Source organism: Euprymna scolopes, chromosome 10, assembly GCF_053919585.1.
Source record: "Euprymna scolopes isolate OS-2025 chromosome 10, ASM5391958v1, whole genome shotgun sequence".
Taxonomy (NCBI): Eukaryota; Metazoa; Mollusca; class Cephalopoda; order Sepiida; family Sepiolidae; genus Euprymna; species Euprymna scolopes.
In genome coordinates this window covers 145,836,577-145,980,755 of record NC_136491.1, presented here as the reverse complement: position 1 = coordinate 145,980,755, position 144,179 = coordinate 145,836,577, and positions in this window count along the sequence as shown.

The window sequence follows — 144,179 nt, the reverse complement described above, 5'->3', positions numbered from 1 at the left end:
CAGTGTAATAAATGATTTAAAAAAAAAAAAAAAAGTTTCGGAAGAGTCAAAGGTTCAGTCGGTATTAATTTCAATTTTCGAAAAGGAGAATAAATGTTCTATTCGACATGAGTGACGTTTTGACCATAAGTAAGGTAAAAAAAAAAAAAAAAAAAAAAAAGGATAAATATAGGGTTAAATAAACTATATGAAGAAATGAAAGAAAAAAGTGGGGCGTGAATGGAATTTAATTTCTGTGGCAAGCATGTTAGAATTTTGGAGAGGTGTTGAATTACATGGGTAGTTATTAATTTCATTATTCTCGGGAAATGATTCGAATTTTATTTTTTTTTATCGTGATTTCTGTTGATTTCGAGTAGAATCAACATGGAGCAAGTTTGAGTACTTCATGTGTGGAAATCCGATGTTTTCCGTGAAGCTATGTGTCTTCAAGGCAGGTTGCGCTTACCGACTTTGGAAAAAAAAAAAGAAAGTTTTTTCTGACATAGCAGTGAACGGAATGTATTCTGTCCAGCGTGAGCGGATCTAGTTGTTATCAACTTCAGGGAGCAAATGAAATACCCTCTGACATGGTGTAAGGGGCAGAGGGGGTGCAATGGCTGACGTGGCCATTATGTTACGAATCGCTCAAGAGAAGATAAATGAAATATGTATGCAAGTACTTAGGAAAATAAAATGTTACCATATTGTGAATTAAAGGTACCAAAATTAAAAAAAAACCATGCTGGGTGAATTTAATTGGTATTATTAAATTAAATTATTTTGGAATAGATTTGGTTGGTTTAGTTATATTTTAGGGACGTTTAGCGCGTAGTTGCATTTTTTTTTTCATGAGAATTACAAGGCGATTAGGCTGTAGAAAGCAGTTTTTTCTGTTGTTTTATTTTTTTTTATAAGCCACGGTATTGTCACAAATTAGAAAATTTGGCAGGGGAAATACTATTTTAGAGTAATGAGAACCCTGTTAAAACAATACTAGTGGTTCCAGTGAGTTGGAAGATGCCACGTAGGCCCAAGCAACGGCAATAAGTCTTGTCCAACAAAAGTCTGGCGTGCGAGGTCGCGATAATTCCTCAGGGTACGGAGCGACTGGACAGTCGGTACCAAGCCTAATCACGGGGAGATAGAAGAAAGGGAAAGATGCAGATTACGTAAGGGACAAGATAGAGCCTTATTATTTTTTTATTTTTTTAGAGGAATGTGTGAGGGATATCTGGGTTGGAATCTTGGGACTTGCTGGAAATGCGGAAAAATCACAAAGGGAAAACTACTTAGTTAGAAATCGATGGCGCATTAGTTAGGGAGTGATGATTCCGTATCTTGTCGGGTTCCAGGAACTCAAACAGGCTCCGAGTGAATCAGTGTGAAGGCGTATCTTGACTTAGACCAACCAAGGGAGTTAGTAGAAGAGCTTTGTGAAGTCCCGAAGTAGTAGATTGAATAGAACAAAGCTCCAGTAATAGGACCACTCAGAGAAAGACGTCAGGGCATTACAGTAAAGGAAAAAAAAACTGGGACTTAGGCCTATGCTGAAAGTCGAGAACGCGAGTGGGATGGTTGGGTCGGTAGAGCATCAGACTTTTAATCTGAGGGTCTGGGGTTCGAGTCCCCATGCGATAAAGCTACCACCTACATGGAGCATCCGACGTTCTGGTCGTAATTGCGATATGCTGGCCCCATTTCGAAAAAGTGATCAAAAATGGAGTCTCCATTTGTTTGGCCAAGTGGTCCAAATAAAGAGCAGAGTCAGTGGAAAATATCCAACAATGCGACCGCCTAGACAAGATGTATATCTGCAAAGCTGTATCTTTGTCTAACTTGGAAGCAAGTTAATGTCTAGGAGGGACTTTTGAGAAGCAGCAGAAGGGTTGATAGTGTTGTAGAAGAGTACTGGGGCCTGATCTTTCTTGGAAAAGGGGTGAGTCCGGAAAGTGAAAAAATAAAGATGTACTTCGGACATAATTATTTTTTTTTAGTTAGTTAGTTATTAAAAATGTATGGCTTGCCATACATTTTGATAAAAAAGGGGTGGAGGAATGTTAAAGAGCATCTCTCCCCCCTCTCTGGCTTTCTTACTCTTTCTATTTTCTCTCTGTGTGTCTCTATTAGAGAATAGAGAAAGAGAGAGGGAGGGGGAGAGAGAGAGAGAGAGAGGTGAATAACGTGGACAGTGGACACGTTTGCAAAAGAAGGGTCAGCTGACCAGATGACGTGGTATCATGTGATGAGGTTAGCTGATTCTTTCTTGGCAGTTGGGTTTTCGGGTGTTGAATAAGACAGACGGCTTTTCAGCTGTCCCCCCCCTGGGCTGGGGAGGACGCTGACGTGTATCATCAAACAAGCAAGGTTCACCTCCATTCTGTGTCGACCTTTGGAAGGTGAATAAAAACTATAAAACCATTTCATCGTCTTGGAGTGAATTCTTCATCCAACAGGCCAGCTCCCCTCCAAGAGACAATGAAAACCAGAGGAACAACCGACGACACATGAATAAAGGTATGTTAAGAAATGCATGCACACAAACACACACCCACGAAGACATCAAAAATAAAACCATTAGAAACTAGACGATCACGTACACGAATCTCCTTGACAAGATCTCCTTTATGACACCCCCGAATATATAACACTTACCTAAGGGGGTGGTTCATTAGGAATTTGTTTATGTTGGACGAAGACATCGAAGTTGTAGTCAGGTGGGAAACAGGCAAACGGAACAGAGTTCCACAGGCGAACACGTCTAAGAAAGAGACTTTGTTCATGGAATCTACGTTTTGGTTTTGGCACAGATAAATAGTGGGGAAAATTTTTGGCAGTGGTTTCAACTATGCGGGTGTTTTTCGTGAAAAATTGGCGAGGGGGACCAGAGATTGGAGCTCACACGAGAAGTTGCCATGGAAGTTACGATACAACAAAGACAGGCCCGCAACGTCTCGCCTATCTGAGAGAGGTTGCGGGGAAGAGAAAAGGGCATCCCCAACTAAGCCACGAAGCCTATTTTGTACTCTGTCAAGGCAGGATAGGCTGCTTTTAGCAGCTCCTGCCCAGATGTGGCAACAGTATTCCATCCTTGGAAGTACTTGGCCTTTATATAGATAGAGAATTGCATCAGCAGTGAGATATCTTCTGGAGCGGTAGAAGGATCCTACCATTTTTCCAGCAACCTTGGCAATAGACGATGTACGTGTTCCATTTCAGATCAGGAGTAAAGGTCAATTCCAGAAGCTTATCAAAACATGGAGCTTCCCCTAGTCGAGAGCCATCCATTTTAATTGATTCCAGATGGGGATCACAGCATTGATGATGTAAATATAGGAGCTTAGTTTTAGATGTATTAAAAGTAACCAGTCACCTCTTCCTCCATTGTACCATGCGTTCGGGATCAGAGGAGAGAATCAAAGAGAACTTTGTCATGTACGGCCTTTGATGTGTTGCTGTAGATGGTCGTGTCATCAGCATAGATGTCAATGAATGATTTAAGTATGTGTTTTGGGAGATCATTGATGTAGATCAGGAAGAGAGTTGGGCCCAGGAGAGACTCCTGAGGGACTCCAGCATTAATACTGTGGCCTTCTGATTTCTGCCCATCAACCACTACTCTTATGAGCCTACAGAGAGAAATGATTTAATGATTGAGAAAACATTTCCAGTTATACCGTAGCTGGAAATCTTGTGAAGTAGGTCCTTATGCCATACCTTATCAAAGGCGTTTTGATATGTCAAGATAATTGCCCTAGAGTGGAAGTCACTGTAAAGAGATTCACTAATCCCATGAGATATAACCGTTAGCACATCTGATGTAGATTTTGCTGAACGGAAACCATATTGCATGTTACTAAGAAGGTTATTTCTGCTGAGGTGGTTGACTACTTCTCTATTTAATATGGATTCCAGCAACTTACTCATGACATACAGGAGACTTATTGGTCTGTACTGAGAGGAAGACGACTCATCACCTGAATTTTTAAATGCAGGGTATACTGATGAGATTTTCTAGGGTGTTGGGAATCACTTCTCCTTAAGGCAACGCTTAAACTGTTTTGTAAGTATGGGGGCAAGTTCTGGTTGAAGCTTTTTCAGCATTATAACAAGAAGGCTGTCAGGGCCAGTTGCTTTACTGGAATCAAGGTTCTTGATTAGTTTAGCGACCTCGCGCACAGATATTTGTATATTGCATAGTGTGCTGTCTGTTATAGGAGGAAATACGGGGAGTTAATGACCTTCGTCGCATAGGGTAGAATTAGCTGCAAAGTTCTTGGCAAATAGTTTGGCCTTGTCTGATGCTGACGAGATGACCTCAGATCAATTGATGATGGTTGGGATAGAACGCCCGCTTCTGTTCAGGATCATGTTTGCTATTTGCCAGAACTAGTGGGAACCAAGCCGCTGCTCAGCTAGTTTGGATTTAACGGACTGAGCATATAGCTTTCTTGCAGGTTTTATTACTCTTTTACAGTGGTTGCTGGCAGTCATGAAAACAGCTCTAGTAACAGTGCATCTATTACGTTGGTAGCTATGAAAAAAGTGATTTCTGTGCGCGATGGCAGCAGCACATTCTGGGGAGAACCATGGCTGACTGTTAGGTTTTTGTTGAAATGTTTTGGATGGTATGAATCGGTCTATGCTTAAAATTAACCATTCGGTCAGATCTGATACTATGGAGGACACGTCCTTTTTTTAAACATGGAATGCAGGGGTAGATCAGATATTAATGTACGGAAGCTATCCCAGTCAGCCGTAGAGTATTGATATACAGTACGGTGGAGAGGTACGTCTGAAGACTTATTGCATTTGGTTTTTATCTTAACTGATACAGCCGGAAGATCCCAGAGGAGATAGAACGGAATATGAACATAGTTCAGGGGAAGCTGTGAGAAAAAGGTCCAGAAGGCTAGCGTACTTACTGGAAATATCGGGCACACGGGTTAGTTCGTGAACGATCTGGGTGAGGTCATAGGCAATGGAGAATTAATGACAGGACCTCCCCTCATCATCGGTCTTGTTCGAGTGGGTCAGCCATTCTACATTGTGAACATTGAAGTCACCACAAATGTGAATGCTAGCCGGCATGATATGGTCAATTTTCTCAGATATGCTCTTAAAAAGAGTAACTCCGCTGTTGTGGGGGCGATAGAGGGCAAATATAAATGCGGTGCTGTAAGCAAGTAAAACCCGAAAGTACATATAAAGTAAATTCACTGGAAATATCCCTATCACACGGAAAGCCATCTTTAATTTAGGCACATATCCCATGCTTATGGCGATCTTGAGAGTCAGATTTAGATGTTAAGTTAGAGTATCCATTTAATTATGAACTCGTCTAGGGAAGTGGTCGGCCCTATGCCAGTTTCGCTTAGGAAGAATATGTCCGGTTTCGTCTCCTGTAATTGTGTTTCAACCTCTGGGAGGTTGGAACGTAGACTCCTGATGTTGGAGAAAGAGACATGGTAGTAGGTGTCTACGTTGGTGGATGGGGTTCTAGGTTTATTCGTGACTGTTTTCTGGAGATATTTCATGTTGAGGATTTGGGATTTGTGGAACAGGTCGAAAGACTTGGTTAGAGCAGAACAGAGAGGGAAAGCAGGAGATAAAAAGACAGGAATATTTGTTGTAGCACATGATAAGGTAAAACCGTAACAATTACCCACTAGTATGGCATCCAGAGGCCCCACCAGAAACTACTGCATGGTCCAGAATCCTTTCACCAGATGGCAATATAATAGCCCCAGCACTTTGCACCTGCTGATAGGACAGCCTCCTTAGTGGTTAATCCAAGGTTCGGGTCCCTGACTATCAGGCGGATAACGTCAGCACAGATGAAACTTTTACCTCCAGCGCCCTTACTAGTGACATGGCCACGAGGATAGACATAGAAACAGAAGATTCTCGAAGAACTACTGTCCTGGAATGCAGCTTTTTCTTCGCCCTTTGTCAGAATAATAACTCATTGGAAATGGGGACTGAGGGACAAAAAAGGAGAAGCGAGAATAACGAGAGCTGCGTTGTCTACTCGCCTTTAAAAAGGGGGGGTTAAAGGAATTATTAATATTTACTTAGTATAATCCGGAGTTCTAATTCGAAATTAAAGATATTTGAAAATAAATTCCCCTCCCATATTTACGAATGGAATGAAAATGGAAAACATTACTGTAATTTTCGTTTAAAGGTATTAAGCTTTTTTCTTCTTATCCAATAGACATCTCCAATAAAATAATTATAATAAGGACAATTTAGCACCAACATATTTTTAAAATAACCCTGCGGAGTTCTCACGTGTTGACATATTCATTAAGCTTATTTCTTATCCAAAAGACACCACCAGCGCATTAGAAAGCTTTTCGTTCATTGACTCTTGCTTTAGAGGTTCTATCCTTATCGCAGACTGGGTGGGAAAGGGTCGCGGTGGAGGAATGATTTTGCTTATATTTATACAGAATAAGTTAAGTAATAATCCTAAAACTATTATTTTTTTCTTCCCGGCTGACTGAAATAAAATATATTAGACAAAATTAAGTCAAAATAAAGAAACTATAAGGACAATTTAGCACCAAAAAAATTTTAAAATATCACTGCGGAGATATCACGTGTTGACATATCTTGAATCTGTAGTTTATAAAACCTATTATACAATCTACATCCGTATTAATTTCATCTTCAAAAATTGTATTCTCAGATATTCATAGCTCAAATTATGTGAGATTTTACTGTAATACTTTTGTGGTTAATATCGTGGTCTTAGGAATTCGGAATAAAGAAAAACGCAAAAAAAACAGTTTAGGTATAATGATATGTTGTCCAAAAAAGTGAATACAAAGAGCGATTATCAACATTTACGGACTGCTGAGTTAGACACTGTATTCTCGCATAAGTTCGCGATATTTTCCCACGAGAGTATTAACTGTCGGAACTAGAATAGTCAATAATGAGCGAATAGGTAAATCTTAATAGCAGTTTATTAAGGCACAAACTGAATTTACCCTCAGGAAGTAGTATATTTTAATAGGGAGTCACAGTAAATCGCAACTGGGAAATTTCATAAGTTCTGTGTGATTCAGTTCGGCTATCTGTTTGAAGAGAGGGTATGTTAAGTATGCAGAGACGTAAATAACAAGAGCCGTGAGCATTATTTTTGTTAATTATGACCAACATTATTTTTTGTGATATTATGACCAACATCATTTTTTGTGATATTATGACCAACATTATTTTTTGTGATATTATGACCAACATTATTTTTTGTGATATTATGACCACCATTATTTTTGTAATATTATGACCAACATTATTTTTTGTGATATTATGGCCAACATTATTTTTTGTGATATTATGACCACCATTATTTTTTTGTAATGTTATGACCACAATTATTTTTTGTAATATTATGACCAACATTATTTTTTGTGATATTATGACCACCATTATTTTTTGTAATATTATGACCAACATTATTTTTTGTGATATTATGGCCAACATTATTTTTTGTGATATTATGACAACCATTATTTTTTGTAATATTATGACCAACATTATTTTTTGTGATATTATGACCAACATTATTTTTTGTGATATTATGACCAACATTGCTTTTTGTGATATTATGACCAACATTGTAATGTTATGACCAACATTACTTTTTGTGATATTATGACCAACATTACTTTTTGTGATATTATGACCAACATTATTTTTTTGTGATATTATGACCAACATAGAAAAAATGAAGTATATTTTTCGACGAATAAATAAATGTAATTTGCGAACGCTTGTACATGGAGTCAGACAAAACCACTCGCATAACAATCAAATAATGGAGTGGTGAGTCTGGATTGTACGGGAAAAGGGGAAAAGCCCATCTTAATTCACCTATAGCCAAAGTTTTGAAGACTCACAAACTTGATGATGATGATGATGATGATGATGATGATGATGATGATGATGCTGATGATGATGATGATGATGATGATGATGATGATGATGATGATGATGATGATGATGATGATGATGTAAACGTAAAATAAAAACACAAAGAGGACAATGAGAGTAATGAAAGAAAGGGGCGAAGAAAAACATTATGACAACGATGGTCATGAAAATGATGACAACGATAATGATGATGGGTATGGTAATAATGATGATGATATAAACGCAGAATGTACAGACGTAAAAGAAAATTAGCCTAATAAAGAAGTATAGGAATGATAAATATTATCCAATTTTCCCTCTCTCGAAAACGAAGAAGCGCATATACAAGATTTTTTTCTAAAGAAATAAGAATAAAAGAAAAGTGAAGATAGAACAGAAAAGCTTCAAGTCGGTTTCTTGTGTTGTAACAACGACAGTTATTTTCTTCATTCTCCCGCCGCGCATGACATCACGTTACGGCTGTGCCGCCAACCACCTCCCAAACGTAATCTCGATCGTCATCCACGTCTACAACGTGATCGTTTTCTCGAACGTGTTCTCTCCTATTTATAAGCTTCTTTTTCCTTACCGTGATATCATATCGCTTACGGCTCAGTATTTGCATATTGCCGTCCGTGTTATGTCACATACATAACAGTGCTTTTCTAAGTGCTAGAAAGTATATAATTGTATCTTTGAATTCTAATATGGAAACTGGAAGTGATTTCTTTTTTTACGTAATATGTCATTTTTGAGTGAGATACATTTTTTATATGTAAATCGTCCCAAACACGGCATGAAACCATTTAGTGTAAGGTGTACTAGAGCACGTATAACCTCTCGCATGTAGGGATAAAAACATGTATTTGTTTTAGAAAATATTATAAGAAGACAAAAAAGTCTAAAGGATAATGAGAAGTAGAAGAGAAGAAGAAAAGGGGAGAGGGAGTAACAGACGAGAAAAAAGATAAATGCTAAGGAGTAATTCTCGGTTTTATTAATTTGTCCTTTAGTCCCCATATTCAAGGAGCGATATTTCTGACAACGAGGGAAGAATATGCGTTTTCTGGGTCAAAATCTATTTACCATAACACCCATCGTTTATAGGTATTTGATCTTGAAGTAGTATTTTAGTTCTTCATGCATTGTTTGGATCTATTTCCATAATAGAGTCGAAACAGTAGTTTAAGAAATACGATAAAAACGAATCTGATTAGTTTACTTTGAAATAACAAGAGAAATGTTAAAACCTTAGCCGTAGCCGTAAAATGGATTAGAACCCAGTTTGGTTATTTTCTGTATCACCAACCATTCTGTTTCTTCTCCAAATGGCATTCACACTTGTAAACGGCTTCTTCCGAAAAGGTATTAAATGTACAAGCGGTTCCCATCCGAAAAGAAAGGTATCGAGGTCCTCTTACATAAAGCTCCTGGTATTCTTAATTTGTCAGCTATCTAGTACTTATCAGGTTGAACCTTACTTAACTTCGGTGATCCAATGAGAACCGGTGTGTGAACGTGATTTTGCCGTACATATCAGCAACCATCAGGCCACATTCACTCTGCATTTAAGAAGAAGAGAAACGTATTACCTTCCTTCTTAATCTGTTAAGACAGTAAAGAAGTTAAGGTGATCATGAAGTTTGATTAATTTAAAACGATGATCGAATGTCGACGTAATCTCGGGGAAATATGTCGTTCGATTTCATTAGCGAGTGCGAAAGAGATTTTTGTTACAAGCAATTGGTTAGTTAAGATTAAACAGAACCTCCCGTCCCAAATGCATTCTCGTCTCTCCTTGCTTTCGTACGTGTCGCAATTTGAAGCTTATCTATTATGGGAACAATCTAATTGGTTGCTTGATCGTCTGTGCAGCGCTTCACCGATTTGTCGTCAAATCTCTTTTGTCACACGAAGAGAAAATAGATTTAAGTTATTCACGTCAACACCGCTGTTGAGAGGCACTCATCGCTACGAAAATGTCTCCGAGATCTCGCGAGATTCACTTGTCGGTGCCGATGATCGATTGTCCTCTTTTAAACGGGGTTTGGTAAGATTCTAAATATATTCTGTGTTTGACAAATTTTCTCTGTCCTCATTACAAAATGAATAGCAAGATTGGATGACATTAAATTGGTTGGCTTTATTTCGCAATAATCACGGTGTATAAACGTTATGATGTTACTTTGTCATGAAGCGTGTCTTATATTATATACTAATAATTGAACTGAGGTTCAGCTTTCGCGTCTCAAATATCCATATAAAAGCAGCGAATCATTTCTATACAGGTATTGTAAATTAACACAACGGCAATCAGGAAAAAGCCCAAAATACATTTTACACATAGGTTCACTCTCTCTTTCGCGCTCTCTCGCTCTCTCTCTCTCTCTCTCTCTCTCTCTCTCTATATATATATATATATATATATATATATATATATATATATATATGCATAATTCGTTAAATTTAATACACGGTTTCAGTCTATTAATTTTACATTGGATCCTTTCGATTTTTCCTATTGAAATCTTTACTTTAGTTGGGAACTGGCTGATGTAATAACCATAAGTTTGATTTGTTCAAGTAATTTCAAATACTTCTGGATTCTTATTTGGGGATTAATTAAACTGGTTGAATTTTTACTATTTATATTTATATTTACTATTTATTACTATTTATATTTATGGTTAATAAATTATTTTTTATAAACACTTCCAAAATTTAAGGCTATTAAAGTTATTGAAGTTATGTTGGTAATGTTGGGGTTCTTTATTTTTATTAGTATAGCTACGAGTATTTCAAGTTTACATTTATTGTAACATTGTATAAGAATATTAATGTTATTAACTAGGAGCTTTCAAAACTGGGACAAGGGAACGCAACGCTGGTTTGTCAGGTGTTTGAAGTGACAAATGTTCATGGATATGTTTCATGGGGCGAAATGATATGAGAATAAGGCAAAAGGTGTGCAACATGATACTTTAAAATGCAGTCTTAAATCTAATTAACTCAGAGGTGGATTATATCTGAACAATGTAGGGTGTTATATTCATAATTAGGCAATTCCTTAGTAATTCCAGTTATAGCAAATAAATATGGGTTTTCGAATAAGTAGATTTAGAAAAATGGAGATTGCAGTGCAAATTATCAGGAGCAGAGAGAAATCACGTGGGTATTATATGATGACGTGGGTATTATATGAGAAATAGGGAAAAATAAAACTCCAATCAGACATAAGTTAATTTGCAATTAAATCCGCCTTAATATAACCATTGTAAATAAGTATGTAGAAAATTTCAATATTTGTTAAATTGACTGGACAGACTGCGCTTCTGATATTATGCCCTAGAATCCTGCCAAACAGCAAGACATAGAACTTTTTGCCGCCTTTTGCTCTACAGTGCTCAAAATAACATACCCATAGGGGTAAGGAAGCCATATGTTTCGTGCTGGATGGAAAGGATGCAAACCTTATTGAAGAATACGAGCAAACACAAAATCAAAACACTGCCGAGGAACTGCTACAATCCGTCTAAGAAGACCGAGCAAAAAGCTGGATGGAAGTGGAAAAAGAATTTCGACCTTACTAGATCTAGCTGACATGCCAGACAAATGATGGAAAAAAACTAGATTCTAAAAAGTCCAACCCAAAAACATAATTAGCGATAGGAGCTGACAAAGTTGCTAAATAAATTAAGTCTCGGGGGCAACGCATTACAGACAACAACTTTGAGAGATCTATCAGGAAGGATCTTTTAAACACCCTTAGAATGACACCAGTGGAGAAACATATCCTGACTGCAACTATAACACTCACAGAAATGACAACAAAAAAACAACCAATAACATACAAAAGTGCAAAGCTGCAGTTTCGACGGTATGTTCCTCGATATGATCATCCACCTCGGGCCAAAGTCCATAAAATGTTTCACTGGCCGAATGACAAAGATTATTGACAAAGTAGATTCCCCCTCTTACTGGGACAAGCTTAACTAATAGCGATCTTCAACCCCGGAAAACCAGCTAATGAACCTGAAAGCTATCTCCCTGATATAATGCTTCTACAAACTACCAGAGAGAATCATTCTCACCAGACTGACTCCCTTCCTTGACTCACACATTTTAACAGAACAGAAGAGAAATACTGCAGAACAAGTTATCGTCTTCATTTCATACATAGAAGCGGGCAACAAAAACCGGCTGAAAATCGGAGCAGTCCTCATTGAGCTTTCAGCAGGGTATAATATCGTTTGGACAGGACTCATGTTCAAACTCGCAGAGGCCATCCCTGTAGAAAGACATGTTTACTTGAAAAATGCAGGAAACCAAACACTATCATGTCATTTTGTGAAAATATAAGAGTAAGACAAGGAAAATAAAAAATGGGGTCCCTCAAGGCTCTGCATTTACACCAACACTCTTTTTACATCTACATCAACGACATGCCCACAACTACCTCAGTTAAGTTGACGACTGAGCGTTGGCTCATCAATCAAACAGCTTAGAGGAACTTGAAAATGCTGGATGAGGACATCACCCGTATGTAAACATTCTTTGACAAGTGGTACATAAGAAGGAACACCAAAAGGACGGTTACATCAGTCTTTCATCTCAACAACCATGAAGCTAGACGAATCATCCAGACTAAAATTTGCGAAGCATCCACCTCCCCTAATTAATTCTCCAATTACATGGAATCACTCTTAATAGAGTGCTGTCCTATCAGACGCAATTTAGAGGATGTGAAAATAAGATTGTAAAAAGAAGCAATCTCCTACAGAAAGTAGCCGGGACGCGATGGGAGTTTCCAAAGAGTCCTCAGAACAGTAACAGTCGCACTCTGCTACAGTGCTACAATATACTGCGTTCCAGCATGATCTTGGTGCCAATACACAACATCAGTTGACAAAAAACTCCGAGAAATCATACGTATTACGCCAGGAGGTCTGAAGTCAACTTCATCAAAATGGCTACGAGTAGCAAGTTCAATCACTCCACATAAGGAAGGACCAAAAATGGATTTAAAACGTCGAGTAGGACACCAGGAATTTACTAATCCAACAAATTTTAAAAGATGCCCAGATACCTCCAAACTCAAATTCCGAAAGCCCTTCTAGAATTCAAAAATTAAAAATTTGGACCCAGTTGAGACATGGAAGGAAGAATAGAAAAACAATACTCACAAAAGACTGGACATCATTGGAGACCGAGCTTTGCGTTTCCTATATTTTACTAGAAATAACAGCAGTGTTTAGCCAAAAACCGGACATGACAAGACACTGCAGGATTGCATAAAAAAACACAAATGGAGAAAAATAGACCCCCCAATCTGTCCAATATGCAAGGAATCCTTTCAGGAAATAGACCATCTTATCCTACACTGTTCAGTTACCCGACTGGAAGAGGCTATGCAACAGCACATCTATCTGAAGACAATTTCTTAGACTAGTTAAAATTAACAGCATAGAAGTATAACCCACACGATAGGACTACTAATTAAATTGATGATCAATAATGGATAAGAAAAACGAATGCAAATATCTTACATGAATATATTATCTGTTTTTTTCGAAGCCTCTGATAAGTCCTTATTTAAATTATGTCAATTTTAATGCCCAAGCATTTCAACGGTAAAGGTATGTTTATCTAACTTTATTATTTTTGTTATCATCATTCTACCGTTTACCAAAGCCGTGTAACCACTCGATTCTAAAGGTTAATGAGTGAATCCCCGTGATAAACAGTAATCGTAGAAAGATGTAGAAATCGATTATTTTCGAAGACGGTTAAACAAGAATTTGTTTACGTTGGACTTGGAAACAACAATTTTATAGTCAGCTGGGAAGCAGCCCTTTGATACTGCGTTACACATGTGAGAAACTTTTTTAATGAAACACTGCTCATACAATTTTCATTTTTTATAACAGATAGAGAGTAAATATAATCTGATTGGTAGTGGTTGTAACTAGGCGAGTGTTTTACACGCTGAAACAATAGATCGAGGCTCACTCGGATGCATGTAAGGAATATAAAGATAGAGTAGAGATAAAATCACTGCGACTCTTCTGTTAGAAAGAGCTATTAGAAAAGATTAAAAAAGCATCGCCATCAGATTTCGGAGTCGGTTTTTTACACTCTCTAGGCAAGAAACGGTGTTTCGAGCACCCAACATCAGATGTGGTAACAGTACTCTATTTTAGGACTATTAGGCTCTTATTTAGCTAGAGGACTTTTTTATCAATTTTGTTTCAATTGTTTTTTTAATATTGCAGGCTGAGAGAAGATAAAAAGAAAGATAAGATATTCCTGTATGTGTTCCTTGTATATTCTTTATGTATTCAGGTCAAAGGAATAATTAGTTTCTAACTTTATAGACAAATATATTCATTATTCATCTGTTTAGTTCCTCCTCAGAAATAAAAAATATAAAGGCTTTTCCTTTCTTTAGTAAACGAAGTTATTTTTGTAATTATATTATATCAGAGCGTATAATAATATTACATACTTTTTATATTTTTATTTGGTTATCATACGTGTATTTCTTAATTACAAAGCCTAGACGATATTTTGCGATTGGTTTCATGAGCTCATTTTTAACGTCTTTTTATGACTTCGTTGGAGAGTAGTCGTTGCTGAATTCTTTCATCATAACGTGACAAACTCTGCTATATAAGTGTAACCTTTTAGTGGAACCTATTTTTTAACGCTCTTAATTAAGTCGATCGCAGGGCTGAATCACACAGCGCTGGAGGCCAACATTAATTTCAAACAGGCTTGTTGATCACAATAGAAAAATATCACCAAATAAAACACGCGACACACAAATAAAATGCATGAGTTTATTGATTCTCTGGAGTGAACAGTGTTTTTAAGTACCTCTAGATGGTGACATACTATCTAATCCACTATATATATATATATATATATATATCTCGCAGATGAATTTCCGATTAAAAAAGCAGTGAGTAAACCGAAAAACAGAAGACAGCTTAGTCGTGATAAAGGTATGCAAGTTGCACATCTTTTCCCTCATATTGTCTTATAACATGAATTATCATTGTATGATTAACACTACAAAAGCATTAAAATTATATTTGCGTACTACTTATAAAACATGTGACATTGTTGATTTATTAGTTTTAAGAATAACTACTAACCGTGATGCTTGACAGCGGTAGCTCTAGATATAACTCAGGCTTTTGACAGGGTATGGCATGAAGGTCTTCTCAAGAAAATCAGATCATACGGCATCACTGGAAGAATACTTAACATGATTAAATCCCTCTTAGATACGAGAAAAATCCAATCTGTCCTCAGTGGTCGTACATCTAAACAATATGATATAAATGCGAAAGTGTCTCAAGGGTCTATCCTTGGACCTCTATTATTCCTAATATTCATAAATGACTTCCCTGACAAAATTGTTTGTTAGATGGGTATATATGTCGATGACACCACGCTCTATAACAGACACGACAGGAAAACAAATGAACGCATATCTAAAGAAATAGCAGAAACACTAGAGGATGACCTCCAATCTGTAGTACAATGGGGACAAAAATGGATGGTCACATTCAATGCTGCCAAGACTTAATTGTTTCCTTAAATAACTACACGAAGCCTCTACCAGCAATAGCAATGGCCAAAGACTTTATCTGAAATCACATCTTTTAAACTTCTAGGCCTAATGTTCACAGGAAACATGAGTTGTAACAATTACATTGAGAGCATTGCCAGGACCGCTGCGAAAAAGGTAGGTTCTCTCTACCGTGCTGGAAAGCTACTAACGCCCGAAAGTATCATATACCTCTATAAGGCCACCATTCGCCCATGTATGGAGTATTGCTGTCATATTTGGGCCGGCGCATCTGCTATTAGTCTCTCACTCCTAGACAAGGTTCAAAAGAGAGTCGTCAACCTAGCAGGCCCTGAACTGTCATCCAAGCTTCAGCCTCTGTCCCATCGACGCAATGTAGTATCCCTCTGCCTGTTCTACAAGTACTTTAATTGTGAATGTTTCAACAAACTACAAGCACTTGTACCTCCTCTACGTAAATCCCCCGACAAACCCGACAAGCAGCAAAATCCCACCCCTTCACAGTAGAGATCCCTAGATGTAAGAGAGCCTTCTACTCCAGTAGTTTCTTTTCCAGAACCGCTAGACTTTGCAATTCCCTTCTAGGTTCCTGCTTCCCCAACTGTACTGGCATGCAGAAGTGTAATGTGAACCGACATCTTGTTTCCCAACTCTCCCCCTAGTACCCCTGTAGCCCGTGTCCCGAATAGTAGTCCCCTACATCAAAGTGGCAATGTGCCTTGTTTGAGGTGAAAATGTAAAAAAAAAAAAAAAAAAATTTTTTGTCCCCTTAGTGTCTGCCGATCTGCGTCTCTTGATTCCCAAAGAGAATAAGACTAAGTTAATAAAAATAAAAAAATATACAATTAATTATGACGTGGTCTCTTCTCCCTGTGCCAACTTTCTCTCTCTAAATAAAACCGTTAAAATTTCACACATGTGCAGGAACTACACGTTTATAAAACAGCCACAAGTGAACTGTTTGTGTACTGTTAAAATGTTGCACTAAAAGAAATGCGAGACTCGCCATAGAGAGAGAATAAAGAGTTAGAACCAAAATATGCGTAAATAATTATATCAAATAATGCGTAAATTATAACCCAATCGGTTCTAAATATGATTACATCATTTGTAAAACGAATAAACATAATTTCTAATGTTAACAAGCAAAATGTTTTGTTATATTCTAATAAACATATAACTGATATTGTATGGCTGACGAGAACTTGACATAAGTAGAATGCAGTTATGTAAACAGATAGTAATATGTGGGTAATACAGTTGAAGTGATAGAAACGCATACAGTAACTATCATACTACGCTACAATACAATTTCATTTATACAAGACAGGAAAAATAATAATTCCATGTACAAAAGTTAATGATTTCCAATAATCAACTAACTAATCATGTTACTTCCGGCTTTATCACGCTAATACACTGATCTTCATTAAATCATCGGCGTTAAGCGGTGTCGAGACTTGTCAGTGCTCAATAAGACACTATTTAGGTGTTGTATGTGTTTTACGCTTATCGCGACATTGTTTCCAGTTGTCCTGGACTTCTTCTTGACAGAGGAAGTGATGCTTGAATTGCGCAACCTTTGCTGCACAATTACATATGCATGGTACTCTGACAATAGTTATTTTTTATCTCTCGAGAAAGAATGGAGACCATTAATTTATGTTTTATTCTTAATATACTCTCACTATATTCTTCTTCTACAACCACAACTTTCTCTACGTTTTTACTCCTACAATTTCTCATAGTGTCTATTTAATCTTTGACACTTTTTATCATATACGATATTTAACAAACAATCTAAAAAAAACAATGTGCATACAAACAAACAGAAGAACCTCCGTCACAAAATAGACCAAACATTTGGGACAAGATTGTCTTACGAGACAGTATCTGAAAACAACTCGGCTACGGAAATAGTCCAAAAGAGTTGCCAAAAATACACCAAGAAATTCCATTGCAAAGAAACTAGAAAAATTAGACAAGTATTATTTGCAAGGTATTTTCTGGATGAATTTACCCAGGACTATATAGATAAGACAGGCTCTATAGACTGGTTAAAAAGAGAATCGATCCTCTATGTCCAGGACATTATAATGGCTGCCTAACATCCATGCTTTATTACCAATGCTTTTAAAAAGATAAGTGGTTTAAGCAATTGCAACAAGTGTGAACTCTTCCACACAGAAGTAGAGAGTGTGACCCACCTGACACTCAACTGTAAGATTCTGTTAGGGTACGGTTACTATACGACGCGGCACAATGCAGTGTGTAAATATGTAATCTGGACGATCTGTAAAATACTGAATATTGAATGTGTCAGCACGTCTTTATGAACATATACCAGGAATAACAGTGTGAAATAAGTTATGCATCATCTACTATAATCATGCAATAACTGCAGCTACATACCTACATAATAGAGCAATAAAACTTCATATAGTGCTATGAAACAAGGAGAGACAATCACATTTAGTAGAAGTTAGTGACTCCCAATGATTCTCAGTTAAACAGATCTGAAAGAAAAATATAACGAAACACAACAGTCGTATACATGATATAAAAGAAACAGGAATCTTAGGAAGATCTCTATCATTCCAGTAATTATCAAAGCAACTGGACTCATGAAAAAGAATTTTCACAACCTACCTGGCAGATATACCCTTTGACCCAAGTGCAGGAAGATACAAACAATTGCAATTAAAGGGACCATTAGAATAAAAACAGATCTCTTAGTTGGAATATCTGAGATAGCGGGTGAATGTTTTGCATTTGGTCGGATGCCCTATCCCCATCTTTAACAAACTGATGAGAAAAGTTTCTAAAAATTGGAATTAAACAATATAAAATATTCTGTCTCCTTTTTAAAACATCGCTTTATATATGCAACTACATTTATATAATCAGGTATGAATATGTACTTGTAGCTAGTAAGCTTTATAGAGCATCTGTATTTAATCCCAAGAGACGATCGTTGCCTTAATTGCCAAAAGTATATTTATTAATACTTTGCTGTGCTCCGGTATAGAGCACTTTTGAATCGAATATTGAAAATTTAGACAAAATAAAATAATATATGCATAACTCTAATACTTTGTAATAAGTATTAACATTTAATTTTATACATACAGACACTAGTGTTTCATGATTTCGCAACAATGTAGGAAGCGATATTTACTGCTGATCGGGAGATTCGAACCCATTCACAAATCCCTCTTGACTCCATGGTCACTGGCATTTTTTACGAGAATAAACGGAAATCAGACACTTATAAATGCCAAATGCGAGCATGACATAATAAACAATCATAGAGTATTCTACGAATGGAAGTCGGACTGCTGTATATCACTAGTTGATCCCTTTTTCAGACAACTCAATTGTATTTACTTAAAAGGGATTATAATAATTTTGCTTTGTCTTTTGGCTAGGAAAAAACTGTAGTATCTGCTCTGAAATAAGACTTCACATTTTCATTGGAAGATAATCCTCCGAGACTGAGACATTTCTTTTTAATTTTTGTTCCTATTCAGAGGGCTTTTTTTTTTATTTTCCTTACATTAAACACCGATCTTGTGTTTAACTTTGCCCTCGTAGGTAGGCAACTAAATGTGAACAATAATACTTTTGAATACATATTGAATATTTATTATCGCTAGAGACACTACTGTTTCATTCGATTGCAATCATCAGTGTAGGAAGTGATACTTATTGCTGGTTCGGTGACTCGGACTAAGTCACAAAGGTGGACTAGACTCCAAAAGCAAAGATTTTAACTCTAGATTTTAACTCTACGAAAATCACGTATATTTTGATCGGTTTGTGACACAAAATTATATACGTATAAGTTTCTAATTTGGTAGTTTTTGGAAATACAGAATTAGCCGTCGATTTTGATTAGTTGAGATATAATATTCAAGGCTCCGAATAATTGATAGCATGAAAGTAAAACACTTACAAACAATAATAAAAACTGGTTGACATTCTGTAAAACTCAGCAATCAATCTTAATCAATGAATCCAGTCCAACCAATCAGGACTTCTCTCGCTCTTTCTATGTCTTTTTTCTCTCTTTCTCTTAATCTCCCTTCTTTTCTCTTTCACTCTCTCTTTTTTCTCTTATTCTCTTTCACCATCTTTTTTTCCTTTCTCTCTAAGTTTCTCTCCTTTTCTCTCTCTCTCTCCTTCTCTCCCTCTCTAATAAGGTGCAAATTTATAATCGGATGCCGTAGAAACAGGTCGACTCTAAGAATGAGCCGTATTTCTCTGGGAAGCAAACAGAACCAGCGATGTTACAGTTTAAGAATTAACGTAAATTGAATTCAAGAGAAATTCAACGGTAACTGTAACTTGGAGACGTGCGAGGAAACATGTCTAAAATAGAAAATCGGTTTCTCGAATTCGACAGAAACCAACCATGAAATAATATTAGGAAGCAGCTGCGTTCTTTCTGTAAAACGAAAACTGCACCCGATCACCATCTCATACTTTTCGCACGGATAAGTAAGCAGGCGTGAACGTTAGATACTTTCAAGACTTTAAATCAATGATGGTCATACGTTTAAAGCATCCTTTCCTAAAAATAGATCAACGCTTAAACAAGATGTATTAGATCTTTAATGTTATCTTCATTGTATGGCTAGTTAAATTTATTGTTATAACCGCTAAAGGATTGTTTTCAACGGGACACGTCAAATATTTCAACTATTTTGGCTTGTTATTGCAGAAAATAGAAAAATCGTATACGAAAATCACAATTAATGTACTCTCAATTCGACAAAAAAAAACATCTCGAGTCTACAGAGTTTCATAAAAATGTTTCTCAATTTTTGAGATGAGGATAACTGTTCTGATTTCGAGCATTATTCTTTCAGCATTTCCTTCCATGTAACCTCCGACTACTTCAAGCGTATCTGTTATATTGTGCATAACGTATATATATATATATATATATATATATATATATATATATATATATATATATATATATATATATATATATTATTACATTTTCACCCCAAACAAGACACATTGCCACTTTGGTGTAGGGGGCTACTATCAGGGGCAGCAACTGCTGGGGCACTATCTTGGGATTTGGGCAGCAAGATGTCGGTTCACGTTACACTTGAACTTCTGCATGTCAGTACAGTAAGGGAAGCAGGGATCTGGAATGGAATTCCAGAATCTAGCGCTGCTGGGGAAGAAACTACTGGACTAGACAGATCTTTTACATCTAGGGATCTCTACTGTGTGGGTGTAGGATTTAGCTGGCTGTCGGGTTTGTCGAGGGTGTCTACGTCGTGGGGGCACAAGTGTCTGCAGTTCGTCAGAGCATTCACCATTAAAATACTTGTAGAACAGGCAGAGGGATGCAACGTTTCGTCGATGAGACAGAGGTTGAAGCTTAGATGCCAGTTTAGGGTCTATCAGATTGGCGACTCTCTTTTGAACCTTGTCTAGGAGCGAGAGACTAGTAGCAAATGCACCAGCCCAAATGTGACAGCAATACCCCATACCTTGGCGAATGGTGGCCTTATAGAGGTGCAGGATACTGTCAGGTGTTAATAGTTTTCTAGCACGGTAGAGAGCGCCTACCTTCTTCGCAGCGGCCCTGGCAATGCTTTCAATATAATTGTTCCAACTCACGTTTCCAGTGAACGTTAGGCCAAGCAGTTTGAAAGATGTATTCTCAGACACGGAGTCACTGGCCATTGCTATTGGTGGTAGAGAAGGTTTCTTGGAATTATTGAAGGAAACCAGTTTATTCTTGGCAGCATTGAATGTGACCATCCATTTATGTCCCCGATTCCACTATAGATTGGAAGTCATCCTGTAGTGATTTTGCCATTTCTTTAGTTATGTGTTCATTTTTTTCCTGCCATGCCTGTTATAGAGTGTGGTATCATCAGCATATATACCCATCTCAGAGGCAGTTTTGTCGGGGAGGTCATTAATAAATATTAGGAACAATAGCCGTCCAAGGATAGACCCCTGAGGCACTCCCGCATTTATATCACACTGTTTAGATGTATGACCGTCGAGGACAACCTGGATTTTTCTCTTATCTAAGAAGGATTTAATTATGTTAAGTATTCTACCAGTGATACCGTATGATTTAATTTTCCTGAGGAGATCCTCATTCCATACCCTGTCAAAAGCCTTAGATATATCTAGAGCTACCGCTCTGCCCTCCCTCGCTTTGTCCAGTGAATCGTATATACGTTCAGTGATTACAGTGAGGATGTCTGCTGTGGAACGGGCTTGTCTAAATCCATATTGTTTGTTAGTCAGAAGTTTAGTATCTGTAAGGTGCCGGACTAGAGCTTGGTTTATTATGGTCTCAAATATTTTGGCGAAAAGCGGGAGGAGGCTAATGGGGCGATAATTTGATGGGTCAGTTCTTTTGCCAGAATTCTTGAATACTGGTACCACAGAAGCAGATTTCCAACAGCCCGGAAAGCAAGATTCATTAAGGCAATTGTTGTAGAGTTTGGGGAGAACTGGAGCTACTTCGGCTGAGCACTTTTTTAATAGCACAGCTGGGATGAGATCAGGTCCACATGTTTTTGAAGTGTCAAGGTTTTTTATGATAGCCTGAGCAGGGGTGATTTTTAGATCGTCTAGCGTTGCGTCTGTCCGCAAAGGAAAGTCAGGCACAGGGGGTGGTTGGGAAGGTCCAGTGTGGAGGCAAACCTGCTGGCAAGCATATTAGCCTTGTCGGTTGCTGAGCAAACAACCTCGTGATTGTTGGTTAGTGGGGGAATTGTTGATTGCCCATTATTTACTACACTGTTGTAGATTTTCCAGAAGTCACGATTTCCTAATTTTTGTGCTTCGATGCGTTTTTTAGTGGTTTCAGTAAATTCTCTCTTAGCTGTCGCTATTTCTTTCTTAACGTTACTTCTAGCTTCTATATACTTCTGTTTGTTTGAACTGGACTTATGTCGGTTAAATCTGCGGTATGCATGCTGCCTTTGCGCAATGGCAGTTGCGCAAGTGGGGAGAGTTGGGCTTGCATAAAATTTCCGCATGGGAACATGTGCTTCAACTGCTGTTTTGAACCATTCGATGGTCTCATTTGCGCACTGTTCAGTAGGAAGAGAAAAAATATTTTCCCATGGGGCATCTCTGATAAGATCTCTGATGGCTTCCCAGTCAGCTTTTTTATAATATCTCGTTGTTTTGAGCACTGGCTCTTCAGGTCTACTGGTAATTTACAGTCATCTATATGACGTGTATATATACGTGTCTTCATCTAATTCTAGCTAGCGTTAAAATCGTCTATCTAATATTCGTTGTGTGCTTATATACATTTAAACACAATTCATGACGAAACAATAATATACGTAAATACTTTTACAGCAAAAACGGAAAATAACATCAATTTGTCCTGTCAATATTTGGCCAATAAGGAAACATTTATGGTTCATCTTGTATTTTGTCTTGACAGAAAGCTGCAATGAAAATTCTCCCTAAGAACAACAATTTCGGCCACTTTTCCCCCCTGTTGGAAAGTTAGTCCCAGATTCCTAGATTTGATATACGTTGGATACCCCCCACTGGTGGTCTGAGACATTACGATCGATCAGCTCCATAACTTTAACTACTTCAAGCTCTGAACACTAACTTATTTTCACCTATCTAAAAAAAACATATCCTCTCATCAGTGACGCTATTAGTATCCATTATTAAGATAATCACCTGATAAATTTTCATGACATAATTTCTAAGTTGTCAACTAAATTGCCATGATAAGATTTTTAACTTAATATTCCTGGTAACTAATAAATGTAAACAAATATCTTAATATTTTCATTATTCTAAAACATATTTTAGCTGACAAAATTTGTTGTCTTTAATAATTATAATCGTCGACCAGCGCATGTTCCGGCGTTGTCCAGTCAAAATCCAACATATTTTATCAAATTCAGGAATTTTTCTGTCAAACTCGGGAATCTGCACAGATTTATTAAACCTCGTATTGTAAGCCATGAGTTGGTAGATGCCATGTAATTCATAATTTTAATCTCAGTATCGCCTGGGTTTACGATTGAATCTACAATTTCCAGAGGAGCGTATCTTAGAACCGAATTTACTTAGTATTTTGTCCATAACATTATTTAATATTTCATAGTTGTGATCATTTCGATGTTTGTTATTAAGTCGATTCACAAGTCGGGTGGGTTTCGAGATATTGAGATTATAGCTATATAGCACACAGGCAACTAATTATAAGGTGTATGACTTATTAGTAGAAATCATCCCGAATACATACAAGTATAAGTGACATCGTTTGCACAGTTCTCAGAAAATCGCTTCTCACACGTGATTTTGAGGTACGTCCGGGCACCATAAAAGTAGGTTGATGGAGGGAGTGGGCAGAAGCGTTAACATCTGTGTAGAGTGACCATCGCCAGGCTTTTTCGAACTTGTTTACATTGTATTTGAAGGCAACGATATTGTAGTCGGTAAAAAAAGCCAGTAGAAAGTGTTCCATAGGCAGGCAGTTCCAAGAAAGAAGCGAACAGACCTGTTTAGAGCGAACATCGTCGAGCGATTCAGACTTTTACGATTCAGCTTGTTTATAAGTGATATAAATGAAAACACTCAAGAAAGCCAATACGAAAACGCACAACACTAACGAACAAATACAATGCGCCCCACCCCAAGAAGTTTATTGATTTTTAAAGTATTTTAAAATACCTTCGATTTAATACCCCAAAAAATTTACTTTGAAAACGTACAAAATATTTACATTATATACAGCTATTATTTGTATTTTCGTGAACAACAGCAACGTCACAAAGTTTTTACCGTTATATTCCTGTAATGTAGTCCGGCTTTGCCATTGAATGACGACTCACGAGTCGAGTTAGTATTTTTAGCCGTGATGTGGGCGTGAAGTCACGGAATGGATGAATGTATGGAATAAATATCGGAAAGAAGAGAGAAAAGAAGAAGAAGAAGAAGAACAACAACAACAACAACAACAACAAGATGAAGACGCGTTGCGATTGGGAAGTTATACTCGACAAGCACGATAGTCTCATCCTCTTACTACTTCGAAAGCGAACCGGCTAGCCTGACAACTGCCTGGTGATGTGTACTGAGAGTTGACTGTGTGTTGTCGTGTATTCAAGGCCGGCAATATAACAACAACGTTACATTTCTAGTCTATTAAGCCTGCTTTTAATCGTAATCAGAACTCCATGAAGACCTAATATAACAGCTTGCAAAATAATAGAGATAAATAAAAGTGTCGTGGAAACAGACCGAAACATTTCAGACATGTAAATAACATTTTATGTCTCAAATATTATCAGAAATAAAATGTTTCTGTTAAGTACATCAGGTTTTTATACCCAGAAATAATTAGGTTAGTCGCGATATCTAGGCATATTATATCTCTGCAGTTTTCGGATGAGGATGGAACTTTGTATTATTTGGATTACTCGGACTACTGCTCTTAGTTGAGTGTTATTTTCACGTTATTTCAGATGTAATTTCCGACTTTTTTCACATATATCTTTTCGATCTATGGATTTTTTTCTGTCGAACATCGCAACTAGCAGAAAATTCCGAACAACCCTTTATTTAACCTATTCATTTATTCGCTCCGTCAGCCATGACCGGAAAATACTCTTAATTAATAATAATAGGTGATAGAGTTTTATTCTTATTATCGCCCTCGGTAGAAATTAAACCTTAAACTCCCAGAAGAGTACATTATTCTTCGTGCGTTAAGCCACGAGTTCTTGCTACACCCGTGGATTAAATAAAGGGTTTCGTTCGAAATTCCGTACATTTCCAAGTTCGACAAGATACGCAAAAAAAGGTCAGTGATTACATCAGCTGAGACTCTGTGAGACTAACGATCAAATTATGGACAATCGCTCGAATCGCCTTAATACAAACTAGGCACACGATCTTGAAATTCTATTGTTTCTTGGTGGAATAAAACAAAAAAAAGTTTTTTTTTAAATTATTTTACTCTAGATCCCAAACAAAGTATATTGCTACCCAGACGTAGGGTTACTGTTGACATTTCTGCATGTCAAGGTATCTGGGAACAAAGACTGGTAAATCGAGGAGAGAAGCTGTTAGATAATAAACCTCTCCTACATCTAGTCACCAGTACATTGAATAGAATTTCTCTGATCTTATTTTTACCTTCGAATTGGTCTCTTTGTTCAATCTAATTTCTCTATTTGAAGAAATTGCATATTTCCGCATTTTGCATTCTAACTCTATATTATTCTAATGTATGTTTACACAAAGTATGTCTTTTATTGAATAAATCTAACGATTAATTCGCATTGTCAGTCATGAAAACACTGAACAGGAAGAGCCTAGCAGTTTGAGGGTAAAATGTCCAACAGAATAAAGCGTTCTTGCATTTAAGAGTAAAGGGGCGGGATTTCGCTGCTTGTCGGGTTAATCGGAAATTTCAAGGTCGAGTGAGCATATGTGCTATGAGTTCTTCGGAAAACATTCTGCTCGAGTAATTGCAAAACAGGCAGTGGAAGGATACATTACGGTGATGAGACAAAAGTTGGAGTTTTCATTTTTTACAAAGTAGTTGCCTCTTATCAAGGCCCGGGGACACTCGAGGATAAGGGTTAATGCGTGTTCTGTAGTCATTGGGAAATTAACGTTACATTTGTCAGGGAATAAGGAAGAGAATTAAAAAATATAGCTATTCGAGGGAAGATACTATTAGAGTTGAAAGCCTTCAGTCTTTTACGGAACTAAACAGTTAAAGGGGTGTGGTTTTGTTGCTAAGCGGATCGTCGGGGATACGTACGTCGAGGGGGCACAAATGCCGTGAGTTCATGAGAACACTATACATAAAAATAATGTAGTAGTGGAAATTTGGTAAATTGGATTACTTAAAGAGAAGAATCATCACAAAATTGTTTACGTTGGACTTGAAGACGAGGATATTGTAGTCAGCTGGAAAGCAGGCAAACAGAACAGAATTCCAGAGGCGGGAAGTTCTACAAAAGAAGCTTTTTTCATAGAATCCATATTTGGGTTTAGGCACGGATAAAGAGTGGGGTAAATTATTGATAGGAGTTTTAGAAAGACGGTGTTTTTAGTGAAAGTTTAGCAAAAGGGGGCCATTAACGAGAACTTGCCATGACAATAATGATATAACAGAGACAGGGTGATAAAGTCTCCTCTGTTGGAAAAATGTTGTAGGTAAGAGAAAAGGGCATGTCCTACTAAGCTACGAAGTCGGTGTTTAACTCTGTCAAGACAGGATAGGCACTCTGAACAGCTTCTGTCTAGCTGTGGCAACAGTTCTCTATCTCAGGACGTACTTGGCTCTTATACATGTAGAGAATTTCATCTGCAGTGAAGTATGTAATGGGGCGGAAAAAGGATCCAACGACTTTTCCAGCGACCTTGGCAACGGATTTGATATACGTGTTCCATTTCAGATCAGGAGTAAAAATCAAGTCCAGAAGCTTGTCAAGATATTTTTTACTCACCCTCACCCCAAACAAAACATATGGGGCTACTAATTTGGACCATGCCTAAGAAAGATTAACAAGATGTGGGTTTACGTTACATTTGTCAGGGAATAAGGAAGAGAATTAAAAAATATAGCTATTCGAGGGAAGATACTATTAGAGTTGAAAGCCTTCAGTCTTTTACGGAACTAAACAGTTAAAGGGGTGTGGTTTTGTTGCTAAGCGGATCGTCGGGGATACGTACGTCGAGGGGGCACAAATGCAATGAGTTCATGAGAACACTATACATAAAAATAATTGTAAAATAGGCACAGGTATGCAAGATTGGAGCGATGGAACAGGAGTTGTATGTTAACAAAGCGGGACCTATTGGATTGGAGATATGTTTACCATATCCAAAACAGAGAGACGTGATAGATGCACCAGCCCAGCTGTTGCAACAATACTTAATACATGGGAAAATGTAGGCCTTGTAAAGGTATAGAATACTCTCGGGTGTGAGTAGGTTTCTAGCACGATAGAGAGAGCACACCTTTCTTGTAGCAGCATTCGCATTGTCCTCAATGTAGTTGTTCCAATTCATATTTCTGTAAATGTTAAGCCGAGGAGTTTGAAGGAAGAATTCTCAGGTAGGATGTTATTTGCCATAGATATCAATGGTTGGAGAGGCTTCTTTTCTCAAGACAAAGCCATACATTTCAATTGATGCCAGACGGGGGTAAGAGCGTTGCTGATGTAAAGAAAGATGGAAGCTTGATTTTAAATAAATTAAAAATAATCAATCACTTTTTCCCCATTGCACCACGCTCTCAAAGTCTAAAGAGAGAATCGAAGAGATCTTATTCATTTACGGCCTTTGAAATTTTGTCATAGATGGTCGTGTCGTCAGCATAAATATTTAGGAATAATATGAGAAAGTGACTTGGGATAGATTTCTGGGGGACTCCAGCATCAATACTGTGAGCTTCTGATTCCTGCCTATCATCCACTGCTCTTATAGAGGAGGAATGTGATATATAAATATATAAAGCAATCGAATATTATATATATACATACATATATATTATATACAAAGAGAGAGAGAGAGTGAGAGAAATAATACATAAATAGATAAGCAATTGACTTAATAATAGCAGTGCAATTATTAATTGTACTTATACAGCAATTTTCATGACAACAGCATGAAAATTACTGTTTTCATATTAAGCCCGATTTTCACAACGTTTTAGTTGATGCAACCTCCGACCTTCTTCAGGTGTACTTTGTTAAACTTGAGTATCTTTTTGTCGAATTCGGTAATCTCTCTCTTTCCTCTCTCTCTCTCTCTCTCTCTCTCTCTCTCTCTCTCTCTCTCTCTCGAATTTGAGTACATGCACGTATTTTCGAACGGACCCTTTATTTAATCCGCGGAAATGGCATATTCTCGTTCCCTCAGACATGACTAATTCAAAATCCTCAATAATTCTCACTTGAATTTTGAGAGTCGTACGCACTAAATATTTAATCTTCAACCTCCAGAAGAGTGTAACTGACAACTGAGTTTTACCAAATACTTTACGCACTACACCACTGGTACTTGCGGACTGAAGAAAAAAATATTTAAGGTGAGAAAAATAGTCCAACAAATCAAATAAGACGAAAAAGCAATCCTTATCTAAAAAATTCCGAAACGTAAGTTCTCCAAATTTTTATGCGATCTATAAGAGGGCAGATTGCAACATTATGGACGCAATACTTTGAAATAATGTGGAAACAGTGTCCGCATTTATTGTGTTATTTGGCAATAAGAATCACGACAAAAAAATTACAAAGCATATGTAAACTGTTCCCACAATTTTAACTCAATCTCATCCCATATATATATATATATATATATATATATATATATATATATATATATATATATACTTTTCAAAGAAGTTTCTTAATCGAAATCGTGCATAACGCGTTTTCAAATACGCATTTTCGATGAAAGGGCAAGTTAAACAATGGTTCAAATTATCGAAAGCTTTTTGATAAATACCTTAATCATATTAATATGCTACGAAGTTAAGTAATATATATTAAGGATCGCTACACAGGTGTTGTGTAGATGGAATCTAATGCACGTGCAATTTTCTATTCTATGTAATAATTTAAACGTCAAATAATTTATATCGTGTTGCATGAAAGGGGCCAAATATATTTTTGGTATAGTTGGTTCATTTTCTATCTCTTTCCTCTTTTTATTGCTCTCTCTATCTATTTATCTATCGATCGATCACATTCGGGGGTTCTTTTTCAATTTGAAAAACTACATAAGAAAAATATAATAATAATAATAATAATAATAATAATAATAATAATAATAATAATAATAATAATAATAATAATAATAATAATAATTTCTTTGTTAGAAACTATTTTGTTTGTAAGGTTGCTTCCAAAAATTCAAATTTTCCTAATATTATTTTAAGGACCATAAACATATATATATATATATATATATATATATATATATATATATATATATATATATATATATATATACATATATATATATATATATATACATATATATATATATATACATATATATATATATATATATATATATATATATATATATATATATATGCCTTAAACAATTTTAGAATGTAAAGTTCTTCTTTTTGTGGATTTCCTGTTCCTGGACACGTGGAAAATAATGACAAATATTTAATTTAATAATTGTATTATCTTCCGAACACCTGCGTCTATTACAAAACAGTATATAAACGTATTTTGTGAAATAGCATCTCATGTGTATTTAATTACAGATACAGCGTGTTCGTTAAAGTAAGAAATATTTTTTTGTTTTGCTTCCGATTAACCGGTTTGATTTGTAGGCAAAAAGTTAGAGCCGCATCCACTTCAGAGGATCATAATAATCTAAATTATCTAAATATTTTAGACACTGATTAAGAGTATGTACAGAATTATGTTTCACAGTTCACCAACAAATGATAATAGTGTATTGTTCATATACAGGGTAGAAAAATTCCTGGTTTTTATAAGGAAAGTGTTATATATGAATAACATTAATTTTATATGTATGTATAGATATACATCTATGTATTATATATATACACACATATATATGTGTGCGCGTGTGTGTGTGTGTATGTGTGTGTGTATAGATATCCATCATTTGGCTTTGCTGGGTATGATGATAAACGATTCAGTTACCATATTAGATAAGAGTTACTTCAAAGAGATGGCCATTTATATCAATAGAGGAAAAGCAAAAATTAAAGATGCCGCTGTGCAGTGAATATCTACTGTTGCAACCTAGTTTTCTATATTAATATAAAATCTATATTCATGAAGATCAACAATCGAATGATGTATCGATACTTAAGGAGTGAGACACTTGTTCTACAACATCAATCAATTTTCTACAGTTTCGTCATTACGATAAACATTTTGGAAGGGGTTATGCTTATAAGATGTTGCTGAGTCAGTAGATAAAGATATATTATAAATTTGTAAAAAGGTAAATTACTAATAAAAACCTGTATAGTTAAATGCGGATGATTGTATGTATTGGTCTTTTGCCTGTTTTTCGATTATTTTTACGACGAAAATGACACAAGGAGACGTTTGTTGAGAGATTGCATACTGTTTCGCGATAACTTACTTTGGAGAGAAATTCTAATATTGTTTTAGTTACATTTTTTACTTTACTTCCTAATTTACTCAAATAATGACGTAGACAGACACAAACTTCGTATTAGCATTCGCTTTGATTATATCTACATTACTAGGGTGTTTTCGTTCCCATATCTCCCAGGAAGATAGTGATCTTTAACGATAGTTTTCTCCGTTTGTTTAACATGTGACATCATTCATTATCGTTTCTCTATTTTGTCTACGCCGCATAAGCTTTGCCCTCTGCCACAACTTTACGTCACCGGTATTTCATTCAACCATTGGAACGATTCTGTGTTACAAATCTGAGTCATGATGTACTCAGTATGACCCTTGTGAAAATTCGCACTAGCTAACTTAATCTCCACTGACGTAGGATCACTACTGTCTAACAAGAGTAAAATCTGAGTCATGACCTAGCATTACGCAAGTTGTGTCTAATAGCGAGACAGGCATATATCGTCTTGTCACTCTCACGTTTTAAAGCTTATATAAGATGCGAGAAAGCGTGAATTGATAATGAAATATATTCTATCCGTGACGTGACAACTTGCTAGCTAAAAAACATAGATCATAGTTATATAGCTGCCACAATGTGGCTAAAGATTTTACATTAATTTATTTAAGAGTGTAGCTTCTCACATATGGGGCGTAGATATTTATAGTATAGTGCAGTATTTATTGTAATATTGATCAGTTTACATCCGAAACTTTACTTGAGCGGTGTATATCTACTGCTATATCTTAGTTGTGTACATTAAGATCAAATTTATGTTCATGACAGCCTTTGATGCTCTTTCCATCGCATAATATACCGAGACTCAAAGGCTGATTGTGATAAGTTAAGATCTTTCGTCCTGGTTATTATTATGAATGAAATTTTCGAAAGGAATGTATTCTGTATAACATGACTTAGTGATAATGTTCAACATATTAGTACATCTTACATGCAAGATCCAAAATTTGATGTAATGGTCTCTTCTGTTCCTTAAATCTCCCTACTGTTCACAGGAAAATATGTTATTTGTCAATCCTTACTTTGTCGTTGTTTTCATGACAAGTGCCCGATTGAGACCCAATCTCTTCTTTATATTGTAAGATAATCACGGCAAAAATTGTTAATGTCTGTTATGGACCATCCCGGTAATTGGACTTGGCTTATCATAGTAATCATTATCAATCTTTTAATAAGCTTCTTCATCTCCATCTTTTTATAAACTTCTTCATCTATCGACCGTCAGTAATCTATTTAATCAATCTTGATCGGTGAGTGCCTTTTGGTCTTGTAAAAGGTAACCTAAACGAATATGAAAACAGTACAACTTCCTTTAAGATCATTGTAAACTGAGCGGCGTACAAGTAACATTGCTCACTATTTTACAAGTGGTTTTATTTCGCATCTCAACTGTAAATACTAACCAAGTTTAATAATATTGATAAGATGTGGTACAGTGAAACAGCTGTCTGAAGATAACACGCACACATATATGTGATGGGAAACCTTTTTTAGGGGAATTTTATAATCTTATTATTTGGATTCTTCGGACTACTGTACTCATCTTGAATGTCACTTTCACTACGTTTCGGTCGATGTAAACTTATTATTTCTTTAAGTGTCACTGGTTGCACGGAATGTCGAATAGAGCTCTTTATTTACTTCACGGGAGTGTCATCCCGTTCCATGAATAATGTCTGGATAAATTTCTTAAGTAATTTGCAATTGTGTTTTTGTACTTTTGTGATTGAATTTTGTACTATTCTTTGCTAAATAACATCTTTAGTTCTTTTAATGATGATGATATCGGCTTGTTTCTTGTTATTTTTTTAAATACACCACAACTTTCCAATAGGGGTGGCCAGATTCAATATTCTGTTTATTTTAATTTTCTTTATGCTATTCAGTTACAACTTTTCTCGTGTAAATAGGAGCATTACGTTCCTGAAAGCTGGCATGTTTGTCTGGAAACAGTTTTCTGATTATAGGACAGATTTAACTACTCAGGAGTATCAAATAATTTTGGATATTGATTATTTCATTCAAGAGAATAATGGGAGCAGCAAATCTCTAGGATATATCCAAAACATTATTTCCAATATATATCCCAAAATATTATTTCCAATATATATCCCAAAAATTATTTCCAAGATATATCCAAAAAATTATTTCCAATATATATCCCAAAAATTATTTCCAAGATATATCCAAAAAATTATTTCCAATATATATCCCAAAAATTGTTTCCAAGATATATCCAAAAAATTATTTTCAATATATATATCAAAAAATTATTTCCAAGATATACCCAAAATATTATTTCCAATATATATCCCAAAAATTATTTCCAAGATATACCCAAAATATTATTTCCAATATATATCCCAAAAATTATTTCCAAGATATATCCAAAAAATTATTTCCAATATATATCCCAAAAAATTATTATCTATCAAACATGATGCTTTACAGTTGGAAGAAAGTAGTCGAGATAGAATACTTCTGTCGGCTCTCTCCAAACAAATGTACAGATAGATATTGAGAATAAAGTAAACGATGATTTTATTGGAGAAAATTACTTTTTGAAGGGATTTTTTAACGTTGTACAGTAATCACCATTTGGATTCCAAAATAGAAGTTTTCTGATGGGAGCCATCCCATAAAACATATTCTAATGTAGCTCGAACATAATTTTTTTTAAACAGGATTATTCAGATGATTATAAGCGCTACTGTAATTTTAGATGATGTGAGTTTGTGTTCTTCCTTCACAATATATATAAGGGTTGTATAATCTGTTTCAGACAGCTTCGGCTTTTTACCAAAATTTTGTTTAGCGGAAAATATTTACCCTTCTAATTACTAGGACTGATTTGTCTTAAATTTTGAGACAATTCCTCTCGATACGGCCGCCATGTAAACTACTAACACACAGTAGCACATGCCATACGGCCGCCATCAATCTGCTCTCTTTGGGAATCTGATAGATATATCACATCTTAATTTTTATTCATTATAAGAAATAATCTTAAATTATAAGTAATATATAATAAATAAAGAAAACAAATAAAATAAAGAAATAACGAGCATTTTGAAAAAATATATAGTGATTTGTTTAGATGGTTTAAAATCGATGGAAAATTTACAAAGATTTTTCAATCCCTGTGCTTAAGACTTTTGGTAAATTATAATGCCTGCTGTTTACTTAGTGTAATGCAAAGCTCTTTGTTTGTTAATAAACACACAGAGAATTTCAAGTTGAAGTTAATGTTTATAAAAATCTTTGGAGATATGATTTACAAACGCCGATCCCGCTCGAATAGAAAATTGTATGGTTTATCAAAGACAATAGAACTATTACACTGCTCTCGGGGTAAATTTCTGACGTTCTGACACATGTATATCTCTCTGTGTCTCTCACTTTCTCTTTCTCTCTCTTTATATATATATATATATATATATATATATATATATATATATATATATATATATATATATATATATATATATATATATCGCTAATCGAGCCAGAGATGTCTCGTGTCCCGGGGTTCGAATCGCTCGGCTGGTGTTAATCGTGACACCCCGCACTGAACAATCCCGAAAGGATGAAACACTAGTGTCTGTAGGTATTTAATTATTATAGTAAAAAAATAAATAAATAAATAAATAAGTATATATATATATATAGCGAATAAAAATAGCGAAGCAGTATTGTATGTGGATGACTATAATGCTCCTCATCTTGAGTTGAGCATATTGAGAAGTGATACACGAATTACCATTAGCGTATAAAGCGATGATCTCTGTGTAAACAAATCGAGCTTAGGTATTTTCGGACGATATCAAAACATCGTTAAACTCACGACTCGCAAAGCAGCCGCCAATAGCGTAGTGATTAGGAACCTTGACTGTCGTACAGGCGGTCGAGTTTCAATCATGGCTTGAGGTAGTTGTCTGACTAGCCGCACTGATGAGCTGCGAAATAGTACTGAATGTGGATGAAGTATATGTATTATATATATACACATATATATATATATGTATGTAAAACATTACTTTTTTTTACATTTAGATTGACTTTTGGAGCATAGAATACTAATCTGCTTCCATGAATGACTTACGACATAACTTACATCGAGTAGCGCTTCCCTTGAGCCATAATTACCTTTCTTCATGATTCGACCGAAATCTCTTAATTAGAAATGGATGTAAGAGTTTAAGGCCGCAACAGATCTATTCTTTGCCTTCTGAATAAGCGTTGTCAAGAATCGGGCCATCGCTCAATGAATCCGTCTTAATAAGAACTGCCTCAAGCCACAAGAAAACCACAATGATCATCACGTACCATCGCCCCCCCCTCACTAAATGATTGACGTTATTCGTCAGTGAACCTATTCAAATAAACTGTAAATAAAAAGAGAAGCAAACCATTGCTTTGATGTATTTTCCAAACATCCTGGCAGCTATTCAAGAGCATTATTTTGATCGATTCTGCTAGAAGGAAAAGTATTTTACAATGTGCAATTAAATCTGATAATATATGTTTTTAAGGCAAATTTAATTGAAACATCAATTTCTGCCTAAACTTTAGTAACAAAGATAAGTTATATGTCCCTGAATATAGTATTTTTGTGTGATGTTGTTTAATGATCTTAGCGTCAGTAATCGAGTAGTCAATAAAGACTCCGTTAAATCTTGACACACTATGGATACTCATTGTAGTGTGCCTGCGCGTGAAAATTAATGTGGCAAGGGTTGTGCAATCTTCAATCACACTTCTGAGTCGGCACAGTTTTAATTTCTGTCGCACGTATATGTGTTTAAGACGACTGGAAACAATGCCGAGATAGGCGGTGATAACATACAGCACATATTATTTCCAAACGGGCACACAGCTGGTATTGGTCAGGTTCATATTTGCTTAACGTCAGTAATCTGATGAGAACTGGTCTGTTAACATGATTAGGCCGTATATACAGTAAGTATAAACTAGCTAGTAAGTCGCTATTATGAACGGTTATTCGAAGTTTTAACTGGTATTATGTTTAAACTTTAAACTTTTGGCGTATCTTTCGACGTTTACCTCAGGCTCTAATACTCGTCTGTATTTATGTTGGTTGGTTGTTTGTTTTTGTTTTACACATATCAACCCTTTCCTTGTTATTTAATGCCGAATCCAAAGATTTTGAAGAAAAAAATTTTTAATAGAATATTTTTTGCTGTTTTCAATTTGGTTTCTATTTAACCCGTAGTTGGGACCCTAACATCTACTACCACTCCACGTCAGAGTGGACCTGGAAGTAATGGTAATTAAAGTGTGGCTTCACATTCCCCAAAGCCCCCTAGTTTAAGGTCATATCCAGGACCACTGTATTTATGGATTATACCAGCAAATCATTTTCTTTTAATGTAGCACTCATATTCATTACACTAATTAGTTTATGTTTATTAAAAGTGTAACAGATCGCGTATGGGCGCATGTGAGAGAATCATCAACAGCCGATGAATGGATAGTGAAGGTATTTGCAGGAGCAGCGATTAAAGCACGTATACAAATTAGCAGGTGTACGCGGGTTTGCGTCACAAGAAAAGATAAAAGAGACTAATACACAACGTGGTCGAGGAGAGAAGCAAGTTGCGTTCCGATCAAGATAGACGTGATAGTTGAGGAAGTGAAAGCGCTGGTTGGTGACGCGTGAAGACGCGCGGAGATTGCGACTTTTAAAAAGCACATGTGTGGGCGAAAATATTTTGGAAACATAACAAAATGCATGTTTTGGAAGAACCACGAATAACTGAATTTCATGTTCACTTTTAAAAATGCCACGTCGGATTTTTGTTTTCATCCTATATATTTGTATGTGTTTGTTCCTGCGTCAGGTGATCCTTATTTTCTTGTTTATTTATTTGAAAGTAAAATCTGACTTCAATAAAGAAAAACTAAAATTATTCTCGTTAACCTGCAGGACCGCAGATGTTTACATCAGACACCGAGGGCAGCAGCAATTGCATGCGAAGTCACTAGTGCTTGATTGATTAGCGTCTCGAAGATTTTAGCGAAGAGGAGGACGAGACTTATAGAGCAATAATTAAGAAATCCGGTCCTTTAGCCAGAATTATTTTACACTGGTACTATAGAGGCCATCTTCCAGCTATTAGGGAAGCAGAAGTCGGTAAGGCATTTATGGTAGAGTTTTGAAAGTACGAACGAAACGTAGTGAAAATGAGAATAGCAGTCCGAGGAATTTAAATAATAAAGATAACTAATCCTCATTTCAAAAATTAAGAAACGTAAATGTAATTGTCTATATAAAAGCTGACATGGAAAAGTAAATATATGTATGTGTGTGTGATTAGTGAGTGCACCTCCATTTTAACAGATTCATAACTAGAAAAGAGAATTCCTGAACAAAAATAATTGTATTGCGACAAAATTGTAGAAGTAAGACAAATAATTTTTTTTAGTCAAAACAAAATATAGATTTATTACATTCAAACTCCATAATCTGACTGTCTTTATTTTATTATATAGATATATATTAAACACAGAGAATTATGACATTGTTTTTATCAGCTTTGCTTTTATTTATGTGCGGACGTTCTTATTACTATTGACTGCAAACCTATTGAGACAAGTTGAAACAATAAACGGACGGTGATATTCTCAAGTCATGACGTTTCCTGAATTATACAGACTCTGGTTCCATTCGACCACTGTTAATTTATCTTCCTCTTGGCTTATACAGTTATAGTTATTTTCTTCAACGTTTCCTTTTCAATTGTTCCCGGCAATAGACACGCGAAGATGACAACGAAGTGTAGGAGCATGAACGTCTAATTTGGTAAATGGAATTGAGCTCAGACAGCTTGTCAAATACAGTGCAGTGCAAAAGAGTGGGAAAGATTCGTTGTCTAAACAACAGCGATTATGTTAAAAAAAAAGGCAAGCACCAAAAATAATGGATTGACTGAACATTTTACAAAGTTTAATTTGAAAAATGTTACAGTTTAAACTACTTATATCTCATATTTTCAAAATATTTTTAAAGTTATAAACAAGTATCAAGTCTGTTGCCAAGTTCGCTGGAAAGATACTGGGATCCTTCTACCTCTCCAGAAGATATCTCACAAGTGATGCAGTTCTCTATCTATATAAAAGCCAAGTACGTCCAAGGATGGAATACTGCTGCCATATCTGGGCAGGAACTGCTAAAAACAGTTTATCCTGCCTTGGCAGAGTACAACATAGACTTCGTGGTTTAGTGGGGGATGCCCTTTTCTCTTCCTTACAACCTCTCTCCCACAGAAGAGACGTTGGGAGCCTATCTTTGTTTTATGGTTATTTCCAGAGCAGGTGCTCGCCAATCTTTTACGAAAAACACCCGTCTGGCTGAAACCAGTGTCAGAAATTTTCCCCACTCTTTATCTGTGCCTAAATCAAAACGTAGATTCCATGAACAAAGCTTCTTTCTTAGAACTACACGCCTGTGGAACTCTGTTCTGTTTGCCTGTTTCCCACCTGACTACAACGTGGATGTCTTCAAGTCCAACGTAAACAAATTCCTGATGAACCGCCCCTTAAGTAGACACTTTATTAAATCTCCACACTAACGTACTGTACATGCAATAACCCTTATCCGTGAGTAGCTTCCGGGCCTTGAAAAGTGGTGACCACCTTGTACAAAAAAAAAATTCATATAGAACTTTTTACGCAAAAATTTAAAAACTGGTTGTTAGTTTTTAAAATATACAGCACCAATATTTTAAAAGTTATATTTCAATTTCATAAGCGAAAAATAAAGAATAAAAAGCTGAATTTAAAATTTAAAACATTAACTTCATATCATTATTATTATGTTTAAATTTCTTGGTTAACTTCGAAACGAAAAAGTGTTAATCTTTAAACAACAATAATATCATGTTCTAAGAGTTAATCTCCAATGATTAACAAAATAGTAAAACTTTAAATAAAACTATGAAAAATAAAAACTAAATGTAATAAGCCTTCATCGTATAGAATATCGATACTCTATGGCTGACTGGGTTAGCTTCTGTACATTTATACCATATCTGCCTCTGCGATCCATGTTTAAAAAGTATGTGTCCTCTATAGTATCAGGACTGACGAAATGGTTAATTGTAGGTATAGGCCGTTTAATTCCCTTGAAAAATGTCCAGCAAAAACATTATGCACAGAAATTACTTTTTTCCATAGCTTCCAACGTAACAGATGTACCGATAGAGCAGGTCGATTTGCAACTTTTTTCAGAAAATCTACATGGCACGGGTAATGATAGTTGGGATTTAATGTGAAGAACATATACCAAAAATTATATTGTTATCTTGAACAGAAAGTTGAGCATTTAATTTTTAAAATCGTGTAGAAAAATGCTGAAAAACCCTTCATTTTCATTGTATTTTTCAAAACACTGACTTTGACATTTCACTATTTTTGTAAAATATTCAATTAAAATTGATATATGTATATGAAATACATTGAAAGAAAAATAAATACATGAATTATAATTTTAATTATGAATCACAACTAGCAAAATATCTCCACTTTTACTTCATTGATTAAACAAAAATTGTGAAAAAAGCTAATTAGCAACTAAGTCTTTTAAATTTTGCAATTCAAAAAGATATGTGGAGATCTATAACACAATATAACAACTTGATACAAGTTACAGAACCATGTATTTTAATTTTTTTATTAAACGCAATAATATAAACTGTTATAATAGAACTAAATTTTTCTGTATACTTTCCTTTCGAGGAAAATGAAGTTCTAATTTGCTGGCATGATGACTTTGTAATAATGTGTCTTTGTCTTGCTTCCTGCCGATATACAACGTTTTGAGAAAAATCAATCAAATTTTACCAGTGTGTGCTGCAAAATTGATAGCAGTAATCTTTTCATTTTTTTTTTTAGTTGTTCACTATTTCTAGAAAAAACAACACAAAAAATTATTTGAAAACGCTTATTTTTTATATTTTTGCGATTTAATATGAATAAAACTAACTATTGTTTGGGTAAATTAAGAAAACTAATAAAATTTGATGGATAATGTTGTGGAGACGCCCACTAATTAACATAGGTGGGTGAGTGAGATATATAAAGGTATCAATCACCAATACCGGGGGAGTTCTGCAACGACGACCAAATAGACAAGACCCCTATGTTGCCTCCAGTAAGACATGCAACACGCCACCTGCCGGAATATCTCCAACTGAAGTATATCTGAAGACATGTAAATATGTATATAACTTTTCTTCCTAATATATTATTGTTATACCTTTACTTTCGTGTTCTTGTTAATTATTTGTGCAGACACAACAGTGGGACGGGAATTCGAAAAAAGACTTACGCGGGATAAAATCCACTATTAAATATAACAGCGGCGTCGAGAATTCGAAAAGACTTACGCGGGAAAATGCACTACTAAACTCAACAGTGGTGTACGAAAAGTACTTACTCGAGAAATATTTTAAAACACGTGTTTGAAGAAAAAAAATCTACTGTTGAACACAACAGTAACATCGAGGATTTTGAAAAAGAATTACTCGGGAATTCACTGTTAGACACAGCAACAGTATTCGAAAAATAATTTAACGCGGAAAGTTATCACTGCCGAAAAAAAAAAGAAAAGCAAACGAAAGTAACTACAAAATTGTCGAACGAGATATTCGAACACTGGATACTTGAAAGCAAAATACCAATAACCATTCCAAAGTGACTACGAAAGTCAAAGAAAAAAAGGTGTTTTCGCTAGTACACTGTGAACTAATTTATGCAAATTGTCTTGAGGGAGAAAAGTGATATGTTTTTCAGCTGTACCAAGAAAGGATTTTTCTTTAAAAGAATTCTTGTACGTCATCAAAACTTAACGGATTAAGAGAAAAAATAAAATACATTTTTTATCCCTCAATAGAAAAAGGGAAAAAGAAAGGTTCAACGCAAAAAATAAAAATATCGATAGAATTCGGTTGACACAAAAAAGCGAACCTGTACAAAGTGAATTAGTAAAATAGACTGATTTTTCTAATCGTTGAAAAAAAACAAGATGGGGGAATTTGCTATTATAATGACACAGTCCATGCAGAATCAGCAGATCCTACAAAAAGAACAGCAAGAGCTATACGCAGAAAGAGTCGAAAGACAAAATGAACGACTCATAAAATGCCTAGAAGGGCAGGAAGAAAGGTTCGCGCAGATGCAACTTGAACAGAAAGAACTGTTAGAAAGATTAACAGCTAATTCCATACAAGAAAGTAATACAACCTTCTCCAACACAACAATTGTTAACAGCATAGATGTGTTCACACATCTACCGTAAGAGGATAAAACTTTTGATGCATACTCCAAGAGGTATGAAGATATTTTCGAAAAAGACTGCGAAAACTGGCCAAATGGAAAGAAAGTAAGTTTATTACTTCGAAAGCGTGGTACCAGTGAACATTGCAAATTTGTTGATTTCATATTGCCAAGGAGAACGAATCAGTTAGATTTCGCTGAGACCGTAAAGCTTCTCAAGGAGTTATTCGGACCGAACATGTCTCTTTTCCACAAGAGATGGTCATGTATGAATCTTAAGAAAACTGATGAGCAGGACTACCTGACGTACGCGTCAGTAGTAAACAAAAACTGCGACAACTTTAAATTATCGGAACTCACGGTGGACGATTTCAAATGCTTAATCTTTGCACAGGGGCTAGTATCCACAAAACATTCAAAGATCCGAAGACGCGTTCTCTCAAAATTAGAGACAGAACAATGCCTGACATTGCAGAAGTTAGCTGAAGATTGCCAAAGGGCAGTATCACTAAAAAAAATATTCCAGGGATATAGAAGAAGCAGGAGTGGCGTACATTAGGAAGATTAAAAAACCTTTCAGAAACTCAGGACAAATAAATTTTGAGACTAGTCAAAATTCAAAAAAATACTCAAATTATAAATACTCAAATTATAATAACTACAGAAAACGAAATTACGATAATAGTTAATATAATAACTACAGACAACAAAATTACGATAATAAGCAAAAGAATTATAAAAAGACAGTATCAGGAAATAATTGCAGAAGATGATGAAAAACATTTGGAAAAGGATTGCCCTTACAAAACTATCAGGTGCTACAATTGCGATAAAGTTGGATGTAAGAGTGTTTGCTGCGGAACAAAAAATATAGTAAACCAAATGAGAACAAACGACTAAGGGAAAATAATTTACGAAAATATGTATCAGTAAATATTTTCAACAAACAAGTGAAATTTCAGCTTGAATTTGGGTCAGATTTGTCGTTAATAAACGTCAACACTTGGAAAAAGCTGGGTAAACCGACTCTTCAAAAGTCAAGTTAAGGTGCACGAACAGTGACAGGAGACGAAATAAAATTCGAAGGAGAGATCATCCTGCCCATTAATTTCAATGGCACGACGAAGAAATTGAAAATCCTCGTAATTAAAAAAGCGAGAACTTATTTGGAATTAACTGGATTGAAAAATTCAATCTTTGGGATAAACCAATGAACGCTTTTTGTAGAAAAATAACCAGTTGCACCACAACCTCATAAAATATTAAAAACGATCTAAAAAAGAAATTCCCAGAAATATTTACTACTGGACTGGGAAGATGCTATAAATTTAAGGCTTCGTTCAAGCTAAAAAAGGATGCAACACCGGTGTTTAAGAAAAAATGGAACGTACCGTTCGAGGGTTTAGACAAAGTAAATAGCGAGCTAGATAGACTCGAAAAAACAGGCATTTTATCGAAAATCGAAACTAGCGTCTGGGCAGCCCCTACGGTGTACGTAAAAAAAGGTCGGAACAAATTCGAATCTGTGTAGACTTTTCTACGGGCCTAAACGATGAATTAAAAGACCACCACTACCCTTTACCAAGCCCTGAGGAGATATTTGCCAGACTAAATGGTGGCAAAATATTTTCAAAAATAGATTTGTTCGACGCCTATTTACAAATTCCGATCGAAGAAGAATGCTCAAAGATATTATGCATAAACACGCACAAAGGGTTGTTCAAATACAACCGTCTACACTTTGGAATCAAAGTCGCGCCGGCGATTTTCCAACAAGTAATAGATACAATGCTGAACGGAATAGATTGTGCTTGTGCATACCTGGATGACATGATCATAAGGAGCGCGTCCATAAGTGAACACCAAGAGCATCTAAAAGAAGTATTCACAAGAATAAACGAATACGGATTCAAGGTGAAAGAAAACAAATGCGAACTTTGTTTAGACGAAATCAAATATTTAGGGCAAATAATAAATAAAGACGGTCAACACTCAGACCCGGAAAGATCGACAGCAATTAAAAGCATGCCGGCACCACAAACAAAGCTTCTTAGGTCTCGCAAATTACTACCAAGTATTTATTAAAGGAACGGACGACCTAAGAGCTCCGCTTAACGAGTTATTAAAGAGAGAACAAAAGTCTTTTAAGCACAATAAGATAGATGCACACATAACGAAAAACCTTTAAAGGAGTTTCCTTATTTACTTGTATTAATCTTTGTGGGTTATCTGATTTTAAAACTATAATTTTAGAAGTAAAATACTGCTTAAAAACAATTACTCCCTAAAAATAAAAGAAATTAAAATTTGACACTAATTTTCTGCAAAGTATTTTTTATTAGGTAAAAAAAACTTGAAAAATTACGTGCTTATGTTTCATAAAGAATGTGTAGAATGTGTTGTACGGACTATATTTTTGTTGTTGTCTTAATGTAAAACTGGAGTATTACCATATTTTAATAAACATTTCAAATAGAATTTGATATGAAATATTAGGTTGGTGCAAAAATACTGTTTTGACGTTCATTTGAACGTCAAAAATGACATTGTTTTTGTGTCAACTTAATAGAAAAACAAATTAAAAAAAGATAAAACAAATATGTTTAAATTCACTGCAGACACTTGAAATATAATAATATATATTTTAAACAGATCCTTTTCGTTTTTCCTTTCGAAATAATTAAGCCTAAATCGTAATGTTTTCAAATTAAATAATAAACAAATGTTAATTTCCAATATCCACAACGAGCGTATTTTGCGACGGTGAAATCTCAAATGTTTCCATCCAAAAAAAGTTCCTGAAATGAAAAAGCGAACTTTGATCATTATTATTTAAAAAAAAAATTTTGTTTTTACACTTAATATTTATTTTATTAATTCATTATCCTCACTCATTTTATTTAAAAATGTCGTTTAAAAATTATTCTAAATAATGATTTTATTTTCTCAACAGTACGGATTGTTTTGATAATGGAACGTTCTTGGCAATTCACCGAAAAACTTGTAATCACTTCAATTTTTCAACTTTTAAAGTCATTCCCTCAAGCAAAGATAACAATTTTGAGAAAAATATTTCGTGTAGGTCTTTTCTATGTCAAACCCCAACTATCATCACCATTGCCTCACCGGGGTTCCAAAATCGACCTGATCTAATGTACCGAGACTAAATCCGCTTTCAGGACTGCCAGCAACTACTGTAGAAAGGTAATAAAGAATGCGAGAGAGTTGTATGCTGTCAAGTTCGAAGTGGCTGAGCAGCGGCTTGGTTTCCACCAGTTTTGGAAAAAAGCAAACAGGATCTTGAACAGAAGTGTGCGCTTTATCCCAACTATCATCATTGGATCTGAGGTAATCTCGTCAGCATCACACAAAGCCAAACTCTTTGCCTAGAACTTTGCAGCTAATTTTACCGAATGCGACCAAGGTCGCCAACCTTCTCGTATTTCCTCATGTATAAGAAAACGCGCTATGCAACAGACAAATATATGTGCGTGATGTTGCCAACTTACTTAAAAACTTTGATTCCAGTAAAGCAACTGCCCCTAACGGTATTCTCACTATAGTGCTGAAAAAGCATCAATCAGAAATATCTCCCATACCTACAAAGCTGTTTAAGCGTTGTTTTAAGGAGAATTGTTTCCCAACACCCTGGAAAATCTAACCAGTATGCCCTATATTTAAGAATTCAGGTGACCGGTTATCTCCTTCTAAGTACAGACCAATACGTCTGCTGTGCGTCACGAGTACTTTATTGAAATCTGTGTTGAATATAGGAGTAGTTAACCTTCTGAGCAAAAATAACCTTCTTAGTAATATGCAATATTGTTTCCGTTCTGCTAAATCTCCAGCAGATGTGCTTTCTTTTACATGGAAGTCATCACTTATCAAGGACCGGAAGCCACTCGGGGATAAGTGTTATTGCGTGTACAGTAATCAATGGGATAGTATCGTAATAATCTTTAGTATTGGAGTTTAGATAAAGTGTCTTTCTTAGGAGGGCGATTCATCAGGAATTAGTTTATGTTGCACTTGAAGACATCCAAGTTGTAGTCAAGTGGTAAACAGGCAGATGGAAGAGAGTTTCACTGGCGTGCAGTTCTAAGAAAGAAGGTGTGTCCATGGAATCTACGTTTTGGTTTTGGCACAGATAAAGAGTGGGGAACATGTTTGGCAGTGGTTTCAGCTAGACGGGTGTTTTTCGTGAAAGATTGGCGAGGGGGGGCAGGGATTGGAGTTCAGACGAGCACTTCCCATGCGAATAACGATAAAATAAAGACAGGCCCGCAACCTCTCTCCTGTGGGAGAGAGGTTGCAGGGAAGAGAAAATGGCATCCCCGACTAAGCTACGAAGTCTATTTTATACTCTGCCAAGGCAGGATAGACTGTTTTTAGCAGCTCCTGCCCAGATGTGGCAACAGTACTCCATCCTTGGACGTACTTGGCCTTTATATAGATAGAGAATTGCATCAGCAGTGAGATATTCTAGAGCGATAGAAAGATCCTTCCATTTTTCCAGCGAACTTGGCAATAGACTTTATGTACGTGTTCCATTTCAGGTCAGGAGTAAAGGTCAATCCGAGAAGCTTATCAAAACACGGAGCCTCCCCTAGAGGAGAGCCATCTATTTCAATTGATGCAAGATCGGATTTAGAGTGTTAATGATGTAAAGATAAGAGTTTTGTTTTGGATTCATTAAAAGTAACCAGGCACCTCTTCCCCCACTGTATCGTGCGCTCAAGATCAAAAGAGGGAGAATCAGAGAGAACTTTTTCATTTACGGCCTTAGATGTGTTGCCATAGATGGTCGTGTCATCAGCATAGATGTCAAGGGATGATTTTAGTATGTGTTTTGGGAAATCATTGATGTAGATCAGGAAGAGAGTGTGGCCCAGGAAGGATCCCTGGGGGGTTCCAGTATTAATACTGAGGGCCTTAGATGTCTGCCCATCAACCACTACTCTTATGAGCCTAGCAGAGAGAAATGATTTAATGATTGAGAAAACATTTCCAGATATACGGTAGCTGAAAATCTTGTGAAGTAGGCTTTTATGTCATACCTTATCGAACGCCTTTGATATGTCAAGAGCAAATGTCCTAGAAAGGAACCCTTTGTCGAGAGATTCACTAATCCTATGAGATATAACCATCTGTAGACCAGCTGTAGATCTAGTAGAATGCAAACCATAGTGCATGTCACTAAGAAGGTTGTTTCTGCTGAGGTGGTTCACTACTTCATAATTTAATATGGATTCCAGCAACTTACTCATGACACACAGTAGACTCTTTGGTCTGTACTGAGGGGGAGATGGCTTATCGCCTGAATTCTTAAATACAGGGCACACTTATGAGGTTTTCCAGGGTGTTGGAAAGCACTTCTCCTTAAAGCAACGCTTAAACAGTTTTGTAAGTATGAGGGCATGTTCTGGTCGAAGCTTTTTCAACACTATAATTAGAATGCCGTCAAGGCCAGTTGCTTTATTGGAATTAAGGTTTTTGATTAGCTTGGCGACCTCATGCACAGATATTTGTATGTTGCATATCGTGTTGTCTGTTATAGGAGGAAATACGGGGAGTTGATGGCCTTCTTCGCATAGGGTAGAATTAGCTGCAAAGTTCTTGGCAACTAGCTTGGGATTATATCTCAACGGATTAGTGAATCTTTCGACGGAGGATTCCTTTCTAAGGAAATTGTTCTTGACATATCAAAGGCCTTTGATAGGATATTGGATAAAGGTCTACTTCACAAGATATCCAGGTATAGTTTGGCTGAAAATGTATTTTCCATTTTTAAATCAATTTTCCCTGATAGGTTCATAAGAGTAGTGCTTGATGGGCAAAAATCAGAAGTTCATAGTATTAATGCTGGAGTCCCTCAGGGGTCCATCCTGGGTCGATCTCTCTTCCTGATCTACATCAATGATCTCCCGAAACACATACTTAAATCATTCGTTGACATCTATACTGATGACACGACCATTTATGGCAACACATCAAAGGCCGTAAATGGCAAAGTTCTCTCTAATTCTCTCTCCTATGATCTTTAGCGCGTGGTACAGTGGGGGAAGAGGTGGCTGGTCACTTTTAATGCATCCAAAACCAAGCTTCTATCTTTACATCATTAACGCTCTGATCCCCATCTGACATCAATGATCTTTGAAATTACATCCTTGGAGCGTTCGTGGACATTTATGCTGATGACACTACCATCTATGGCAGCATATCAAAGGCCATAAACGACTAAGGTATCTCTGATTTTCTCTCCTCTGATCTTGAACATGTGGCACAATGGGGAAAATACATCGAGAACCAAGTTTCTATCTTTACATCATCAACGTTCTGATCCTCATCTGGAATCAATTGAACAAAATAGTTCTCGTCTTGAGGCGGTTCCATTTTTTGACAAATTTCTGGGCTTGACCTTTACTCCTGATCTGAAATGGAACACATACATTAAATCTGTTGCCAAGGTCGCTTGAAAACTGGTGGGATCCTTCTATCGATCCAGTAGATATCTACCTGCTGATGTAATTCTCTCCATATATAAGTGCCAGGTATGTCCAAGAATAGAGTATTGTTACCACATCTGGGCAGTAGCTGCTAGGAAGACCTTATCCTGCCTTGTCAGAGTTCAAATTAAACTTCGTAGCCTAGTGGGAAATGCCTTTTTCTTTTTCGTGTAACCTTTTTCTCAAAGAACAGACATTGCGACCCTGTCTCTGTTTTATCGTTATTTTCAGGCAAGTGCTCGTCTGAGCTCCAATCTATGCCCCCCTTGCCAAACATTCACGGCAGACACTCGTCTAGCTGAAAATACATTCAATAATTTCCCCCACTCTTTATTTGTGCCTAAACCTAAACGTAGATTACATGAACAAAGCTTTTTTTCTTAGAACTGCACATCTGAGGAACTCTCTTCTGTTTGCCTGCTTTCCAGCTGACTACAATATGGCCGTCTTCAAGTCCAATGTAAACAAGTTCTTGATGAGTCGGTCCCTTTAAGTAATCCAATTTTCCAAAGTTACACTTCTAACGATTACTATGATATTGTCCCTTTGACCATCGTACACTCTTTAACCTTATCTTCGAGTGGCCTTACGGCCTTGATAATGATAATTCGTTTGTAAAAAATGTAAGAATTAAAAAAGATTTGCATCTATTTAATAAGTAAGTTTAAATTAAAAAGCTTAATTTAAAATAAAAAAAACATTATCTTCGTATTAAATATTACACTGTTTCAATTACGTGTTTTGTTTTCAAACAGGCTAATTTAGTGCCGAATTAATGTTAGCAGGGTTTTATACGCGATGAAGTCTGGCTAGACTAATCACTTTATTTACACAGTCAAAAGTAATATATTATAAAGGCATCTAAAAATTTTAAAAGTTCAGTTTTAAATTAAATGGACTCTGAAACGGCTGAACCGAAATTTTAAATTTCATACAAATGTACTTTATGCTTCAGACAGTGTTCTCAGATAGATTTTGTAATGTTTCTAATAAGTATTTATAATCAATTACCGAAAAAATATGATTAAAAATGGGACAGTCCGATTTCGACCAAAATGAGCGTTCTGAAAAACTTAACACCACAAGTACATTTTAGAAGTTGTATTAGACCACAAGATAATGGACCAGGCGTATCAAACCAACAGTAGTTTTTTTTTTTTCATTTTTCGTTTGGAGCTAATTTTTCTGTTCAGGGCATAATTGAACCATGCATTTTAAACTTTAATTGAAGCCATTATGTAAATACAGAAATGATTTTCTAAAATAAACCGCAGGTTATCTGCAGTGCAATATAGATTCCAATGTATTGTGGACTAAGTCATTGAGGGAAAGCATGTGAAGCTCCATTTCGGTGCACCGTGATGGGTCCCCGACTAGAACAAGCAATCAATTGATTTGATTGAAAATAAAATGGGCAATTCAACCGATTTCGATGACAATAACCGGAATATTTGTTGATCCTCTTTTTATCCCGAACAACGTCGGGTCTCCTTGTTAGTCTTAAATAATTGGCGGTGGACATCAGTGATATTCAGTTCTCGAAACATATGCCAGTAGATCGGCAGCATAGTGAAAATATTTGTTCTTGTTTACTTGCCTCCCCATCAGAGCAAAATATGAACCAGTGTCTATCTTTTCAAGGGAAATCAACTCCACAAAGTACTCATTGATACAAACATTTTAAAAATTTAGAATAACTTCTTTATAAACCGAGGATCGAATAAACTGTGCAGCATTAAAGCAGATACTACATTCTGTACCATAGCTAAAAACGTGGAAGTGGGTAGTGATTCCGACAGAGAAATCATAGTTGTTTTGTTGGGAACAAAGCAACATAAAGTAAACAGCAAAACTTGTTTTATGATTGTAAGTTATCCTATGTCTACCATGATTTTTAATCCGCTTATATATGAGCTTGTGGGTTTTCGGTACATGACACCCATCATGGTAGGTGGAATAATCACGGTCTATGTATGTAGATATGCATAATTATTATCGCACGAATGTATAAAACTCATACACACGATATATATATATATGTATGTATATATATATATATATATATATATATATATATATAGAGAGAGAGAGAGAGAGAGAGAGAGAGAGAGAGAGAGAGAAATAGATTGATAAATAGATACATAGATAGATGAATAGACGGATAGATGGATACATACATAGATAGATAAAAAAGGGCCGTCCCAATAGTAAACTTATTATTACTTACCTCCAAATTAAAACGTTAAAGAAATACGAAGACGGAAATGGTACGATTAAAAAGGCGCGATCATTTGTGCGCCAGAATTTACTTTTCTACAAATCACCATCATTCGCAGTGTATTTTGATCCCTCGCTTTGTGAGACTTATCTCTCCCTGCAATCTGAAATGGACGAATCCATACTATAAATGTAGTGACAGCAATTGCATTGAACTCGTACATGTTCAACAGTCGTCGCAGAATGTGGTTGGGTTCAATTTGTTTTAACATTGAAGAATTCAAATATACTTCTGGCGCATATAGTTACGGCATAAGCAGGTTGACACGCCGATTCTCGATAAACCATCGAAGTTAAGCAACGATGATCGGTGCCACATTGAGATGAGTGACTTTTTGAAAATACTAGAGGCTGTATGTGTTGCGTCATGACGTAGAAAATTCAAGGTTAGTATCTGGAAGTGCGTTTGAAGCCACCGTTACAGATCAACACTCAGTTTATGTAAAACATGAACTAAGAGAATGAAAAACTAATGAAAGTCTAATATCCGCTCTCTTTTGTGGCAATCATTCATACAAACTGACATTAGCAGGGTTTTTTTCCAAAATGTGTGAATTGCTCCACCCAAAGCCTTGACCACTATAAAGATCATCATCACCGGTGTGGATTTATGACAACTTGGTTTAACGTGACGCTCATGCATCGAAATCGACAGGAAAATCCATCTTTAATTATATATATATACTAGCAGTTCAGCCCGGCTGTGCTTGAGCTTGATGTACTTTGCATAACTTTATGTGCATATATATATATATATATATATATATATATATATATATATATATATATATAATTAAAAAAGGGAGTAGTCACCAACAATGTGTATTTTTTAACATTATTTTATTATTCCGTGTCTTGGTTTTTCATTGAAAATTATGTTTAGATCATTGTAATAATGTTTTTAAGTCATTGAAATCGTTTACGCGCGTTTCAGGCGGTCTGTGATGCGTCCTCGTCAGAAATTATTTTCAAATGTGTAAAAATGGCGATTTTTGTAGTTAATTTGAAGTTTTTCCAAGGGGTGGAGGCTTGTAAGTGTTTATTATTCATTGTTATGCTGAATTTTTATTGTTTTTTATTTCTTTTTATATTTGGCTTGTCCAGGGAGGGGTTGACCTCACTGTAGTCGCCATCTCTTTCTGCTAATGTTTTTTTTCTTTTCCTTTAGGGTGGGGTAGGGTGTGTGTGTGTGTGTGTGTGTGTGTGTGTGTGTGTGTGTGTGTGTGCGTGTGTGTGTATGTGTGTGTGTGCGCGTGTGTGTGCGTGTGCGTGTTTGCTTTTATAGGTTTGGGAATGTGTATATTGTTTTATATTATTTTGGGGTTATTTGCTTCCTTAGAAAGGCGGCTGTGGTCCGAGATCGTTACTAATGTGTATGTGTCGGGAGGGGGGGACTGGCTCTTCTGAAGTAAGGGTAGGGGTACTTTCATTCTATTTTGATATTTATTTTTTGGATTCTTGGATTTTAGTATTGTGTCTTTTCGTTTTAGTCTTATATTATGTTTGTTTAGAAAGATGGATGTATTTAAAATAGGGGATTTTTTAATGTTTCTATTTATTTGTCTCCCCATGTGGGTATGGCCAGACCCAGGATCGGTTCCTAGTGTGGGGAAGATTTTTTCCCCAGAGGGGGGCATTGGAGGGGGTGTAGGTATGGGAGGATGATGATAGAAGGGATGATAGTCGTTTCAGTCATGAGGGGGTTCTCCTCCACTGACTGAGGAGGGAGCGAGGTGTTGGAACAGATATTATACTATGGTTCTAGGTGTCTCCTAGTGTTGTTGGTTTCGAGGTTAAGTAGGGTTGGTATTGTTCAGTGTGTTGTATTAGAGATAGGGGTGTTATGTCTGTGTGTGGTTGTATGCGCGCACGTGTGTGTGTTTTAATGTGTCGGTTCTGATTTATGTGTGGGTGTGTATATGTGTATGTGTATTGGTGTGTATGCGAGTTTACCTTGCATTTCATGTTTTGGGGTGATGGTATTAGGTTCTGTTCAGTTCAGGAGTGAATCTGGTGATGAAGTTTTTTTCCTGTGTAAGTAAATAAAAATAATTGTCTGTTTGGAAGATTGGCATTATTTTGAAGCTGTTTCCACTGCATGTGTGTACGTGTTTTGAAACATAGAGGTGTCTGTTATCTGCAATTTTGATGTTGCTCTTATGTAAGGCCACTATATTGCTGAGTTTATTGGTGGCGTCTATGTAGGATTTGTTGCATATTGTGCATCTTAGTGCACATTCTACATTTCTGGAGGTGCAATTTAGATCCTTTTTTTTATTTTGAATGTTTGTGCTGGGTTTTTGAATGTGTATGTGTTACCTTTTATTATTATGTCACATACTCCACATCGCGGTTTGTTGCATTTGTAACTCCTTTTGTAGTATGTGGGACGAGTTTTGAGGAAGTTAGGATGTGTTTTAAGTTTTTGGGGTGGCGTTTGCTGTTTATTATTTTTGTTGTATTAAGTATGTTGTTTAGTTTGTCGTTCTGATTGAGGAGGATAAGGTTTTTTGGTATCTGCGTGAATAGTTCTGGGTTGTTTGTGTTGTGTGTAGAGACGTATGCTAGAATTGTGTTCTTTTGGGGTTCTTAATTGGTCTATTGGAATTTTTCAGCCAGTTCAATACCTTTCTGTATTAGTGGTAGTGGGTATCCTTTTTTCCGCAGTGTTATTTGTAGTTCATTCAGTCTAGTTGAACGGAGGTGTCTGTCTGTTACTATCGTGCAGACTCTACGTGCTAGGGAGTAGGGTATTGATTTTAGACAGTTTTTAGGGTGGTGGCTTTTGAAGTGGAGGTATTGTTGAGTGTCTGTGGGTTTGTGGCAGATGTCTGTGATTATGTTGTTTTTTTATTGCTACTAGGATGTCTAGGAAAGGTAGTTCTGTGGGGCTTTGTTCTAGTGTGAAGTTTATTTTGGGGTGTAGATTTTGTAGCAAAGTGTGGAGTTCTTTAATATCCCCCATGAGGTTCTCCAGAGAATAAAGCAGTCGTCTAGGTATCTTTTCCAAGATTTTATGAAGAGTGTTTTTATATTGTGCCCGTACTTTTGCTCTATCCTTTCATAAAGGTTCTCTTCTTGGAAGGCGAGTGTAAGGGTAGCACATGTCGGTGCCATTTTGGTACCCATCGCTGTGCCTAGTATTTGGATGTAGTTGTCTTTATTGAATTAGAAGGAGTTGTTATTGAGGATTATGTCGATGCTATCAATCACGAATTGTTTATTGAATCTGGGGTGTAAAGTCTGTGTATGTTTGTCAATCCAATATGCGATAGCTTCTTTTCCTAGATTGTGTGGGATATTGCTATATAGGCTGCTAACATCGAATGTGGCTAGTATAGTCCCATTGTCTACTGTTTGTGGTAGGGAGCTAAGGAAGTGTGTGTTATCTCTTACAAAACTGACTAGATTGGTAAAGGGCTGTAATAGTATAGCTATTAGGTTGCTAAGTCTGCTTGTTGGGCATGATGGTCCTGCTACTATGGGTCTGAATGTGAGGTCGTTAGGGTTTGGGGTGCTTATGTATTCCGACTTTTGTATATTGATGGTCTGTCTTACCTGGTTAGATTTGTGTATTTTGGGTAGCCCATAGAAGATGTTTGCTGTTGTTGTGAAGTTTGTAAGGAAGTCTTTTTTCTTTTTTAGTTAATGTACTATTGTATGTTGTGCAGAGTATTGTTATTTTAGATATGGTTGTGTCGTCTATGTTAGAGCTAATTGGTTTGTAATAATTTTCGTTCCCTAGTGATTCTGAAATTTTTGTTTTATAGAAGTTCTTATTCATTATAACTACTGCACAAACTTTGTCTGCTTCCTTTATTACTAAGTTGTTATTGTGTTGGATGTTTTTAAGTGCTTGATTTTGTTTTCGTGTTAGATTACTGGTGGGGTTTTCTTTTTGTTGGAGGTTGAGGCTCCAGAGTGTTTCAAAGAAGGTATTTAGTTCTTTTGTATTGTTATGTTTGTTTGGGAAGTACGGTGATGTGGAGTATGTGACATAATAATAGAAGGTAACACATACACATTCAAAAACCCAGCACAAACATTCAAAATAAAAAAGGATCTAAATTGCACCTCCAGAAATGTAGTATATGCACTAAGATGCACAGCATGCAACAAATCCTACATAGACGCCACCAAAAATTTCAGCAATAGAGTGGCCTTACATAAGAGCAACATCAAAATTGCAGATAACAGACACCTCTATGTTTCAAAACACGTACACACATGCAGTGGAAACAGCTTCAAAATAATGCCAATCTTCCAAACAGACAATTATTTTTATTTACTTACACAGGAAAAAAACTTCATCACCAGATTCACTCCTGAATTGAACAGAACCATATACTATCACACAAAAACATGAAATGCAAGGTACACTCGCATGCACACCAATACACATACACATATACACACCCACACATAAATCAGAACCGACACATTAAAACACACACATGTGCGCGCATACATCCACACAAAGACATAACACCCCTATCTCTAATACAACACACTGAACAATACCAACCCTACTTAACCTCGAAACCAACAACACTAGGAGACACCTAGAACCATAGTATAATATCTGTTCCAACACCTCGCTCCCTCCTCAGTCAGTGGAGGAGAACCCCCTCATGACTGAAACGACTATCATCCCTTCTATCATCATCCTCCCATACCTACACCCCCTCCAATGCCCCCCTCTGGAGAAAAAAATCTTCCCCACACTAGGAACCGATCCTGGGTCTGGCCATACCCACATGGGGAAACAAATAAATAGAAACATTAAAAAATCCCCTATTTTAAATACATCCCTCTTTCTAAACAAACATAATATAAGACTAAAACGAAAAGTCACAATACTAAAATCCAAGAATCCAAAAAATAAATATCAAAATAGAATGAAAGCACCCCTACCCTTACTTCAGAAGAGCCAGTCCCCCCTCCCGACACATACACATAAGTAACGACCTCGGACCACAGCCGCCTTTGTAAGGAAGCAAATAACCCCAAAATAATATAAAACAATATACACATTCCCAAACCTATAAAAGCAAACACACACGCACACACACGCGCACACACACACATAAACACACACGCACACACACACACACACACACACACCCTACCCCACCCTAAAGGAAAAGAAAAAAACATTAGCAGAAAGAGATAGCGACTACAGCGAGGTCAACGCCTCCCTGGACAAGCCAAATAAAAAAGAAATAAAAAAGCAATAAAAATTCAGCATAACAATGAATAATAAACACTTACAAGCCTCCACCCCTTGGAAAAACTTCAAATTAACTACAAAAATCGCAATTTTAACACATTTTAAAATAATTTCTGACGAGGACGCATCACAGACCGTCTGAAACGCGCGTAAACGATTTCAATTACTTAAAAAACATTATTACAATGATCCAAACATAATTCTCAATGAAAAACCAAGACACGCAATAATAAAATAATGTTAAAAAATACACATTGTTGGTGACTACTCCTTTAGTTAAATATACATCTTTCTTTCGTTGGAATTTGTTAACCAATTTTATATATATATATATATATATATATATATATATATATATATATATATATATATACTTGGTGAACAGATGTTTTTTTGAATAGACATTCGGACAGGTTATTTGCGGGCATCACTTCCGTGGTCGAGTGGGAGAACTGCTGACTGTGAACACGACGGTTCTAGATTCAATCCTTAACTTGGGAGAGGTGCTAGTCTAGCGGCACTGGTGAGTTGTGATACAACGAAACAGGACTGTATGTCGATGACTACAAATATATATATATATATATATATATATACTCGGGTTTTTTTATATTCAAAAGTAATGGACTAATGAATTCAACGAGGTTGTTAGATAGTGCTCAATAAAAAGAGCTGATAATACTTGTTTATTGTTATATAAACATGCTCACATCCCGCTGCTACAAATAGCCACTTGTTTCAATCAAACATCAGATATCATCAGGCAGCGACTTGACTATTCAAAAGTTCAATGAATAATGAGATTATTCATTGAACTTTTGAATAGTCAAGTCGCTGCCTGATGATATCTGTTGTTTGATTGAAACAAGTGGCTATTTGTAGCAGCGGGATGTGAGCATGTTTATATAACAATAAACAAGTAATATATATATATATATATATATATATATATATATATGTATATATATGTATATTATATATTTATTATATATTTATATTAAAAATTTGACTCATGTTCAGAAAACCTAATCTAAAATTTTTAGTGTTTAGATCCAAAATTTGAGTTTGGTAGTTTGGTAGTTTGGTAGATTCTGCAAAGGTCAACCCTTCAACTTTGACTTCTGCGTAGCCAGATTTTCATTCAAAAACTGTTTTAAAATCTTGCTGCATATCTAAATACCGTTTACGTAAAATTTCAAATATTTAGACCCAAAATTTACTGAATAATTTGCTAGAGACCGCAAAGTTCAAAGTGTCTTTACTTTGACCCCTTGGCAGGTAAATTTTCGGCCACAAACAGATTAAAAAATGGATACACTTTATGTAAAATTTCAAATGTTTAGACCCAAAATTGGCTGAGTAATTTGGTAAAAGTCGCAGAGATCAATTCTTTTTTTAAATTAGACCCCAATTTCGACTCATTGATATTTATAGTTTTGGGCTCAAATCAAATTTAAAGTTTGATTCATGTCCAAGTAACTTCATCTAAAATTTCAAGTGTTTTAACCCAAATTTGGCAAAGGAGTTCGGTAGAGTTTTCAAAGGTCAAATCGTCTAACTTTGACCTTTTGACAGCCAAATTTCTGTCTGAACACCGAATAAAAAGATACTTATTTGTAGACAACGGATTTTCTTAATTATATAATTTTTTTCTCGACTTCATTTCCTCCCCTTTTTCCATTCTCATTCGTTAACTTAATGTAACTTACCGACGAGATCTATTGAAAAGGTTCGGTCGAAAGGTTAACCTCTAGATTCCTTAATTTTTTTACACGAAATTTCGTATGGATCCTTTTTTATTCGATGTTTTTTTTTTACCTATAATTCTTTTTAGTCGATTTGTCTCTATACAATTTCCCGTTTCTCTTGTTTTTTTTTTCACCCATAATGACTCCATTCATACTTTTCAAAGCAATATTAAAATTGTGTACCACGAAATATCTGTATATATATATATATATATATATATATATATATATATATATATATATTATTTATTATTAATATAAAGACCTCATTGCTGTGAAATACGAAAAATATATCATTTATAATATTATGCCTGTATAAAGGTAAATGTCTATGAAAGGTCAACGCATTTATTGAAATAGTTGTACTGTAAAACTACAGGAACAAAACACTTGAATGATTATATATAAGTGCATAATATATGATGATAGGCTGTAAAAGCTTTTAAATTGTGAATGTATCCGACTGTCCGCACCTATAATTTATGTGGCAAGGTGTGCGTGTTAAACCTATAATTGTAGAGGAACACGAGAACACATGGAATTTGACGGGTGAATGCACTATATGTGCATCTGGTCTAACGTGTCACCGTAGAACACGTTGAAGGTTATGAATTAATATAATAGATTGAACTGTGAATGGTTGGTTATCATCATGCTAAGTTGAAGCGGATATTAATTCGAATGAAAGGCTGCGGAAACTGGCAACTTTCGCACATACAATTGTTAAATATTTACGTTGCAATGCTTCGGCTGCATATCGATCGTACGAAACCGACTGATATTGGCAAATGAATCAGCACTGATATCTTAATCATTATTATTTCAATTTACACGCTGTCACTTCTGTCTCTAACTGAGTTCTTTGCAATAAATTATGATTGTCTGCTTCGCTGTCCCGAGCATCGAATAGAAGTACCAAATCAGTTGCGGAAGATTTATTTTCACGTATTACAGATTTAAATAGTTTATGATATTTCAGAATATTTGTAACTTTGCCGAGAATCTGATAGATCCATTAATAACCATCGCCCTCCCCTACCCTTTATAAAAATATTTATTGCTCTTTGTTTTATGTAAAGTTTTGGTAAATGTGGCAATTCCACAATGGCGTCGTAAATCAAATCGGTGCAAAACGTACACAGTATAAAAGTGTATCGTAATTCAGAAGATATACATGTTGCACATTTCTATCTAGTTTTCTGTCTCTGCTTAACGGCTCATCACAATTTTAGCTTTCTAAATGTTGGTCACTTATAAAGTCATACTTAATGGTAGTCGATTTATTATGTACGGTTAATTGAACAAACGTTGCTAGTAATCCGTAGGTTTTAAGTTGCATCTGAGCGCTCGTTATACAAGACTTTTAATGGAATTTGCTCTATAAAACCATTGCACTAGTATCCCCTCTGCGCACATAACTTCTGACAATGTCGTTTAGCAACAAAATATCTTCCCATCATCTGGAGGTTCCTAGGTATCGGAAAGTCTTCGACTTAAATATAGTCTTTTTTGTCGCACTGCTTGACTTTAGAATCCCCTCCATGCTCCCTAATTGTTGTACTGCACTGATATGCAGTTTAGATTTAAGGTAAATTGAAATTCGCTCATTTTCTTACCTAAAGAATAGTCCAATTTTGACTGAAATTACTACTATTATACAGATAAACATCGCAAGTGTATCACTGTTATTACCGCACAAGCAGATGAATCGAGCGTATAAATCAACAATTAGTTTTTTGATGAACACAAATGCGTTCGAAATAAATAGTTCTGTTAAGAACATCATTTAACATGATACTTGACTTTTTTCATTTTGAACTATAATTCAAACAATTATATACAAATATTTTTTTATAAAATCAACAGTAGATTCATTAAAGTTCTATGTATAATCCACTGTATTTTGGACAGAGTCTCTGCGGGAAAGAATGTAAAGCTTCCTTAGAGTGCACTGCGAGGAGCCCCCGACAGAACGAGCAATCAATCGATTTGATTGAAAAATGATAGATCTCAACGATATCAATTACAATAAAAGTATTGGATGTGTTTAACATTTGTTACTCCTCATTCAATCTCGAGCAACGTCGGGTGATCCTGTTAATATATATATATATATATATATATATATATATATATATATATATATATATAAAGAGAGAGAGAGGGAGAGAGAGGGATACGAATAGTTTATCGCTTTTATAACACTTACAAAAATATAATTTGTTATTGTTTATATTAAAAATTATGTTTCGTTTGTTAAACCGTTTGTTTATTCAATGAAAGTTCATTTGTGCTTAGAATTTATAAGTTAAGCATTTTCTCCTTTTAAATTTACAGTCTATTTTTCTACCACAACTAAAAAATTTAAAGTGTAGCATATGTTCTGACACGATCCATTATTTTTCTGTTTTTGGTCAGAATATTGAAATCTGGATTATTGCCGCTCTTCCCGTTTAATTCTTACTTATTTGAAAGCAATAGTTCCGTTGTACATGTTACCTGAGTTAGAGAAGTCTACACGTGACATTGGTCTTTACATATAAGCGGATAAGACAAATTTCATAACTTTCAATTCGGAGGGGGGGTCAAACCTCTAGATAGATAAACACTCAAAAAAGTCACTGAGTTTACATATCTTGGCAGCAACATAGGTTCCATGGGGACAGATATCGAAATTTTGCATCCCAAAAGCATGGGCTGCATTGGATAAGCTGCGTTCAAGACTAACTGACGAATTGAAAGAACACTTTTTCAGAATAGTGGTTGAGTTTGTCGTTATTTTCGGTGCTACATATATCTTGGCAAGATCATTTCACGAAGAAGCAGCTTTATGACAACTTAACTGGAATATATATTCCAAATAGACTTCGTATCTTAGTGGGGGATGCTCTTTTATCTTCCCTGCAACCTCTTTCCCACAGAAGAGACGTAACGAGCCTGTCTCTGCTTTATCGTTATTTTCATGGCAGGTGCTCAGCTGAGCTTTAATCTATGCCCGCCTCGCCAGACTCACAAAAAATACTCGTCTAGCCAGAACTACTATCAACAATTTCCCACACTCTTTATCTGTGCCTACAACTAAACGTAGATTCCATGAACAGGGCTTCTTTCTCAGAACTACTTGCCTGTGGAACTCTATACCGTTTGCCTGCTTTCCAGCTGATTACAATCTGATTGTCTTCAAGCCCAACGTGAACAAGTTCTTGTTGAACCGCCCCCCCAAGTAATCCAGGTTATAAAACTCCCACTAATGTTTACTGTGCTAAAACCACAATGTCTAATGCATGCCCATTAACCCTTATCCTCGAGTGGCCTCTGGGCCTTGATAAGTGGTGACCTCATGTAAAAAAATCAGGGAGCGACGTCTACGATTTTCTGGTCAGTGCCAGGGGAGTAACCAAGAGCTGGTGAGAAATGCATTGTTGTGGACTCCACGACACGAACGCACGAACATAAGACAATCTAGATCCACGTACATCCAGCTAATTTCACATGGCACCAACTGTGATTCTGAAGCTTTGATGCAGCTGATGGTAGACAGTGAAATCTGTAAAGAGAGAGAGTGGGAGGGGAGGGGGGAGAGTCACATTAGTTCGGGCAAGGAGTCCGACCAGATGTATATAAATGTATACATAAGCCATAGTTTGATCTCGAACATTTGATATGTAGAGCAACTTGTCTTCGCCTTAAGTCATAACATATTATCTACATATTTGACCGAACACAACAAAAAGGATAAGCATTTATATCACTAGACTGAATAATGGCTTCGGTTCGAAATTCACAAAAGGATAGCTATTACAATAAAAGCCACACGCAGAAAGCCCTAAAGTACAGCTACAAATATGTCGTAAATGAAACGATAATTTTTATTTGTATAACAGATGGAAGTTTAATAATAATTTAAATAACATTTTAGAATAATCGTAAACCTAAAATGATTTCTATGCTGTGCAATAGATAATACAAACGTTTATTGTTTACCGCATCTTTCTGTTCTGCCTTTCACACATAAGTAGAGGAAGGAACATTATTGCAACTGAAGTCTGCGAAAGCCAGCATGTGAAAGCCAATATCATAAGCATGATAACTTTCAAGAAACAATGTGATAAGTCGTAGATCATGTTGAGTTCACCATCTGAGCCAATATGATGTGAAACCTGAACATACAATAAGGGTAGTGCATCACTCAAAATCTTCCTTTCAGACATATGAAAATTGTATTTTATGATTCAATATATATTTTTTAAATTATTATATAATTTTATGTTTTAAAAAAATACACCTATTAAACACTGTTTTCGAATGTTTTTATACAAAGGTTTTTCAAGAAACCCTAAAAATACCCTACAAATAAACCCTGACCAAATATTACATATAACATAGTATTTGAAGCCCCAAATAAAACAGAACTAAACTGTTTTATATGAGGAATGGTGCACGTTTATTAAGTTATGTTGTAATTGCATTTAGTTGAATGCTCAGTCAGGATAGTTGAATTCTTATCGTTGAATCGAATAAAATAAATATATCAAAAGAATAATATAATATAGTAAATTGGTCAACTGGGTGAAACATAATTGTTATTCTTCACATTATTTACGCAAATTTGGGAAGGTAAAGTAGAACTGCAGTTGATCACACGAATATCTAGAATAGAATCCAAGTGTTATACACCTGAATGGAGACTTTTGATTTCTGAGACCACGCTGAAGTAAAATGACAATAGATAAATGACATATAACTGTTATAAAAAAAAACTTCACACCTCAATAGCATGTAAATCTGATCTCATCCCGGATGTACTATTAAAATAATGCTCCACTGAACTTGCTCCACTTCTCTCCAAATTTTTTAACAAATGTTTTAACGAATCTTGTGTTTCTGACTGCTGGAAAATTGCATTTGTAGTACCAGTTTACAAGAATTCTGGCGAAAGAAGTGATCCATTAAATTATCGCTCCATTGGCCTCTTTCTTTATCTCGCTCTAATATTTGAGTGCTTGATTCTCCAGTCCAAACTAAACTTCTGTACGACCAACAGTATAGATTTAGACAAGCCCATTCTTTTTCAGATATCATAACTGTAATCTGTGATAGTATATATCATACACTTGATAAAGCAGAGGGGATAGGGCAGTAACCCTAGATATATCTAAGGCTTTTCACGGGATGTAAACAGTGTTCTTCTCATGAAAATCAAATCATATGGTATTGAGATCAATCCTCGCCGGCTAAAACCCAAAACAAAAGTACAGGTCCGAATATTCTGTATATCAGTGTTCTAATCTGTAGACTAAATATTCAAATACAAGTGTCGTAGAGACTTTTTAGACACACACCGACATGATCACACATATAGATAGATAGATAGATAGATAGATAGATAGATAGATATTTCCGTGTGCTGGAACGTTTTCATCTAAAATTTTACGCAATTATGCAAAATTTAGAAACTATTCATATATTAATATATCCATAACAGAGTATATTATAAGGTTTGTTTCAATAATTTTTGAATAGAAAAAAGTAGATCTGGCCTCCGGGCGAATGTCACGAGAGTTGTTCTGATGATAATTTGTCCTTAATCAATATATTCTAAGACAATTTTTATTTTGCCTACTTTCGGACTGCCCTTTTTGGGAAACTGGTTTCTCCCCACATTCAAAACGACGTTGTGTCACATTTTGTTTTACTGTTAAAGCAAATAAATACTAATAGAAAAAGGTTTTAATATTAATGTTAAAACGAGCAGAAAATGACATCCATATATTCATAGATGAAGAGAAATAATGTCTAAATAAAAAATGATAATTAGTAGTTTCTATATTTTACATACGCTAGTAAGAATGTTGGGATTAAAACATTTCATAAAGATTCTAGGAGAATAGCTACTCTACGATAAGTAAAACCCCATATCTATTGCTTCAAAAACAATAGCAAAAGCAAAATTGTATATTTATATATAATAACGGTGTTGACGAATTGAAAACATATTGCTTGGTGGAGGATTCAGTCACACATAAAAGATACACCAAATATTCAATTTTCCCGAAAGTATACCACATATTGGATTTATGGAAACATAAAACACGTTCATCTGTGCCTATTAAACTCAAACGAGAAATACTTCTCATAGCTTAAAGGGGACATAATTCTCATCGTTTAAAAAATAAACTTATTTTCTGTTTAAACGCAATTGGTGTCGATTAATAATAATTAAGAATAAATAAGAATAAAAAATAAATTTTAAAAATATTAAATACTATTTCAAAATAGAACAATAAAACAATTTTAGTACGACAAATAATTATTAACATGCAGTTAATTATTAAAACAGATTTTCTTTAATGTAATATGCCAATAAGGTTACTTCTTGAATTTATATTCTCTTTGAATAAATAGTATGGATATAGATCTTATGCTCGAATAAAATTGTAAAAAAGTCTGTCTTAAGTATGAAAACTGTTATGTGAAACAGCGTATCTTTTATACATATTAATTCAATTGTAAAAAAAACAAACAGGAATACGACTTTATTAGAATGAATATATATATATATGTGTGTGTGTGTGTGTTTGTGTGCGTGTGTGTGTGGATGTGTGTGTGTTTGTTTTTGTGTATGTGTGACTGGGATATAGTATGCTACCTTTGAACGTGCTGGCTTATAACTAAGCACGATCGAATACGGTACATTTTTTACTTTGTGGAATTGTTTGTGACGGTGATAGAATACATCGATTGTTTTACAAACAATAGAATCGGCTAAAAAGTAGAATAATGCATTATACACTATCGGAAATAAATTATTTGTCCCCAGATAAAAATTCACCCTTGTCCGTTCGCCGTTCGTCTGGCCGCACTTGTCTCAATAACTACGCCTTGGAATTTTTTTGAAATTTTGTACAAACATTAAACATGATATGAGTAAAAAAAAGTAAGAGAACGGATTTTCTGGGAAAACTCCCGTTGCTCCCCTAGACGTGCGTTTCAGGTTAAAATGGCTAAAATTGACACTTTTGTGATTATTAAAAAAATATGATGCCTTGGATTTTTGTAAAACTTTCTGAAAAGTTGTAACTAACTGATTTCTATATTAATTTGTTTGTCTATACTTCGCGATAACGCTTGGGTGTTTTTTAGGCCTAATAAAAACACTATATTTTTGGACTATTTTACCATATATGCCCAAAATCTTCTGTGTATTTCTATTTAGCAGTTTTGCATGGTGCTGATCTTAAGTTTAAATATGTAAAGGCCTTGGAGACTTTTGGGGCTAAATAGGGGTAGCGATGATTGACAGTCTTTTTTTTTTGCATGATGCAGGACTCAATTTTACATATGATTAGAACTAAAACTGCACCGTTTGCTTATTTTCATCAGGATTTGACCCCCATGGGGACTTTTGGGGCTAAATGGAAGAGAGGGCAAATGCTAAACTTAGTCATTTTTTTATGTCTCGTTCACTGTGCACTCATGGGGGACCATGCATGCTTCACTTTTTACATTATTAAACACACGCATACACACATATACAATCTAAAGTTGCATTTATCATATAAAATAAATCACCAGAGTGCTCAATTACATGTTTCAGTATATATTTCATTTGAAATAACATTATATATTTATTTGATCGTGTATGATAATGTCGTAAAATTAAAACTCGTATTTTGTGTTTACTGTGTTGTCTAATTATCTCGCCTTGCTGTGTGCTCTCTAAAATTTTCCATTGATTCATTAAACCCTTTATTCTAGGTAAACGTTTGTTCTCACTTTACAACAATTTAATGAAGTAATCAAACAAAAAAAATTAAAAAATATGTACAAATTTTTAACTTCTAATCATCTGGATACCTCTCCTAGCTCGACCGACGCAAACAAAACATTTAAACATTTGCTTCGGACTGTATCGTCTCTCATACGAAGAACATCTACCGCGAACACAACCGATCTTGACAGGTTAGACATTTTGATAAAGCATGTTTCTCCCGACGTATACGAATACATCGTAGAACATACGATGTATGCCTCTGCTCAGAATCGTCTCAGTGATTTATATATAAAATTTACTAACAAAATTTTCGCTAGACATACGTTGTCAACTCGAAGACAAAAAGACAATGAAAACATCGATGAATACGTCGAATCGCTACTGTTGTTAGCTAAAGATTGCGACTTTCAGGCAGTTAATGCTATTGAAAACAGACGCTTGCGTCAGAGACGCCTTAATTACTGGTTTAGGTTCCAGCACTATCCGGCAGAGATTGCTTGAGAATAGAACACTTGATTTAAATACCGCCGTCGACCAAGCTAGAGCTCTTCATTCAGCACAGAAAAATTCCGAATCCTACGCTCATTCTGAGCCTTGCACTCGTTCTTATGACACGGGGACTACTGTTAACGACAAACAACACTATCATAATAAATCTGAGGATAGCTTTTGTGATACTTCTGATTTTATAAAAACTAAACCTACTTGCTATCTTTGCGGGTATTCCAGACACAATCAGAAATTTGGTCCAGCGAGGTCCGCCATTTGTAAAAAATGTCATGTTAGTGGTCATTTTGCGAGGGCGTCAAAATTCTCAAAAATTTACATCTGCTTCCATTCAATCTCAAGCCACGTCACGTCATCTACACAATAACACACGCCAATGTCCATATTGTCTGATCTTCCAAAAAGAAAAACATTTTTTTAAATACATCTGCTTCTTCTTCGGATAGTTTAGAACAAATTTTTGTATAGATCCTAGTCGAGAAAACTGAATCAACAACTATGATAGACACTGGGAGCTCTGGATCCTTCATCTCAGAAGACTTTGTTGAGAAAAATAAATTGAAAGTACAACCAGCTACTGGAAGGGCACATATGGCCTCCTCGTCACTTAATGCTTCAATGAAAGGATAGTGTACTGTCAACATCAATTTACAAGGTGAGTGGAACGCTAACACAAAATTTGAAAATTTACCGGATCTTTGCAGTGATGTCATTCTTGGCCGAGACTTCATGAGGCAGTATTCTAGTGTTTCTTTTAACTTTAGTGGTCGTAAGGGAAGTCTCCAAATCCCTAGCTCTGTTTCCTGCAGTGGGCAGTCTGCTTTAATAGAAACACCATCTCTTGTCGCAAACGTTTCTCCGAACTGTAAACCTATTACCACTAAATCTAGGAGGTTTGGAAATCAAGATAAACAATTTATACGGTCAGAAATTGAGAAAATGCTCCGGGAAGGAGTAATTGAAGAAAGTGCCCCACGTTGGAGCCCAAGTTTTAATAGTTATTGGTAAGCGTCACAGAAAAAGATTGGTTGTTGATTACAGTCGAACAATCAATAGATTCACATCATTAGACGCTTATCATCTACCAAGAATGGATAATCTCTCTGCTTAAATTTCCAGATATAAAATTTACAGCTCCCTAGATTTAAAGAGTGCGTATCACCAGATACCCATTCGAGAGGAAGAGAAAATGTACACTGTTTTTGAGGCGAACGGAAAATTATATCAGTTTTGTAGAGTTCCATTTGGGGACGTTCCATTTTCAAAGAACGATGGACATCATCAAGCAACATTAGTTGCAGGAAGTTCATGCATATGTTGACAATATAGTTATAGTTGCGAATACCTGAAAGGAGCATCACGAAAATCTTGCAAAATTTCGGAACGTTGCTCAGGTCCATAACCTGACTTTCAACGAAGCAAAGTCTATATTGTCAACTACCTCAATCGATTTCTTTGGTTGCACAATAACTCACTGAACAATTAAACCAGATGGTGAACGACTATGATCACTCAATGAACTACCTTTTCCGAAGAAGAAGGCTGATATGCGCCGTCATTGGATTATTTTCATATTATTCGCAATGGATATCTAAATTCTCTGAGAAAATAAAAACTCATGTAAACAATACATCTTTTCCCATCAACACAGAATCTAAGAAGGTCTTTAATAACATCAAAGACGAAATCGGAACGGCCCTGCTTCATTCAATAAGTGAAGATCTTCCCCTAGTGGTTGAAAGTAGTGCCTCAGATATCACTATAGTGCCCACTCTCAATCAAGCTGGTCGACCAGTTGCCTTCTTCTCGAGGTTTCTTACTCACGCAGAACGCAAACATGCTTCCGTCGAAAAAGAAGCGTATGCTATTGTTGAACCAATCAAAAAGTGGTCACACTACCTATCTGCAAGGCGTTTGATAATAGTTACTGACCAATAAGCAGTCAACTACATGTTTAATTAAAAAAGGGCAGGAAAAATTAAAAACAATAAAATTCAAAGGAATTGGGATGCTACGATTATGATATCATGTATTGGCCAGGAAGAGATTACATTTCTGTTGACGCGCTCTCACGAGCTTATTGTGGAGCATCAACAACAAAGCTAAACTATCAGATATCCACGTGTCTCTCTGCCACCCGGGAATCATACGAATGGCACATTTTGTGAAAGTCGAAATCTCCCTTATTCCATAGAAGAAATCAAGAAAGTGTGTGCCGAATGCCCCATATGTGCACGATGGAAACCAAGGTTCCACTCCCCAAACTTAACCCCTCTTATCAAAGCTACTCAGCCAATGAAAAGACTCAACATAGATTTAAAAGGACCATTTACATCGAAGAACCCGTACCTAGTAGTAGTAGTAGTGGACGAGTACTCACGTTTTCTATTTGCTTTTGTTTGTCCAAATATAACCACTAATGTAGTAACCGAAAGTGTATTCCAAATTTTTACAATGTTTGGGACACCCTCCTATATCCACTCTGATCGGGCAACTTCATTTGTATCCAAAGACCTACGGGAGTATCTCGCAAGTTTAGGCATAGCAACTAGCCGGACTACTCCTTACATCCCCCGAGGAAATGGAGTATGTGAGCGATACAATGGCGTTATATGGAAAACTATATCCATGGCCTTGCCTTATAGTATGTGGAGAAAGAAGTGGCTTACCGTTAAAGATGGCGCCCGCAGGCTTTTATGTGGAAAAAAGTCTCGTGGAATCTCGGGGAATCTCGGAGAATCTCCTACCCTGGTTCCATAAATAACGAGGAAAGGAAAGCGGGAGGACAGACGATTTTTAGTCACTAATGCGAACGGATATGTGTAAAAGAAGAGGTAGAAGAAAAGAGTGTGGTGAACGAAACAAACAACGACTCGGTTGAAAGTAGAGTTGTAACGAACACATAGTAACCTCAAAGAGTCACAGTGGGAGTCTGTACTACCCAAAGTATTACATTCAATCATATCTCTACTGTGTACTGCAACTAATGCCACTCCTCATGAGAGACTATTTTCCTACCAACGGAAGTCACTTGATGGTCATTCTCTACCCTCTTAGCTAACTGTACCAGGCCCTGAATTACTGCGTCGTCATGTTCGGCATAGTAAATATTAACTCTTGGTCGATTAAGTACAACTTTAGAAATAAACCCTCAGTACGCCCACGTACAGTTTAATGACGAACGGGAGTCTACGGTCTTTCTACGTAACGTAGCTCCCATTAGAAACTTGACTCTATCTAAAAAGCTGACCCCAACTGAAACCATAGTTCATGCAGAAAAGTCGAACAAATCATTGCGCTGAGAATAATTTAGCTAATCCAACTTCTACCGAAGAACAAAATACAACACCTGAGATATATTCTCCAATGCCCATTGATCCTGATGCTGATGCCGATTTTTCCGTTCCTGAACCTAAACCTTCTCTCACGGTACCTATGGACCTAGAGGAAATATCACCCCCTTCTAAATCTGAATGATCTGGGATCCTTAGACGATCCTTACGCGAACGTCGAAAACCATCACGTTATCAATAAATGTGATAAATTAACATTTATTAATACTATAACTTTAATTCTTTTGAGAAGGGGAGAATATCGTAATATTTAAACTCTTGTATTTTGTGTTTACTACATTGTCTAATTATCTCCCCTTGCTGTGTACTCTCTAGTGTTTTCTATTAAATTATTTAAAGCCTTTATTCTAGGTAAACGTGTCTTGTTCTCACTTTACAACACATAAAAATTTTGAACGCATTTTAGTTGATAAAAAACGAACTAATACACCCTTACGCAAAAAAGGTCTTACTTTATTCTCAAGTGTTGATTTTCCGCGCTTTCTGTGAAACGGAAAATATTGATTGTCAGTGAAAGTACTGTATAATCATATTTGTCATTTTTTAAGATTACATTTACCTTAAACAAGGCTTATCGGTACTTGGCCGTAAGGGGCTACTATTTGGAACCATGCACAAAAAAGATTAACAAGATGTGAGTTTATATTACATTCACACTTCTGCATATCAGTACAGTCAGAGAAGCAGATAGCAGGAAGAGAATTCCAAAGTCTGGTTGTTCGTGAGAGGAAAGTATTAAAGAAGAAAGCTTTCTGGTATTTAGGGACCTCAACAGTGAAAAGGTTTTGTTGCTAAACGGGTTTGATTGAGATATGTACTACGTTGGGGCACAAGTGCAATGAGTTCATCAGAACACATTCCATTAAAGTACTTGTAAAACAGCTATACTAATGCAACATGGCGCCGATAGGATGGAGATTGCAGCGTAATTGGCGCGAGTAGTCTTCTAGCACATTCCCCTACAGTCTGGGGGTCATTTTCTAAGGATTATTCCGTTGTCTTAGATGTATGTACATCCCTTCTTCCCTCCTGTATGTTATAGAGTGCTGTATAATCAGTAAATATATACGATATGATACATAATGCGCGCGTGTGTGAGAGAGTGTGTGTGCGATTGTATTTATATATATATACATATATATATATATATATATATATATATATATATTTGTATATTTTTATACGCGTGCTCTTGCTTATTATGATTGTTTTCTTTTCTAGACATAACATTAAAACAATTGGACTGAACGCATATATATATATATATATATATATATATATATATTAGTATGTCTACATACATATATATATATACATATCAGTAAATATGTACATTCGAAATGTATATATATATATACATTTCATAAGTTTAGATATATACACATACACGTATATATATACACAATATCTCTTTATATACATTTTATGTATATATACATACATAGATATGTCTATATATACAAAATGTATGTATATATATATATATATACTGTAAGTATACACATATATGTACATAGATATACATATATATATATATATATCCATATGTATGTATGCATACAAAATGTATACACATATACACATATTTTATACGTACATACAAATATATATATATATATATATATATATATAGTTTTTGTTCTATCTGTTTATCTCTGTTCGATTCAGTCGTCTTCATGTTAGTTATGTCTGAGGCAAGATTCAGAATAAACATGACGTTTCCACTTGCGAAACATGTTAACAAGGTAAGACAACGTAAGAAAAATATGAAAGGTCACAAGGAAAAAACATATGCAGTAAAACCGCAGCAAAAAAGAAAGATGCTGGGATAAACGAATAAAAAAAACAAAATGTTCTGATCAAAGTCGAATCGTCCTGACGAGAATAACTGAGGCGAGTTTCAGGTTACATGAACATCGGTATTAATCATTTGTTGCGTTATTTATGTCGAGCACGTGATCTGGCGAGCTGGGGCAACGCCTGGCTACGACACACGACTGGCTTTGTTTTGCTAAAATGTTACTTAACGGATACATGAGCGCGGGAGCACACACACACACACACACACACACACACACACACACACACATATATATATATACTAAAGAATTCAACTGTATGGATTAGTATACATGTATGCAGTTACGCTTGTGTGTCTACGGCACTCGTTAATTGATATAGTAAACTATTCTATTGCAGAGCGTGGTTCCGGCTTAACGAAGACAGAAAAAATGACGAGATATACGAACACATATACACACAAGAATATATATCTGTGTGTTTGGGCGTGCTGTATGTGTGGGTAGATGCATAGAAAGAGAGAAAGAGAGAAAAGGGGAGATGTGCTGGGTCATATATCGTAAGAAACCATACGTATACTAGCAGACCGCTCAGCGTTGCCCGGTCGCTAATTAATGCAGAATACTTGTTTACTATCATAAAAATACCATATATATTTTTTTTTATTGCATTATTAACCCCAAACGATGCCGCTTTGTTGTATGGACCAGTATCTGGGATATGATTTGCAGATATAGTATGTAGGGAGTTAAGCAGCAAGATGCCATGTTACATTACACTTGAACTTCTGCATGAACCCCGAAGGGAAATCCAAAGTCTAGCAGTCCTAAGGAAGAAATAATTAGAGTAAAAGTCTTTCTGGCATCTGGGGATCTCTACTGTGTAGAGGTGGTATTTTGCTGCTTGTCCGGTTTGTCGGGCGTATTTATGTGAAGGGATACAAAAATGTGTAGTCCGTCGGAGCACCTATCATTAAAATATAATGTAACGTTGAATTCGTTTTTTAAAAAATAAGTCAACAAAACAGGAAAGAAACTGAGACATGTGCATGCAAGTATTATTTTTTCTAAACAGTTAACTTCTTGTAAGTAAAATATACGCGAGCTGAGATCGAAATCAAAACATTGAACTAGAGAGCTAAGTACGATGACCATTAGGTCAGTTTGACACGTTCTTTAAAAATTGTTTTCAAAACTTCTTATATCTAACATTAAATTAATTTGCCATGTGCATAATTCACGCATGTGCATTCGTGAAACAATTAACAAACAGATAAGAATCCGATGACTCCCACGTACCAATTTTTCAATGTTTATCCTTGAGCAGCTCTTTCCTCTGGAAGTAAAACCGACTAAAACGTTTTCCACATATCTGAATACACTATATATCAAATTTCAAGGTTGTATATCCAAAATTGGTGTACTATATAGGGGTAGAAGTGTCCTCACACACATTCTCACTTGTATAAAATGATTCACGTGAACTTTTTCGAACATGATTGCTTGGAATGAATGCTGTCCACGCTACTAATCTCCAGTTCTTTCAACGGTTTTTTTTTCTTTTTCATTTCGATACTTTTTTGTTACCAAGAGCGGATGTCCGCTTGAAATATAAAAAAAATAACAATAAAAATATTAAATACAAAAAGTCACATCATTTTTCATGCTTCAATCAATATATATATATATATATATATATATATATATATATATATATATATATATATATATATATATATTTGTGTGTATTTCTAGAGAGAAAGAGAGAGAGAAAGGGAAAGAGAAAGAGAGAAAGAAAGAGAGAACAGAGAAATGCGTTACCAAGTTGATAAGATCAACAAGTGAGGCATGCATTGTCCCCCGTGAGTTCACAGTTAACGAAGCATAAAAAATGGCCAAGTTCAGCATTTGCTCCCTCCCATTTAGCCCCTAAAGTCCCCAGGGGACATAAATCCTGATGAAAATGAACGAACAGTGCAGTTATAGGTCTTACCATATGTAAATTTAAGTTCTGCGCCATGCAAAAAAAAGAAATGACTAAGTTCATCATTTGCCTCCCATTAAGCCCCAAAGGTTCCTCAGACCCTAACATATTTAAAGTTTAGTTCAGTACCATGCAAAACTGCTAAATAAACAGACACAGAAAATTTTGAAGAAATATAATAAAATAGTCCCCAAAATGGACTGTTTTTATTAGCCCTAAAAGAGCACCTGGGGCACACCCAAGAGTTATCGCGAAGCATAGACAAACTAAATTATACAGAAATCAGTAAGTTACAACTTTTCAGAAAGTTTTATAAAAATCCAAGGCATCATTTTTTTTTTTTAATAAGAACAAAAGTATCAATTTTAGCGATTTTAACCCGAAACCTGGAAAATCTGTTCAGTTATTTTTTTTTACTCATATCATGTTTAATGTTTGTGAAAAATTTCCAAAAATTCCAAGGCGTAGTTATTTAGAAAGTGCGGACAAATGAATGGACGAATGGACGAACGGATGAAGGTGAATTTACAGGCCCACCTTCCTTTAGTCCGGCGGGGGGGGGGGGCAATAATCGTATATTCAAATACATTATATAAATATCCCTGATTATCACATGTTTAATATATACAGAGAATCCAATCTGATTCTCGCCATTTCTTATTGCTATTGTTCTACCATGCCCAGTTCTGATTTTGAATAGTCAATATTTCTTTTCCGTTTTAGATTATTCATCTTTAATATTAAATGAATTTTGCTTTAGCTTCTTTCAAAACATTTTATATATGATATTTAACATATCGATTTCTATAAAACGCACACAAATATGATAATTCTCCAAATTTAATAATTTCATATATTGAGTTTGCTCGGTTGGATATTTAATACATTTCGAAACGTACCCATCACAATATTGTTTCATATTACAACAAACTAATCTGCAAAAGTATGTTATTGCAGCATATTTACTCGCGTACTCATCATATGTTTACCTTATATTACACTCTATATGTTCTAAAACCCAATGAAAAGGTATTCATTATGCTTGGATTTTTCTAAAATTTACAAAACTTATATATAAAAAAATGTTTGCATTATAAAATACTTTATTTATAAGAAAGATTTTTATCCATTAAGATTGATATATCCAAGAAGAGTACGTTTCAAGTAAATGATTAACGCACACACACACACACACATACATACACACGTGTGTGTGTGTATATATATATAATGTGTGTGTATGTGTGTGTGTCTATATATATATAAAAATTTATCTCGGCTTGATATCTACTATATATATATATATATATATATATATATATATATATATATATACGTGGGCATTAATGTTATATATATTTATATATGAAATATATATATATATATATAAATCTATATATATATATAGATAGATAGATAGATAGATAGATAGACAGATATACATATGTGTGCATGTATGTGTGGGCGCGTATATCTTTACATTCCGACAAGTTAAGACGCTTTTCTGCATCGGTGCGTGTTAAGCTAATGCTTAGAACAAGTAAACCGATCTGCAAGTTATTGACTTTTGTTTCTCGTAAGCAGAAAAAATCTTGCATATATATATATGGATTTTTAATGTGAGCAGTACAAGTATCAGTTATATTATTATCATTTCTATCATACTCTGGCACGTCTGGTGTCGCAAGAACGCTTCATCCTGTATTTTTTTGTAATACCGTCGTTGTTAACTTTTTAATTAATGTTTTCTTATATTTCCTGTTGTGTAATGGCTGTTGCTCTACTGTGCTATGTACATAACTTTCGTTGTCAAATGAATATGCGTTCCGACGTCAATAGGTCTCTAAAAATAATGGCTTTTTACACCAGGTGTTCTACGTAATTTCCGGTAAGGAAAGACATCACGTGTGGTAACCAAACGTAAAAACATTCTGGGATAAAAATGGCATGGAAGTTGAATGTAGACTTTTCACTATAATAATATTTAGGAGGGAAAAAAGAAATATCATATACAAGCAAATATTTGTTTTTACTTACGAAAGGCTTTAACAAACTATACTATTTTTGTTTATGTAATTCTCCTTAGCACTATCCCAGTGTCCAAAATACGAAAGCATCAGAGAAAATATCAAATACACATTGCTGTATCTCATAATTTTTGCAGTTGTTTACGTTAAGAACAAAGACTATCTCATCTAGAATTAATTAAACTGGATAAGTGCTTAGGATAGATGTACAAATATGATTCATAATTGGGTATCATCCATTAATAACAAGCAATCTATATGCGTGCAATTACTTCATCCTATGTCTGTAAGAAAATGCCAAAAGCTTTTTAAACGACAATTGAACTCTCAGGTTTGCAATGACGAATATACATCATTAATTCTTCTGAATTTCCCTCCCCTCTCTCTCTCTCTCTCTCTCTCTCTCTCATATGTGTGTGTATGTGTATGTGTGTGCACATTTATATACAGACGTATTTTTATGTTTTAATATTTCAAGAAATTCTTTGCTCTTTATTAAGAAATTTTCTTAGCACTGATTTGCTATATAGTGTAAATCTGCTTGAAATATGTGAAAATAAGTACAAAAACACTGCTTTAAGCTACACATAGCTACAATCATTAATATATACACGCAGAAACAAACGTATGTGTGTGTAAGGTGAGGGAAAAGGACATGAGCGAGAGATAATAATGAATTATTACTAATAGCCGATTACTTCTTTTTGATACTAAATTATTCTCAGTCACACAATCAAACGTACACACGCACTCATATATATAGATAATTATTAAGATATATAGCAGTGTTGTATATAATAATTATATTGGAAGAGATGGTATATTAAAACGTGTCATGTTATCCAGTTGATGTGAGATATTGTGCTTTTAACGGACAAATAATAAACATATAAATCGTACATATGTTGTTTAGCCAGAAGGATATGATATTGTCGTGTAAACTGAGTCATGTTGTACTAGACTTATCGCACAGGAATATTTTACAGTTCATTTATAAGAAGAATAACATATGCCTCATACCTTTTTTTCTATTATTACAGCCCGCTCCGTGGCTATCTGTCTGTCCACCCCTGTCTAAGACGGCTGCCCGCTTTAGTGGTCAAACCTCAACTCTCTCAATCTCTCCAAAAACTAACTACATCACGTATTCTCTTACATCACCTACACGTGTCTGAGACCAACCTAATGTCCCCATCTAGTTATTTATGTAAACCTCAAAATAATGTTTAAATCTATTTTCTATTTTCGCATTCCTTTTGCGATTCCACGTCAATCATCTCTTCCCCAATTTAATTGTTTGTTCTTCTAATCATAATAACTGATCCAGCGACTATCCGTCGCTCAAATCAATAAATAATAATAATGTTTTGACCCTTGACTCTGCTTGCTTAACACAGATACTACGCTATGATCACAACCTAAAAGGGCCATAACATTACATTATCTACGGCATACATTTTTCCCATACGCCCTATTCTAACCTTAGTTTTCACACCTGTGAGCCAGGAAAACTACAGATAACATCTCTACTGTGTCTTTTTTTCAATTTATTTGCACTTTTTTTCAACAAATATACGGCGCAGACATATGTTTTCTACGTCTCCCGTCGTAATTAGTTTATTTACCAATTCCAACATCAAGGCACTCCCGCCTTATCTCAAAAAAATTTTGACGACATCTCATCTGACAGATTTCTGACTCCGTTTATGCAGGCGTTAATCTCTAACCCTTTCCATGCTTTTAATGATCATACACACTCTAGTTATTGGGACCAAAAACGGAAAAAAAAACCCTATCTACATAAGTTTCCGTGGTCAGCATTCAATTTTCCAAGGTACCTGTTAAACTTCATAATTCTATTTACGGATTCATTCGGACTTGCAAGCTCTGATCTCTCAGTCTTCCAAATAAGACAGTGGAAAAAACGTAACACCTCCCTTAACTAAACCTTTAATTGAGGTGACCTGAACCTCATTCGCGCCGATGGTACAAAGCGCTCCACTAAACCCTTAGCTATCCTGATGATGGTGTGTAGTTTCTCCAAATGTCCCACTCGGACCACTTCAGAATACCAAACTAGGAACATCCCACGTACATACTCTGGTACCTTTAATTCACAATAGGGGAACATTTTACTTCTTACGTTCTTACGTATAAGCGATATCTATTCTATTCATTTTCCCTTTGTTTTCTCCGGCCACGTCACCACTACACGTCCGCTCTTTAAAATTCTAATTTTACTAGGCGGACCCTTTAATTTTAATCTAATCTTCTGTTTTCGTTTTCTTTTAATTAATATTTGCAGACTCATGGAAAACAACAATTATACATTATATAAAACAATATAAAATCATCAATACACATGTTTCTAACATCCAACATTAACTTCTATGTAAATTACATAAAACAACCTTTTCCAGTCCTTAAAATAAAAAAAATATCCAATAAATACCGTTTCAAACTGGAAAAAACAATGTTCACAATTTTCAGAAACTGTCCATTGCTTCTAACCTCAAAAGCGCATCAATTTTTTTTTCTTTTTTTTTTTTTTTTTTTTTTTTGAACGTACAGCTCAAACGCCCACTGGCCGTTTCTTTTATAAACTTTATGCGACGGATGTAAATACTGTCAACCATGATTGACACAAGCAAACACAATCCGATGTATGATATGAAAAGAAGCTGGAATCTTAAGGAGATAACAATCATACCCGTTATTATAGGTGCCACAGGGCTTATGAAGAAGAACCTGAAGTCCTACCTAACTAATATTCCTGGTGAATTAAGTGCAAAAGAGATCCAGACAATTGCACTTAAGGGAACAGCGAGGATACTAAAAAGAGCTCTCGGTTGGTTTCAATAAAAAGCGGAGTAATGGTGGTAGCTGGTTTGGCTGCCCCATACCCAGCATTACAATCTTCAAAGGAAGAAAAATAAAAAAATAAAAAAATAAAAAAAATGTACCCAACTGTGTGTGTCAGTTATCAAGTTCTTTGTGCCTTTCTTTTTCTTTTCTTTTTTTCTCTCGGCGCATCGTTTATACAGCATAACGTAAATTTTTTCTTCTAATTTTTACATTAAGTGATATTTCGCTTCTGTTCATAATGATATGATAAACATTTTCTTCACTATTTTCAATACATAAAGTTCTACATTTGTGTGTCTGTATGTATTTCTTTTCTTTCTTCATAAAAGATTGTGCATGTGTACCTGAGTATTTCTTTTTTTCCTACTGTTCTTTCTTTTTTTCTTTTTTTCCAGACATTTCATTGTGTTGTATGTGTTTTTCTTTTCTTTTGTTTCTCTTGACACGAAATCTCCATTCCATTTTAAGGACCTGCTTCCACGTTGTATTTTCTATAACCCAGGTTCGATATCGTACCGTCGATGCGAATTGGTCACGGCAATCAAAAATCAATATATGTTGTACATCGATTATATAAGAAAAGCTGATATATTTAAACGTGTCATGTTATCCATTTGATGTGAGATATTGTTCTTTTAACGGACAAATAATAAATGGATAAATCGTATGCTGTTTAGTCAGGAGGACATGATATTGACGTGTAAACTGAGTCATGTTGTATCAGACTTATCGCACGGGAATATTTTACAGTTCATACATAAGAAGAATAATATATGCTTCATACCTTTTTTCTTGAAGAGTTCTTCTATCTTCCTGCTGCTCCGTGACGAACCATGAGACGATCAGCTCCATCCAATTTAGACATCTGTTCTTACTTGCGAAACCACAAAACAACTCTTTATATTTTATAATATAAATTTATTACAGTTGTCTCAAATGGTTTTCACAGGATCTGCAGTTCGTCTACATTTTCTATTCTTACAGCCCGCTCCTTGGCTATCTGTCTGTCCACACCTGTCTAGGATGTTTGTCCGCTTTGTTGGTCAAACCTCAACTCTCTCAATCTCTCCAAAAACTAACTACATCACGTGTTCTCTTACGTCATATCATTACGTGTTTCAGACCAACCTAATGCCCCTATCTAGTTATTTGTTTATCTAAATCCCAAAATAATGTTTACGTCTATTTTCGCATTACTTTTGCGATTCACGCGTCAATTACTTTCCCCGATTTAATTGTTTATTCTTCTAATCAAAATAACTGGTCTAGCGATCATCCGTCGCTCAAATCAATAATAATAATAATAATAATAATAATAATAATAATAATAATAAATAATGTTTTGAGTATTGGTTCTGCTTGCCACAGTTAACACAGATACTACACTATGATCACAGCCTAAAAAGGTCATAACACTACCGCAGTTAAGTTATAAAAAATTTCCTTGTGTTTCATTATCGTCAGAATTCGTCAGCCCATTACATATACTGTACGTTACCTTATATTTACACTCCTACACATTTGAGGGTTTTTTTTTGTATCTTGATATTTATTTTAAAAACCTTCTTCCCTGTTTATTTTAAAAGAAAATGCAACTTTAAATAAAATAAAATACGCATCAAGTGCGTTTGAGAGGCAAATCACAACGTAATATAAGGAAAATAAGTAAACATTTTACTTGTTTGAAATTTAACACAAATATATTTCATAGTTATACTCCATCTTCAGTGTGTAGTTTTATTTCTCTTTTTTTCTTTTCTTCTTCCTTGCCATGTTGAAAAGTTGGAAAAAGAGGTATGTTTGTAAATAGCCGCGCGTTGTATCTAGCGGTTGTATTTTGAAATGTTTGAACTGTGCGTAGGCAACCCAAGAATAACGTCAAGGATGTGAGCTCATATAGAAAGGTTGTTTTAATTTAAATAAATAAGATTCGCATTAAGTGCGCTTGAGAGCCAAATCACAACGTATTGTAAGGAAATTAAACAGATATTTTACTTTTTTGAAATTTATCACAAATATATTTCAGAGGTATACTCCATCTTCAGTGTGTTGTTTGTTTTGCGTGACTGCTATATAATAGTAGAAATGGGGATTGAATGTAGAAAGATTCCAGTTATGTTTTCAAACCTCTACAACCCAACGTGTAAGTTTAGGGGTGATGTAGTTGAAATTACACGACACGTGCTTTGCAAAAGACACACTCGAAGCCACCCTTACAGAACGTATCTACAGTTTGACTAGAGACTTCTTTTAATGTAAACTCAGAAGATGCGATTTAAGTTGAACACAAATTCCTCGAGCTATCATTATGGCCCGCTTTAAATCGAGGTTTAAATAGTGGCGTATATATATATATACTATGTAAGCAAAATCATGACTTAAAAAAGGTGTTGATGGCAACAAAAAGTGTATTTCATTTTACGTTACAATTGTTTCCATGTCCAGTCGAAATTTCAAGCATTATATCGTTTGAAAATTTTCAAAAACCAGCATTTCTTCAGACTTTATGAATAAAACACTTTTGACTATAGGGCATTTTTGAATAGAAAGAAAAAGAAGGAAAAAGGGAAAATTGCCTTAACGGGAAAAGCATGTGAGAAACATTTACCTTTGCGGTAACTACGGAAAAACCCATTTAAAGATTAATATATCACCTAATTTTCGTATCCTTATTTAAGAACAGAGTCATGAGAAGTTTCCACATAAAACCCTTAGCCATTTAATTTTTTTATATCCGATTCGTTGAGTTCCTAAATTAGATTTCGCTGTTTCTTTATTTCCCATAATTATTTTTTTTTATTTTTATTTCTATATTTATAATATGGCCGTAACAACCTTGCATTAACGTTACGGTAAATTTTAGTTTTGTATTAGTGGCAAGTCATGTTTACAGATTATCGTTATTTTAGTACTTAGATTTAAAACCATTTTAGGTTTAATGTTTAATTGAATATGAGAATAAAGAAAAAGAATGTATTACATATATAAAGCCTTGTACAACATTTCGAATAGGGGATTCTAATCTATTTATTATTATTTAATGTTTTAAAAATAATTGTCATTCTAATTAAACATGTTTTCATATCGTTACTAAAAAAAATTACGAAAGGAAGCTAATACAATTATGTTGTTGATTGCTTATAGTTTATTCTGTTGAAAAAGAGGTCGATTTTATTTCCTATAACAGCTAAAGGGATATAATTATAATTCGGTCTATTGATTACTAGAAAGCGTCTATGATTTAATAATTAATTTAATCAAACAGATCCAGGACGTGATACGATACCTTATTTAACAAATTAAAGATATAAATTATGTTTTTAATCTTAAAAATTGGGTTTTACCCATGGGTTTAACCCACATCTGTTATTAATCACTTATGCTGCTCATATCTTCAGAGCCAGAGTTATAATTCGTGTGTTGTATTCTTGGGTATCTAAATAAAATAGTATATATCTTCTAATTATTATTCTGACAGCAAAACCACCCAATATCTACATCTTCTGAGTTTACATTAAAAGAAGTATCTAGTAAAACTGTAGATACCTTCTGTGTTTCACTTCGATGAGATGTCTACTCCTGCATTTATGGGTAAAAGCATTTAGAACAAGGAGTAAAGTAAAGTAAGTAAATAAATAAACCAGCATGGATTCTACAAACTTAAGATGTCAAAATCAATTAAATTAATTTCCAGTCCCCAAATTGCTAATTTAATTTTTAATAATAATTTCTTGTTTATTGTTAAGTTGTTTTATTGATTGATTTGAACAGGGTATTACTTATTTCACCATCAATACTCCTATAATTAAATACAAAAAATGCTCACCGTTATCGAAACAATTCCATTCTTACATTAGTTTTATACTTTATTTATATTTCTTACGCGGTTTAGAATAATAGAAACTATATTCGCATGTTAGATTTGGATCCTTCATTTAGATTATAGCATCCCAAGCCATTTTACTCTGCATTAAAATTTAATCCTACCATCCGAGGATCCTTATTGCTGTAAAAAGTTATACCTCAGTTACATTTAAGGCGTGATAGCAGAAATCTGTTCCTGTGAAGACATCCCTGTATGGCATCTAGTCTTTTATTCAAAATTTCCTCTTTAGAATTCACTATGGAGAAGGCTTCCAATAAACATAAATTCCACCTTTTTTGATTTCCCGGGTCTGTACTTCCTCCCCCTGCCCACTACTGACCATTTTAATTCAAAATCTTCATTATTTCTATTAAGTTCTCTGACCCAATCACCTAATGCAGTTATATTTCTCTTTTTGTTTTTATTTTTAATGTTGATTCTTGCACCCACCCCCTTGCTATCCTTAACACCATCTCTATTAGTTGCTATCTCAGGTTCCTTTTTAAGTATTACTACGTGGTTTCTATATCTGTCCTTAAACACTGTTCGCCGAGTTATGATATATCTTTTTAGTGTTGTCGTTTTTTATCTCGCATTTATACACTATTTCCGAAGTTAGACATTTCCCATCCAACGAACAATTCCCAAGTATTCTGCAATTACATTTTCTGTCTAAGATACTTTCGTTTGATGTTAATTCGTTATTTTTCCTTATTTTGCTGATTTTTCTATTGTTGGAGCTGATTATAGTGTTAGTTAAGTTGCTGGACGTTGAGAAAGATAATTTTATAGAGTTTCTAATTATTATTTTGCTTAATTTATTATCCGGGGGGGAAGTTTTGGTCTATTATCCTTTAGAATCCCTTAGGTATATTATTTTTGATATGCTCTCTGAATGGTGGCTTGAACCAAACCTTTCTCTTGCATCTATTTCTCTTATTAGTGGTACCACCCTCATTCTTACCTGTTCTGCTGTTATTATTACCCCTCACCGTTCGTATTCTTTTGATCATTTTCAAAGTTTCCCTTATTGATCTTTGTTTTTTTTTCTAGCTCTCATTGCCATGTTATACGAGATTGTGCAGTTAGGTTTGTTGTTCTTACTATTATTGGTTCTATTATATTCAATTTTTCCGTTGTATCCCGATCTCCTAAGGGCATCATTGTAGTATTTCTTGTTTTTTTTTTCAAAAAAGACTCTCATTCTTAGAAAGTTCTGAAACTCTTTTAGAAATGTTGGGCATCAGCGCCTTCTTCATGTATTTCGGATGGTTCGATCAGTAATCTATGTAGAATGTTTTCTGGTTAGGTTTGTGATAACGTTCGTATGTGTTATCGTTTAAGTTGAGGGTAACGCCTAGAAAGTTAACTATCTTGTAATTACTGTCGATTGTTATCTCTAATGCAAATTCCTTAAAACAAAAATCTCATGTTTTTTCTTGATTTTTCCGTAATATGATCGCTAGAATTAACTACGAAAAGTGCATGATCCCTGTAACGTCCCCCATTTAAACCTGGAATTTTCTTGTCTATCTCCTTTAGTAAGTAAAGACCAACAAAGTCAGTGACAACAAGGAGTCTGGGGCACCCACTGTGATGTCAAAATGGACCTCTCTATCTTTTCTGGTGCACAATTCACCGTTATATCTGATTAATGTTTTCCTGACAATTTTTATAATTTCAATTTCTAACTTTGTTAAGCCAGATTCATATTCGTCTTGTTTAAGTGATTTCTGTGGTGTACATGAAGAGAAACAAGAAGGACCGACCGCGTTTTTGTGTGGCTTACCTCGTGTTCATAATGAAGAAGAAAGAAACAAAAATGACTGCCCTGTTTCTTTATATGCCTACAGGGTGACCACGAGGTATGCAAATGAGATGCTCCTGATTGGAAATAAAAGAGGTGTGATTTGGGGAAGGAGGGCATTCTGAAGTTTGATTGCGAGCAGAGACGCTGTATTTGGAGAAGAGAAAAGCTAAAGTTGCAAAAGTGCGTTTTGGAGTGGAGAGAAGACGCGTCAAGCGGGAACGGGAAGGTGAAAGTTGGGACAGCAGTGTCACGCAAGCGACAAGCTATTTCGGCGTATCAAGCAATTAACATGGCTGAGTGGAGACTGAGCACTCAGATGTTGAGACCCTTTACTGGGGAGGGCGACCTGATTAAGTGGCTGGAGAAATTAAAAATGGTGGCGAAGCTGCAAAAGATAGAAGATGTGGTCACCCTGCTGCCGCTATACTTAGAGGGGGAAGCCCTCACGATTTACCAGCAGATGCGAGATGAAGACAAGGAGGACCTTGCCTTGGTGGAGCAAAGGCTGAAATTGGCCTTCGCGGAGGGCCCATTTGAAGCACTTGGCAAGCTGTCAAGTTTGAGGTGGACCGGCGAGTCCGTTGACGTCTTTGCGGCAGAGATCAGGAGACTGGCAGGGTTGGCTGGTTACGTGGGGAGGAGCCTGGAGATGACGGTAAAGCTGTACCTAGTGAACGGCTTCCCAGAGGAAATCTCTGCGAACATGCAGAGAATCACGGGGATCCATTCCATGGAAGTGGACGATCTCTTGGTCCACGCCAGAGTCCTAGTGAAAAATGTTAAAGGCCCAATCGTGGCTGCAGCTGTGAGTGGAAATATGTGCATGAGGCCTCACTTGAATGAGAGGCAGCCGGCGAGGCGACAGGAGGGGAGACCTGCCATCAAGTGTTTCCGGTGCCAGGGTCCTCATCTGATCAAGGACTGCAAAGAGCCGAGACCGGGGATCACGTGCTACCGATGTGGACAAGTGGGGCATATTAGCCGCTATTGTGTTGCTGCACGGGACCAGGGAAACGAGTGAAGGGGAGCTATTGCGCCAGTGGTTACCCCTTCTGTGTGGAAATGGTGCATGATGGAACATTGCCTCGGTTACCGGTGGTAGTCAATGGGAAGAGAGCCATAGCCCTTGTCGACACAGGCTGCACTACAACGCTGTTAGCAAGGAATGTTGCGAGGTCATGGAGCGGAACCAGGATTATTAGGACCGTGGATGGCAGGGATGTGAAATGCCTAGGAGAGACGACAGCAGAAGTAATGGTGCAAGGGGTGCCCATTGAACTGCAAGCCCTAGTGTTGAATCATCTGGTCGGTGGTGTCGACGTGATTATAGGTATGAGTGCAATTAACCGACTGGGGGGCGCTACGTTAAGAGGGGGCCAAGTGACGTTTGGACGTCTTGGCGCAGTGGGGATGGCAGGAGGGGAAGGTGATAGAACTGTCAGAACCCCAAAACCGGAGGTTTGCTGCATTGAGAACAAAGATTTCCTGGCGAGGTTTGATGGCGTGAGGTGGACGGTGGAATGGAAATGGATCTCCGGACCCCCAGAACTACAGAATAAGGTGGGCTGCTACGAAAACACCCTGCGAGGAGAAATAAGAAAAGGATTCGAGGAAGAAGTGGAGAGGTGGATAAAAGATTGAATTCTGAAACCGTGGACAGGGGAAGAAAAAGGAGTGTTGCCACTACTGGCGGTTGTTCAGCCTACCAAAAACAAGATTAGGCCCGTGCTGGATTTTAGGAAATTGAACAGACACGTAGCCTGCCACACTGGAACGGGGATCGACGTATGTGAGGATGTCATGAGGAAATGGAGAAGAATGGGGCGGGCCACTAAGATTGTCGATCTGAAATCGGCATATCTGCAGATCCATGTAGATGAAAAACTCTGTCAGTACTAACTGGTCCGGTACAAGGGGCGGGTGTATTGTCTGACGAGGTTAGGCTTTGGGCTGAGTTCAGCCCCAAAAATTATGACTGCCGTACTGAAGACAGTGCTGAGCAAAGACTGTACAGTGGAGGAGGCCACTAGCTCGTACATTGACGACATCCTGGTGGAGGAGGCAGAGGTGACAGCAGAGAAAGTAAGAAGCCATGTCGAGAAGTATGGGTTAACCGCAAAAACGGCGGAGGCCCTAGATGGAGGAGCGGTGCTGGGGTTGAAACTAAGGCGAGATGGAAAAGATAGCCTTGTCTTCGAACGAGGGAATGCAATACCCGAAGTCGGATCTGAGCTGACGAGGCGAGAACTCTTCTCAGTCTGCGGGAGGCTGGTCGGGCACTATCCTATCGCTGGCTGGCTCAGGATAGCATGCAGCTTTGTTAAACGACAAACAGGCACTGATGACTGGGAAGGCCGTGTGATGAAGGAGGTCACGAACATGCTGCAAGAAGTCATTGCGAGAGTGAGGAATGAGGACCCAGTGAAAGGGAAATGGTATGTCAGCGGCGAAGACGCGGGTGTGGTTTGGTGCGATGCCAGTAACCTGGCGTTGGGCGTCGTACTAGAGATAGGAAGTGTAACTGTGGAGGATACGGCGTGGCTAAGAAAAAACAACGACTTCTCCCATATCAACGTAGCAGAACTAGATGCCGCTATAAAAGGAATCAATCTGGCCCTGAAATGGGGATTGAAAATAATTGAAGTCAAAACCGATTCGGCAACGGTAGCGTCGTGGATTCGGTCGGCAGTAACTGGCGATAAGAGAGTTAAGACAAGGGGTGCTGCGGAAATGCTGATCAAGCGCAGACTCGGAGCGCTCACCGACCTGATAGCGGAATTCCAGTTGAGAGTATCTGTTGTGTTGGTCCCGTCAGAAAAAAACAAGGCGGATTCGATGACACGCGTGAAGAAGGCCTGGCTGCAGGAGGGAAAGGAGGTCTCCTCGGTATGCTGTGCAGGGGAAGAAGTCAAAGAGTCACACGAAATGCACCACTTTGGTCGAGAACGAACGTTATTCCTATCCAGAGAGGTTTACCCGGAGACCACCGAGGAGGAGGTTAGGGAGGTGGTGGAGAACTGTCGAGAGTGCCAATCAATTGACCCTGGACCGTCCAGACACGAAGCAGGAGAGCTACACGTTGCGGAGGACTGGAAACGATTGGCCATTGACGTGACACACTATCGCCACAAATTGTATCTGTCGATGGTCGACTGTGGACCGGGAAGGTTTGCCATCTGGAGAGAGATTAGGGCAGAAGCTGCATGGGCGATCGGAAGGGGTCATCGAGGAGATATTTTTGGAGAGAGGGCCGGTTGAGGAACTCTTAATGGACAATGGCCCCGCTTTCCGATCAGAAGCCTTTAAAGGGGTGTGCGATAAGTGGGGAGTAAGGCAATTTTTCAGAGCAGCGTATCGGCCGAGTGGCAACGGAATAGTGGAGAGGAATCATCGCACCATTAAAGCCGCTGCGGAAAAAAGCAACATATCACCCATAGAGGCGGTGTTTTGGTATAACATCTCGCCGAAGACCAAACAGGATGAGACAACTGTGCCTCATAGGGCCGTTTTCACATATAAGTGGCGGCATCCGTGCAACAAAGCAGCAGGAATTGAGAGTGAAGAAGCCACTATCAAAGTAGGTGAAGAGTTGTGGGTGAAACCTCCCAATGCACAGTGTACCACTCGTTGGAAAAGAGGGGTCATAACAGGATTGCAGTCGAAGAACAATGTGATGGTGAATGGCGTTCCCCGGCATATCTTAGACCTGCGTCGTGTGACATTGCCGGTATGCAGTGAGGGCAGTGAAGAAGAAGAAATCGAGGGCCACCGAGAAGCAGATGATGCTGCTCGACCTGACTTAGGCCCGCGTTGTAGTGAACCTGAAAACGTTAACCCCCGAGAAGTTGTCCCCCAGAGGCCTCGACGTGAGAGGAGGCGGCCTGCTTGGATGGAGGATTACGAAGTATCCTATTGATCTTAAAGATCAGGGGGGCGTGTGGTGTAAATGAAGAGAAACAAGAACGACCGACCGCGTTTTTGTGTGGCTTACCTCGTGTTCATAATGAAGAAGAAAGAAACAAAAATGGCTGCCCTGTTTCTTTATATGCCTACAGGGTGACCACGAGGTATGCAAATGAGATGCTCCTGATTGGAAATAAAAGAGGAGTGATTTGGGGAAGGAAGGCATTCTGAAGTTTGATTGCGAGCAGAGACGGTGTATTTGGAGAAGAGAAAAGCTAAAGTTGCAAAAGTGCGTTTTGGAGTGGAGAGAAGACGCGTCAAGCGGGAACGGGAAGGTGAAAGTTGGGACAGCAGTGTCACGCAAGCGACACTTTCTTAAATAGTTCAGTGGAAATAGAGGGGTGTACGCATCTATGTCGAACATGATAAATTTGCTTTTTGGTTTTTAGAGAACCTATCAAACCATTTGATTACTTCACCTGAAGAAATCCAGAAGCTGTGTTTAATTTTGGATTTTAATGTTGGTATGATTCTGTCTAGTATCTTTTTACTAATATTACCTATGTCGGATGCGCATGGGGCTATAAGTCTAATACTGGGTTTATTATTGAAGTTCGGTTGTGATCCTTCAATAAAAACTGAAGGTTAAGTGGGGTGTAAACCTCTATTTTATCTTGAATTTTCATTTTCTCACAAATTTTTAAGGTTAATTCTAAATAGATCATCTTCAGTTGCTTTCTTGTATTTATTATTAAGTTCAGTTAGCATGAAATTGTTATGTTTGAAAATTCATAGTGTAAATATTCATAGTTTTATCTGCTGGGACCATAAGGTTAGGGTTGTCCAGTATTTTTTTTTTAATTCTTATGAATGTTTCTTAGCTTAGGGTTTAAATAGTCATGCTTTTTTTTTACTTTTAACCCCTTTACCATATTTATCAAGTCCAGCTCCAAACGTTCCAAGGATTGTAACTGTGGTGGGAATTTTCTAGTTTTTATCTGTCAGAGTTTGCAGTAGTTCACGCTGTCTTCCTCTGAAGGGTTTCCATTCAAGCCTTTATCAACAGCGGCGAGGATGTTGTTGTCCTCAGTATTTTTCATAGTGTGGTGATACACCTTCCATCTGATTCTTTTAGTGAAATCCTTTGCCGCCTGGATCATACTCATTGTTTATTGCTGGTGTCCTCGAATTGCTATGTTTTTTGGTGAGAAAGTGATTTCATCCTTTGAGAACATGTTGTATATATTGGTGTATTTTTTCAGCTCACAATAAGGAACAGTGTAGTATGTATATATTTATATATATATATATATATATATATATATATATATATATATATAAATTCAAACAATCTTATATATATATATATATATATATATATAAGATTGTTTGAATTTTTTTTATTAGCGATTAATTTCTTAATTTCTCTCCCTGAGCAATTTTTCTTATTATAAGAAAGGAGTTATTTGCCCTTGTTTACATTTTTTTCGCCCAAATCTTATGACGTTTTTTTTTTACTTTTTTATTATCTAAATATTAATTATAAATTAATAATTACTACGTGCATATTCTGTGCTTTTATCCAACAATTTAAACTGGAAATTCTTTGGATCAGGAACTGAAACTGACAAAAAAGCTTTTGCTTTTAACTTTATTGTCGGGTAATCTTTTTATTTGTCTAAATATTCAATAATCCGCATTTTTTATGCAATTATTTAAAAGAAAATAAATATACAACGATTTTTTTACTTTAAATATTTTTTATCAGTTCGTGTTTGTATTATATTTGTGTTTCAGTAGGTTTTGTTTCGTCGCCTACTGACAAGCACCTGTCGTTTCAAACAGTCATTGGCTTAGAATGTACTCCAAAGACAAAAATCATACTGATTTTATTATTACTAACCTTCGCTACCAACATCGTCAAGGTTGAGACATATTCTCAAGTGAATGGTTTAGAGAAAAAATACAAAATACATATTTTCTTGTATAAATACGATTTATAAAATTTCGTTTCAGCTTTTTGTTCTCTTATTGTATTTTAACAAAGGTTAAAATTAGAGTTCGATTAAGATCTTTCGAAAATGTCATATAAAATTGTGTATAGACCTTTAAAAAAACAAAATAAAAGAGAGTTATGAAAATCAATTTAATATTACGCATTAATAGAAACAAAAACACGTCTTAACACATTTTGTTATTAAAACGGCATATAGAAACAAGCCCAAAATAGCCGCTATTTGTCTCTGACATTTCTGAAGTAACAGTAATAGCTTAAAAATAAAAATAAAACAAAATACTGGTAGAGACTGATCCAATAAATAAAACATTTATTGGGTGGATTTCTTCTAGTAATTAATTTTATTTTTGTTTTTATTTATTATCGAGACTTAAAGGATATCACCCTAACGTGTCATCCATTTTGTCTTGTTCTCACGTAACGCTCGACATTTTTAATTTGTAAATCAATTTGGCGTATTTTTTGTAGTCTAATTTTTTTCAAGCAAAAATATTTTAGTGCAAGAAAATTAAAAGTAATTGCCGCCAGCGATTTCATTATTAAATTTAAATTCGATTTCACGACTTAAAAAAACCGTATTTAGGTAAATACGACGGCGGTAAAATTTTATATAAATAGTTACTATAAAATAATTAATTAATAAAACGGTATAAGTATTCTTTTCGGTGCTTCTACGGAATTTGAACAAAACTAAAGCTAAGACTGTTTAAAACTAGGGGAATGAGAGCTTAGTTCGCATTTATCGATCGATCATAATTTTTTGTTGTCAAAATGACATTCTTCTCTATTTACTTTTGCCATTTTTACCGTTCAATTTCTCCGGTGCCATTTTTACTTATTTATTTACTCATGCCATTTTTACTTATTTATTTACACATGCCATTTTTACTTATTTATTTACTCATGCCATTTTTACCTATTTATTTACTCATGCCATTTTTACTTATTTATTTACTCATGCCATTTTTACTTATTTATTTACTCATGCCATTTTTACTTATTTATTTACTCATGCCATTTTTACTTATTTATTTACTCATGCCATTTTTACTTATTTATTTACACATGCCATTTTTACTTATTTATTTACTCATGCCATTTTTACTTATTTATTTACTCATGCCATTTTTACTTATTTATTTACTCATGCCATTTTTACTTATTTATTTACTCATGCCATTTTTACTTATTTATTTACTCATGCCATTTTTACTTATTTATTTACTCATGCCATTTTTACTTATTTATTTACTCATGCCATTTTTACTTATTTATTTACTCATGCCATTTTTACTTATTTATTTACTCATGCCATTTTTACTTATTTATTTACTCATGCCATTTTTACTTATTTATTTACTCATGCCATTTTTACTTATTTATTTACTCATGCCATTTTTACTTATTTATTTAATCATGCAATTTTTACTTATTTATTTACTCATGCCATTTTTACTTATTTATTTACTCATGCCATTTTTACTTATTTATTTACTCATGCCATTTTTACCTATTTATTTACTCATGCCATTTTTACTTATTTATTTACTCATGCCATTTTTACTTATTTATTTACTCATGCCATTTTTACTTATTTATTTACTCATGCCATTTTTACTTATTTATTTACTCATGCCATTTTTACTTATTTATTTACTCATGCCATTTTTACTTATTTATTTACTCATGCCATTTTTACTTATTTATTTACTCATGCCATTTTTACTTATTTATTTACTCATGCCATTTTTACTTATTTATTTACTCATGCCATTTTTACTTATTTATTTACTCATGCCATTTTTACTTATTTATTTACTCATGCCATTTTTACTTATTTATTTACTCATGCCATTTTTACTTATTTATTTACTCATGCCATTTTTACTTATTTATTTACTCATGCAATTTTTACTTATTTATTTACTCATGCCATTTTTACTTATTTATTTACTCATGCCATTTTTACTTATTTATTTACTCATGCCATTTTTACTTATGTATTTACTCATGCCATTTTTACCTATTTATTTACTCATGCCATTTTTACCTATTTATTTACTCATGCCATTTTTACTTATTTATTTACTCATGCCATTTTTACTTATTTATTTACTCATGCCATTTTTACTTATTTATTTACTCATGCCATTTTTACTTATTTATTTACTCATGCCATTTTTACTTATTTATTTACTCATGCCATTTTTACTTATTTATTTACTCATGTCATTTTTACTTATTTATTTACTCATGCAATTTTTACTTATTTATTTACTCATGCCATTTTTACTTATTTATTTACTCATGCCATTTTTACTTATTTATTTACTCATGCCATTTTTACTTATTTATTTACTCATGCCATTTTTACTTATTTATTTACTCATGCCATTTTTACTTATTTATTTACTCATGCAATTTTTACTTATTTATTTACTCATGCCATTTTTACCTATTTATTTACTCATGCCATTTTTACTTATTTATTTACTCATGCCATTTTTACTTATTTATTTACTCATGCCATTTTTACTTATTTATTTACTCATGCCATTTTTACTTATTTATTTACTCATGCCATTTTTCCTTATTTATTTACTCATGCCATTTTTACCTATTTATTTACTCATGCCATTTTTACTTATTTATTTACTCATGCCATTTTTACCTATTTATTTACTCATGCCATTTTTACTTATTTATTTACTCATGCCATTTTTGCTTATTTATTTACTCATGCCATTTTTACTTATTTATTTACTCATGCCATTTTTACTTATTTATTTACTCATGCCATTTTTACTTATTTATTTACTCATGCCATTTTTACTTATTTATTTACTCATGCAATTTTTACTTATTTATTTACTCATGCCATTTTTACTTATTTATTTAATCATGCCATTTTTACTTATTTATTTACTCATGCCATTTTTACTTATTTATTTACTCATGCCATTTTTACTTATTTATTTACTCATGCCATTTTTACTTATTTATTTAATCATGCAATTTTTACTTATTTATTTACTCATGCCATTTTTACTTATTTATTTACTCATGCCATTTTTACTTATTTATTTACTCATGCCATTTTTACTTATTTATTTACTCATGCCATTTTTACTTATTTATTTACTCATGCCATTTTTACTTATTTATTTAATCATGCAATTTTTACTTATTTATTTACTCATGCCATTTTTACCTATTTATTTACTCATGCCATTTTTACTTATTTATTTACTCATGCCATTTTTACCTATTTATTTACTCATGCCATTTTTACTTATTTATTTACTCATGCCATTTTTACTTATTTATTTACTCATGCCATTTTTACTTATTTATTTACTCATGCCATTTTTACTTATTTATTTACTCATGCCATTTTTACTTATTTATTTACTCATGCCATTTTTACTTATTTATTTACTCATGCCATTTTTACTTATTTATTTACTCATGCCATTTTTACTTATTTATTTAATCATGCAATTTTTACTTATTTATTTACTCATGCCATTTTTACTTATTTATTTACTCATGCCATTTTTACTTATTTATTTACTCATGCCATTTTTACCTATTTATTTACTCATGCCATTTTTACTTATTTATTTACTCATGCCATTTTTACTTATTTATTTACTCATGCCATTTTTACTTATTTATTTACTCATGCCATTTTTACTTATTTATTTACTCATGCCATTTTTACTTATTTATTTACTCATGCCATTTTTACTTATTTATTTACTCATGCCATTTTTTACTTATTTATTTACTCATGCCATTTTTACTTATTTATTTACTCATGCCATTTTTACTTATTTATTTACTCATGCCATTTTTACTTATTTATTTACTCATGCCATTTTTACTTATTTATTTACTCATGCCATTTTTACTTATTTATTTACTCATGCCATTTTTACTTATTTATTTACTCATGCCATTTTTACTTATTTATTTACTCATGCCATTTTTACCTATTTATTTACTCATGCCATTTTTACTTATTTATTTACTCATGCCATTTTTACTTATTTATTTACTCATGCCATTTTTACCTATTTATTTACTCATGCCATTTTTACCTATTTATTTACTCATGCCATTTTTACTTATTTATTTACTCATGCCATTTTTACTTATTTATTTACTCATGCCATTTTTACTTATTTATTTACTCATGCCATTTTTACTTATTTATTTACTCATGCCATTTTTACTTATTTATTTACTCATGCCATTTTTACTTATTTATTTACTCATGTTATTTTTACTTATTTATTTACTCATGCAATTTTTACTTATTTATTTACTCATGCCATTTTTACTTATTTATTTACTCATGCCATTTTTACTTATTTATTTACTCATGCCATTTTTACTTATTTATTTACTCATGCCATTTTTACTTATTTATTTACTCATGCCATTTTTACTTATTTATTTACTCATGCAATTTTTACTTATTTATTTACTCATGCCATTTTTACCTATTTATTTACTCATGCCATTTTTACTTATTTATTTACTCATGCCATTTTTACTTATTTATTTACTCATGCCATTTTTACTTATTTATTTACTCATGCCATTTTTACTTATTTATTTACTCATGCCATTTTTACTTATTTATTTACTCATGCCATTTTTACTTATTTATTTACTCATGCCATTTTTACTTATTTATTTACTTATGCCATTTTTACTTATTTATTTACTCATGCCATTTTTACTTATTTTTTTACTCATGCCATTTTTACTTATTTATTTACTCATGCCATTTTTACTTATTTATTTACTCATGCCATTTTTATTTATTTATTTACTCATGCCATTTTTACTTATTTATTTACTCATGCCATTTTTACTTATTTATTTACTCATGCCATTTTTACTTATTTATTTACTCATGCCATTTTTACTTATTTATTTACTCATGCCATTTTTACCTATTTATTTACTCATGCCATTTTTACTTATTTATTTACTCATGCCATTTTTACTTATTTATTTACTCATGCCATTTTTACCTATTTATTTACTCATGCCATTTTTACCTATTTATTTACTCATGCCATTTTTACTTATTTATTTACTCATGCCATTTTTACTTATTTATTTACTCATGCCATTTTTACTTATTTATTTACTCATGCCATTTTTACTTATTTATTTACTCATGCCATTTTTACCTATTTATTTACTCATGCCATTTTTACTTATTTATTTACTCATGCCATTTTTACCTATTTATTTACTCATGCCATTTTTACTTATTTATTTACTCATGCCATTTTTACTTATTTATTTACTCATGCCATTTTTACTTATTTATTTACTCATGCCATTTTTACTTATTTATTTACTCATGCCATTTTTACTTATTTATTTACTCATGCCATTTTTACTTATTTATTTACTCATGCCATTTTTACTTATTTATTTAATCATGCAATTTTTACTTATTTATTTACTCATGCCATTTTTACTTATTTATTTACTCATGCCATTTTTACTTATTTATTTACTCATGCCATTTTTACCTATTTATTTACTCATGCCATTTTTACTTATTTATTTACTCATGCCATTTTTACTTATTTATTTACTCATGCCATTTTTACTTATTTATTTACTCATGCCATTTTTACTTATTTATTTACTCATGCCATTTTTACTTATTTATTTACTCATGCCATTTTTACTTATTTATTTACTCATGCCATTTTTACTTATTTATTTACTCATGCCATTTTTACTTATTTATTTACTCATGCCATTTTTACTTATTTATTTACTCATGCCATTTTTACTTATTTATTTACTCATGCCATTTTTACTTATTTATTTACTCATGCCATTTTTACTTATTTATTTACTCATGCCATTTTTACTTATTTATTTACTCATGCCATTTTTACTTATTTATTTACTCATGCCATTTTTACCTATTTATTTACTCATGCCATTTTTACTTATTTATTTACTCATGCCATTTTTACTTATTTATTTACTCATGCCATTTTTACCTATTTATTTACTCATGCCATTTTTACCTATTTATTTACTCATGCCATTTTTACTTATTTATTTACTCATGCCATTTTTACTTATTTATTTACTCATGCCATTTTTACTTATTTATTTACTCATGCCATTTTTACTTATTTATTTACTCATGCCATTTTTACTTATTTATTTACTCATGCCATTTTTACTTATTTATTTACTCATGTTATTTTTACTTATTTATTTACTCATGCAATTTTTACTTATTTATTTACTCATGCCATTTTTACTTATTTATTTACTCATGCCATTTTTACTTATTTATTTACTCATGCCATTTTTACTTATTTATTTACTCATGCCATTTTTACTTATTTATTTACTCATGCCATTTTTACTTATTTATTTACTCATGCAATTTTTACTTATTTATTTACTCATGCCATTTTTACCTATTTATTTACTCATGCCATTTTTACTTATTTATTTACTCATGCCATTTTTACTTATTTATTTACTCATGCCATTTTTACTTATTTATTTACTCATGCCATTTTTACTTATTTATTTACTCATGCCATTTTTACTTATTTATTTACTCATGCCATTTTTACTTATTTATTTACTCATGCCATTTTTACTTATTTATTTACTCATGCCATTTTTACTTATTTATTTACTCATGCCATTTTTACTTATTTATTTACTCATGCCATTTTTACTTATTTATTTACTCATGCCATTTTTACCTATTTATTTACTCATGCCATTTTTACCTATTTATTTACTCATGCCATTTTTACTTATTTATTTACTCATGCCATTTTTACTTATTTATTTACTCATGCCATTTTTACTTATTTATTTACTCATGCCATTTTTACTTATTTATTTACTCATGCCATTTTTACCTATTTATTTACTCATGCCATTTTTACTTATTTATTTACTCATGCCATTTTTACCTATTTATTTACTCATGCCATTTTTACTTATTTATTTACTCATGCCATTTTTACTTATTTATTTACTCATGCCATTTTTACTTATTTATTTACTCATGCCATTTTTACTTATTTATTTACTCATGCCATTTTTACTTATTTATTTACTCATGCCATTTTTACTTATTTATTTACTCATGCCATTTTTACTTATTTATTTAATCATGCAATTTTTACTTATTTATTTACTCATGCCATTTTTTACTTATTTATTTACTCATGCCATTTTTACTTATTTATTTACTCATGCCATTTTTACCTATTTATTTACTCATGCCATTTTTACTTATTTATTTACTCATGCCATTTTTACTTATTTATTTACTCATGCCATTTTTACTTATTTATTTACTCATGCCATTTTTACTTATTTATTTACTCATGCCATTTTTACTTATTTATTTACTCATGCCATTTTTACTTATTTATTTACTCATGCCATTTTTACTTATTTATTTACTCATGCCATTTTTACTTATTTATTTACTCATGCCATTTTTACTTATTTATTTACTCATGCCATTTTTACTTATTTATTTACTCATGCCATTTTTACTTATTTATTTACTCATGCCATTTTTACTTATTTATTTACTCATGCCATTTTTACTTATTTATTTACTCATGCCATTTTTACTTATTTATTTACTCATGCCATTTTTACCTATTTATTTACTCATGCCATTTTTACTTATTTATTTACTCATGCCATTTTTACTTATTTATTTACTCATGCCATTTTTACCTATTTATTTACTCATGCCATTTTTACCTATTTATTTACTCATGCCATTTTTACTTATTTATTTACTCATGCCATTTTTACTTATTTATTTACTCATGCCATTTTTACTTATTTATTTACTCATGCCATTTTTACTTATTTATTTACTCATGCCATTTTTACTTATTTATTTACTCATGCCATTTTTACTTATTTATTTACTCATGTTATTTTTACTTATTTATTTACTCATGCAATTTTTACTTATTTATTTACTCATGCCATTTTTACTTATTTATTTACTCATGCCATTTTTACTTATTTATTTACTCATGCCATTTTTACTTATTTATTTACTCATGCCATTTTTACTTATTTATTTACTCATGCCATTTTTACTTATTTATTTACTCATGCAATTTTTACTTATTTATTTACTCATGCCATTTTTACCTATTTATTTACTCATGCCATTTTTACTTATTTATTTACTCATGCCATTTTTACTTATTTATTTACTCATGCCATTTTTACTTATTTATTTACTCATGCCATTTTTACTTATTTATTTACTCATGCCATTTTTACTTATTTATTTACTCATGCCATTTTTACTTATTTATTTACTCATGCCATTTTTACTTATTTATTTACTCATGCCATTTTTACTTATTTATTTACTCATGCCATTTTTACTTATTTTTTTACTCATGCCATTTTTACTTATTTATTTACTCATGCCATTTTTACTTATTTATTTACTCATGCCATTTTTATTTATTTATTTACTCATGCCATTTTTACTTATTTATTTACTCATGCCATTTTTACTTATTTATTTACTCATGCCATTTTTACTTATTTATTTACTCATGCCATTTTTACTTATTTATTTACTCATGCCATTTTTACCTATTTATTTACTCATGCCATTTTTACTTATTTATGTACTCATGCCATTTTTACTTATTTATTTACTCATGCCATTTTTACTTATTTATTTACTCATGCCATTTTTACTTATTTATTTACTCATGCCATTTTTACTTATTTATTTACTCATGCCATTTTTACTTATTTATTTACTCATGCCATTTTTACTTATTTATTTACTCATGCCATTTTTACTTATTTATTTACTCATGCCATTTTTACTTATTTATTTACTCATGCCATTTTTACTTATTTATTTACTCATGCCATTTTTACTTATTTATTTACTCATGCCATTTTTACCTATTTATTTACTCATGCCATTTTTACTTATTTATTTACTCATGCCATTTTTACTTATTTATTTACTCATGCCATTTTTACTTATTTATTTACTCATGCCATTTTTACTTATTTATTTACTCATGCAATTTTTACTTATTTATTTACTCATGCCATTTTTACTTATTTATTTACTCATGCCACTTTTACTTATTTATTTACTCATGCCATTTTTACTTATTTATTTACTCATGCCATTTTTACTTATTTATTTACTCATGCCATTTTTACTTATTTATTTACTCATGCCATTTTTACTTATTTATTTACTCATGCCATTTTTACTTATTTATTTACTCATGCCATTTTTACCTATTTATTTACTCATGCCATTTTTACTTATTTATTTACTCATGCCATTTTTACTTATTTATTTACTCATGCCATTTTTACCTATTTATTTACTCATGCCATTTTTACTTATTTATTTACTCATGCCATTTTTACTTATTTATTTACTCATGCCATTTTTACTTATTTATTTACTCATGCCATTTTTACCTATTTATTTACTCATGCCATTTTTACTTATTTATTTACTCATGCCATTTTTACTTATTTATTTACTCATGCCATTTTTACTTATTTATTTACTCATGCCATTTTTACTTATTTATTTACTCATGCCATTTTTACTTATTTATTTACTCATGCCATTTTTACCTATTTATTAACTCATGCCATTTTTACTTATTTATTTACTCATGCCATTTTTACTTATTTATTTACTCATGCCATTTTTACTTATTTATTTACTCATGCCATTTTTACTTATTTATTTACTCATACCATTTTTACTTATTTATTTACTCATGCCATTTTTACTTATTTATTTACTCATGCCATTTTTACTTATTTATTTACTTATGCCATTTTTACTTATTTATTTACTCATGCCATTTTTACTTATTTATTTACTCATGCCATTTTTACTTATTTATTTACTCATGCCATTTTTACTTATTTATTTACTCATGCCATTTTTACTTATTTATTTACTCATGCCATTTTTACTTATTTATTTACTCATGCAATTTTTACTTATTTATTTACTCATGTCATTTTTACTTATTTATTTACTCATGCCATTTTTACTTATTTATTTACTCATGCCATTTTTACTTATTTATTTACTCATGCCATTTTTACTTATTTATTTACTCATGCCATTTTTACCTATTTATTTACTCATGCCATTTTTACCTATTTATTTACTCATGTCATTTTTACTTATTTATTTACTCATGCCATTTTTACTTATTTATTTACTCATGCCATTTTTACTTATTTATTTACTCATGCCATTTTTACTTATTTATTTACTCATGCCATTTTTACTTATTTATTTACTCATGCCATTTTTCCTATTTATTTACTCATGTCATTTTTACTTATTTATTTACTCATGCCATTTTTACTTATTTATTTACTCATGCCATTTTTACTTATTTATTTACTCATGCCATTTTTACTTATTTATTTACTCATGCCATTTTTACTTATTTATTTACTCATGCAATTTTTACTTATTTATTTACTCATGTCATTTTTACTTATTTATTTACTCATGCCATTTTTACTTATTTATTTACTCATGCCATTTTTACTTATTTATTTACTCATGCCATTTTTACTTATTTATTTACTCATGCCATTTTTACTTATTTATTTACTCATGCCATTTTACTGATGCCATCCTTATAAAATAACTAGCGGTGTGTTACTCTTCTAAACAATCTACCACTAATATATCTCGCTCTTGAACAGGTTCTCAAAAAGAGTCCCTAATCTCATCTAATCCCACACTTTCAACTAAGTTTCACCATCTGTTCCATCGCTGCAATCTTACATATTTATGCATGTTTTATAAGTATATTAATAGAAATATGTTAGTTATAAGCTTCGAAAGACAGGGGGTCGAATAAGTCACGCCTCCCATTTTTAAATGTCTATTAAAAAGTAAATAAGTAATTTACTCACCAAAGTGTTATATATCACAAATTGAAGAGAAAAGGTCAATAAATAATATATTCAAATTTAAAACAAAAAAGTAGTGTTTTTTAGAAATTTACCTGTAAAGTCCGAAGTTTAAAACCTTTTTTAAAAAAACCATGTTGTTTGTTTTTTTGTTTTAGTTTTAATGAGACCTTGGTCCTTGCTCCTTTAATTGAAAAAAAAAATAGAGCTTGAATTACATTTTACGAGTAGTTATAAGCTTGGAAAGTCAGGGTGGAATTATTCACTATTTTTCACGAAATTTCTGACACACCTAGTATATATCTCCAACAAACCCGTTTGGCAAAATATCCCTCCACTTTCCCGATGAGGTCACTAGGTGGCTAACGCCTTTTACTTTAATAACTTCTTCCCTCGGATAGCTTGATGAGTGTTATTTCCTCCCTATTATCTGCTTTCTTATTATATGCAGTAGTTTAAATATAAGACCAAGCGACATCTTGCCCACCACCCCTAAAAATGGTCCGAAATAGTAATACCTTACATCCAAGTAGCAGTATATCTTGTTTGACGTAAACACGACAAAAGTAAACCAGGTTTAAAAAAACTTCCAGCTATGATGAATGAATTTCAAGATTTTTTTACGCGTATAAATGTCAATCCACATAAAAGGAGCTATACGTTTAAGGAAGAGTACCCAACATTCGCCAGTCAAGACATGAACAATCCGCGTGCATGAGCAGGAACTTATTTCATTTACATTTCAAATTCGACGAAAATCGATATGTAAAACGACCTTGAGTTGTTCATTTTTGTCTTCCCGGAAATCTTTGGGTTTGTGGTTTTGTTTCTTATTTCTTATTTCTTTTATCAATATTTCTTGAACCTATATTCTATTATTCACACGCGTATAGTTCATCCGTGTAAGCTTTTATCTATTATTGGATTTGGAGAATGAATATTCTCTTTTTTCCCGATATTTCTTTTATATATATATATATATATATATATATATATATATATATATATATGTGTGTGTGTGTGTGTGTGTGTGTTTGTGTGTATGTGTGTGTATATATATATGTATATGTGGGGGTGTTTGTGTGTGTGTACATTTATAGTTGTATATGTATACATATACATATATGTACGTATATGTGTATATGTATTCATACATGTACGTGTGCGTCTCTGTGTGTAATGCATCTTTGTTCATTCTCTGTCTATGTCATGTAGTTCTCGGATTAATAATGCTTCTAAGAATCCTTTATACTTTGATCCAATTATATTTCAGTTCGTTTTTTATTTCTCCTTTTCATTCGATTTCTTCAGAAATCTGTGACCTTTGTTTTGATCACGATATGACATTGTTTTCCTCATTCCATTCGTTTTGTTCAATCTTGTTTTTTGAATCATTCTTTTCTTTTTTTTTCAATTATTCCTGTGATCATTCGCATATTTGCCCTTCCAGTTATTCAACCACAAATTGATTCTACACAAGTAGACGTACTCTACGTTGTTCGGGTATAAAAATTCGTAAAACTGATATGCTGTAGAAATGACATGGCATTGGTGTGAGAAGATGGATGTTCCCCACCACGTGTTAAGTAAAAAGAGGAAAAACTGTAAGAGAAGAAAAAAAAAGATTTTATAAGCAGAATGAACATGCAACAGGCGAGGTTTTTAGAAAGAGAATAGACAGGGTTTTTTAATCCTAGGAACACAAAGGCAGCTAAAATAGTGGCAGTAACAAAAACAACAAAAAAAGAAGACAATAGAGGCAAATGTTCTTTTAAGTTATTTTTCGGATATTTTAAGGAGTTGTACTTATTTTTACGACAGTTAGGAGCAGTTTATAGCTGGTTTTGGGTTTTCGACAGTAGGTTTTCCAGATTTACACGTTAGAAGGCAAGTTATTGCTCAGAGTAAGTCGAGATTATTTCACGTAAACTAACCCTAACACGTCCAGAAAAAAATACAGAGTGTAACGATAAAGTTTTCGCCCTACAAAAGACGACATGATTCCATGTGTTTGATGAACAACGGTTTCCTTTCTTTTCTTTTTTTTTTGTTGCAGACCATCTACTAGTAAACCAGTTGTGTACAAATCCTAAGGGCGATAGAAGCCTTTTATCATGTCGGAGAATAACACAATGTTTAAAAAACGAGATCGGAGATGCCCTATTGTACAACTCATACTCTCTACCGATCCAAACTAGGACAGGACCATTGCCAGCATCGTCAAAATCTTTACGGTTGAAAGTTTGTAGAGTTTAATGTAATAATCAAAAAAGAAAGCGCGCCGCACGTGTGTGTATTGTGCGGTTATACAACTTACCTTCGGATGGAATCTGAGAGAGAGAGAAAAATTAAAGATGGCAGGCATGGATTTATAAGGCGTAGTCTCGTGGAATCTCACGAGATTTCATCTTCCACTACACATGTATGCAATGTAATGGGGTCAGTTTTCTAATAAAATGCCTGTTGGCAGAGGTGGTTAGGAGAACACGTGCTGGAAGTTGAGAGAGAAAGTTGACCCTGACGAATTCTAGCTTATTGTATTAATTTGTTTGTTGTTGTGTTGTTTTGCTAATTACCAGCCCATTTAACTGCAAGCTATTTCGGCGTAATGAGGGAAAAGTTCGACCTTATATTAATACCAGAATTTGACGGCCCGACCCCGGTACTTGACTGGGTGGAGAAGGTGGAACTGCATTGCCTGTTGTCTAGTGTGAAGAGCATGGAACACGTGGTTCGTCTATGTCTGGTCGGCGGGGCTTTCGCGGTATATCAACAGCTTAGTCTTGAGGAAAAACAGGATTATGAAAGGATCCAGGCAGCATTATACAAGGCGTTCGCTATCGACCCCGCCACTGTATTGGAGCAATTTGAGGCAATAATCTTACATCTCGGCGAAACTGTCCACGTTTATTTGGCCGAGCTGACGAAGTTGACGGTGTCAAATTTTTGGCAGGGCTCCCAAACGGAGCAAAGCAACTCCTGCGGGCTAGCTCAAGCATAGCTTCATTGTCCCTTAATGACTTGGTAGACCGAGGCAGGACCGTGATGAAGAATACTTATGAGATGAGAGAACCGGTGTTCGCTGCTGCACAGCCCGCATCAAGTCCCAGGGACCCGAACTGCGTGGTGAAATCGTGTGTTATAGGTGCAAGGCCAGAGCCACATTGCGAGGAACTGCCGGCGGCGACTGACAGCTGTTCGCTGCTACCGATGTAATGAGACTGGTCATATGCCCCGGGATTGTTCGGGAAACGGGGTCGAAGACAAGATGCCAGCCTCATCTTCTTTCCCAAACAGAAATTAGACGAGGCGCTTCCGACCATTCAGGTCTATATCAATGACACATTGTGCTCAGCACTCCTCGACTCGGTATGCTCTCGCACCATAGTGAGCGCGGACCTCTGCCGCACTTGAAGAAGACTACTAAAGTAACAACCCTCAATGGAGTGACGTGGACAAGTTGCGGGGTGGGCCCTGTGAACATTCGCACTAGAACTGGAAATTCGGCTAATGTCGAAGCGCTGATAGTACTCGAGAAACCGCTGAGCTTTAACCTGCTTCTAGGCTATGATGCCATCAGAACCCTAGATGGTGCTCACATAACGCAGACGGGGGCGGTACAGTTTTAGGAGAAGGTTCCAGTATGTGCTTCTTTGAAAATTGATCAGCCAGACTTTATTGTCGAATTTTACCAGTAGCAGAAGGCTTGGACAGCCGCATGGAAGTAATCGGAAAACCAGGAACCAGCCAAACTGCGAAATGAGGTAACAGAGTACCATGTGCACGACCAAATGAGGCCTGCATACGAAGAGGAACTTCGTGATTGGATCAAGGATGGCTGGTTAATTCCCTACCCCTATGAGAAACTTGGACCTCCCAGAGGCCTAATTCCGCTGATGGCGGTCGCTCAGCACAACAAAACAAACGTGAGGCCAGTGACGGACTGTCGTGAACTGAACGCGCATGTTGATGCGTTCACGACATAAGCTGACGTTTGTGACAGCAAGCTACGAGAGTGGCGCTAGCAGGGTTCGAATGTGTCCCAGCTGGATCTAAGAAAAGCATACCTGCAGGTCCGAATCATTGAAACAATGTGGCCATTTCAGACGTTGATGTTTGCTGGCAAGAGGTACTGCCTTACCAGACAAGTCTTTGGGCTGAATGAGGCACCCCAAATAATGAAGACCATCATTTACTATGTGTTGCCACAGGATGAAACAATAAAAGATGGGACATCGGCGTACCTTGATGTATGTGAACGAAGACATTGTGCCATCATCACGTGTAAGGTCCAAACTGGTTGAGTTTGGTTTGACGTGCAAGGATCCAGAACGTTTGGAGAATGGCATCCGTGTCTTGGGCCTGAACGTTCGACAGGAGCGAGGGACTTTGAAATGGGGGTGCGGAACTCCAGTTTCTCAAGTGCCTGATGTCTTCACGGGGCGAGCAGTATTTTCCCTGTGTGGAAAACTTGTAAGGCACCTACCAGTGTGTGGATGGACTCGCGTGGCAACAGGCATCATAAAAAGGAGGGCAAGCGTAGTCACCAAAGACTGGGATTATGAAACAGCAGACGATCTGTTGATTTGCATGGTGAAGGAGACCATCGCGAGGGTAAAGCAGGATGACCCCGCAAAAGGATACTGGTGCGTGCAGAGAGACAAACTAGACGCGTCGGTGGATGCGAGCTCTCTGGCCATTGGTGTGCTGTTGGAGAAGAATGGGGCTGCGATTGAAGACGCCTGCTGGTTACGACCGGCGAATGACTTTGCTCATATCAACCTGGCATAGCTCGATAAGTGATAAAAGGTATCAACCTAGCACTCCAGTGAAAAGTCAGAAAGTTACGCATACACACGGATTCGCTTTGCGTGTACCACTGGATATCAGACACACTGATAGGCAAGATCAGGATGCGCACTAAGGCAGACAGCGAGATGCTGATCAGACGGAGGTTGGAGACCGTAAAAAAGCTGGTAATAGAGTACAACCTGTCTTTGGATGCGGTACTGGTCACTTCAAATTGCAACCTTGCTGATAGGCTCACTCGGGTGCCACAGAGATGATATGACATCATGAAGAAGAAAGCCGAGCCAGTACCATTATGTGCGGCCTCTATTGAGGTGGCGAATGAAATCAGGAAGATACACACACTCAGTGGACACCCCGGAGTGAGAGGGAAATGTTATTTTGTGCAGTTGTCCAATCCGTAGGTGTCCAAAAGTGCAGTGAAAGCGGTAGTGAAGGAGTGCCCGCAACAAACGACCACGTCCACCATACCACATATGTGGTCTGGAGACCAGGGGAGGTGTAGAGTTGAATGTAATAATCAAAGAAGAAAACGCGCCGCATGTGTGTGAGTGTATTGTGCGGTTATACAACTTACCTTCGGATGGGATCTGAGAGAGAGAGAGAGAGAGAGAGAGAGAGAGAGAGAGAAATTAAAGATGGCAGGCATGGATTTATAAGGTGTAGTCTCGTGGAATCTCACGAGATTTCATCTTCCACTGCACGTGTATGCAAATAGAATGGGGTCAGTTTTCGAATAAAATGCCTGTTGGCAGACATGGTTGGCAGAACATGTGCTGGAAGTTGAGATATAAAGTTGACAGTGATGAATTCTAGCTGAACTTTTGCTTATTGTATTTGTTTTATTTTATTTTTTTTTTTGCTGTTTACCAGCCCAATTAGCTGCATAATAAGGATGATTTAAAGTGAGGGCCACATCTTGTCACCTCCTATCTTCGGACCCGGCTTGAAAGTCAACTTTAAAATATACCTGAATGTAGTAAAGAGTATGGTGATCCCCTGGTGCAATCTAGTGGTCGCTCGCAGACGCTGAGTGTGGCAGCAGGATCTGGCCCGACCCACAAGTCCAAAGAGACATTTGTTTGGCTTCAGAAGGAGTGCTATGACTTTGTACTCTGCTCTTACTGGCCCCCCTCTTCACCCTATCTGAACCCGTTTGACTACTTCGTTTGATCATACGTCGAGAACATCACCAACGTGACCTCCCACAACACCAAAGACAGCCTGATCACCGCTATTCGCTAAGTATTCGCCGATCTCCCGCCGCTGCTTGTGGAAAATGCATTCTTTCAGTTCCGGATCCGTATCGAGACGGTGATTGAGGTTGAAGCGGCTACATTGAATAGATGTCAGCTCTTCTACATAATCACATAATCAAGTCACCTGAATAAATTATTTCAATAAAAGTTTTAAAATAAATCTGTAGTGTTGTTTTCTTTGGGGCGACAAATTTATTGTTCTATTCTGTACTTTATATGGACGTTAACATTTAGAGATTTTTTTGCGATGATATCAAACACGCACCCAGAACCAACTAATATATACAGAATGTGTTTTGAATTGTTAGATTTTTTATACTTCTGAACCGGTACGCGCTCCTAGTGTGCGATACGATGAGACGGCTTGAAGATTCACGTCGTACAGCATTGAGGTTCGCGGAGGTTGTCAAGCGGGAAAGCACATGGTTGCATATTGTTGATTCTGTAAATGTATGCGCATGTATCTATCCTATTGCCGTTTCCATTTTAATTTGATTCTTCTCGCCACAATTTCAATTAAAACTTCGAAGTAGATCTACCGATAAAGATTGGCAGGGCATGTTTACTTTTTTTAATAATCGGAATATTTTTCGTACAAAATAATTCAGATGAGAACAGTAGTCCAGAAAAAGCCAAATAATCTTGTTTTATTTTTTATCGGACTACTGTTCTCATCTTCAGTAGTAGTATCATAAGTTTCCTCGGGTGTATCTAGTTGAACTCGGGAATAATTCAACCGAACTCGGGAGCCTACATTGAATTTCAAACAGAACTCTTTATTTAATTATCCGGTGGAGCATGTTCTCGTTTCTCCAACCATGATCAGGTAAAATTTCTAAGCAACTCAGCATTGTATTTAGAGTATCGCTCTCACTGAGGATTAGAAGGCTGCAATAAAACAGTAGATAAATGTGTGTGTAGTTATCTGTGTAGAAATCTTTGACAGATAAACTCTTAAACTTCTAGTCAAATAACACTTGCATTAACAGGAAAGAGTAATCATTGACCAAGGAGTGTTTAGAACGAGTAAAATCTTTATTTCGGTGGATGAATAACGCGTACAGAAATGTATCGCCAAGTTGAAATGTAAGATGTTCATTTCACTTGCGACATACTTCTATTTCTGCGCTTGCCCAACTTCAATTCATTTTTGAATCTTTTTACCTGTATATAGATAGCTACATTGGTAGGAAGCGCATCTGGACCGCAAAATGTTTTAGTTTCGAGTTAAGTTGATAGAACCTAAGTTATTTTTTTTTACTTTTGAAATCGCTAGTATATAATAGTTAAAATATAATATACAATAGAGAATTGGGACCGTAGTAATAAATACGAAATCTGCATGAATTAAAATATATTTAAGCGTATTTTACGATCTGGTGAGGCCGGGTGGCCCATCCTCGCTAATATTTGAATAGAAGTGTTAATTATTCGTATATTAATATTAAATTTAATGTATTTAAATACGATAATCACTTACATCACGCATCAATGTTTGTCGATTTCAAAATAAGTGTAAAATTGACAGACATGTCTCTTTCGCTTTAATCTGTTGAACTCTGTTTTTTGTTTTTGTCGAGAAAATCGTTTAAGACAACGAGCAAGATTTTTTGTCCTTTAATAAAGGTGTGTGTGAACCTTTGAAAAAAAAACTGAAACCTGCTACCTTTAAGCAGAGACGAATCTAATAAAACGAAAAACTATATATTATGATAAAACAAGAAATGATATATTGAAAGCGACCCAGAAATTCGAAATAAAAATATACACGGGCAAAGAGAAAAGAACTGTCGAAAAATAAAGGACAAGTAAATTTTTATAACTCAATAGAATCAAATGACAAAAGTAAAATAAAATATTTATAATAATCCACGAAAATACAAATAATGGCTTTTTTGCATAAAAAAGAGGAAAAACAATGGAATATAAAAGTCAATAAGAATTGTAAAGAATAGTAAAATAGTAAAAAAGAGCGAAGATTATGGCCATGGCATTTCAAATCTAAGTGCATTTAATCAGAAGCAAAGAGAAAATCGACATGATAGTTATAATGCCCTTATGTAACTTTTACTCTTATCTCCTTATGTGTTTATATCTCTTGTTCCTCTCAATCGGATAGAGCGTTTTCTTACTAATAGGTTTGTATTTTCGTTGAAAACTTAATCTTAAATGTTAACTTTATTACTACCTCTACGCACACACACACACTCATATATATATATATATATATATATATATATATATATATATATATATATAGTAGAAATGGTAATTAATAAAAACCTGAAGAACGTGCTCAATACTGTTGTAGAGCAAATATGCGTTTTATTTTTTATTACCGTCTTTTTCTGTTAAATTACATTATTGTTTCGGTTACACGGCCGTTTTTTGGCCGTCTGAGGAAGCTACATGACGGCCAAAAAACGGCCGTGTAGCCGAAACAATAATGTAATTTAACAGAAAAATACGGTAATAAAAATAAAACGTATATATATATATATATATATATATATATATATATATATTATGTAGAGAAAGTTGTTAGTTGAGACGGATCATTCCTACCGTCGGTTTCAAGCCCGATAATAAGGCCCGTTTAAGGAATCCTTATCAAGCTCTCTTCAGCTAATATTCGTCATATATATATATATATATATATATATATATATATATATATATATATATATATATATGTATATATATATATATATATATATATGGCACAATGAGAAAACTTCTTTTGGGACTTCTGCATTAATAGACGTTATAGCTAACTTGTTAATAAATGTGTTTTATAAGAAAATAAATAACTTCGCAATATGAATATCGAAAATCAAATAACAATAAAAATAAAACAGGGGACGATTAACGTTTTTTTTTTAATATTATATAGAAAACTAGCAGTTAAGCCTGGCTTTGCGTGGGTCCTATGTACTGTTCATAACTTGTCCTACGTGTGAATATACTTTATGTAAGATTTCAAATGTTTAAACCAAAATTTGTCTGAGTAATTTTGTAGAGACCGTAGAAGTCATTTTTGTAAACTTTGACCCACAATATTGACCCATTAACACTTATTGCTTGGGGGAATCAAATCAAATTAAAACGCTTGATCCATGTCAAAGTAATCTACATTAAAAATTTCTAGTGTTTAGACCCAAAATGTGCGGAGGAGTTTTCAAATGTCAAATTGTTGAACTTTGACCCCTCTTTTATATCTATATCATTAATTGCTAGATGACAGATAATGTTTTTAAATTGCAACAAAATATACATTACATAAAATAAATCCAAGGTAATGTTTTATTCAATTTAAATTAAATTTTTATACCTTACTTTGTAAAATTTGTAAAAGTACACTTTGAAGATAAATAAATTTCAAATTGAATCTTGTAAGATTATATTTTAAAACTCTCCTTCTCTCTATTTCAGTGTGTATTTCTGCTCACACCACAACTCATTTTTGCAACCCCCTCTTTGTATTATTACAGGTCTGAATATTCTCTCTGTTTCAGTTTGTGTTTCTCCTCACACCACAACTCATTTTTGCACCCCCTCATCTTTAGCAACTCGCTTTTTGTAATACAGGTCTGAATAATGAGAAAATCTGTTTTTTTTTTTAACAAAAACATTAAAATGACTTTTTTAGATTAAATTTTTAAAAACTTCTTTCAGAATATAAAATCTTTAAAATTTAATAAGGAACATATTTCATATAGGTTTCATTAACAAATATTCAGTACATAACGAGAAAAATAGAGATGAAAATTTCAAAAGGAATGTGTAACTAGTTACGGTCAATAGTAGTCCTCGCCAGCGAAAGTCTTTTTATAGTTATTCTATTATTAGTATAATTATTTAAAACATTTTGTGTCCTACTCTTTCGCGCGAGGACTAATATATTTATTTATTCCAAAATGCGTCTGTATACAGATGAATTTTATATTATCCGTATATTATTATTGTTTTTTTTTTTAAATACACTTAATACACCATAATCTCGCCCATACAATCGTTTTCATTAGATCACCGAAATTAAGCTACGTTGAATTTGGTTAGTACTAAAATTTGTGACCATTTGCGAATCCCAGGTTTGTATGTGCTCTCCGCTTGTCGGCATTGTTTCCAGTCGTCCTGGACTTCTCCTGGACTTAAGTAGTGCCGATTCAGCAGAGGCGTGGTTGAGAGATTGCACAACTCTTGCCTCATGATTACACGCGCAGCTAGTATTATAGAGGGTGTCCATTGTATTGCGAAACTGAACGGAGGCGACAATAATAATGTAACGTGCACCTATATTTATATACCTTTTGGATGTTTGTAGGATTGCAATTATTTTTTAACCGCTTATTTTAGTCCGTGTATTTTTCTACTTGCAAATGTAATAGTAGTTCCGGAGTTAATGTAAGTGCGGCAGCAGTTTATTTATTAATCTATTACGAATTAAACACTAACAATTATTTCCATTAATTATAGTTCAGCATTATTATTTCTCTTGATTCTTCTTTTTCGTCTTCCTCACCCATTTTCCTGAATTCAATCTTGCTTCGACAGTCGATCTGTATATTTTATCCATTTTCTTACGCACATTTTATCTTTCTTTTAATAATATATTTGAATTCTTTCCCATTTCCTTGTACCTATTTTTGAATTATTCCACGGATTTCTGCCTTTTGGATTACTTTGGATCATCTTCCAATTGCGCGGTTCCCTTGGATTTTACTTGTGGGAATGGAAATTTAACTAACTTTCTTGGATTCTGCATCTTTGGATTTTACCGTCATTGGAAATTTTACCCTTCACCAGACTCTCCATTCACGTGAAATCACTTGTTTATTCACCCTATTCTCTCTGCTTCACTTTTTGTTATCAAGTAAGAACTATGACTTACTTTAGTTTCATTTAATACTTTCGGAAGCAAAATCCGATCCAGCATTTTGCTAAATCCTACCCTCTGATGAGTAGTAAAGTATTTCTTCGAAACTCCGCGGATTAAGGACTATCCATTTATTTAGTGTTTCCTTTTTAAAATTAAATATGTTTTTAACTCTTTTTCAAAGTGTTTTAACATGTTTTATTAACTACTTGTTCTCATATATATATATATATATATATATATATATATATATATATATATATATATATATATATATATATATATATATGACGAATGTTAAGGTGAAGGTGAAAGAAATAATTATTTAACTATTGATATAAAATCATATGAACATTAAAAATCGATGGACAAAAACATTAAATACCAACAATACACTTTTGGACACCGGACAGTTTTGAACAGACTTGCACTAATGAATAGAAAAAATGGAATGAGTTTTCACAAATCGATTTTTCCATTCTTTCATGTCAATCGAGTTTTCTTTTCAGAAGTTTTGATGTGTTTATAAATCCAATATGATTTTTTTACTTTTTTTTCATTGCTAACGGACAGACTTCTGAATTGTGGACTGGCTGTTTAAACATTGGTATTATGAAGTGTTCTCCTTCAATACGCTGCCATCTTGGGTTTGCAAGGCATGCGCAAAGCAACATAGCTATGATTAAAGACTTTCGTGTTTTTTGTTTGGATTTAGCTTGTAGCATTTTCTAATCTCTTCTTGCATGCAACGTTGTGTTAATATGTTGTTTGTATTGACGTGTGCTGTGTTGATATTCGAATAAGATTTGAACGATTATCTGTGTTTGGATTTGGAAATAACGCCATGTTTAAATGGTGAGTTTAAATAGAAGGATTAAAATATCAAAGGCCATGTTATCTGGAATATGACTAAGGGATTAAATAAGACGAATATTGTAAGAAAAAGAATGAAGTCAACAAAACGAACGAAAAAAAAAATAATAATATAAAATGTATAGAGTATAAAATGTATAGAAATGAAAAACAAAAATGAAAAGACAATATTCAGGATAGAAACAATGTAAGAAGAAATGAAAATATTGAAGTGATAAAAAGTTGTAGCAAAATGTAAAAAATAAATAAACAGAATTACTATATTATAAATAACTAGCTGGCCATTTTATGCGATTTCAGGAGGGATTAATGTAAATTGTTGTTGATATTATTCAAATTTAGTTTATTTAGGATACAACAACACTGTATTCTAGTATTTAATCCGAATGCAACGTAGTAATAAGAATAGGCAAAGGGAGAAGATATGTACATTTAAAAATACAAATTAAAAATATGAAAAATATGGACGAAAGTATGGAACGCTCGTTCACTTAACATTTCATCAGATAACTAGCAAAGATATCCGCGCTTTCTTCGTGACTTTGCTGTATGCTTGAGTACGCTTCACACCAAATATGCTTCACACCAAATATGTTCTTAAACTTTCACCTTGGCCTTGAAAAAAATTAGCTAGATCTTTTGCAGATAAATAAAATTCCACGATCTATATATAACAAAGTTGTATTTTCTTTTTAAATAAATAGAAAAGAAGGGTTTAATATAAATATCAATATCACACTAAGGTTGAAGACCATCGTCATATCAGGTTTAGTCATAATCATTCCTGTGGTGTGGACTGTAGAATAGTGTGTATATATATATATATATATATATATATATATATATATGTATATATGTGTGTGTATGTGTGTATGTGTGTGCGTGTATGTGTATATATGTATGTATGTATATATGTATATATGTATATGTATATCTATATATATATGTATATGCATATATATATATATATATATATATATATATATATATATATATATATATGCTATGAAATAAATTGTTTGGAAATTTGGAAATAAACTGTTTAGAAAAAATATAATATCGCATGCGCATGTCTTAGTTTCTTTAATTAAATAAATTAAAAAATAATATTTATTTATATTTTACGACCGGGAAACGCCGGGTTGCTTGCTAGGTTGATATAAAAGTAATGCTTTAAACGGAGTATTGTTACATAGTAGGTCTTCTTTTTTACATGGGAGTCATCATTTATTAAGGCCCAAGACTACTCAAGGTAAAGAGGTAATTAGTGCACAGTAGTAACTGACAACAGCGTATTAATTGTTAGTGGGGAGAAGATCGATTATTTAGGGAGACGCCACAACAAGAAATTGAAAGACATGAAGACGACTATATTGTGGTCAGCTGGAAAGCTGGCGAGTAGAATAGAGTTCCACATGTATACAGTTCTGGGAAAGAAACTCTGTCCATGGAATTTGCGTTTAGATTTAGGCACAAATAGAGAATGAGATAATTGTTGATAGCTGTGGCTAGACGAGTGATTGTTGTGAAAGTTTGGCCAAAGGAGCACTTGCTATAAAAATAACGATAGAGCAGAGACATGCTCGCAACGCTATTTCTGTGGGAGAAAGGTTTCAAGTAAAAAACGTGCATTACCCACAAAGCCGGGTTTGAATTTTCTCAAAGCAGAATGATGTGCCCTAAAGAGCCCCCGCTCTGATATGGCAAGACTACTTCATTTTGGGGCGTATTTGGCTCTTATACGGATAAAGGATTGCGTTGAGAGTGAGATATATTCTAAAGCAGAAAAATGGCACAACCATTTTTCTGGTGACTTTGACAAAAGATTTAAGTCCTCCATTTGAGGTCAGGTGTAAAGGTCTGACCCAGTCGTTTGTCAAAACAGGAAGCTTATTTTAAACGAAAGTCATTGATATCAATTAGAGCCAAGTGGGAATCAGAACGTTTATAGTAAAAATCATCGTTGTTACCCATGAGGTAACAATAACAAGGTTAATCTTCTGTCAAAATATAGCACAATGCAATAGATACTCTGTTAAATGACTCGTTAAAATGGTAAATTATTTACAAATGAAAGTTCTTATATGCCCCTCTTCAAGGGGACGCGGTTCCAAAACAGTATTTTAGAAAATATGCATATTTATACTCTGCATATCGAAGTATCATTTTTTTCAATTATGATAGACTGCTTTAGTAATACTGTTACAGGGAAAGGTTTCCCCATTCAATGTAAATAAGGAGAATGTTAAATAAGTGGAAATGAGATTAGGATAAGCCTAAAATCGAACCCTGTAGGCAAAGTTAAGAAATGGAATGTGAGAAATTAAGTCTATTGTTAATTCTGAATATTAAGTATGTCAGTAAAAGAATGAACAATGAAAATTTAACACATATTCATAATAACATAGGTTAGGTTAAAAAATAGGTTAGGTTAAAAATAGTTTAGGGGAGAATTCTTTTGTGAGCATAAGGGTGTTTTGGACAAACACATGCATAACCACGTGAAATTAGTCACGTTTGAAAAACACACTTCTGACGTCATAGACAAAGGACAGTTCTCCATATAATGGGTTCGAATTTTAGTTAGCAGAGTCAGGCAAACAGTCAGGCAGAGTCAGTCAGACAGTAAGTCAGAGAGAAAGTTGAGAGTCAGTCAGTTAGCAGTCAGTGGTCAGCTGACCCTTTGGAAGCAAAAGGGTAGACGATTAACCATGTAGATACAAGTGCATTCCTGACGTTCATTCGACCGGTGGATTGGATAAAGAAGTCATCATCATGTTTTGTACGTGTTGTTTCGTGATGTCATTCAATTACAACAGAAAAAGATAATGTGTTTATCATCATCTTATAACGAACTCTTGTGTAACCCTTCAAGGATTATGCATCTCCCCTACTCTGTGTTAAGAACTTGTATACATCTCCAGTAAGTAAATATATATCAGAGCTGAGGAGTCGGAGTCGGAGTCGAAGTCGAATTTCTAAAAGTAAAAGGAGTCGGAGTCGGAGTCGGAATTTTTTTATCCGACTGCGACTCCTTAAGTTCAATGAATTTATTTTTTACATGGTTTTCCTGTTTGGCTTTACCAGTTGTTTTTTTATTACATTTTCTAACCAGATAAGGCACATTACCACTTTGATGCAAGAGGCTACTACCAGGGACCTAAGTTTCTGGGGTACTATATAGGGAGTTTAGCAAAGAGATTTCTGTTTACATTACACATGAACTTCTGCATATCAGTACAGTTGGGGAAGCAGGAACCCGGAAGAGAATTCCAAAGTCTAGCAGTTTTAGGGAAGAACCTATTAGAGTAGAAGGCTTTCTTACATCCGGGGAACTCTACTTTGTAGGCGTGGCACTTTGCTGCTCGTCGGGTTTGTCGGGGGTATTTTCATTAAGGGAGTACAAGAGCTTGTAATTCGTCAGAGTATCCACCATTAAAATACTTGTGAAACAAGCAGAGGGATGCAAAATTTCGTCTATGGGACAGGGGATGAAGCTTAGATAACAGTTCAGGACCTATCAGGTTGGCGACTCTCTTTTGAACACTGTCCAGGAGCGAGAGACTAGTAGCATATGCACCAGCCCAAATGTGACAGCAGTACTCGATACATGGCCGAATGGTGGTTTTTTTAGAGGTACAGGTTAATTTCAGGCGTAAGTAACTTTCTAGCACGGTAGAGAGAACCCACCTTATTTGCAGCAGCCTTGGCAATGACCGCAATGTATTTATACGTGAACGTTAAGCCAGGGAGTTTTAACGAAGTACTTTCAAGTAATGTATCTTTAGCCATAGCTATTGGTGGTTGGTAAGGTTTCCTGTAATTATTAAAGTAAATTATTATTAAATTATTGACAGCTTTGAACGTTGCCATCCATTTCTAGGATTTCCGCAATTGCTTTAGATATGTGTTCATAAGTTTCCCCCACGTGCCTGCTATAGAGCGTGGTGTCATCTGAAAATATACTCATGTCAGAGACAATTTTATCAGGTAAGAATCGATCTCTGAGGTACACCTGCATTTATATCATATTGCTTGGACATACACCCATCGAGGACAACTTGGTTTCCTCTCTCATTTCAGAAGGATTTAATTATGTTAAGCATTCATCAAGTAATACCATAGATTTTATTTTCATGAGAATACCATCATGCCATACCTTGCTAAAAGCCTTAGATATATATAGGACTACTGCCCTCCCCTCCCCTGCCTTATCCAGTGCTTGGTATATACGTTCAGAGATTGCAGTTAGAATATCTGCAGTAGAACAGGCTTGCCTAAATCCATATCGATGGTCAAACAGAAGTTTAGCAGCTGTAAGGTGGTGGACTAGATCTTGATTAATTAAAGACTGAAATATTTTGGCGAAAAGCAGGAGGAGGGTAATTGAGCAATAATTTACTGTGTCAGTTCGTTCTCCAGAGATTTTGTAAACTGGTACCACAGAAGCAATATTCCAGCTCTCAGGAAAGCAAGATTCATTAAGACATTTGTTAAAGAGTTTAAAGAGAACTGGCGCAACCTCAGCGGAGCATTTTTTTTTTAATAGCACAGCCGGGATGAGATCAGATCCACATGCTTTTGGGGTGTCAAGGTTTTTTATGATATCATGAACTTGAGAAGGGGTGATTTTCAGATCATCTAGTTTCTGTCCGTAAAGCAAAATCAGCTAGAGAAAGGTTTGCTGCGTCTAAATTAAAGTTTGAGGGAAAATAACGGGCAAACATGTTAGCTTTCTCAGTTGCTGTGCAAACAACCTCATGATTGTGGATAGTGGGGGATTTATTGATTACCCATTATTTACTACACGATTGTAGATTTTCCAGAAATCACGAGTTCCTAATTTCTGCGCTTCAATGTTTTCTGGCGGTTTAAGTATGTTCACTATTCTAGCTTCTATATACTTTGTCTGTTTGTACAATATTTATGCTGGATAAATCTACAGTATGCATGTTGCCTCTGAGCAATGGCTGCTGCGCAAGTAGAAGTAAACCAATGGGGAGGGTGAAGTTTGCTATAGAACTTCTGTGTAGGAATATGTGCTTCAATTACTGCTTTGGACCATTCAGTAGTCTCATTTGCGCACTATTCTGCAGGAAGAGAAAAGATATTTCCCCATGGGGCGTCTCTGATGGGATCGCTAATTGCATCCCAGTCAGCCTTATTTTAGTACGTTGTCGTTTTGAGCAATGGCTCTTCAACTTGGTGTCAAGAGTTTAGAGTGATTCTATCATTATCACAGCATGATCAGCATTCCTAAGTGGGAAATCTGTATTTGTTACACAATCCTCAGGATCTCTTGTCAGAAATAGATCCAGAAGAGAGGCTTGCTGGTCCTGGCGATCTGGGTGATGGGTCGGGAATGTTACTGTATGTGTCAAGGAATGGGATATAGCAAATTTATGGATGACGCTACTAGCTGTGTCAGTGTACTTAGAGAAGCCAAGCAAATTTCTGTGGTAGGCGTTAGAGTCGCTAAGTTCATGTATTTGTGCGCTAGTGTCAAAGGAGAGTGCTACATCTATGCTGTCAGAGACATTATTGATTATAGTACAGTCCTGGGTTGACGGAGAGCGATAAAGAACATACAGGTAGCTAACACTATGCTGTAAATTTAGTTTAAAGCACATGAAGGCCTGATCACTTGATTCTAGTTTAGATTCCCTAGAATAGGGTAAAGATTGGTTACGTTTATAAAGGATGTGTGTGTGAGTGTGGTATGTAGATTAAAAGTAAATATCTACTAGTGTTAAGATCAAATATGGTTTGTGCATTAGTGACTAATTGGAAGATTATAGTATAAGAGTTAGGGTACGTTTCGAAATGTGCTTTAGGTGTTAGTTTTCAAATAAAATAATCACCAGAACTTTATCCCATCTAATGAAAGAAAGATATAGTTGCTAGTTAATATAGTTCACTTATAATCTGGGCACAAACTTTGGTTATTGGTTATCTATTTTATAGATATTCTATCTATCTATCTTCTATATATCTATAAAAACAGAGATGTGTGTGCCACAGACGATTTCTGATTGGTTAATCCAATAATCACATCTCCTAAAAAACAATCGTTTCTACGCTCTTACCTTTACCATAAAATATTATGGCTTTATTTATTGTCCATCTTGGAAGGGTTTAATTTTTTAATAACTTGTTATTTACAAATTAAAAAAATACGAAACTATTATGCGAAACTAAACTACACGAAATACGCGCACACACGCACACACACACGTTCACTACCGTCACGTTGTTATGGCAACCAAACCCGCTGACTTCTTTTTCTCATTTCACTCGTGGTCTTAAATTAGATTCGAATAAGTTGCCAAAAAACAAATATATAACAAATAAATGTTATCAAAGGCAAATTTTTCGTGTTTTTATTCAATTTAACATGTTTATTCAGCTCGAAAAGCATACAGTGTTTACCGATGTATTGGAAAATTCAAGATGGCGGCCGATTCTCTCTTTAACACGGTAAGTTTGGAAAAAGGTGTAATAAATAAAAAACCGGTTAAAATACTGTTAAAAACTCGCTCAATATATGTTACCGTGACATAGGTTGACATATATTCGGCGGGTTTTTAATAGTATTTTGTATAGTTTTTTATTTATAACACCTTTTCCCAAACTTACGGTGTTAAAGAATGTGTGAGACGCCATCTTGAATTTTCCAACACATCGGTAAACACTGTATTCTTTTCGAGCTGAATAAACATGTTAAATTGAATAAAAACACGAAAAATATATCCAGTTTTTATCGGTTTTTTACCTTCTCTGCAGAAGTACAAAAAAAAAACAAACAAAAAAAAAAAACGGAAGGTACTTTTACAGAATGTTAAACTAACCCTAACCGATGTTTTATGTTTAGTTTAGGAAAAGTCAGAAGAAATAAAAGTCATTATTGCATGAAATATACGTATTTAGTTTAAGTATTGTTTATGTCAATTCTTTCGAAGAAATTTAGCAAGAATACCTGTAAACCAGGAAATCGGTAAAATGTCATCATGGATGAATACTTGTCTATTATAATTTCTACCCTTGACAAAAACTTAGCCATAACAAAAGAGATTTATTGTTCAGATTGTTTTTGAGATTGATTTCTAAAAAGATATTTTATAAATAAAATCGACTTTAAAATTAAAGACTTAAATTACAATAATTGAATTTAAACATTCTTATTTCAATATTTGGCACATAACACCTGCAAAAATGATCACAATGTCAGGATTTCATTTTATTTCAGAATCGATGGCAAATACTAATATTTAACATTAGTTTATCATTTAAGCCGATAAAAAGCCCTTTTTTTTCCGAGTCATAAAAGGATTTGGAGTTTCCTAATCAACCTTTCGGGTGCAGTTGCACGCTCTCAAAATAACTAAAGTGTTGGCTTTAAAAAAATTGGTTCATTAAAACTAAACAGGTTTAGTTTTAATAAAAAAAAAAAAATTTTAAAAAATCGCTTTGGTAATTAGATATGTCGTATGGTTATCCCTAATCGCTGAATAAAACCGCTAACGAGTTGAATGATTACGACATAAAATTAAACTCGGGTTCCTGAAACGGAAACTTCGTTTGTTTTTGTTTTTTTCTTATCAATATATTTACATTGTTATTTTGTTTTCATTTTCAATCATTCGAACAGTTTTCTTTTTCAAGTAATCCAAGTTACAAAATTCCCACTGTTTACTATGCTAAAATCACAATGACTAATGTATACCTATTAACCCTTATCCTTGAGTGGCCTCTGGGCCTTGATAAGTGGTGACACCCATGTAAAAAAAAAAAAAAAATCACTCGAACAGTTTTCTTTTTATAATGTACAGTTTTAAAAGTTTAAAAACTATATAGTTTTTACTTCAGGAAAATTAATGGGTCAGTTTTTACGATGTGCCCTGTTTAAATACTGTTAAAAACTCGCTCAATATATGTTACCGTGACATAGGTTGACATATATTCGGCGGGTTTTTAATAGTATTTTGTATAGTTTTTTATTTATAACACCTTTTCCCAAACTTACGGTGTTAAAGAGGGTGTGAGACGCCATCTTGAATTTTCCAACACATCGGTAAACACTGTATGTTTTTCGAGCTGAATAAATATATTACATTGAATAAAAACACAAAAAAGATATCCAGTTAGGTAGAAAAGTAACTTATCTTGCCTTTGATAACATTTATTTATATATTTGTTTTTGACTATTTTTTCGAATCTATGTGTACAGTAATCTTGCCAGGATGCGGAGGAAAATGAATGAAGGGGGAGGGGAATAAAATAAAAACATTTTGGAAACAGAGTAAGTTTGAAAGAATTGCTTTGCACAGAAAGAAATTAATGAAAAAATAAAATTAAATTTCTTTTCTTTCTTGATTTTTTTTTTTAGTTTTTTATGAAAAAGGAAGTCAAAATTAAGACTATAAAAAACAATTTTTATTAAGAGCGAACCTCAGTCGTCAGGTCTGTAAAAAAAAGACGTGGAATAATAAATGTTTTCTAATACAAATTGTTTTTACTTATGTGTTCATTTGTCTCTTTGAAGTTCGTTTGTTTAATATATCGGTTTGCAATATAATTTTGTCATTCTGTCAGACTCAAATTTTAAATCTATATATCTATAAAAGTTAAAGTGTGTGTGTGTGTGTGTGTGTGTGTCTGTGTACATTTCCCTACGAAATAACTCTGTCAATTTTTAGTCTACAGACTCGAAATTTGATATACAGGGTACTGAGATTTGGAAAAATCTATGTGATCGGTTTTTAGCCAGAAATTTGGCGATTAAGGGGTCAAAGTTCAACGATTTGAGCTTTGAGAACTCTACCAAACTTCTCCGACAATTTTGGCTCTACACACTTTAAATTTTAGATATAGCTTCCGTGGACATGAATCTAACTTAATAACTTGATTTGAGCCCAAAACAATAAATTTTCAGGGGTCATAATAGGGGTCAAAGTTTAAAAAATTACCCCCTTTTTTTTGCTCAGCATACACCTCCAAACACCCGGGCAACGCCGGGCACCCATGCTAGTAGAGGATAAATATAGGTTAAGTTAATGCATCGCTTAACAATAGAAATCAATAGATGCTTAGTATTTATCGATTTTGAAAAGGTCAGTCTACTAAAGTTTAGGACCGGCAGCTAAACCCTCCCCCCAAGGTACGTGCAAATTAGGTAATGTTATATTAGCTTACAGAGATAAGCAATTGGTATTTTGTCCAGTTGAAACAGGAGAAATGATATAACTTACAAGAATACAGAATTAATATACAATATAGATATACAGGGATTTGGAGAGGATTTAAGAGTATAAGGAGTTTTAATGTTTATCATGCAAAACAGACAAAACATTATCCTTTTAAAGCAGACATTTAGAAATAACATTCGTGCCTGTTATTTTAGTAACATACATCAGTAACAATATACATGTGGCCAGTATAGGCCTTATATTTAAACATTACACTTAGTCATAGAATGATAAATTATGATTTCCAAAAAGAGGAAAGCAGTATAAGTAAATAAGAGCAGGAAAATAGGTTTGGTGAATAAGTAATAACTTAATTACTTCCTAATCAGTGGTTTGCACAATTTAGCAGTTTTTGTATGGTCTTGCTTTTATTTTTAGAGATACCTCATATTTTGTACTGTACTGTAATGCTTCCACTTCATCATAAGTAAATAACAGCAGGAAAACAGGTTTGGTAAATAAGCAATAACATTCACCCCCATGGTTCAGTACATATGTTGTAGTTGCTATGGCAAAAAGGCAGCATGCATTCCCGCCAGATTGTACGTCATGTCAAATACAAATAGTCAAAATTCGTAGATGCATGAAATCATTGTAAGAGAGAAATAGTGACAGTCAAAAGAAAGCATGCTGAAATAATCAGCGAACGCATAGAATCGCCAAAGATAGGAACTTGTGATTTCTGAAAAATCTATACTAGTATAGTGAATAAAGGACAATTCCTCCACTGAGAAATTCCTCCATGGAGAAGGCGGAACTGCTGTCCTGGCGATTACCTCAAACTCCACCTTAGAGCCAACAAACAACTCCCTTCCCAAATTTCCCTATGCGGTCTAAAGTCACATTAGATTATCTAAAAATCACCCCTTTCTCATGTCTGCTATATCATAAAAAAAACTTTCAAAGACATTTCAAAGGTGTGTGGGCCTGATCTCATATCTGCTATACTAATTAAGAAATGTTTAACTGAGCTAGCCTCCACTTTCCAAGCTCTACAATAAATTCCTTGCTGAATCTTGTTTCCCTAATAGCTGGAACATGGCCTCTGGTGTATCAATATACAGGAATTCTTATGAACGAACAGACCCTCTCAATTATCGCCCCATTAATCTCTTCCTCCTCTTCACTAAAATCTTTGAGACCTTAATTAATCAAGCACTACTTCACCACCTCGCAAAAGCAAATCTTCTCTGACAAACAGTATGGATTCAGACAATGTCGTTCTACTGCATATATTTTAACACGTATCTCTGAACGCATTTACCATATACTGGATAAAGCGGGTGGGGCCACAGCTGTAGCCCTTGATACATCCAAGGCCTTTGATAAAGTCTGGCTCAAAGGGCTGCTAATGAAAATTAAATTGTACGTTATAACTGAACATATACTAAATATAATTAGATCCATCTTAAACAATAGAAGCATACAGGTTGTCGTTGATGGACATACATCCAAGCAGCATAGCATTAATGCAGGAGTGTCTCAGGGGTCAATTATTATTCCTAATATTCAAAAACGACCTCCCTGATAATATTGTGTCCGAGATGGGTATATTTGCTGATGATACAATACCTTATAACATGCATTAGGGAAGAACAGATGTACATAAAACTAAGACAATGACAGTATCATTAGAAAATGACCTCAAAACCATAGTTTTGGGGGGCAGGCAAATGGATGGTAACATTTAATGCTAGTAAAACTGAACTGTTCTTTAACAATTACAAGACGCCTCTTGAACCGCCCATATCGATGACAAATAACACCCTACCTGAGAATTCAACCTTCAAACTCTTTTTTGGGGGCTATTTTACCATATTTTACTTTGTGATCAATATGAACTGGAACAAATACATAGAGGACATTGAAAAGACTGCTGCAAAGATAGTGGGTCCCCTCTATCGAGCTAGAAGACTACTCCCGTACTTCTACAAGGCCACTATTCGCTTATGCATGACGTATTGTTGCCACATCTGGGCTGGTGCATCTACCACTAGCCTCTCCATCTTGGATAGGTTCCATAAAAGAGTTGTCAATCTAGTTGGCCCCACTTTATAAACTAAGCTCCAGCTCTTGTCCCATCGTCACAATGTTGCATCTCTGTGCTTGTTTTAATGGAATGTGTTCTGATCAACTCGTTGTACTTGTACCCCGTACGTATTCCCGACAAAACCATTTATCAATAAGATCTCACCCCTTCAGTGTTGAGGTTCCTAGATGCCAAAAAGTGTTCTATTCTAATAGTCTCGTCCCTTGAACAGCTAGACGTTGGAATTCCCTTACTGCTACCTGTTTTCCTGGTCGTACTGATATGCAGAAGTTTAATGTAACATAAACCGACATCGTTCTAATCTTTCCTAGACATGGTCTCCAAAAGTAGCCTTTTTCGTCCAAGTGGTGATATGCTTTGTTAAAAGTTAACCTGAGTAAAATAAATAAAAAAAATAATAAAGCTGGTAGAGTGTTTATGTAAGTATCTTTATCATACAAGTGAATACACTTTTTAAAAAAATCACTAAAAATTTTATATTTATATCATTAATTGCTAGATGAAAGGTAATGTTTTTAAATTGCAACAAATATGCATTACATAAAATAAATCCAAGGTAATTTTTTGATTCAAGTTAAATTACATTTTTATATCGTACTTTGTAAAATTTATAAAAGTGCAATTTGAAAATAAATAAATTTCAAATTGAATCTTGTACCTTAATTTTTAACGCCTATAGTAAATACATTTTGTTTAACAATTTTCATGCCTTGGATGAAATGATTTTCTAACTTGCATCTTATCTTTTTAAGATTATATTTTAAAACTCTCCTTCTCTCTATTTCAGTTTGTATTTCTCCTCACACCACAACTCATTTTTGCAACCCCCTCTTTATATTATTACAGGTCTGAATATTATCTCTATTTCAGTTTGTATTTCTCCTCGCACCACAACTCATTCTCTGTAACACCCTCTTTGTAATACAGGTCTGAATAATGAAAAAATCTGAATTTTTTAACAAAACTTTAAAATAACTTTTTCAGATTAAATTTTTTTAAATTCTTTCGAAATACATAACAAGAAAAATAAAGATGAAAATTTCAAAAGGACTGTATAACTGGTTACGGTCAATAGTAGTCCTCGCCAGCGAAAGTATTTGTTATTGTTATTCTATTATTATTATTATTATTATTATTATTATTATTATTATTATTATTATTATTATTATTATTATTACTATTATTATTATTATTATTATTATTATTTAAAGCATTTTGTGTCCTGCTCTTTCGCGCGAAGACTAATATATATATATATATGTGTGTGTGTGGGTGTGTGTGTGTGTGTGTGTATAATGTATGTATAACTGTGCGAGAGAACTATAGAAAAGTGCTTGATTATGAAAAAGGTCCAATAAATCCAATACAAAGATTAAGTGAGTCAAATACTTCTTGGTCATAAACTAGTTTTCCTGTATTGTACCAATAATTTTCTGACCTGTAATTTATTTTTTATATATATATATATATATATATATATATATATATATATATGGGTGTGTTTGTGTGTGTGTGTGTATAATGTATGTATAACTGTGCGAGAGAACTATAGAAACGTGCTTGATTATGAAAAAGGTCCAATAAATCCAATACAAAGATTAAGTGAGTCAAATACTTCTTGGCCATAAACTAGTTTTCCTGTATTGTACCAATAATTTTCTGACCTGTAATTTATTTTTATATATATATATATATATATATATATATATATATATGTGTGTGTGTGTGTGTGTGTGTGTGTGTATAATGTATGTATAACTGTGCGAGAGAACTATAGAAACGTGCTTGATTATGAAAAAGGTCCAATAAATCCAATACAAAGATTAAGTGAGTCAAATACTTCTTGGCCATAAACTAGTTTTCCTGTATTGTACCAATAATTTTCTGACCTGTAATTTATTTTATATATATATATATATGTGTGTTTGTGTGTGTGTGTGTGTGTGTGTATAATGTATGTATAACTGTGCGAGAGAACTATAGAAAAGTGCTTGATTATGAAAAAGGTCCAATAAATCCAATACAAAGATTAAGTGAGTCAAATACTTCTTGGCCATAAACTAGTTTTCCTGTATTGTACCAATAATTTTCTGACCTGTAATTTATTTTATATATATATATATATGTGTGTGTGTGTGTGTGTGTGTGTGTGTGTGTGTGTGTGTGTGTGTGTGTGTGTTTGCGATACGTTTCTGAATATTGAATAAACCAGCGGATAAAGAAACAATAAAATATATTTACAAAAAAGGATTTATGAATACGTGAATAGGAGCGTTAAAAAGCAATAAATACATAAGTAAATAATAGTAATAAAATAATAAAAATAACTGAAAAATAATGAGGATCATTAAAAAAAAAGAAAAAAAAGATAATTTTCTGTGTCAAAGATATATTCTTTATTAGGATCATTTGATATATGTATATTTCACTTTTTTTTCATAAACAGTTTTTTTATAAAAATAGATTTTTTTTATTATTTATTCCAACATATGTGTTTCTTTTATGTTTTATATTATTACGCATTGCGGTAGTGCTAATAGTATAGGTTGTCTTTGAACATTAGATTTGTTTAATTTTTTGTCATTCCTTGCGATGCTCTATGTATTTTTTATGAATGTCTTTTTAACTACATAATAAATATCTACATACGACGCATTAATGCAATTCTAATGTTTTAGCTTCATAAACACGCACACATAAAAACACAAACACACACACATATATATATGAGTGTGCGTGTGTATAAGTCTGTGTGTATGTCTTTGTACTTGTATATGTGCGTGTGTTTTTGAATGTGTGCTTGCCATCGTGAATTACTTCTCTCGATAGGCAGATGTTCTGTGCTTTTTTTAAATTCTATTTCCTTACATTTTATTAAAATCCGGTGCTAAATGAATTAAGTAAATGGTTGATATCTTTTAAAAATAGGTTATTTTGAAGAAAAATTCATATCTGCATATTTTATATATTTTTTCCTATTTAATACTCATGTTGCCTTTCTAAATCTTTTAAATAACATATATATATATATATAACCATTTTACATGGTGTAGTAATATAATATAATATATATATGTGTGTGTGTGTGTGTGTATATAAGAAATTTATTACTGTGAGTCCAGAATGAGTTTACATATTGTTTCAACTAGAGGAAGATCCTCAAAGACAGGAAATATCTAACTAGCAGCGTCAGAATTCATAGATGGACTAAGTTATGAATTCAAATAAGAATGGAAAAATTGTAGATGAAGGGCAGTTAGAGAAGAAGTGGGAGTGGAGGGGAGAGGACGTTGGAATTTAAAGTAGTAGGAGTCTTTACGATAAGAGAGGGGTTTATAATTAAATATTAATTATGTGTTAATTCTTATAAACGTTTTTATTTGGTTTGTAACGGTTTGAAATTAAAAGACGCTATTCATATTTATAATGGCATAAGTAACAGTTAATTTAAAGGATCACCATGGCAACAGGTTGGAGAGCTACACATTGAGCACTCTAGTCCGGTTTTTTTTACTACTGGTAAATAAATAAATATATATATATATATATATATATATATACAACAATTTTAGTGAAGGCTTTTTTATCCTTATATAAATGAATTCTCTTTTGTCATTATAAACATTTTAGAAGTCGGATTATGTAGGTGCAAAGTCTGCGATAGATTAAAGTTAAAATATTTTTCCAGGAATTTAAACTGCATTTTTTATTTTTATTTTTGCATTTTTTTATTCGAAGCTTCTTTAGACTATATATATATATATATATATATATATATATATATATATATATATATATATATAGTTAAATAGAATTGTAGAAGGCGGTACAATGCAGAAGTAACGGAAAGACGCAAGCTGAAGCAGGTGAGAAATTAATTAATACAACTTATAAATACATGTGTACATATTCATATTTCATATACGCAGTATATTTATATTTGCACAGTGGTCACCTGGGAAAGTCGGTCTGGTGGTATGTCCGTGTAATATAATATTTCGAGAAAGAGAGTTCAAAATAGACTTCGTAGCCTCGTAGGAGATGTCCTTTTATCTTCCTTGCAACCTCTATCTCACAGAAGAGATGTTGCGAGTTTGTCTCTGATGTATCGTTATTTTCATGGAAAGTGTTCAACTGAGCTTCAATCTATGGTCCCCCCTCGCCAAACTTTCACAAGAAACACTCGTCTAGCTGTACACACTATCAATAATTCCCCCCACTCTTTATCTGTGCCTAAACCTAAACGTAGATTCCATGAACAAAGCTTCTTTCTTAGAACTGCACGCCTGTGGAATTGTCTTCCGTTTTCCTGCTTTCCGGCTGACTACAATATGGTTGTCTTCAAGTCTAACGTAAATAAGTTCTTAATGAGCCGTTCCATATAAGTTATCAAATTTACCAAATTTTCATTACTAATGATTACTATATTGTCCAATTTGTACTGTACACTCTTTAACCCTTATCCTTGAGTGGCTTCTTGGCCTTGATAATGTGGTGATACCTATGTAAATAAAAAAAGAAGATATTTATTTGGCTTTGACAAACGTGCTGTTGTAAGCAGTAACTATACCGCAGCAAATCATCGCTTGGAACTAGTGGGTAGTATATGGTTAGGGTTTTTTTTCTCCATTCTTATTTTATATTTCTAAATTATTTATTTTATATTATATTTTATTTTATTTATTTGTTTTTTTTAATAATAGTTTATCTTTGGTTCAAACGTGTTGTTGTAAACAGTAAACAGTAACACTATCGGGCTAAATAATTGTCCGGACCTTGTTGGTGGCTTTTTAATTTAATATGATTGAGTTTGTTTATTTTTCTTTTACTTATTTTTATTCTAATTTATTTATCTATTTTATTTATTTATTTTTTATAGTAGTTTATGTTTATATTGAGGAGATTTAATTAACTAATTTATTTGTTGTTTGTGTTTCTGCGTTCTGTTTGAGGTGGTGGGAGCGTAGACTTAGAATAAATCGGTTGGTCAAGGGAGACTACTTGATGAGTTGTTCTAAGGGGATAATCGTTACCGATATTTCTTCTCAGTTAGATGTATAACGTTGCATTACTTTTTTATGTATTTATTTGTTTGCTTATCTTCTTCTATCTATATAAATAAAATGAACTCATTTTTTCCCGTGCGATTTTGACCTTAATAGGATTAAAAATCAAGATATTTCATGCAAATATAATATGCACAAACGGCAGAACAATATCTGAGGTTGTTTATAGGCTTATTAGTTCTCAAATTCCTCGATAATCTTATATTTCTATACTTTTTCTGCTGAGAAGTCACGGCCAAGATCGGTTAAGATCAATGGAAGTGGTAAAATATTTTCTCTCTAATAAATTCCTCCTCCCCCTGCCACTACTTAACACCGTTTGGAGATTGTTCACAAGGAACAGTTGAGAAGAGAACACCGGTTTGGCTTCGTAGTTCTATCATGTTAAGTTATTTAAAATCACAAAACTAAGCTGCAGTGCTCTGTGGCGTAGTGGTTAGGGTGCTGGACAATTCACATTATATTTTCACGTTCGCGCCGACCTACCATAGTGGTTTTTTTTTGGGGTTTTTTCCTAACCAACTGGAATGGACTTTTCTTGGTGGCCGAACTGTTAACGTTGCAGATGTTTGTTTTTTTTGTTTTTTTTCACACTTTATTTTCCTACTTTTACTCATGACTCCGGGTTTGATCCTTCCTACTTACCTACCATAACATTTTTTAAAACTCCCCCGTCCCGTCCCGGAAACAAACACTCGGGCAACGCCGGGTACCCCCGCTAGTTTATTTTATTTTAGTGATATTATTCTCATTCTGTTGGTGTTTTATTTAATTCGTCATGTAGTGTATATATACTCATTTATGGATTCTTGTATCTTTAATTCAATTATATAGTAACTATAATTATTTATTTATATATGCAATGTGTTATGACGAAGTGGTTAGAAGTTATTTCGAGAGTTTTAGTAATTCTTTTTTATAATGTATTTATTTATTTGAGTTAACTTGGATTTCTGTTTTGGTGTGTTATATCTTATTGTTATTTGTAATTAATATTGTTAGGTTTACTCGGAGAAATCAATTGGATTATATTGGGGCATATAAACTTATAAATTTGCATGAGTCATATACATGTAGCCATGTAGCCCACATGCTCGCACCATCTAATTCATATATCTAAGGCTTGCTATTTAATTGTTAAATATTGTTATTATTATTAATGTGTAGTAATCTTGGATAGGGATTGGTTATTTATTATTTTGTTTGTTTATTTATTTTAATTTAATTTTGGATTTCTTTTTTTATTTTATTTTTTTTTTGTTTATTTATTTTTGAATTGTATTATACAATGGTGGGATGGTGTGCATTACGTTAGGAATCAAGAGCCTAATTCATGTCGGCGATTAATCTTGGGATGTAATTTGGTAATCAAGATTGATTCTTTGATACGAAGGTTGCCAACATTGCGTTCGGTGGCTATATGTATTCATGTATATATATATATATATATATATATATATACGTGAATACATGTACATGTATAAATTTAGGTAATAAGAATGATAAGTTTACCAGACAAAAGCAATTGTAAACTTAAATTTAATATAAATATTACTATCTATATAATAATCGCAAACAAAAAGGTCCAATAAAACCACGATAGGAGGTAAGGCTTGTCATAAGGAAAACAAATCCTTACTGTAAACTAAAACTTAAAAGGAAATTTATTGTCCGATAGAATACTCTAAAAAAGATTTATGAAGAAATTCATGGAGGTTCAAAGAATGCTATTCCGCTCTTCAGAGGACAAAAAGATATTAGCAAATTGCTAATATAGCCGACCTAAGTAGTTGCTGTTTATGGAATGAGATGAAATAGTATTTTATAATAGTTAGTTATAAAACGCAAAAACAATGTGTAATATGTTCATATCGGTTAAAACATTTGGAAACAGGAAAACAAACCGAATATACGGACTACAAAATGCATTAAGACTTGATGGTGTATCATAGAAGTTAATATATATATTTTTTTTAATATTCGGAATTTCAATGTCGGCAAAAATGCGAAGGTAAGTACAGAGTGGAAACAATCCGATTTAGCTGAAGAAGAAATGTAGCTTGACGAAATATAGAAATCCGCCTGCAGGCACCAAGAATATCCAAACAAAAAGGTTAGATCTTAAATTTCAGTCATTGAAAGCTAACTAGTCCTATGCAGTATATTTGAAAATTAGGTTAAATCAAGTTGCACGCACAACTATGTAGTCGTTGGGAGAGACACCGGAAATAATTCAGACGAAATAAAATACTTGATGTGATAGGCGAGAATGATGTACACGCTAATTATAATCCTAACAATCATAAGGAAAAAGCTTAAATTTGAAATATAATAAAATTATAGTAATGATAATAGTAATAACAATAACTATAATGGAAAACAGCAACAACAAAAACAACAACAACAACAACAACAATAAAAATAAAAAGAATAATAATTAAAATAATAATAGTAATAACAATAACAACAATGGAAACAACAATAATAATAATAATAATAATAATAATAATAATAACTACAACAACAATGACACTAATAAGGATTCTGATTTCATTTATCAACGTCTCCCTGAAAAGAGATGGGATTCATTATAAAAATGAATCCCATCTCTTTTCCTCCAAACCAGGTGATTCAAAGATCAATTGTTTTCCTATTGATGTTGGTGTTGCCTACAATAGTAGAGGTCTGAAGGACGTCCAAAACATCTGGGATTCGTAGTTTTTTCTATATGTCCTGCTAGACAACTTGATACTAGACCTAGCGTAACAGCTACGACCGGGATTATTTGTGTTTTCACTCCGTGTATACGCGTTTTTTCCATGGCCAACGGAACATAATTGGTCCACTTCTCGTTCTCCTTTCCTCTCACATTCTTGTACCAGGGTACTAAGAAGTCTACAATTTGCCGCTTGTTTGATACCTTGTCAATGGCCACCAAATCCGGACGATCTTTCACCAGCCATATCAGCTATATCCTTGAAGAATTTCCTTGCATTTTCTTCCCAGCAATCCCTCTGCCCTTTCACTGTCCATAGGTTTCACATACTCAGCCTTGACCTCACACACTTCCAATTCATTTAACAAAACCTTGAGCATCCACTCCTCTCTTCAAACCACGTGCTCTTTGAGCGATGACTCCTCATCTCTAACACACACTTTCACACTTATTAATCCTCTCCCATCGTCTTTCCTATTCTGATACAACTTAACTACGCTACTTCTAATAGGTAATATAACAAACATTGCTAAAACTTTTCTTTTTGATATTCGTGAAATGCAACTTCTTGTCATGCCATTCTAAAATCCCCGTACTGTACCTCAAAACACTTACTGCTCATGCATTCACCGTTCTCATCAGATTTCATCCGTATAATTTCGACTTCGCAATTAGCTTCACCCTTCTGAGAGATTCTTCCTGACTTTCTCTTTCATCTCTCTGTTCATGATACCTACACCCTCCAGCACTACTAAATACTTATACCCTGCTTCTTCTATTTCTTTCATAACTTCTCCGTTTGGCAACACTATTATATTCAAATGCGCCTTTACTCCCTTTTTTATCACTAACACCGCAAACTTACTAACCCCAAATTCCATCCCGATGTCTTCCGAATATGTCCCGATGATCTGTACCAGTTTCTCTATTTCCTTCTCATTTCTATCAAATAGCTTCAAATCATCCATAAACAGTAGATGGTCGAGGCGCCTGCCACCAGACTCAAAGTTATACCCCAGCTTCTCTCTCCTCAATAGGATGCTCAATGGCATCATCACCATTACAAAAAGAAGCGGAGATAACGAATCTCCTTGGAATATTCCATGTCTAATGCCAACCTCCCAAGTATCTCTCTGTTTGATGTCAGAACTGTTTCCCATTGAGCCATACTTGTCCCTAAAAGCCCTATAACATTTCCAGCAACCTTCATCGTCAATAGTATTTCTTCGGATCCATGAGTGAGGAACCACGCCATATGACTTCCTGTAATCAATCCATGTCACACTAAGAGTATTCTTCTTCCTCTTCAAATCCTGCATCACTGCCTTATCAATCATTAGTTGATCCTTGGTACTCTTTGAGCCGCGCTAGCATCTTTCTGTTCATCGGGGAGACACGATTACTCAAAAGATATCCATAAACTTTGTCAGCAAAGATTCCGGTTGACAGCTTTCACATTAGTGGTAGACATGCAATCGGTCTGAAATTACTGGTATTTTTTTTGCAGGTTCCTTCCAAATCAATGTCATCTTTCGCATAAGCCAACCATGGGCATGCTTCGACTAAACAACCCCTTGCAGGGCAGCAGCTATTGGTAAAGGCATTTGAACTACTTGAACCAGAAGCCCTTCACTCAATCTGGATCAGGTGCCTTCCATTTGGTCATTCTTCGAATGCCATCCTTCGCGTCGTCAAGGGTTATCACAACGTGCTCTATCTGTAGCATCCTTGAGAACCTTGGTCTAAACTCTCCCAACCAGCTAACCTTCTTATTGTGTCGACCTCCAACAGACCAAATTCCACTCCAGCATTTCCTAACATCAACTTCATTTGGAGTACTGTTACTTACCGCCTGTTTGTTATCATTTAATTCTTCATACAGCAGAGACTGATTGTTCCGGAAAGGTTGTTCTGCCAGAAAAGGAACACTTTTCACAAAAAAAATCCTAATTTTCACACTACCGACGCAGACATTCTTTCAACTAGAACTGTTATTGCCTCTAGCAAAATATAACTTTCTGTCCTTGTTTAGCTCTCTTTCACATCTCTCCAATCCTACCAATTTTTTCCGCAACCGTCTAGTACTTTCCTCAAGCCACGTTTATCAGTATGGCCTATTGTCGTTCATTACCCTCTTTTTCTTCTGTATGAAGCCAAGACTATCCGCAGAACGTATGACGCCGCGTACGGAAGCCTGTTTAATTCTGTAATAGATATGTTCTTTCTAACGTTGTTTTGAATTATATTGAACTATTTTCACCTCGCCTTTCACATTTTGCATATCAATACTCTTAATGTTTGGAATATCTATGATCTCCCTTCCAAGAAAACCCTTTTTAAAATTCTGAAGTACTTCTTCATCTACGGAATTCAAAACCCGAACTTCATCACTACTTCTCCATATATCTGCTCCTTCTACTGGCCCTGTTATCTCAGAGTCCTTGATCTCATCTGCCTCAAACCTTTAAATATCTCATCGTCACTTTCCCTTAACCATAGCATTCCATTCCCTCTCAGTCGTCTGGTTCACATCATCACCGACATTTCCCTTCTTGCAATTCCGCACCGTCAGTGCTCTCATCAGAGATAATTTCATCAATTTTACTTTTCCTATTCATTTAATCCCTAACCATCCTAGCAATTTCATCCCTTACCATCACTGTGAGTAAGTTGCTATTTTTAATGTGTTTTAACTAAGATACACTCTCCTAGGACTTCCTCCTCTAGATTCTAACTTTCCGGATATATCCACCAGATTTGGTATCTCCACTTCTTACAAAGCATTCCCATAGTACTCTTCTTTCCTCATCTGTTCATATATTTTTTTAATTCCGTGTTCCACCCCCCTTTGCGTCTTGAGACCGTCCTTGCCAATCCTCACTTTCCCTACAGCTACCAACATTCTCAGAATTTCGAACAGTTACATAATGACGACTGAACCCAACCTGGTGAACATTAGGACACCTGCTGGACGTACGACTTTCACCAACACCGATGTTTTATCGGGACATCTTCTTTAAGAGCGTTACAACGTACCGGGACAGTGGTTGATGTATTCTAATCATGCGATTCTGAACAACAGCGAATAATAATAATAAGAAGAAGAACAACAACAACAAAAAGAAACAGAATAATTGCAAAAACTAATAATAGAATATATAAACAATAGTGATAACCACAAAACAATACTACTTCTAGTAACAACATAAGTAGATTGCACTTCTCTCTTCGATATAGCGGTGAGGTTGATGTGGGAAAAGGGGGGAGTGTGTGGCAATTCTCTGCAATGTCTCAAACTATCAACAACTGACTGACTCCGACTGACGGTTTCAACTGTGCGCTCCGTTAATATACTCAGGGGAGGTGAAACCGGGTTTGTTCCCTGGACCAATCGTACCCCACAACGTTACCCCAGGGGAGGTTCTGCCCTCCCCCCGCGAGTTCACATGTGGATCCGCAAACATTTTCATGGCTCCGTGAGGTCATTCCCGTGACTCCCTAGGTCGGCGCACTACACTTGAATTATAAACATCCTCAGTCTAGAACCCTGAGTCATTCCGGTTTCAGAGTACAAATTTCAAAAAATAACATTGTTGTCGATTTTCATAACAATGAAAATCACAAACTTAATCTTTTCTCTCAGCAGGATGTTTTGCTGTCGCCCGGGCACACCGATGATAATTAAAGAAATAAAAAAATTCATATCTGCCCGGCTTCCTCCAGTATTTCAGGTGTCTCAGCCTCCCTCCGAGTGAAGAGCCCAACCGTTCCCTGAGACGGTCACGTCACAATAATAATAATAATAATAATAATAATAATAATAATAATAATAATAATAATAATAATAATAATAACTAGCGGGACCTGCGGAAACTCCACAGCAGCATTGTTCCTATGTAATATATTGTTGCTGGGCATGCCGTGAGCGTTCTATTCAGCATGAATGAAGGCACTATCATATTATTCTAGTTTTTTTATTAAAACTGTACTGCCCCTTATTAAAATAATAACTTTGATATATTTCATGAGCTGATTATTTCATTACAAACACACCGGTCAATTTACTCATATTTTATCATTTTTCATAATTATTGAATATGTTACTATGTTCGACAATAATTTTGCATAATTTCAACCCACATTATCGCCTCTCCCTTTACTAAAATATTAAATTTGATGTATTGTATCGACTGATTATTTTATAAAAAAACACACAACAATTAATTAACTCACATTTCATCATTTTTATTTTTAATAATTCTTGGATATAGTACTAATGTTGACAATAATTTCCGGGACCGACTTTATATCCCAAACCCACTGATAAAAATATACATGAAATAATGTAATGTCTAAATAGTAAACTGTTTCAGCCATTTCCGAGACAGACTTTATATCCCAAACCCACTGATAAAAATATACATGAAATAATGTAATGTCTAAATAGTAAACTGTTTCAGCCATTTCCGGGACCGACTTTATATCCCAAACCCACTGATAAAAATATACATGAAATAATGTAATGTCTAAATAGTAAACTGTTTCAGCCATTTCCGGGGCCGACTTTATATCCCAAACCCACTGCTAATTACTTTTTTAATATCAAAACTTTGTTACATTAAACATAGTACCTATTCACAATGCCTCCCCACGGGACAGATTTAGACACCAGGGTCGTTTTTTAACGTGGAGAAAAATTGTCTTAGTCGTAAAGGATTTCTCTTCCACTGAGAGAGAAGAAATCGAAATGTAGCACCTGAAGAACAGATACTACACTTTGATCAAAGCTAATAAAAACGATTTGTCTTTCTTGGCCAAAAGAATATTCCACTTTCATTTTTTAGGGATGCATGATAACGGACGGAGCGATAAGCGTAATAATATAATGATAATGATAATAATAATTCTGATTTCGTTTATGAACGTATTTATGGAAAGGGACGGGATTTATTTCTAGAGGATTTCCCTTAATCCCGGCTTCAAACCAGGAGCTTCAAAGATCAAGGGTTTTCCTAAGGATATTGATGGTACCTATAATTGCAGAGGTTTGAAGGTCCACTAAAACATCGGGGATTTGTAGTTTTTTCAATTGTCCTTCCAGACGACTTGATATTACTCCTAGTGTACCAACTACGATCGGGATTATTTGTGTTTTAATCCCGTGTATACGCCTTATCTCCAAGGCCAATGGAGCATAATTACTCTATTTCTCATTCTCCTTCTCTCTCACATTCCTGTCCCAGGGTACTGTGAAGTCTACAATCTGCCAGTTTTTTTAGACCTTGTCAATGACGACCAAAACCGGACGATTATGTTCCAATTGCTTGGTCGTTATGACACTTTTGTCCCACCATACATCTACCTTGCCATCCTCATTTGTTCTCACTTCATCAGTACAACAATAACAACAACAACAACAACAATAATAATAATAATAATAATAATAATAATAATAATAATAATAATAATAATAATAATAATAGGCTGGGACTTTCGGGAGGCTTATGTCACCTAAATTCTAGTGAAGGCCAATAGTCGCTAATAATAAGAAATCAGTCGTAAACGGATGTTGCGATTATGCATTTTAAGTTGCAAATGTTATCGAAATATGTTAAGATTACTGGAAATCTGGGGAGACTTGTTGTTACTGAGACTTTAGGGAACACAATTTTTTGTTCTCAAGCAAAATCTTGATGTTGACCTTGAAATCTTGGTGTTGCAGGTTGATATCAATCATTTTTCTTGGTGTATTTATTTGATGAATTAATAATCTCTGGTCAATCTTGAATTATTATATCCCCGTTAATGAGGGTTAGGGGGTAAAAATAAATCAATCACTTCCCAAGGGGTTGTAAAGTCCAAAAAAAAGGCAGATCGGGAGAAGGTAGTAAACCTTAGTTGGTAAAAATAACAACAATAACAACAACAACAACAACAATAATAATAATAATAATAATAATAATAAAGATAACAATAACAACAATAATATGATATGAGAACAATAATAGCAATAACAACAACAATAACAATAATAAGAACAAAAACAATAATAACCAAAACCTTAATAATAATAACAATCACAAAACAATAATAATAATGACAATAATAATAATAACAATAAAATAATAACAACAATAATAATAACAATAAAAATAACGAAACTATAAAAATAACATTATCAATAACAAAATAAGAATAACAATAATGATAATATTTATAATAACAACAATAATTTTAACAATAACAATAACAAAAAAATTATAATAATTCTAATAACAATAACAAAAATAATAACTGTGACGATAATAATAAAGATAATAAAATATTACTAAAAATAACAATAACAACAACAATAATGAAATAACAATAACCATAATAATAATAGTTATAATAATAACAATAATAAGAGAAATAATAACAGTAAATTAAATTATAATCACAATAGCAAAAATATTAAAACAACTAATAGCAACAATAACAAGGCAATAATAACATTTTTTTATAATAATAATAAAAGTAATAATAACAATTACAATAATTATAATAATAACAATAATAATAACAATTTCAATTATTATAGTAACAATACCATAATAGTAATATTAATAATAATAATGATAATAATAAAAGTAATTAAATAAACATCATAGTAGATTTTGAACGAAATGAATTATGATAATGATATTTGCAGATAATAGTACTATTGCCATTAAAACATTGTCATTAACAAAAATAAAGAATAAAATATTGATAAGCGCTAGTGCTATTAAATAAGCAACAATAGTATTACTGCTAATCGACGCTATGGTTTAAAAATTGCTACCAGTAGTAATGCGAAGTACTAATAGTTGTAATTCTACTAAATATTAATGAAAATAATAAAAAGTAGTATAACAATAATGCTTCAGAAAACATAGAACTACCAACCAGACGGAGATGAGGACACTAGTTGAACAAGAGACCTATAAATACTAGGGGGTTCTGGAAGCAGACACAAGAAAAGCAACAGAAATGAAAGAGAGAATCGGCAAGGAATACCCTAGAGAACAACAAAACTGCTAGAAACAAAATTATATCGCCAAAAACTCAATAAAAGGTATAAATATATGGGCAATATCATTAGAAAGATATTAAAGACAGTTCATTGTGTGGACCAAAGAAGAACTGAGGCACCTGCATCAGAAGGTCAGGAAACTCATGAACATGCACAAGGATGATGTTGACCGACTCTACTTAAAAAGGAAAGAACGCGGAAGTGGACTAGTTTGTATAGCAGACTGTGTTCATGACACAAAAAACAAGAATTAAAAAAAACATAACGCAAAGGATAGAAGCGACAAACACTAAAAAAATCAACAAAACAAAAAGCAGAGAAATAAAGGATAAGATAAAAAAGAAAAATGGAAACACAAACAACTACATGGAAGATTCATAAGGATGACAAGAGATGAAAGCAAAGAAAACACTTGGACATGGATGCTAAAAGAACGCATGTCGAGAAACTGAATCCTTAATAACTGCAGCACAATATAACTCGATAAGAACCAACCTCATCAAAGCTAAGATCGGCAAAACACAAGAAAACAGTAAATGTAGACTCTGTGCGGACAAAGAGACGAAACGATAAACCATATAGTAAGTGAATGAAGCAAACTGGCTCAAAAAGAATAGAAGAAACACGACCAAGTGGAAAAGGCAGTACACTAGGAATTATGCAAACAACTGCATCCCGAACGCACAGACAAATGGTACAAACATATGACGGCAAAGGTACTTGAAAACGAAAATCACAAAATCCTATGGGATATGGATATGCAAACCGGTAACCCCATCCAAGCATGAATGCCATATATCGTAATATTTAACATGAAAGAAAAGTCCTGTCAAATCATAGACTTTGCTGTTCCAGCTGACAACAGGGTGAGCATGAAAGAAAAGGAGAATCGGAGCAAATACACAGAGCTAGCCAGAGAGCTTAATGGGATATGGCAGATGAAGAAAATCAAAATAATACTTATAATAGTAGGAGTACTAGGAACAATCCCCCAAAAAAATTTGAAAAAAAATGGGAGAAATTGGAATCAAAGAAATGACTGGAAAAAAAAAACAACGCACAATAATAATAATGAAAACAGCTGAAATATTAAGGAAAACTCTTGAGTGTGAAGACTAACAAACATGGGCAACAAGCGCAGTCCAGAAAAACTGCCGCAGAGGCAAAACATGAAACGCTACATAGAACCTAGAACATTGAAGCACTATACCGATAATCTAGCTTACCCCACTCCAATTTCCTATTACCTCATCACTGCTCCCCACCAAAAATGAGTGAAACTAAACAGCCAAGTAGAGTCAAGGAGGAAGAAATGACAGAGGAGAAAGCACTGACCAAACCTCTGCTGGATACGTGCGTAAAGAACTGGGACCTTGGGAAGGCTTTTTGCCACTCAAATTCCAGTTAAAGCTAATAGCCGCTGTCAACGAGAAGTTAATGACAAGCAGCTGTTGCGATAATGCAAATTTATTTGCAAATACTATCGATAAAGGTGGAGAGTACTGGAAATCTGGGGGGACTTGTTGTCAGTCAGCTTCCAAGAAACACAACAGGCTGTTTTCAAGGAAATGTCGTTGATGACCTCTGGAAAAGCCAATAATAATAAAGACAATACAGATACTAATAGTGACATTAATAAATTAAAATAAAAAAAATAGAAAATAGTAAATATTATAGTGATAATGATAATAGATAGTTTCATAATAAAGATAATTAGTATAGTGGTATTTGAGTGAAGTAAAGATAATACTAATATACTGATAGTGAGATATAATAGTATAATTGTCATGAGAACATCTACTAGCCATAGTAAAAATAACAACCATGAGGATTATGCTAATGATGACGGCATATAACATAAAATAATAATATACAGAAAATATATAAATGCTATGGAGTATAAGAACGTAGGGAATAGAATAAAAAACATAAAAGTATTTGGTAAAGCATAGAAAATTGCATTAAGCTTATAATTTGGGGATAACTTGAATGCCTAATAGACACTGTCCTCGAGTGTCTAAGGTCTCTCTGTACAGAGGTTTGTCAGAACAATCTGGCATGAGGATACTTTTTCCATAGAAATAAACCCTGACCAAATATTCAAAATCACATAGTATTCGCAGCCCAAATAAGATCTCCTCACTACGGCTACCCCACAGCTTTTCCGAGGAATGGTGCACCTTCTCCAAGTGATATTACCTCAAGTAATAGCATGAAGCTTGATACTCCACCAGACTAGATAAATTCTTGTCCTGGAATCCAGTAAGAGTATGAGACCAACATGAAAGATATATTACAACGTATAAAAATGGTTAATTGTGGGGAGGATAATTATGTTCTCAATTTCTTTACTAACTCAGTGCTTCAGAGATAAAGAACTTTAATGGAACATTCGAATATCTATGTATCTATTATGGACTTCAAGTGTTAGCTCCAGGTCGTGGGCCCCTTAATTTCTGAGAACTTCGAGAGAAGTAAAATAAAACAAAAAAGTTATAATTATACATACATATTTTAAAATAATTGGAAAGTGTAAATTAAATATTATGATATATGTTTTGTAAAGAACGTGTAACATGACTAATTGAGTTAAAGAGAGACAAGGAATAAACTATTAGGCAGGAGCTACTATGTTACTCAATAGAAAATTGATGTATGTTAGAGATATGAAATATGAAACTCCGCGGATTAAACATTTATTAATAAAAATTGTGGGGAGAGGAGTGCTCTGTTGAACAATAAATTTACTTGCAAATTTTATTTTACAGTATTGATCTATTTTCTTTTTTCAATTTTCTTTTACAGTATTGATCTATTTTAGTTTACATCATATATATACATATGTATATATATATATATATATATATATATATATATATATATATGATATAAACACAGAACACGGATTTGGTGTAGAAAAATTTATTAACCAAAAACGATACAAAGATAGGATAAAATGTAAGCGGAGTTTACTATTCGGTGGTATCAAATATAGTTAGTCGTAGATGTAGTACCCCTGCTGATTCTAGGGTTTTACGATACTGCTACAAGAGATGGTTATCTCACATCGTACTATATTACTGGAAGCGTTCATGATTCAGGTAAGTTTCGATCTCACAACATCCACTTCCAAGAGTGTTCATTTTTAATTTAAAATTTCATTTAATAAAAAAAGAAAAAGAACCGTTAATACTTCTTTCTCTTGGGATTTACGTCAATTTTTTTTCTCCGCGAACGTTACACTTCTGCAGAGATTTGGGGGCATGTGAGATCGAAAGGATCGCATGTTAAGTCGGTTGGCTCTTCGCAGGTATTTTATGGTGATTCCTCCGATTTATTCAAACGGCATTTTCTGAGCTGGTTCAGATGGCATTTGTGGGTGTTTTTCGGTTCATGAACAATATAGATAAGTTCGAAAATTCTTGGTCCGATAGTGCCAAATTCCTAGAATGAAATTTTGTTTTTGTAGACCTTGAAAATAATTTCATCGCCAAAACAGCCGGTTTTCTTCAATTTCGCTTGTCGTGGAATGAGTTTATGGAAAACGGACATTGTTTCTGCAGGCGAGCGTCCCATAGGCGTGTTCGAGTTGGAGTTTGTCTTATACAGCTGCGGAAACTGTTGCAATGCTCTTTCTTTCGGTGTACCTAGTGCATTTTCTCTTTTTTGAATATTACTTCTCAGCTGTTAAAAGGGATCTAGAAGCATGTGCTCCAGCTTTTAGCGAACCATACGGCAGTTTATGAAGGATGCAACCAACGATGACGTATGAGCTTGCATCACTTGCGACTATGATGTCAAGACTGGAGTCGTATTGGGTGGGAGGAGGCCCGAAGTAAGGGTTTACTGGATCTTTTCGATGCATCTATGCATGCAGGTGTCCATAACAATGGTTTGTCCCTTTTGAAGAATTCATAGAGAAGCTTCTCAGATTCTGAATGATTTTAATGAACACTTGGTAAAATTTTACAAGGCCGATGAGGCGTTTTAAGGCATGAACCTTATCTGGGACCGGCATGTTTCTGATCGTATTGGCTCTTTCTGGATCAAGTCAACGACAGTCTCTATTTATGATGTGACCTAAGTATTTGATTTCTGATAAGAACAAGTCACACTTGGCTTCCTTAACCTCAACCCCGAATCTTGTAACTTCTCGAATACGTTTATTATATGGCTTCCTTGCTCTGCTGTATGTTTACTGGTAACCGGTATATTATTCAAATATGCTGTTGCGTAGTCAAGGTCGCCCAGCATAGTATCCATAACAATCTGGAAAATTGCAGGCGCAACCTTGGCCCCAAAAAACTGTCTGTTGTATTTGTACAGCCCTCTATATGTGTGTTTTTGCCGAACAATTTGGAACTTTCTTCCTCTTTATCATAATGTCAATTTAGAGAAGAGTTTTACACCATTTAATTTGTTGAAAATTTATTCAGGGCTCGGGAGACGATAATGGTTATTCTGAAAGGCTTGATTTAACCCTGTAAAAATCTGTGCATATTCGTATTTGGTTGGACTTCTATTTTACCTGGACTGTAGGCGCTGCCCATTATCTAAAATCTGTTTTTGTTCAAGTCTATTTGATACTTTGTTGATCTGCTCTAAAGCAGTGAGGTCGACATTCCGTTTCTTTTTGAATATAGGCTGTGCATAGTTCTTCAACTTGAGCTTAGCTTTTAATTTAAAACATTTCTCAAAACAACCATAGAAAAATATGAGGAAATCCTTGTTTTGGTTCCTTTTTAAGGTTTCTCGAATTTGACATTGTACTTTCCTATTTTGCGACAAAAGTTACACATTGAAGAATCTCATATATTGATTCCTTCTATCTAAACTGTTCCGAATAGTTCATTCGAAGCTTTGGTACGTAGGCGTTCAGATTTTTGGTAACTCTGTTTAGTGTTAATATAGGGCTAATGTAGGATGCTAAAATCCTCGTCAGTTGCAAATGTTGCTGTTTTACCAACCTTTTAAATAGTCGGCTGGTTTAACTTAACGCCAGTTGATGATTAAATGATTAGAATCCGTTAGTTATGGCTTTTTTTGAAAATATAGTCACTTTTCTCAAATTCCCATCGAATATTATGTCTGATTGAACTTGCCAAAATTTAATTTTGATATTCCTCGTTTTGCTGGCGTGATAGAACTGAGTTATATGATGACAATTTTTATTGTAATTTTTGTAATATGTTTTCTTCTTGACTGGAGAGAATTTCGTCCGATGCCATTCACCATAATAGTAACATGGTCTGGGCGTTTTCTTTAACCTATTCATGTTTTGTTTATTGCGGGATTTAAAACATAATATGCTACTTTACTTCATGAGGAGAATAGGCAGGAAAATAAACTTACAAAATTAATCAGAAACAGCAAATGGAGAACGATAGGACGCCCGGATCTAATACAAAATCTTACCACTAAATAACTCTGAAACATCGGAATTGAAGCCCTCATTTTTGGACTAACATTCGAAACTGACACACATTCGAATATTACAACCAACAAAATTTTGAAGAATTACAAACATGCAGGCGCAGATTTAAACAAAAGGTTTCATACAGGGTCTTATTTTAGTCACAGCTACTCAGCCCTATGAAACTGTACCACCAAAGAGAAACATAGATCATTTAAAAGACCTAGCGAATAACAAGAACATAATTATACCACCATCTGATAAAGGTGGTGGTATAGTAAAAATGGAAAAAGATACATACTTGAAGAAAGTTTCCACACTGCTGGCAGACAAAGACACATGTACCAACAATGATTTAATGACAGTAATTAAAAGTATTGAGACTTTCAACAAATCTTTTTAAAAACTTATAAAACACAACAACACTCGGACATCATACATTGAATACCACCCCAATATCCCGTCATTATATGGCCTCCCCAAAACTCATAAACCTGATATCCCTATGTGCCCCATCAAAAATCATATACACCAGAGTTTTCTCTCATAAATAAACATCTTCTTTTACCTACACACACCAATAATGCAACACACTGAACAAACTAGGAATTCCAATCATACAAACCACATCACAAAATATAAGACAAATATTTAAAACGAAAAACATCAAAACAAGCCAGTTTCCAATGCAGGCATATACACTATTCTATGTCAAAATTGCCATTATAGATACTTTGTTGAAACTCAGCGTAAATTTGAAAAAAAGGCTCAATGAACATAAAAGAGATATAAGAAACAGCAATTCTCTAAGTGCATTATTTTCTCATTCATTGCAGTATAATCACACCTTTGACTTTAAACAAGCAAAAATAGTTTAATTTGTTTTTCAAATAAATCGCTCTGCAGACTTCTTGAAACAGCGATTATCGCAAATTCAAGCACTATTAAACAATGTGGAGGTTTCTATAATGTAGCGCCATTAATAAGTAAGCTTTTATTAAAAGAACATAATTTAATTGTAGACAGAGGTTAACTCTCTCACACCATAGAATACCTCCTATAATAATTAATACATATATTTTTAATCAATAAATTACTTAAAAACACACACACACATTTATTTTCTGTTACAGATCTATATTTGAATTTTAACATATATATTTTTCAGGAAAGAATATTAACTGGGTCCATA